Consider the following 107,239-nt stretch of genomic DNA (forward strand, 5'->3'; position numbering starts at 1 on the left):
AACAATTCCTACTTTCTAAGATTTTTAAAAGGTTTAATGAATAAAACTTGTAAAGCCTTAGAGAAGTGTCAGGCAACTGGTAACCATTTAATAGTCATTACCTGTGCTGTTTATAGTTGAAGGATTAAGTGAGATGATCAGAAAAATACCTATCAATTTTATTACTCAGAAAATAGTTATTAGGAAAGTAGATCCAAGGGCAGTTGTAGGATGAGTTAGAAGCAAGTGAATCTATGCTCCCATGTTGGATGCTTTGAGGACTAGGCCGGTGAGAGCACAGATGTAGAGGTTGCTTTTTTAAATACTTTCTTTAACTCTGTAGCATTTGGTGATTGAATATGAGGGGTTGAAAAAGATGACCCAAAGGTGACACCAGTTTTCAGCCTCGGCATTAGGGAAATGGATATTGTACCCCCCATGAATGAAGCGTGTCCCGGGTATTAACATGTCAGCCAGATAATTTTAGCATTCTCATTAAAAAATAATAGATATTTTAATTTCTGGTTTTAATAAATGCAGGAAACTAAAGAGTTTCAGCCTGTTTATGCTAAACTATGAAATCTGATCCATGTTGGTAAAGGAACAATTTGATTACATAGCTATACTACAAGGAAAATTATGCCCGTGATGCAACTTTGAACTTTGAGGACATCTCGGCTTTTTATTTAGAGCACTGAAGTGGCAGAATGGTTCCTCAGAGGAAATTAAGAGAGAGAAAGGCATGCTGGTGCTCAGAATAGCAGAGAAGATTGAAATAAATGGGAAACATGGTAAAATGACTGAAAATAAGCCAAATATATAAGATAAAGTTAGATCATAGTTATTGTTTATTGAACACCTGCTACATACTGGCCATCGCTTTTGGATTGGGGATACAGTTAGTTACAACTGCCGAGGTCTACCTGGAACTGTCCTGGTTTTAGCACTGAAATCCCATGTCCTGGGAAACTGCTTGGCCTCAGGCAAACCAGGACAGTGGGTCACACTCAGCACAGCAGTGAGCAAGGCAGTCTTTGCACTCAAGGAACTCATATTCAAGTTGGGGGATCCAGAGACAGACGCAAAGCAGATAAAAATAAGACAAAAGGCACAGTTTTATATATAGTGCAGCATCAGGTTAGAAGGAATGTAAACTATTTATATATTGGTTCATCTATTCATTTTGAAAAAGGAGCTGGCTCCTTCTATATCTAGTGTGGGAAAGAGAGGGTCACCGCAGGTCATAATTTGACTTTCAGAAGGATTACTGCTTACCCCCTCAGAGTGGATACACATGAAGTGGGTAGGCTCCCATTGCCCTGAGGGAAGGGAATAGAAGGACTGTTTTTCTGTCTTGCCCTTCACAGGACCTGGTGGAAACTTTTCAAAGAGGCCACATGCACCGAGGAGAGGAGGATGGAGACTCTGGCCCTGCCTCCTTGAGAGCCAGCAGTGTTAGAAGCTTTATGATGGATAAGGGTAATCCTGATTGAGGGCTGGGTAGAAAAGACACCATAGCCTCCCAAGGTGACCAGGAGCTGACCAGGAATGAAGATGGGCTGGACCCAGCACCAGGACCCAGGTGGTCTTTGTTACTGCTGTATAAGTGGAGACCAACTATCCTGATTTGTCCAGGACTGAAGGGTTTCCTTGCTCATGGGACTTCAAACCCACAGCTAACTGAGGTGGCTTTTAAGATGACCTATTATCCAAACCAAGACACTTTTGAGAATGAAATGGGAGGCTGTTAATAAACACACCAGTTCAACCAGGTGTATGTTGGAGCCATTCTGGGGAGCTCCAGAGAGAGATGGGACCCTATCTACATTAGACTACATTTATTCTGGATTCAAATTACAGGAAGATGTGGGGCCTTGTGTAGCTGAGGCAGCAAACCTTCCCTTATCTAGTTAACCTGCCATGGTGACAGGCTATGGGGACAATGACCTTGGTGTAATTGTTAACCAAACAGCTCAAATATAAGCTCCATTACTCGACTGCAGACAAAACTGTCCTCAGGGCACCAGCAAAGCAGAGGAACAACTATGACAACAAAAATAAAAGTTCAGAAATTTGCGATAACAATATCTATCAAGGACCTAATTTAAGTATGTATATGGTTTTTTTAAATTAAGGTGTAGGTGATGTACAATATTACATGAGTTTCAGGTGTACAAGGTAGTAATCCACAATTTTTAAAGACTATATTCCATTTACAGTTATTATAAAATATTGGCTGTATTACCCATGTTGTACAATATATCGTTGTAGCTTATTTATTTTATACATACTAGTTTGTAACTCTTAATCCCCTACCCCTATCTTGCCCCTTCCTCCTTTCCTCTCCCCACTGGTAGTCATTAGTTTGTTTTCTGTTTCTTTTTTGTTACATTCACTAGTTTGTTTTATTTTTTACATTCCACATATAAGTGATAATCATACAGTATTTGTCTTTCTCTGACTTATTTCACTTAACGTAATATCCTCCAAGTCCATCCATGTTGTTGCAAATGGAAATATTTCATTCCTTTTTATGGCTGAGTAGTATTATAGTGTATTTATTTATACTACATCTTCTTTATCCATTCATCTTTTGATGGACACTTAGGTTGCTTCCATATGTTGGCAATTGTAAATAATGCTGCCACGAACACTGGGGTGCATGTATCTTTTTGAATGAAGGTTTTGGGGGTTTGTTTTTGAATACCAAGGAGTGGAATTGCTGGGTCATATAGCAATTCTATTTTTAGTTTTTTGAGAAACCTCCATACTGTTTTCCACAGTGGCTGCACCAATCTACATTCCCACCAACAGTGTGCAAGGGTTCCCTTTTTTCCACATCCTTGCCAACCTTTGTTATTTATGTTCTTTTGATGATGGCCATTCTGACAGGTGTGAGGTAACATCTCATTGTGGTTTTGATTTGCATTTCCCTGATGATTAGCAATGTTGAGCATTGTATTCTTTGGAGAACCATCTATTCAAGTCTTCTGCCCATTTTTTAAAATTCAGGTTGTTTGTTTTCTTGAGTTATATAAACTGTTTATATATGCTGGATATTAATCCCTTATTGGTCATATCATTAACAAATATTTTCTCCTAGTCTGTAGATTGTCTTTTCTTCTTGTGGATGGTTTCCTTTGCTGTACAAAAGCTTTTAACTCTAATTAGGTCCCATTTGTTTATTTTTGCTTTTATTTCCTTTGCTTTAGGAGACAGATCCCCAAAAATATTGCTACAATTTATATCAAAGAGTGTTCTGCATATGTTTTCCTCATATATTTAGGTCTTTAATCCATTTTTAGTTTATTTTTGTGTACGGTGTTCTAATTTCATTCTTTTACATGTAGCTATCCAGATTTCCCAGCACCACTTATTGAAGAGACTGTCTCTTCTCCATTGAATATTCTTGTCTCCTTGTCGTAGATTAAATGACCATAAGTGCATGGGTTTATTTCTGGGCTCTCTATTCTGTTCCATTGAGCTATGTGTCTGTTTCTGTGCCAGTATCATACTGTTTTGATTACTGTAGCTTTAGTAGTATACTGTAGTATAGTCTGAAGTCAGGGAGTGTAATACCTCCAGCTCTATTCTTCTTTCTCAAGATTGTTTTGGCTATTTGGGGTCTTTTGTGTTTCTATACAAATTGTAGGATTATTTCTTCTTGTTCTGAGAAAAATACGCTTGGTATTTTTTTTAATTTATGTTTTTTGGCGGTACATGCGCCTCTCACTGTTGTGGCCTCTCCCGTTGCGGAGCACAGGCTCCGGACGCGCAGGCTCAGCGGCCATGGCTCACGGGCCCAGCTGCTCCGCGGCATGTGGGATCTTCCTGGACCAGGACACGAACCCATGTCCCCTGCATCGGCAGGCGGACTCTCAACCGCTGTGCCACCAGGGAAGCCCTATGCTTGGTATTTTGATATGGATTAGATTGAATCTGTAGATTTCCTTGAATAGTATGGTCATTTTAACAATACTATTATTCCAATCCACAAACACAGTATATCTTTCTATCTGTTTGTGACATCTTCAATTTCTTTCATCAGGGTCTTATCATTTTCTGAGTACAGATATTTTACCTCCTTAGGTAGGTTTATTCCTAGGTACTTTATTGTTTTCTATGTGATTGTAAATGGGTTTGTTTTCTTAATTTCTCTTTCTGATAGTTCATTATTAGTGTATAGAAATGCAACATATTTCTGTATATTAATTTTGTATCCTAGCACATGTATGTTTTGTGCTGTTTTGGAAAGTAAAAAATTTCTTTAAAGTACCTGGGATGCAGCAGTATTGAGAGTATAAGAGGCCGAATAAAATATTCAGAGCTTTGTCTGAAATTCCCCATCTGGGTGGAGGGCACTTGGCTGGGATAACATGAGGGTGGGGTTTGCCAGCCTGGGTGCTCCACTGGGGCTGGCAGAGTCTTTGCTGTCATCAAAGTCCTGGGAGCTGGAGGCCCCATGGCTAGTCCAAGATGGATCAGGATTTGAACATAAGTCTCTTTGCAAAGCCCATACTCTTGTTTATAGGGGAGTAACTCTCACTCTCTCTCACTGACTAACCATAATGCAGGGGGAGTGTTATCACATAGCAGCAGCACAGAGTAATGTGGGATGCAGAGGAGAAAGGAATGAGCTCTGTCAGGGGATGGCTGCAGAGAAGAGATAGTGAATATCTGCAAGTCCTCATCCGTCCATGGACAGTGGCTGTCTGCTGCTTCCTGGGGTCTTTAGAACCAATTCCCAAAGAAGAACTTAGTACTTACCCGGGCCTGATACTCAGGTCAGGAGTCCTGAAAATGTGTGTGCAAGTATTTATTTCCTTGAAACCTTGAGACCATCAGGAGAGGGAAGGTTGATAAACAGAGGAGGAAGAAGAAGACAGTGGCCAGTGGAGTCCTGGGTGCTGCCTGCTGGGCCCAGCAATGCCACACCAGGTGAGAAGAGGGTGAGGGCTCCCAGTCTGGGTAGAACTTTTCAGAATGGCTCATTTGCTGTCTTATGAGTGGATGTGTGTTGAAAAAAGTTCTTCACTTGGTATATTACAGACATTTTGCACGTCTAAATATAGATCTGCATAACCATTAAAGAGCCGCAGAGCATCCCAGCCTATGGACTTAGCACAATTAATTGAGCCAGTCCACTAGAGAAAGGCATGCAGATTGTTTCCTGTTTTCATTAATAGAAATAATGCTGTAATAAACATTTCCATTTTTAAACACAGATCTTTGCTAAATTTATTATTCTTTAAGATAACTATCTTGTGGTGACCTTGCTGGGTCAGAGGATACAATAAGTCATATCTCAACTCTTCTGCGTAGAAAATGTGTACCTGTGTGCATTTGCACTCACAGCATATGGCATTTGTGTTTCCATCTGCTCTTGTTAACAGTGGTCACTATCATTCTTTTCATTTGTATATTTACATATTTGACATGCAAAAATTAATTTGTCATTGTTTTCATTTTTATTTATTCATTCATTTCATGTATTACAACTGGTGAGATCAAATAGCTTTTTACATTTTTCTATCTCTAGTGCTTCTTATGTGAATTGATGTTTAGCATCCATTGCCTGTTTTCTATTGGGACGTTTGTGGGATTTCTTTCTGTCATTGATATTTAAGTACTTTGCACTTAGAAAATACTGTACTTCTATGTCATCCCTCTCCCGACTGTCCTGCCTTTTGCTTTGTTAGTGTGTGATATTTGTCACGCCAGAGTTTTAAGTTTTTATGTAGGAAAAGCTGTCACATTTTCCCTGGCTTTGGCATTTTATATGTATATATATATATATATATATACACACACACACACACATATATAGATGCACATCTTAAAATGTGTACCTTAATATATTTATATATATACATATTCTGTATGTATTTAATCTCAAAACCAAAAATCCATCTCTACCCTCAAGCTTATAAAATATATTCTCCCCTTGTTTAGAATATTTTTCTTTTTCAAATTATTAATACCTTTGAAATGTGTGCTGCTGTGACAGTTGAGTGTAGTGATCAGGGTCCTTAGTTGTACCTTTCCAAAGTACTTCTGTCTAAGGTGAGAAGGAAGCAACTTGAAGGGACAGGGGACGCGGAGCAGGTCACAGAACGAATGGGTGTGAGTTGGGGGGCACCGGCTCCGTGCCACTAGGCCGGCCACAGTTCCCCCAGGGCCACCCCCGCAGGCCTGCGAAGACACCCCTGCAGCCGGCACAGGCCCTGCCGCCACTCCACGGGGACACCCAGCTCCCCTGCTGCTGGCAGAGCCTGTGTGCTGCTGTCTTGGGCATTGGTAGGGCCGCAGCCCTGCTGCCGTCTGGCCAGAATGGGCCCTGGGGCCCTGCTGATCCCCTGCTTTGAATCCTCAAGCTTTGGATTTGGATTCCGATGGAATAAATGTGTTGGCAAGAGTCTAGGTCCCCCACCCAGGCACTAGCTGTGCGGGCCCTCTGGTGGGCGTGGGGAGGTCCTGCTGCCCCGGGGGTGGATGCCGACTGCAGCTTTTCCCAATAGGCAGTCACTTGCACTAACACCCTACAGTAGACAACGAGTTCTTTCCCTGCTGTGTTGAAGTGTCACTGTTGTCATATGCTGAACATCAGTAATTCTGTTTTTTAAACCCAAATTAATTCTGGGTTTATTAAAAAGAGGCTGACAACCTGACTTGCAGAGCCACCATTCACTGTTTACTCATTTCTGAAAAACCGTTTTCCATGAGACCTAATTACACTTTATTTGATGCAACTTAATTACGGGAAAACATTTTACACGTATGTGAAACATCTACCCAATCCTGACCGACTGGAGCATTGGGTGACACAGGAGCTTAGATGTTAGTGTTGAAAAGATGGTAAACCATTCCCATAAGACAAAGAAAGCCCTTTTAGTGAAGTAAGAGAGTATTTCATGTCTCACAGTTGCTCAGAGCATCTTCTTCTCCTCCAGGAGGCCTCTTCCCTTTGCTCAGCCATATTCTTGATATTATTCCTCAGTGAGGTTGACTGACTTCTTGCATGAGCCGAGCTTCCGCCACAGATCTGGTTACTTCTTTCACTAACTCGCTCTTTAGCCAGAGGGAACTCTGATGAAAAAGTTCTGTATTGGTTTCCTGCATGGTTTGTTGCTTATTATTATTTCAAGCCTGATTGTATCAGAATGGCAATGCCTGTGCAGATATTCTTGCTGTTACGAAGGAACGGAGCAGATCCCCCTCTGGTCCCAGCAGAGGTGCATTTGTTTTGAAATCTTTGAAGGGATCCTGGTTTCCATTCAGAGCTGCTCTCTGGGCTGCATGAGATCAGTAAACCACCTTCAATTTTTAGGTAAGCAGCACCTTTAAGCCCAAACTATTAGGTGGGTCTGAAGTGAAGGAAGGGAGTGAGCAAAGATGTAAGATGTAAGACAGGAAAAAACAGCAGAGTTCAAGTGTATCTGGCCTCGTAAGTCGGTAAGAAGTTGGATATTCTTTTGAGGATGGTGAGGCCTTGAAGAGAGTGACACAAGTCAAGCAGGTGTTTTAGGAAGCTTCCTCTGTCCCACAATTAAGTGCTCAGAAGATATTTGTGTGGTGCAAGGCAGCACTTCAAGGTCTTTTGATGCTTTCAGGCATACACAGTGTGCAGAAGAGGCCAGCCTGAGTGTGTGACCTGTCGTTCAGTGTTTGGGGCAGGTTAGCCCCCAGCAAGTGGCTTCTCTTCTGTCAGATGCCATCTTTTCTCCCCAGTATTTCCACGAATTGCATGAACTCAACTTCAGCCACAGCCCTTCATGGTGGTTTAACCTCCATTCCCTAGTACATCAAAAGGATGAGTAAAACTAACTCTGCTGTCCTCTGGAACAACCTAGAAACTATTTCATGTCTGGGACAAAGAAGCTGATAGACTTGCGGGGACAGTTCTTACGAAACCACCAACTTTGTGTGCTTTTTGTGTCAGAGAATCAGAGAGTCAGAAAACAACACCGAAAAGAGTATCTAGGAGGTAGGATTCAAATGCCCTGAGATATGTGCAGAGATAAGCTTCCTGCACTTCAGAGACTTCTGACTCTGAAGTGCTTTGATTGGCAGGAAAGCAGATGGGGAAGAAAAGGCAAAGTAACCAATTTCAAGTTTTTTGTGTGTAGTTTCAGTTCAGAGTTAGAATATTCACAGTGAAAGTATATCCTTTCAGACTGTAGAAGCTTAGGTGGGGCAAAGAGAAGGACAGAAGTATATCTGACTTGGGAATGAGTCTGAGAAGCTAAAACGGTAAAGATGCTTCCAGAAGCAGGGACACTTCTTGACTGGTTTTAATCCTCCTTAGTGAAATATTAGTGATTTACTTCAGCTCCAACCTGAGGGAGCTCTGGTGGAGAGGGCATAGGACGAACGCCCCCAGCTGCTCCCAAGATGCAAACTAGGGGATGAGCACAGCCGGGGAGATGGCCTTGACCAAAAGGGGGTGAGGCCAAGAGGCCATGGTAAACAGGAAGCCCTTAACCAAGACACATACCGGGAAAGAAGAGTCAGAGCGAGCAGGGCGCTCACATCTCAAGGTCAGTAACCTTCTAGAAAAAAGACTGGGTGTGACCACGTTCACACTTTTAAAATTATTAGTGGGCAGGGAGTCGGGCTGTGGATACAGGAGGATGACCAGTAGGGAAAGCAGGAGGAGAGCTGCGGGGAAAAGCTTTAATTAATTCGCAGAATGGTTGATCTCTGTGAACCTGTACGTTTACTGATGGGCATAGTGTAGTAAAAGGGTGTTGCATAAAGTCCTTTTTCTCAGTCTGTTCCTGGGAAAATCTGGTAGTTTGGGTCTTGAGAATAAGAAAATTTAGCTCTTTTACCAGTGTCGGGCTATCAGGCTTAAACTACCTTCCTTCAAGTAAGCCTGAGCAGGGATGAACTTCAATAATAAAGGTTCGCTCTCCAGGTATAAATAACCCTAAGCAAGGGCTGGTGAACTTTTCTGCAAAGGGCCAGAAAGTTAATACTTGTGGCTCTGCAGGCCACGCGGTCCCTGCTGCAGCTACTCATAGTGGCACGGAAACAGCCGTAGACATGTAGACAGACGGGCATGTCTGAGTTCCAGCCAAACTATTTCCAGCAATGGGACAGTGGGCTGGCTTCTTCTGGAGGATCCCCCTGAGGCTGAACTAAAATCTCTGCTTTGAATGGAAGTAAGTTTTTATGGCCCCTCAGCGGCAGTGGAACCTGTCCTGGGGGCAGGTCTGTGACTCGCCACAGGCCCTGGTTGGAAAGATTCTCTTAAGAAGATGCTGTGAGGCAGGGAGTGGAAACCTGGACCACCTGCACCCCCTGGAAGCAGGAGCCTCTGAGCAGCCCAGACCTCCCAGCCACGGGCACCATCAGGTCTGCCTCTAAAAACAAGGGAGGGGACTAAGGACCACACAGCTGTGACCCTGCCAGCCCAGCGGCTTGTTCTCAGGGCTTAGCCCAGGTTTTCTCTTTCACAGGCCTCGGCTCCCCAGCATGTGGACAGTTGTCCAAGCTGGGGAGGAAAGATGTGGGAGCAGGAACGGGCTCCCAGAAACAGCAGGAGTCTCAGCGCGGGCTGGGGAATGCTGGCTTGGGGAACCGAGTGGAGACTAGGATCCTCCGAGTTTCAGAAAGGGCCCCGGCATCTGGGAAAGCAGAACATCTCACAGAGGGCAGAGCAGTGCGTCTGAGGAGGTGGGGAAGTTCTGCAAGGACAGCCAGCAGAGGAAGCAACAGGTCTGAAGAGGGGCACCCAGCCCAGATGAACGTGTGAGCAAAGTCACTTCTGAGGTTTGCTGAGACGTATTAACAGTAGAGAAATCCAGGAATATCTTGATTAATGTCATCCTTGAGGATGAAGCTCTTTTATACAGACAGCTCTAATAGAAAAAAAACCCTTGAGCCAAAATCCCTTCATAAATCATGCAAAAAATGTCTGCCTACCCAACAAAAATAGCTCCGGGCCAGTCTCTGTTCGCCTTTGGTTAGACGTTGATACATAGGGCTCGTCCTTAGCAAAGTTGTAACAGCTGAACTTTATCTTCAGTCCAGTGTCTTTCTGCACCTTTCGTTCACATCCGAGACCTCTAGGTCCTTTGAGTTTAGACGTATCAGGATGCAAGTGCCCTTCTGCTTTCTTCATCCTTTAGCTACGCTGACTTCGGTGCCTTGCGAATGAAGGGGTTACTACTAGTTATTATCAATGAGCACCTGTTTTCCAGTAATCCTCCCACATTCCTGAGTCCTTACTCCCAGTGCGGGGGGGCAGGCATTCACTGAGGGTCTTTCTGTCTTTCTGACGTGAAATATAATTTCCTTGACTCTGATTGGATCTACTCAGTCCACGCTTGGCTTCTCCACCTCCAGCCCCCGAATTAGTCATAGTTGTCAGCGGAATAGGTCAGATTTGTCATAATATCCCGGTGGTGTGGGAGAAATGGATGCCCGAACCAAAACAGGTTTTTGTTAGGAGTGAGGAGAGGGAAATGGGTGATGCTCAGCTCTCTTTCTAAGAATTTAAATCAGGTCATGTAATTCTGGTGCCTAAAAGCCTCCAACAGCTTCCACTTGCTCTTAGAATTGTATCAGAAAATCTTCATCCTATCTATCTACACAGTCTAATCTCTTGTCATTGTGTGTCCCCATCTCCTCTCAATGGCTCCAGCTACAGTGATTTTTAAATACAAGTTCCTCCTAGAGCTGTTATTGTTTATGCCATAGACACATGTCCCAGGAATCGTGCTTGGTGCTGGAGTGACAGATGTAAGCAAGATGTCAAGTTTCAGGGCTTCCCTGGTGGTGCAGTGGTTGGGAGTCCGCCTGCCGATGCAGGGGACACGGGTTCATGCCCCGGTCCGGGAAGATCCCACATGCCGCGGAGCAGCTGGGCCCGTGAGCCATGGCCGCTGAGCCTGCGCGTCTGGAGCCTGTGCTCCACAATGGGAGAGGCCACAGCAGTGAGAGGCCCGCGTACCACAAAAAAAAAAAAAAAAAAAAAGATGTCAAGTTTGAACTCCCTTATGGATGTCATTCAAGACAATTTCAAACAAGACCCAATTTCATTTTTGTCCCCTCCCACCCACTAGATGGTAATCACATCATTTCCTGAAAATGCCCCGTGTTTTGCACCTTTATCTCCTCTTCTTATTTGTCTACTTGGAATGTCTCATTCAGGTTGGAAGGCCCAGGATGTGGTACACTTGCCTTTTTTTTTTTTTTTTTTTTTTACAAAATCTTCCCCAAATCTGTTAGAATGAATTGTTCCTCTCTGGGATGTTGTAAAACTTGATCAAAGAAATGATCTAGTTTTATTATAATGAATTGCTCCTTTAATCTATGTGACCCAATACGTTATGCATGACTAGAGGGCAGAGACTGTGTCTTTCTCATGCTTGTGTCTCCAGGACCTGAACAGGGTACCTGGTAGAGCTCAGCAAAATTTTCATCAAATTGCTTCATTAAATTACTTACAAGACAGAGATGAGAGTTACTTCATCTGACTATATCACAGAGTTGTTATAGGCACAGATAATATAGATGTGAAAGGTTTTGGAAAATAGAATGTTCTGTAACCATAAGGCAGCACTATATGTTATTATATGGACACATTATAATTTTGTTCTGATTATCATTACATTTTTTATTTCATATTTGATTTCATGTTTCCTGAGAAAGTTCCCACATTAGATACTGATGTTAAGGAGAAGACACCTGCTGGTGAACTTTGGGATGGAATCACATAGGCTCAGAGTCAGCATTAGGCAAAGTTGTCTTTAGTGGTGCCTGCCCCCCCTTTTCTCAACTTTTACCCCCTTTTATTTTGAACCTCTCATCAGGGGTCAGACGCATTCTTACATTGTTGCCTCTTGTTACAGAGGCAATAATATATTTTTATGCTGACGTGGTTATACGTTCCCAGCAAGTTCTTAGGAAACTGAACTGTTATTTTATAAGAGAGGGAAGGGAGCAATGACATACCTACTAAGATTATATAAGACAGAACCATGGGGGAAATTAGGTGAAGGGTACACAGATCCTCTCTGCACTACTTCTGCAAATTCCTGTGACTGTACAATTATTTCAAAATAAAAAGTTTAAAAAAATCAACAATAATGGTGGATTTGTATATTCCCTGAGCCACGATACTTTGGAATCTGGAGGGCCTTCAGCGGTCCCTTCATCACCCCCTAAGCAAATGCCTGAGGTCAGCGAAGAGGCAGAGGGGACAGGAAGGCCATGCCCCATGGGCCGTCCATGCTGGTGGAGCTGCAGGCCCCTTCCTGTGCCCTGTAGACTCTGCCCCAATCTCACATTCTCAGTGCAGACTTCCCAGCCCTCCTATCCATGGGGGAACACTACCACGCCATCCCGGTCCTGCTTTGTTTTTCTTCATGCACTTACCACCTAACTCTATTTTGTCCTTCTCTATTTTATTTTCTGCCTCCTCCCACTAGAATGTAAGTTCCATTATGGCAAGGATATATTTTTTTTAATTAATTGCTGTATCCTCATCACCTAGAGCAGAGTTGAGCCCAGAGCAGGCACTCAGAGAATGTTTGTTCGAATGAATGAATCTTTGTAGAAAATGAAAGCTTGAAAATAAGCTATTTCCCCGAGAGAGAAGTAACTCAAATCTGCCCATCTTTGTACGAGAGCAAACCTGACTTTGAAGCTAAGACCTTTTTCCTGTGTTCATACTTCAGATAAAGAAGACACTGCTGATAGGATCTGAGAGGAAGGAAACAGTGCATCGAGCTGGGGCTCTCAATGTGACATTATAAACTGTCTTTCTGTAGACTGGCCTCCCAAACAGGTTCCAGAGATGGATTACCTTACCTTCTTCTTGGCTATTCTTTATGTATGCAAAGGTAAAGATAATGTCTTCATTTAAAGAATTTACTCCTTTTTTAGTCTTATAGTGTGACATGTTCAGAATTCAGAATGCCCTTAGTTGGCTTAGATGATTTCTCACTTGTTCAGAAAAGCTACAAGTTGTAAATACCAATTATCAGCAGTGGAAACCTTTTTAGACTAAGGTAGAAACTGTTAGCCTCAATTTTACTATCTTGCTAGGTCTAGAGTAAGCTTCAGATGTCTGTCTGGTGTTTCAATCATCAGGTCTAATTGAATTCACATGATCACATGATGGTGTGTCTTTCAGCTGGATGTGAACAGATATTTTGGGACACAACTGTTAAACTTGCTAAGAATATGGCCCTAGAATGTGTGTATCCATCAAAGGACACTTTAACCCAGATGGAGTGGTTCAAGATCAAGACACTGGAGAGAGAGTCCATAGCCATTTTCAACCCTACTTACCGTGTGATCATACGAGAGCCGTACGTTGATAGGGTTTACTTTTCAAATTCAACCACGGCCTCTAACGATATGACCTTGTCCTTCCATAATGCCTCTGAGGTGGACGTTGGCTTCTATTCCTGCTTTCTTCATACTTTCCCACATGGAACCTGGGAAAAGGTGATACAGGTGGTTCCATCAGGTAAGTGAAATTTTTATTTACCTTTTTACCCATCTACAATATTTGTTTCTGTAAAGACCAAGTAGAAACTGTGAAATGCTTTATCATATTTTTGTGCCATTTTCCAATTCCATTTCTAGATCCTATATTATTGTTTCAAAGAAATAATACTGTGAATCAGTTCCATTTTTCTTAATGTGCTATCATTTCTGAGTAGAAGAAGCATCTCATGGATTCGAATGTCATGGGAGAAAGCACAGGTTTTATCTTGTCTTAATGAGAACTTGAACCTAGATTAAGCTGATGTTGGCAATGTTTGGGTTCAGAGGTCAGACACCTCCTGTGACGTAGTCCCATTTCCTTTTGCTTCCAACCCTGCTTGTTCAGAGTCCTTTCTGTAACACCAAATCTGGGCTTATTAGTGAATCCTAGGCAGAGTTCAAGCACTGACTCTGTTTTTAGCTTCATCCAAGTTTCACTAGAGAAGATGCTTCAGAAATTGCAAGCTGTCATCTCAGAAAGAATCAAATGATCTCTTGAAGTATTTCCTGCTGTGTCTACCAGTGATTGTAGTTTGAAGCTTAGTTAGTCCTACAAGTAATAGCCACATGGATTGGGTGTTGTATGTTGGAAAAACTTGGGTTTTATAGCCTTTACTTCCTTTATAACCTTATATTAGCTGCTCAGTCTCTCTTAATCTCAGCTTCCTGAATAGTAAATTGAGTTAATAATACCATTCTCTTTGTTGAATGGTTTAGGGATCATATATGTGAGGAACTTGGCCCATGGTAGTCGGGGAATGGTAGGTATTATTATTACTGTCACTGTTATTATTTCCTAGGCTTTTGATACGAAATGACTAGTGATGAAATTTTTAGTTGTCAGAGATAATCTAGGGAAGGAAATAATTTGGGACTGTGTGTTTCTTGTCTGATGTCCCTCAAATTATATCCCAAATAGACATCCAGCAGAGCACATCATATACCACCTGATATAGTGCTTTCTTTTTAAGAAATCCGTATTATAAAAGAACAATTTAAAGTACTATATAAGGAATATCCAATGTTCAGGAAGTAAGAAAAATTCCCATGTGTTGGTTTTCCCTTTCTGTTTAGGTGTAGCTAAGCTCAATAATAATTCTGTGTATATGGGTGAGGCTTACAGAGTGTCAATTAGCAAAATCTCTTTAGTTAAATACTTACTTATTACAGACTCCATTTTGCCACGCAAGATCTCATTTGCTGTTGTGTGCAGCCACGTGTTAAATGCTGTTTGCAAGTCTTCAGTGTATAGTCCACTCTGATTAGCCATGCAAGTGACGGAGAGGATAGGAAGGGTCTTAGGGGTGAGCTGTTTGACACATGGCCTGAGCCACCATGGCCAGAAATACATGCCCTTCCCCACCCTGCCTCGTGTGGTGAGCTTTTGTAGTTTGGGTCCCAAATCAGGTTATTCCGATTTCCGTAAAGAACAACCAACTGAAAACAGGTACACCTGAAACTAACACAACATTGTAAATCAACTATACTCCAATAAAATTAAAATATTAAAAAAACAAAAATGTCCATCAACAGAGGAATGGCTAAAGAAGATATTGTACATATATACATATATACACTAATATGTATAAGATAGATAACTAATAAGAACCTGCTGTATAGCACAAGGAACTGCACTGTACAGTAGAAACTAACAAAACATTGTAAAACAACTATACCCCAATTAAACAAAAAAGAAGGAAAAAAAGAAAACAGGTAGAATGGTGGTTACCAGGGTGGGGAGGTGGGGAACGGGGGAGATAGATGTTGGTCAGAGTACACAGTTGAAGTTATGCGGGATGAACAAGTCTAGAGACCCAACGTACAGCATGAAGACATTAATGATAGTTAATATCATTGTCTTGAACACTGGAAATTTGCTAAGAGAGTAGATTTCAGGTGCTCTTATCACCAAAAAATGGTAACTATATGGGGAGAAGATGTGTAAATTAGCTTGACTATAGTAATCATTCCACATATCATTTTGTTGTATATGCCCTAAACATATGCAATTTTTATTAAAAGCAAAACAAAACAAAAACAGGTAGCTTGACCTCTTGTGAAGGTTTAGGATAGAGGGTAGCACTAAATTATTGAGAACTAAATTATGGTTGCCACACCAAAGTAGGATTTTTAGCATCATGTATGAATGATTTTGGCAATATTTTCTTAATTTTATCATCCAGATTTATTTCTCCTGTTATTATTTTGAGGACAGGAAAAGGGAGAGCTCTGCCTCATGGGGCTTTTTCAAAAACAGTGGTGAGATTTTCAGTCAGTCACCAAGAAAGGGGCGGCCAACCCTCCATCTAGTTCAGATTAGAATCTGATGGTATTCAACATATTTTGCTGTTGTTTTTGATCATTTATATTTTTAAAGAATAGATTGCATTAACCAGCCAGTGAGAGTATTTCATTCACTTTTGAGATTTGGAGAGCTTCATATTTTTTTAAAACTAAGAATGATAGTGAATTTATAAAATATAGTAGCTGTATTTACATTAAATATACTTAACCTTAAATATACTAAATTAACCTTAAATATACTTAAATTCTTCCATGTGTGCTTTATTAACAACGTATTAGGATCTACAAATATCACATGCTTGTATAACATAAAGGGGGAGTTGATGATCTATCTAACAGTGAAAGATTGGACTTGGAATCTGGAAATCTTAATCTGTATAATAGATCGTTAAGATCTTCAAAAAGGTGAAGGAATTGAGCCACATGCTCTCTAAATATACTGATTTCTCCTGTTCACTGAAAGCTGATGATGTGTGAGGAACTTGATCAGTACCTTACCCAGGTCTTCTCGTTTAACACCCCCTGCACACTTGACTGTGGACGTAACCTTGATTTTCGAGTGAGAACACTGAAGGGAAGTAAGGTCCAGTAATCTGCTCAAGTTCTCAGACTTCGTTTGTGTCCACTGGATAGAGCTGCAATTAGGATGGAAAGTGCCAGCTTGGGGGGCATAGGAGCCGGCGGGGGCCTTGAATGAGGAGACATCCATCATTGCTTGTACTTTTGGCCTCCCTCCCCCTTGAGCTTTCAGCCCAGAGTTGAAGAGCAAATTGGATGTCTTATTCTGGATAAATGATATTGTTAATGCAAAATTATGTTAAAACATGAGTTACCTTCAGAACAGGCATTTCTTAATCAGTAACTGATTTAGAGCATTTAATGGCAGGAATGGCTGCATTTATTTCACTGCCTCATGGAAAAATAGCTGAGGCGACTCGAGAGGTGACATTTCAAAGGCAGTCCTTTCATGGCAGAGTTTGCGGTGGAAGTGGGGTTGTGGAGAAAATTACCGTAACCCATGTGTCTCTGGCTTTACTAGTCACTTATGGCAAATGTAGTTATATTTATGGAAATGTCCCCCCAAATGTATGATGCACCCCCAAGACTCTGCTAGCTAACTCTGATTAGGTGCCTACTGTGTGTGAAGTAAATGCCTGTCCTCTCGTTTAATGCTTGTGAAACACCAGGTGGGAGATGAGCGTGCTCACATTATATAGCTGAGGAAACTGAAGTTCAGGGTCATTAATCAACTGAAGGTTGCTGAGCTGCTGAGCCACGGCACCAGGATGACACCAGCTGGTGTTTCCAAAGAGCCAGAAATGAGAGGGAGGGGAGCTTGACACCAGCAGGGTGAACGTGAACAATTAAAAAAAAAAAAATGAAGTAGAGTTGCTGTGCAGTATTATATAAGTTACGGGTGTACAATGTGGCGATTCACAATTTTTAAAGCTTATACTCCATTTATGGTCATTATTGAATATTGGCTATATTCCCCGTGTTGTGCAATATATCCTTGTAGCTTATTTAATACATAATAGTTTGTACCAGGAATTTTTTAGCATCGAGAGACGGGTGTGAGGGAAGAAGAGAAAAGGGCATCTCCAGGGGTACTGGTGGTGTGGAGAAGGCATGAGGAAGTTGGTTCACGCAGGGGACAGAGACTGGATGGTGTGCCTGGAGCACGGAGCTCCAGGAGGGGTAGGTCTCACCTGGGCTCCTGGGCCCCTTACCGCCTGAGAGGCAGCCTTGAGGGTGAGGAAGAAACTGTGACAGTGGGACCCTCTCTCCGCTCTTATAGCAGAGGTGCTCTGGGGCCCCAAGTAAGGTTTTATACAGTAGATCCTATGTTTAAAAAAGAAGCCGAAGCCCATGGGGCAAGAGAATGTCGGAGAAGAACTTGGAAAGATGGGACGGCCCAATGTTGCTGAGCCCAATGGGGTTGGAACTTGACCCTGCAGTGTAGACTGTGGGAAGTCTCTGAATGTTTTCAGATGGAGACACATAATGACCACTTTTTTTCACCACCTAGAAGATTAAACTAGTTGCATCCTTACAGAAGGGGAAGAGTTTAAGGGGCAGGGTGAACAACGATTATTTTATGGATTGGAACACTTATCCACTGCTAGTAAGAGTGTACGTTGGTGGGTCTACTGTATTATTGGTATTGGTAATATTCAGAGTTCTCCAGAGAAACAGAACCAATAGGATGTGTCTGTGTATAGAAAGACATCTGTCATGAGGAATTGGCTTATGTGATCATGGAGACTGCAGTGTGGGCCAGCAGGCTGCAGACCCAGGAAAACCAGTGATGCTGTAGATGCAGGCGGAAAGGAGGCCGGAGAGGCCAGTCTTTTTGTTGTATTCAGACCTTCAGATGATTGGATGAGGCCCACCCACATTATGTAGGCCAGTCTGCTTACTCAAAATGCACCATTTTAAATGTTAATCTTATCCCAAACCACCCTCCAAATTAATACCTAAAATTAACCATCACATCTATTTTGGAAAATGATACTGCATTAGCTAGCTAAAGAACCCCATCCCTAAGACCTAATCATTCTCTCTATTGTATATTCTGGGGATTGCCCACATGTAGGAGAAATGCCTGAGAATGTTTAAGGCAGCAGATCGCTGTGACAGCCAACAAATGAATGACTGATCGTGAGGCTCATCAACAGGGATGAATTTGGGGAACATTGTGTGAAAGAAAAAAGCAAGTTTCAAAACAACACATAGGGGACGATTCCTTTCCTTTAAAGTTTAGAGACATGTAACTAAACAATATGCTATTTATAGATACAAACGTGTGGTAAAACTAAGGAAAGCAGATCTCCGAAGCACAGGCAGGAAGGAGATAGAACCAGGAAGGAATACAAGGGTCTTCCAAGTTCACAATCAGGTCTTTTTCTTATACAGGTGTTTTATTTCCCACCTGTCTTAAAAATGTTTTATGAAACTTCTCTCAAATCTGTTAAATTTCTAATAAAAACAGTGAAGAAGGATACAGTTGCAATTTTGAGCAGTTCACAGGTAATTATCTAAGTTAAGGGTAAGATCTTCATTCTGATTTGGCTTGGAGGTCTGGAGGAGGGAAAAACAAGGATTCCAAATTTTTATGATTCAGGGACTGAAAAATGATGGTTTCACTTAAAAAGATGGGAAATTAAGAGACCGGTTTGGCTTGGAAGAGAGTAAATAAGTTCAGTTTCAGATGCATTGAGTTGTAAGGTAGCCTTTGACCAGCTCACGGCTGAAATTATGGAATGACAAACGATAGTGAAGTTCAGGACTGAAAATACCAATGATGATCACCCAGCACACGTGAAGAAGATGGTTAACTAAGAAAGTACTTGTACATGGGACAGAAGCTGAGGCCGTGGCATTGAAGGATGGTCACATCGAAGTGGGGGGAGCATTTGTGTTAAAGACTGGAGAGGGCATAGCGAGGGGAGGGAGGGAAGAAGCAGGGGAGACTCGAGATGCAGGACGGATGCGTAACTGGTGTAGGAGCCAGATGGGTTTCCTCCTAGCTCATGTGTCCAGGAGAGGGTTAGATGGTCCACTCCACACATTCTGGTGCGCTGTGTTGCTGTATCACATAGATTTCTCACTCTGTGATCTTCCACACTCCAACCCCCTCATCTCAACTTTGACACGGGGTGTTCCTCACTGTCTCCTTTTTAAGGTTTCATTCTTTCCTGGATGGGATGGGGCTCCCTGTGTGTCATCCATGCTTGGTCTTAGATGGGTCTTATCTCTATTCCTGTCAACGTCAGTATTTGCTTTTCTCTTGCCAGTTACTTTTTTTTTTCTTCTAATGTTGGGGTGATCTCAGGATTTAAATTTTATTTAAATCTGGAAATGGGGGAGTGGCCCAGATCTGGCTGTAGAAATGGGTGTGGGACCGAATTCACTTATCCATTAATTCACTCATCCAGTCTTATTGAGAACCTACTATATTCAAGATAATGTCTGTGGTGGGGAAGCTAGAAAGACACGATCTTAGCTCTAAACAGAATGCAGAGCTTTAGGGGAGATAAAAGTTGTATATCACAAATTATAATGTAAAGCAAAGAGTAAGTGCTATTGTAGTTCAGAGGATAGAATTTACTTTCAACCGGGAAACTCAGGATAGATTCCCTGAAAGGGGGGAATTTGAAGTTTACCTTGAAGGAGGTAAGTCAGAACATTTGGACCTGGAGTTGGGCGGAGTAGCATTCAGGAGACTTGCTTTAAATATTATCTAAGAAATAGATAACTTTGGCTCTGCTTTAACGTACTGTGCAAGCCAACATATAGGATTGATCAGCAATGAATGCAGTTTATTCGGGTTTAAAATTCGTGGCTTGGTTTATTTCAACATGTTGACTTAATGCTTCAAAAGTCATAGGAATCCAGATGGGTTATGCAATTATATTCTGCAACGTATCTTGAGAATATTTTCATACTCTCATTTCAGCTTGTGTGTTATCTATCCCAAATTCAGAAGGAAAGAAGAAAACCGCACTACCTTATATATTAGTGAAAGGTGAAAAAGATGGAGGGGAAGCCTTTGTCTAAAAGCCTTCTTTGCCTGTCAGTGGAAATTCCAATCAGGGCTAAGAGGCCGTGGATAAAGAGTCTTTCTTACTCTCCTGTTACATGGGTCACCAATACATACCAGCATGTTTCGTCCCTGCTGGATTCTTTCAGCTTTGCCCGTCAGATGCTTCTCTTTTGCTTTGAGGTTGGGTTTGTTTTTTGGTTTTTTTGTGGTTTTTTTTTGCGGTACGTGGGCCTCTCACTGTTGTGGCCTCTCCCGTTGTGGAGCACAGGCTCCGGACGCGCAGGCTCAGCGGCCATGGCTCACGGGCCCAGCCGCTCTGCGGCATGTGGGATCTTCCCGGACCGGGGCAGGAACCCGTGTCCCCTGCGTCGGCAGGCGGACTCTCAACCACTGCGCCACCAGGGAAGCCCTGTTTGTTTGTTTTTAAGTGAGGTAGAAGAATAAGAAAAAAATTCTTTCATATCTACTGTTTGAAGAATTAATAAATAATTATTAATAGATAACAATAGGTAATGTTAATAAATAATAAACTCTCTTAAGGTCCATTCTTACAAGCTTAGAAATAAGTCATGAAAGTTTCCCCATCTGTATAACTGTGTTATACACATACATATATGAGAATAAAAAAGGGTTCTGTGAAATGTTACATTTCAGCAGTTTTTCATTTAAGGAAGAGAAAAGATATTAAGTAGTATCAATAAGAAATAGCCAACTGATGAAAACAAAAACAATTTTTTTTTTTTTTTTTTGCGGTACGCGGGCCTCTCACTGTTGTGGCCTCTCCCGTTGCGGAGCACAGGCTCCGGACGCGCAGGCTCAGCGGCCATGGCTCATGGGCCCAGCCACTCTGCGGCATGTGGGATCTTCCCGGACCGGGGCACGAACCCGTGTCCCCTGCATCGGCAGGCAGACTCTCAACCACTGTGCCACCAGGGAAGCCCCAAAAACATTTTAAAGGCTGAGAAGTCTCACTCCTTAATTAAATAAAATAGTACATAGAGAAGGCAAATGATAAAGAGCATTTTAAGACTCGTGGAAAGCAAGGTTATGGTCACTGCACTTCTCAAGGGTGAAATTTATGGGAATCTGAAAGTGGACTAGTTACCAGAACCCGGGCCAAGGTTGTTTTTATTGACTTGCTTTCCGTTTGCTAAGCCAGGGAGGAGATGCATGAGAGCACATATCACCACGAGATTCAGTGCTCAGGCTTTGGAGTAAAGCTCTGTAATCAAAAATCAGAAAGGGAGACATAAAAAACAGCTCTGAAACAAGGCAATACTGGATTGATATACAAAATTAGATTCAACAGTGGAATGGCAGGTAAAGTTTAACGTACAGGAACAAATACCCATTTGGGTTTGGTGAGAATAGTTTTTTCTGCTTGTCCACCTGAGGGCACAGGCCTGTGTCCGCTGTGCGACCTCCATGCCCTGCGAGGCCGCCCAGGCTTTCCCACTTCTCAGCCGGGTCAACATCCAGAAAAGGACATTTTCCCTAGACCTGTTGGGAAATCCACTCAGGCGGTCCAGAGCAGGGGAGGCACCTGGCTGTGATCTTTGCCTGTGGTGGTTTTGTTTACTTCCACAAGCCCTACCCTTCCTTGAGCAGCTATTGTTATTTCCAAGATGACCATAGCGTAAGGGTGGCTTTGGCTCGAGGATGAACTACAGCTGAAGCAGGAGCCCCGGCTCCCCTGTGGCCCTCGGAGATGGTCTACGTGCAGCGGAGACACACAGTTCTTGGGTTTTCCTCCTCCAGCCCTCAGCAATCAAGACAACACTTGTGACCACAAGTGTTCTATCACTGGTGACCACAACCCCCCTCTCCCCAGCACTCGGGCGGCTGCCAACCGCGGGCTCTGGAACATGCTTCCTCTGCAGAGTGGGTGCTGCTGGCCTGTGGTGTGAGTGCAGGGTGGGGATCGTGGCTTTGTGAGTAAGAGCCCCTCCGGGTAATCGGAACCTGCTGGGCCCACGCACACTGAGACCCTCCCCTGGACCGTCTCGGCTTCTAGATTCTTTTAAAAAAAATTCCTCTCATCAAAGGTTGAGAACAGCCCCGATGGAGCTGTGTTCACCACATCTTCTCTCAGAAACTTCTCGTAGGATTAGGGGGAGGCGTCAGGGACCTTCAAAGAGACCTTACGGGGATGTGCATCCTGACAGATCACAGTCCTGATGGAGGGTAAAATGATAAAAAATTTTGTGAGTTAAAAATGCTGGATTTGGGAAATTTAAAAACGAAGAAGCGAAAGGAAAATAAATAACTGAAGAAAGAAGGAAAAAGGTCAAGCTCTCAGGACCAGAAGCTTAGGGCTGTGAAGCCCGCTTTCTCTTTGAGCCAATGCTGTCCAGGGGCAGCTGGTTTAGCGTTTATAGAAAGAAGACTTGTCTCTAAGCTCTGCTCTTGGTTGCTGGTTTTTGTTTTTGTTTGGTTTTTATAGGGAGTAGAGGTTGCAAACAGGATAGCTTTTCTGTTCCTTCGAGAACATTTCTGAAGACATTTAAGATTTTGAAACCGTTAAGAATTTTAAGACTATCAAGCCCATCCTTCAGGGATCAATGAGAAATCATTCCCCTGCGCACCATCTCTCCTTACTCCACAATAGTTTTAATTAAATAACTCAGCTGATGGGGCTTCTGGCACTTCCCTTGAGAGATTACTCACAATCCAATAAATCTCAATGTGAGAAAATTTTCCCTGACTTAAGCTATTTAACCAACCTACATTAAAAAAAAAAAAAAGTCTTCCACATAATCTGCCCAGAGAGAAAGACCTATGTTCTGTAGAAGATTGATATAGAAAGCTTTCTAAGGATGGAGATGTGAGATGCAATATTCACATTTAATAGCACTGTAAATAGCTATACACGTCATACCTGCTGGGTTTAGTAGGGCCAATAAGGATGATGTCTGGGCATGAATTCTGTGAGCATTTATGTGCATTTATTAATGCACATTTATGTGCATTTAACTAGCAGAATACTTAAGAAACTTAATATTCTTATTTCAGCAAATTACCCCTTAAGAACATATTTGTTCCATTTCTTGGCAGGCTACATGAAATCCTATATGCTACCAACACTGACGTTTCCAGAACAGCTTACTGAAGGTGTATGCATATGTTTAGGATAATTTCCTTCTTGACATATAAAGAACCCAAAACTTCAGAAAATTTTAGGTCATCCACCTAATTCATTCCACTAATGGAGAGAGGACATTTATTTCTCTTTACAAACTGGGTGCTACAATTGAAAGTGTGTATACCATTTTTCATTAGAGAAACAGCCAGGGAATTCAATACTTGTCTCTGAGGCAGAGCTCAGTAACATTAGTGTATGTCCCCAAATGAGACCGTTTTGTGTCCCATTAGCTTGTGGCACCACAATTCTCAAATTGTGTCCCTGTTATCTTTTAAAAAGCATAGTTGCTCATTTAAATAAGTCAGTAAATATAAATAAAGAATATTTATTGAGCATAGGACTTGTTACTTCTTCCTCTTATTTTTCTTAAATCCTACAAATGGTTCCTAAAAGAATGAACATTTAATAAGATGGAAACATTTCCAGTTACTGGTATTGTGTTTCTTTGAGCTGACAGTGTTTGAACTTTTATTCTTAATACGGTCTGACTATTGTGTTTTCAGTGAAAATAGCAGAACTGAACCAAAGAGCAAATTATTATACCTTATTGTTCAAATGACACTTTGAGATGTTCTAGTCTTTTATTGTATAAATGTTGATAACAGTAATCTAAAGAATTGTAAGCCCTTTCTAAATACATTGAATAGACATTTACGGTTTGCTATGATGAGAAGAAATGAGTAAGAAGGTCACTGTTTTTGAGACGTTTAGAATCTAAGAGGGGAGGTACATACTATACATTATGTAAACATGAGGACTGAGTAACCATGATGTACAGTGGAACTTGATAAGTAGCATAGAACAATGTCTGGGGAGTTGAGAATGGCAGAGGTTACTTCCGGTTTGGGGGACGTTGAAAGGTGCCTGCACCAGGCTGGAAATCTAGGTATGATTCCAGAAAAAAAATGCTTCATGGAAAAAATCCCATGAAAGGGAAATGCTCTTTGCATTTGGGGCAAATGAAAAATACATTTGGTCACAAGCTTAAAGGAAGGGCAGTGGTGGAAGGTCTAGTTTTGAACTTCCTTGGTGGTTAGTAAAGTTTTCAAACAGCGGAAGTCACATGGGTCATGTTTGCAGCCATTATTTGGAGCCATTACTCTAGCAGCTGCGTGTGGGATGATTTAGAGGTGGGGAAAAAGAAAGATGGGAGACTAGGAAACAAGGGAGAAGGAGCCTGCAGCCCTGAAATGCAGCCGGGGCACTGCCTCCAGTGCATGGCCCACCAATGCAATCTTCACAAAGTCTCTGCTTATCTTGCTAAATCACAGCCAAATGAAGCTTCCCCCTCCTCAAGGGCTTCCTTCCCATCCACTCCTAGCTTTCATTCAATAAACAGTTAATGAATGCTGGCTGTGTGCCAGGGGGCTGTGTGAGGTTGCGGGTACATAGACACGTCCCAGTCTCTGATCTCAAGCTGAGGACTCATGTATAATGCCATTTGATGCATGGGACAGGTGCTGGTTGCGATAGGATGGTGGTGGCAGCAGTGCGTGTGCGTGCGCGCCTATACATGTGTGTTGGAAGAATGATTGTTTGGAGCGGGGGGGAGGTCATTATGGAAGCTTCAGAGAATAAAAGATGCTTGAGCTTACTCATAGAGGGAGATGCCAAACCTCCTGGGTTGAAGGATGATCATGCTGTTGGCGGGATGGCATGCCTGCTAGAGGGAACTCATGCTAATGCTACAGAAGCAAAGTGAGTCTGGTGTGCTTAGGAGCTAGCCTGCTGGGTAAAGCCCGAATGTAAATTAGTTTAAGTGGCTAATGGTGCCAGGTGGCGAATCTGGAGGGTGGAGAGCAGAAAAGAACTTCGTTATGCTTTCTACAGGGGCTCCAGATTTTTGCTGGGGAGGGGTGGGGTCAGTTTTCGGAATACTCGACTTGGAATTGTGTTTGCGTAGCAAGGCCTTATTCTGACTTAGATTGCATTTTCTTTGCAGTGGGGTGGGAGCTAATGTCCCCTCTAGTTCCATTTTGTGTCACAACCGTACACCATTCTGAGGTGATTTTACTTTATTTTAGGCAATGGGGAGCCATTAAGAAGTTGGATTAGGTGAATGGTTTGCAATTTAGAAAGAGCAGTCAGACAAGACTCTACAAGGGGATTAGAGGTGAGGGACAAGTGAGGGAAGTCCAGAGGCTGTTATGGGCTGAGTTGTGTCCTCCCAAAATTCATATGTTGAGGTCCTAGACCCCAGTACCTCAGAATGTGACTGTATTTGGAAATAGAGTCTTTAAAATATAACTGAATTAAGATGAGGTCATTAGAGTGGACCTTAATCCAATATGAGTGGTGTCCTTATGAGAAGAGGACATAAGGACACAGACGTATACAAAGATAAGACCATGTGAAGACACAAGGAAGAGGTGGTCATCCAGAAGCCCAGGAGAGCAGCCTCAGAAGGAATCAACCCTGCTGGCACCCTGACTTTCTGCCTCCAGAATTGTGAGAAAATAAATTTCTGTTGTTTCAGCCACCCAGTCTATGGTACTTTGCTATGCCAGCCCTAGCAAAGCAATACAAAGGCTATAGTAGTGGGTCAGACAAGACAGGCAAAAGCATTAAACTGAGGCAGCACAGTGGGGATAAAGTAGAGAGGGGGTATATTCAAGATAGAGTCTCTTTCTAGTGTACTTTTCATTATTTTGATTTCTTCCCCCCGCACAGATTCAGAACTTATATAAAAAACCAGTACAGCTGCCAGCACTTTGGCTCAGAAATTGCTGGAGCGCGGCTTCCCCTGCCTTCCTGCTTTGTTGGGACTTTGTTCACAGCCACTCCTGGCTCTCATTGTCTCTCTATCCTAATTTATTTTTTTCAGTGCACACCCTCTCCTCTCCCCAGACTAGGTACACATCGTTGTTTTATAATCTATGTCTGACATTCTAATATCAAAAGGCTCATTTCTAATATCTGTTTTCCTGCTGCTGATTCTTCCTCTTACTGCTTTATTTCCTTATGTTCTTGGCTTTTTTTTTTTTTTTTTTTTTTTTTTTTTTTTTTTTGTGGTACGCGGGCCTCTCACCACTGTGGCCTCCCCTGCCGCGGAGCACAGGCTCCGGACGCGCAGGCCCAGCCGCTCCACGGCACGCGGGATCCCCCCAGACAGGGGCACGAACCCGCGTCCCCCGCATTGGCAGGCGGATGCCCAACCACTGCGCCACCAGGGAAGCCCCATGTTCTTGGCTATTTTTGACTGTGTGCTGCACATCACTCTTCATAAAGCATTTCTGATTGTTCTTTGAGGCCCGGAATAAATGGACCTTCATTCACAGAGGCGTTGTCTTGGATTACTTTAAACTTAGGCCTTATGGAGCACCCCTGCTCTGGGAATTTAGACTGTAAATTCACGTGAGAACTGACTTGTTCTTACAGCTACTCAAGGATTTTCTTTCTTTCCATGGTCTCCTAGGGATGTGAATGAGGGCAGGTTTACTTCCATTTCATCCTTACCATGAAGGTGTACCCCCAGATGTCTCAACAGGAAGAGGGTCTTCTCCTCCATTACCTATCGCAGGCAGGCCCTGGGCCTTGGCACCCATGTCACTTGTGCTGTGTGAGGCTCAGAATCAGAGTTCAAGTTTGCTGAGATTGGCCAGGTGTGCTCAGGGCAAAAGTGGCTTCCTTCCATGTTCTCACCTCCCTAGTTTGTCACTTTCTCTTAGACTTCTCCTGGTGACTCCTATGTTGTCTGAAATTTGATGCTTTTAAATTGCTTTTAAGATATTTTAAATTGTTTAACATACATATTTAGTTGTTTTTTTTAAACATCTTTATTGGAGTATAATTGCTTTACAATAGTGTGTTAGTTTCTGCTGTACAACAAAGTGAATCAGTTATACATATACATATAACCCCATATCCCCGCCCTCTTGCGTCTCCCTCACACCCTCCCCATCCCACCCCTCTAGATGGTTGCAAAGCACCAAGCTGATCTCTCTGTGCTATGCGGCTGCTTCCCACTAGCTATCTATTTTACATTTGGTAGTATATATGGTCATGCCACTCTCTCACTTCATCCCAGCATATTTAGTTTTTAATAGGAGGTTTAGTGCTAATAACGGAGCCTGGTATTTTACTAGAAATGCAAATATCTACATTTCTAAACAATAAATCCACCCCCGCACACAATCTCTTCTGCGCCCAGTCTCTCTCATTTGAGTCAATATCCCTGCTTCTCAAAACCATAGAAGTCATTCTTTATACCTTATTTTCTCTCATTCTTCCCATTTAAGTGGCTAGACTTCCAAAATAAATATCTCATCCATGTTATCTCAGCCTATATTGCAAAGCACTATTGTTTCTTACCTCTATGTATTTTTTTAAAAAGTTTATTCATAATCTAGATGCTTTTATGTGGAAGTTTGATCTCAGTAACATAGCCCATCGACCACCCAGAAAGACAACATCTGTTGCCCCAGTTTTTGGACTCTGGACCTGGTAGGACTATGTTTCTAGTTGTCTGTGTTCTACGTGCCAATAAGGGGTGCCTGATTTCCTTCATTGTTGATCATCCCCTGATAAGGCAGGCAGTTGCTCAGCTTCCACATTTCTGGGAATGGGCTCCAACAGTGATTATACAGCAGGAGAATTGAGAGAGAAGATTTCATTTTGTATTGGGTGTTGGGTGTGAAGTAGAAGGAGGATTCAAGAGTGGTATCAGGTTTTTACCTGGGATCCCGGGCAGATGGTGCTATCATTTCCTGAACTGGGGTGTATGAGGTGAGAGGAAGGTCTAGGATGGAGCTGAGTGGTTTAGTTCTGGACATCCACATGGAGCTCTCTCATAGGCAGGAGGATTTTTGAGTCTGAGCCCAAGAGAGAAATTGGGGTGGAGTGTAAACATGCAGTCGTGAGTGTGCACTCAGAGCTTTGGCTGGTGGTCTTTTTTTTTTTTGCGGTACGCGGGCCTCTCACTGTTGTGGCCTCTCCCGCTGCGGAGCACAGGCTCCGGACGCGCAGGCTCAGTGGCCATGGCTCACGGGCCCAGCCGCTCCGCGGCATGTGGGATCTTCCCGGACCAGGGCACGAACCCGCGTCCCCTGCATCGGCAGGCGGACTCTCAACCACTGCGCCACCAGGGAAGCCCTGGCTGGTGATCTTTTGCATCAATAACTATGGTTTATTGAACGTTTATTATGTGGCAGCCTCTGGGCAGGATCTTAAAGGCTTTACATGGATTCTTTTATTTATTCCTCGCAATACCCATATGAAGTAGTCTTATTAATACAGAATTTCGAAAATGCATTCAAACAGAAAGTGAAGGACAAACCATGAGAGTGGAGGGAGAAAAAGAACTTAGCACATAAGGGTGACTTGATAAAACAGTGTTTAGTGGGCATGAAAAAACCAAGATGAAAGAGATGCTATTGGACCAGGAGAAGCCTCACTACCTAAACCAGCATTGGCAGGCCAGTTCTGGCCCCTAAGGACCACTCCATTTGAGCAGCGCATTTTCAGAACATTGGAGACACTCACAGACATCTGGAAGGACTGTCGACATGGACCTGACCTTTCTGTTTGGCAGCCTTTCCTAGGCTGAGTAGCTGCTGCTTTTCCGTGAATGATACATTCGTAAGTTCTCCACAGTTCCCACTATTCCCTCTCATTCCACCTTCTGGCTTCTGTAATTTCTGTTATCTTCCTGGAACCTCTGGGAATCTGACATTTCAATCCTTATCTACTCAATTCAGCCTAAATCTTGAAAAGTGCTTTTCCAGGCCTTCTAAGATTTGGTCCTTGTGTACATTCCAAGCTCGTCCCTTTGTGCATCCTTCTTTCAGCCAAAGCAGGTTAAGTTTTAATTCCCTAAACACCCTCTGTATTTCTGAATTTCATGTCTTTGTGCCTTTTCTTTCCCTTAAATATTCTTTCACTCCATACACTACTCATCCTTCAGGGCACGTCTAAGGAAACGTCGGCCCGTCTCTAAAATGGAAAACAGTGTCTCCTTCTCCACTCCCCAGATGTTGTTTGTGACTACTTTTAAATTGACTATAGGCTGGGACTTCCCTGGTGGTGCAGTGGTTAAGAATCTGCCTGCCATTGCAGGGGACACGGGTTCGAGCCCCGATCCGGGAAGATCCCACATGCCATGGAGCAGCTAAGCCCATGCGCCACAACTACTGAGCCTGTGCTCTAGAGCGCGCGAGCCACAACTACTGGTTCCACGTGCCCCAATTACTGAAGCCCGCGCACCCTAGAGCTCATGCTCTGCAACAGGAGAAGCCACTGCAATGAGAAGCCCGCACACCGCAACTGAAGAGTAGCCCCCGCTCGCCGCAACTAGAGAAAGCCCGTGTGCAGCAACAAAGACCCAACGCAGCCAAAAATAAAAATAAATTTTTTAAAAAAAGAAAAGAAACTTAAAAAAAGTTGACTCTATGTCATTTTCTTTGTATTCCACCTAGTGGGTACCATGCCAGTTTCTTCACTGCCTCCCCCATCAAAACCCTCAGATCCCTCCATTGAGGACCATCCCCCATCCCCCTCCCCACGATCCCAGCACACTTGGACACTGTGCTTTGCACTTAGGAGTCATGACTCAATAAAACAGCAAAAAGGTGGGAGTGAAGGGAGGGGGGTGAATCTTCCATAGAAAATCGTCAGCATCAACCCCTGATCGGTACATAGGAAAGGTGTTTATTCCAAACACAATTAAGTGGAACAGAACAACCTCTTCTGATACCTTCCAGGAAGTGTAAAGTACTTTCCTGGGTGGTAAACAGAGATTTATAGCACATTATATACAAAATATAGTTTGAAGTATTTTTTGCTGTAGTTTTTTCCCCTAAATAATTTAATTATTTATACCTAACTTCATTCTAAAAGATAAGTAGAGGAGATTTTTTTTATCCCCTAAATATATTCCTTCCATTGGGCATTTATTAAAATGTACCTAACCACTTTTCTGCATATTTCACAGGTTGCTGAGATACCTTGGTAATTCACCCCACTGGTTTGTTATTTCACCACACAGAATGGTTTAGTGGCATTTGCAAGGTTTTGCTATGGATGTCTATTAGCACATTATTCGGGAATATATTGTGAGCTTAGTACACCAAGTTCACAGAATCATTATTCATAACAGCCAAAAAGATGGAAGCAATGCAGGTTTCCACTGAGGGATGAATGGATAAACAAAATGTGGTAAAGACACAGTAAATACTATTCAGCCTTAAAAAAGGAAGGAAATTCTTACACATGATATTATATGGATGAACCTTGAGGACATGATTCTAAGTGAAATGAGCCAGTCACAAAAAGACAAATACTGCACGATTCCTCTTATATGAGGTCCCTAGAGCAGTCAGATTCGTAGAAGCAGAAAGTAGAATGTTGGTTGTCTTGGGGTGAGGCCAGGGGATGGGGGGTGTTTAATGGGTATAGTATAGAGTTTCAATTTTGCAAGATGAAAAGTTTTGAGGATTGGTTGCACAATGATGTGGCCGTACTAACACTACAGAACTGTACCATTTAAAAATGGTGAAGGTGGTCAATTGTATGTTAAATGACTTTTTCCACAATTAAATATAAATATAGAATAAATATATATTAAATATATAATAGTGAGCTTAGTTACAGGATTAATTCATGGGAGATTTACACTGTTAACAATTTTCTTTTCAGAGAAGTTCTTGCTATCTATTGTGTTGCTTTTTGTCTTCATGACACTGAGAACAAAAATGGATTTGTTGGCAGAGAACTTTGAGTTCTGGTTCTGCCCTTCTTCCTAATAGTCTTGTGACATTTGGAAAGTTCCTTCATTTTTATCGAGCTTCAGTTTACTCATCTATAGAATGGGAATAATAATACACACCTTATGGGCAGGCTTGAGGATTAATGAGATAATGTATTCAAGACCCTATGAGGTCATAGCAGGTGCTGGGTACATGGTAGCTGCATTGGATTCCCTTTCCACGCTCCCTAAAAAATTGGATCTTCTTGTTCTGTGTCGAGAGTATTTCCACAAACACCAAGTAAGCAGTTACTAGTTGCCAGGCAGTCTATCAGGAACCTGAGATATTATGATGAGTGAGAAGATAGAGCTCCTGCCCTCATCCCTGTTATATACTAGTAGGGGAGAGAAATAGGTGGTACTATATCACAGTATGATAGGTGCTCTGATGGGGATAAACGCCAAAGGGGGCCATCAGAGCCCGTAGGGTGACCCTTGTCTTTCCTTATTGTGCAAGTTGTGGGCAGAGTGTCTGACAACTAAAGGAGGGCTAAGAGTTGGCCAAAGAAGGAGCCGAGTAGATGTATCTTCCACAGTAGGACCAGCACATACAGAGGTCCAGAGAACAAAGAGAGTGTGAGGTGCTTGAGGTGGGAGCCCATGAACCTGTAAGGTAAAACATGAGGTAGGGATGGGGACAGGTAAAAGGGAGAGGCAAGCAGGGGCCGTGCACTAAGTGGTTCTGTGTGCCATGCCAGGGACGGGGAGGTGATTGAAGGGTTTGGCCAGAGGAGAGAGAGTAGACTGACTGTGTCGTGGAGAGTAGTTTGCGTGGGACCAAGACTGGAGGGAACTTGGGCCGGAGGCTATTTCAGGAACACAGGCTGGAGGGGGTGTGACTGGACTAGAACAGAGCAATGGGGATGGAGAGCAGGAGACATGTTTGACAGATATTTAGAAGGTACAACTGACAGGATCTAGCCACTGATTGCGTGAGCGTGTAAGGGAAGAGAAATTCAGCATGACACCGGGGCTCTGAACAGTGGGGAGAGTGGGATGGAGCCTTCTTGGAAAGGGGAACGTGGCTTTGCAATATCTGTGAATAGAAAGTGGAGAAAGAAGTTCTGGAAATCTAAATAAGTGTATCCATTGGCTCTCCTTTTCCACATCACTGTCTACTTAAGAAATTCTAGGAGGTGAGTTAGGTGTTGTTTCTCTTTGCAGATATCATGATGTAGTGTCCTTTCTCGTTTATAGCTGGTTAGGAACTAAGTGCTGTTCCAGCATATCCTCCCAGTTTTCTGGACAAGAGTGAGCCTCAGTGTAGTTAATTTTGTGACCTATCTAGAGCCCCCCTGTTGGATGGTGCCCACTGGAAAGATACTTGTTCTGAAGCATGGCCGCCATTCGTCAATATAAGATGCACGTTTTGTCAAACAAGCCTTCATCGAGCATCTGCAGAGAAACTTGAGTGGAGTTTCCCTATTCTTGGGGAGGTCATTTTTGTCCAGTTCCTGCGTTTGGTCAAGTGCTCATCATTTCTTTAGAGTAAAATGTTACCTCTCTGTTCTAATGGGAAAATTTGGAAATTCCCTAATAGCTTCCATAAAGATGGAATCAGATCATTCCTTAAGTGTCCTTATTCTCATTCTCTTTTTGTTCTCTGAAAAACTTGTTGGGGGTGCTATTTTCAAATGCTATCAAGTTTCTCTCACTCACTTTCTCTCTGATGTATTTAAAAACTTTTTGGCATTTATTTTGTGGTCTTTTGCAAGATGGTTTTCAAATACTCTTTTGGCCTCATTTGTGCCTCTGGACTTCAGCACTCTCTCAGTTGAATGATCTTTTGTTTTTTGGTGAGACCTTCATCCTACAATGGTACTTTCACTTTGCCAGTCTAACCATGAGTGGTTTTGTTTTAAACACCCAGACCTTTAGATCTGCAGCACTTACTTTCCCTGGACTTTCAAAAAGGTGTTTTTCAGTAGTTTTGGGGTTTCTTCTGGGATTTTTACTCTTTCAACTATATCTTTTATTTTTTTAACCAGAAAACATGCATTTTATTATCCTTTCTACATGTCATTATACAAAATTTCCAATTTTATTTTTTTACTTTGCTTTCTAGTTAGAATTGCCTTTAGTCATTTTGATCATGACAGGTGCTTCAAAGCACATAACATGTATCTATTCCATTTCACAATGTGATATAAATTTCAATGTATCTTTATTTCCTGTGGACTCACGGAACAGTTACATGTACAACCAAAGTGCAGGGGGTCAATAGTGTTTTCAGAGGGGGAATTCAAGACACAGTGGAGATAAATTTGAGCTCACCAGTTTAATTGTTCAGTCTGCTCCATTTTGCGTAATATTTTCCTCAGAGTTTTATAATATTGGCTAGAAGGTCTAAAGAACAACCCAAGCTAGTGCCCACTTTGTAAAAATTTTAAGTTTCTGTAGCCCTTGTCTATTTAGACAGTTTCTGTGTATGCTGTCCTTTTATACATGATGCTGCATCTATCTTCTAGAAACATTTTCTTTTTCGTCCAAAGGCACAAGACTCCATTGATTTTTACTGATTCACCTATTCCCACCCTGAATCAGATGTGTCACTTATATCAAGCTTGTCACTTTCTTGAAAGTTTCCCATTAACCCACTTAATTGTTTTAGGCCTCCAGGTTACATGGAGATAAAGTGATGGGTTCCTATTGGTCAGTTCCCAGATAAGGGGGATAGAGCTTTCACTAGGGAACAGCACATTTTAAGAAAGGCCAGAGCTGATGGGGCAAGGCAGGGATAAAGGAGAACATGTTGGCAGTTGCTGCTAAGAGACTTGAAAAATCAAGTGTTTGGTGGGGTTTGAATCAGTCAAAGCTGAGGTCCTCCTGTATCTACCAGCCCCTCATCCTCCAATCTTGTCTTCCTGCAACTTGACCCAGCTTCTCCAACATATGCTGTAGTTTGCCATTTTGTTACCATATTTCGGTTTCAAAACTACTCTCAATGCCTCTAACTTAAAACTGCGTGGAGGTGGAGGTGGAGCTGGGGGACGGGGCCGAGAGGGGCTCCCTTCCCAGGCTTTGGTTTTCAGCACTGGGTGTCCTCAGTTTGGCCTAGGTCTGAGTTTTCTGACTTCATGAGATTAGTGCAGAGAAGAGTGTGAGGTTCTGTTGAAGTCTAACGTTTCTACGTTGGGTCTTGGGCTCTTCGACACCAATTGTTCCTTTGACCCTAGTCTATGTTTAGTGTAAAAACATGATAGACACTCAGCAAACACGCAAGGCCTTTCATCTTGACAATGAAATGATTTCTCAATGAAATGATCCTTATTAGGCCTCTATTAATAGTTGAAAAAGACTATCCTTTTTAGTTAGAACAAATGTTAAATTTCGCAATATATTTGCCGCATCTCCAATGTTGTTATTAAAAACCTTCTGAATGTTTACTTTTCCAGCTTTGTATACACCTTAGTGCTTCATTTAGTAAATGATAACTTGTTATTTTTCATGGGGAATTTCTTTTGTTTGACGGACGTGGTAATGATGGGTAATAAAAACAGTAAGGATTCTTAGTACTCTCTTAAGTGTAGTCAAAACCAAAAACCTGAAGAAAAGAAGTCTCTATGGTAATAAGAATAAAGAACATCATGGAGACAAATTATTCCAAACGGCACTGGGTACAATTTAGAGTGTGCAGGACATCTAATGTTTGTGTCCTTCACTTTGATGTACAGTTACATTGACTAATGAGCAGACAGGTCATGTGAGGTCATACTCAAAGATAAGGTAAAGCGAGGAAGACCTCATGAGTCTCCCCACCAGGCACACGTTGAACTTGACGTTTTCACAGGGGCTCAGCCTGGAGGGTGGGGTCACTGGCATATTAAGGAGATTGGGTGGGTCGGTGAAAAGGCTGGTGCCCTCTGGTCTCACTGGACCGGAGTGGCTGAGGCCACTCCTGCCCTGGAGGTGCTCACAGTGTAGTGCACAAGAAGGTGTGTTAATTTCTGACAGCATTGTCTAGACGGGTGAGATACCAAGGTGAAAACTACCTGTGCAGTGAAGGCGGAGAAGGCTTTACAGAAGGTCACCGTGGAAGAGGTATTCAGGAGGGTTCCAGCGGACAGAGCAGCCTGCACGAGGTCGCGGGGGAGTGGCTGAGAGCGTGGGCACGGAGGCCTCGAGTGGCGTGGTGAGGACGGAGATTACAGCCGCGGGTGGACTTGGTGACGATGCGCTGAGGGCAGAAGAGGGACGACAGACTCTGCTGGCCCTGGGGGGGCTGAAACTGTGGGTTCGTGTGGCAGAGATGGTCGCGATCAGACTGACAATTGGGAAAGACTGCGCTCTCGGGAGAAAGATGCACGTACGTCTCCATAGCCTCCGCGTGAAAAGCAAACGCATCTGAAGATGACGGTGACTGAAGACAGGAGGAGGGCACGTACAGCTGATTTACACTGTGCACGGGGGCTGACGTTTTTATTTAAAAGAGCTCCAGAATCAGTAGTTTGTATAGGTCAGAGGAGGAGCTACGGGACTCCCCTGGCGGTCCAGTGATTAGAACTCAGTGCTTCCACTGCAGGGGGCACGGTTTCGATTCCTGGTGGAGGAATGAAAATCCCACAGGCCGCACAGCCTGGCCAAAAAAAAAAAAAAAAGTAGGAGCTATGATGTGCTGTAAGATACACACCTACTATTCTGGTCCATAATGAGCCTTTGGTTCTTTCTGTTAAGAAATTGAATCACATCTCAGATTCAAATACTGACTGTAGATTCAGTAGCCACGACTTTCTTACCACACCTTTAAAATGAGAAGGATAATAATAGTACCTCTAAAATGTAGGGTGGCTTTGAGATTCAATGAAACACTCCGCAGAAAGTGTCACGTCTCAGGTCAAATTGTAAGTACTGAGTACATGTTAAATATTATTATCATTAATTGGCCAAATTTACCACATCAAAAAGAAGGCACCAAAGTTGTTTTCTTTTGAAGAAGAGTTATGGGTAGTGCTGTGTAGAGTGAGAGATACAGAGAACATATGTTCATGAAAGTAAAAGAGAGAAGGGTCAAGATTTTTCAAATAATATAATAAAAAAAGAAAGGGATGCATTCGTAGGACAATAAGGGCTGATATTCTTTTATCTCCTATCTGAATTGACATGTGAAAGTAACAGGGGTGTGTTTCCTGTGGGAAATTCCTGTGTTTCAAAACACAGGAAGTGAAGGTTCATAAATATGAAGGACAAAGAGACTAGGCCACCTTTAATCAGAACCAGTGGAGGGAGAGAAATAAGTTCATTTGCTGTATCTTTCCTAAGGTAAGGGAGACAGTTAAGATCATATTCCATGTTTGCCAGTTTGGGGTTAGAGTCTATGAGGAAAGAGTGAGAACAGAGCAGCTGAAGGTAAGGGGATAGTTCATGGTTCTCAAGATAACGAGTTGGATCTTTTTTGAAAGAACTTCATTTTTAAAATCCTCATGCAGTGTCTGCTACTACTCTGCAAATTACACATCTTGTTACTAGTACTTACCTATCAGTCATGATAAAACAGTTCTTTGTTGTTAGACTTGATGGTCCTGCCTTGCATTGTTCAGCAAAATAAGATAAAAATATGCTTTGCAGAATGCCATTTACTTCACACAGAGATAATATGCTTTGTTTCTTCACCATCTGTTTATTCCTAAAGTTTAACCTTCTTGCCTTCAGTTCTTTCAAAAAGTAGAGTCATGACTTTTCTTTTGCTACCAGACATTGGTTGAAGGGTTTTATCTACCTTCCAAATGGCCCTTTCAATTATTGTGGTGAAAATGAAATGTTTTTTCCTATGTGATAAAATTTCCTGGTTCATGTCTTCTTTTGAAATATTTTAGATATTCTACTTTAGTCATATAAAAGGTCAAGTTTTTTTCTTCTGTGTTTGAAAAACTTTCCCCAGCACCTTTTCTGGAATGTTTGAATTACTCAAGTTTCTCCAGTATTCTTTCTCACCTTGAGCATGACGGAAGCAGAGAGGCCACAGCCAGTGTTGGGTCAGCCCTTGAGAAATGAAGCGGCAGATTGGCTGAGATAGTATCCAGTACTCATTTGGTGCAGTGGTCGCAGCCTCTCCCGTCAAAATATTTACTATGTAAAGTTTCAGCCTTTTTGTGTGTTTGACATTTCTCTCCCTGTTGCTCTTTTCTCTCGTTTTGGTTGCCAGATCTTCCTGAAGCTACATGATTCCCAAGTCCTCCTTCATCTTTCAATTTCTAGGCCCTGGACAGGCTCTCCACCACCTCCTGCCTCCTCTGATGGCTTCCTGTGTCCAGAGAACGGCATCCAACTCACTCTCCTGCAGTATCACTACTTTGCCCCAAACATTCCATCTACAAAATTCAGCGTAAGCACACATCCAACATCCCAGGCCATTTTCAAGGTTTGAATCCAGGGCCTCCCGGCAATTATCAAGCTCTTTTGCTCCTTTTCAGAGTGAATCCAAACTACTCATTTTTTTTTTCTTTCACTAAACCTTTCACCTGTGATCTCAAAGCATAGTGAGCAGTGGATGAATTATTACACTGGAGCCTCAGTCTTGGATAATTTTCAGTGACTTTTTTTTTTTTTTTTTTTTGCCAACAAGTTGTATAAGGAATCAAAGATATGTTTATACGCAAAACTCAGGGCTTACCTGATGTTCTGAATGATGATAGAGAGGTAAAAGCCATAATTTGGGAAAGTGTACTCAAACTATCAAGACAAAATTGGGTAAGAAAACATGTAAGTCCTTCTGTTTTACTTTTAAAAGCCAACAGCTATAGCAGAAGCGTATCTTAGAAGCAGCACTGTGAATAGAGAGATAAATGTGGGTTAAAATATGGGCATAAACTGAGGGAGGGTGGTCTAATCTAGCGGGAGGAGTGATACAGAAAAGCTTCACGGAAGGCTCCACACCTGACTCCCAAGGCGGAGGCACAGGCAGGGCAGGAGGGGAAGGAAGGATGGAGCTGAGGGAGGGGCTGACCTCGTGTGTGTGGGGGATGGGAGGACCCAGAGTGCGCTCAGGGACAGGTGGGCAGCGGACCAAAGTTGAAGGTTGGCAAAACCAGGCCCATAAAGACTTTGGGGATGCACTCAAGACTTTTAAACTGAGATCTACAGGGCCAACTTTGTGTTTTACCAAGATTGCTCTGACTCTATGATAAGGGATGGATGGATAGAAGTGGGCATGAATAGGGAGAGTCAGTATCAGGCTATTGCTGCAACCCAGGGCAGTGGGGACGATAAGAACATGTAAGAGTGGGATGCAGGGAAGGGGCAGACTGAAGGCTTTTAGGGAGCATGGGTGACTGAACTTGGAGGTGAGTTAGATGAGAGGAGTAGGCAGGGGGATATTAAGGCTGGCTTCTACTCAGGTAACATGGCATGTGGTGTTGCATGTACCAAGACAGAGACCATCAGGAGGATACCATGTCACAAAGGTTCAGAAGTTACATGCAGGAAGTAGGACTGCTCTTTTAACATCTCTTAAAGCAAAACTGAGACTATAATGAATGGTCATTAGGGACACATATTGAGTATAAAAATCTTCCCTGGTGTTCTCTTATACACAGATGGCATACACATGGTTCATGCCCTTAGGAGGTTTATACTTCAGTTGAGGAACCATTTATTCATTCCAGAAGATGAAGCTAGATCTCTAGTTCCCCAGAAATGACTCATTACAAAATATTATTTTGTGGTTTGACTTTTGTCTAAAAATCAAGAAAATATACTTTTTGTATTATGCAATGAATCAAACATATGATGACTTGTTTCTGGTTGAGATGATAAATGCTTCGAGTCATAGCTTTCTGGAAAACATTTTATTTCATACAGATTAGTCTGACAACCTAATTTTTTACCTTCTATTTTTAATTTTTTCAGAAGATATATTTCATTTTCAGAGTTGAAATAATATTTGGGGAGAGGGCAAGTGGAGATGGTCAATGCCATGCTAAATTATTCCCTAGGGCTAGCATATTCTTAAATTCTATCATTTAAAATTGGTTTTGGTTTACTTATCATATATGATTTTATAAGTAACTATGCACTAAATCAATCTTTTCCTGAAATCCGCAGTGAAGTTTTTGGTTTTATTTGTGGTGTATCGCAAATAGCTCACAAATCATCGTCTTGGTGGTTATTTCTAGTTGCTTAAGCCACCAGCCATTTATTTATGTGCATCACTTAGATGCCTAATTTAAGCCCATGAGTAAATTATTTTTGCAGCTGAATACTACTGAATCTATTGACAGGCGAAAAAAGATGCTTTATTCTCCTATCTGTTACTCTACCTGGTATACCTGTGAAATGAAATAACATGACTGTGATAAACCTCACCTTGATCGCAACAGATTAGGGTATATTAGTAATCACCACCACTGGCTCTGACACATCCTGTGATTAGACTCAGATCCCCCAAGTTTACAGCTTTTTGTTTTGTTTTTAAAAGGCAAACCCGTAAATGTGATCAATGTAATTCCAAGATAATGGAGTTAGGAAGGCATCACTGAAGGCAATTTTAGAGGAAAATGGGAAGTGTAAAATGATGACTTTAAAAGATTTACAGTTACAGAAGTAGAAATTAAATTGCAGACTTTGGAGGGAAATGTGTACTGTGCGGGGAAAATGGAAGTCACCCCTAACTTAGAGGAAGAGTTTACAGCAAGACAGAAAAGCCAGGGAGATGGCAAACGCGGGGTTCAGATATAACCATTTCAATTAGTTTCTGCTTTTAAAAAGTGACACGTAGCAATAGGACATACACATTCATAAGAGGCGTATTTATATGAGCTCTTTATGACCTTGTTTCAAACAGTGTGTTTGAGAACTAATGGTAATCTGAAAAAGAATTCTGGTTTTTTTTTTCTAGTTCATCTCTGCTTCCAGTGTTTACAAGTTTAATGTAGCTTTTAGATGAATTCTAGTAAGTGGAGAGTCACGGCACAACAGAAGGCACCCAGAGTCTTTGGTTAGTGACATTAACAGTGGATTCACTTATCAGACTGAAAAATACATCACACAGGCTCTTTGGTCACTTACTAACATGCCTATATGTGTCTATATATTTCCACATATTCTACTAATAAATTAAAGCAAGTAGCAGTGATTCTAAACCCTATTAGAGCCAATCTTCTCTTTCATAATCAATACTTTATAAATCCCTTTAACTATTTTGAAATCATATTCACAGATAATAAAACCTACCTATACATACAATTTCAAAAGAATAAACATAATGCTTTAAGTATAATTTCAAGGAGAAGTAACAAGAAATTAATTTATTATAAGTCTACATTTAAACATGTAAGTGTTCAGGCTTTATTATGTGAAAAGACAAAAAGTGGTCAAATGTGTCCACTCCATCTAGAATCACTGTGAACCCTGACAACACGTGCCATTGAAGATGCAATTACCCTGAGTGGTAATGTCACCAATGATGCTGTTTTCAAAATGAACAACTCCTGGTGAAGTTTTGATACTTCAAGGTGAAATCCTCCCCCATTTAAACTGACCAGGAATAGAATTCCTAAAACAAGTCAGGATATGCTAAAAGAGTTCAGAAATATTTTGTGGGCTTTTTCTTGTACCAAATTACTTTCAGATGAGTCAGGACCTCTTGCATTATTAATTGTAATTCCTTTGAAGGTTGTTAGGTTTTGCCTCAGAACTCAAAAAACATCGTATTAAATATAGTAAGTCCTCAATTGATGGTTATTTGTGTGTTAGTTACTTTAGAGTGTGAACATTCCTATTTTATTGGGAGTAACAATGACAGCTGAATGCAACTGAAATGGTTTTGGTTGTCATTCTCAATTAGAAGAAGGGCCAAAAGTCTGTTCTGTCTTGCCCTTCCTTCTTTTTTCCAATTTCTTTGGGTAGAAATATTTTTCTAAAGGAGTGATGTATAGGACCTGGCACAAATATTGAACTGTACAGCTCTTCAGTGAGAAAATTGGAGACTGAAAGAGCCATTGCAAGGGATTGCCAATTACAGGTTCAAATCAAAATTGGAAAAGAAAATCTTTTGCCCTGGGTCCATGGACACGATGAATATATTGATGTAGGATGTACACTGTGAGTTTCATTTCTTGTAGTGGTAATGAATTGGAACTAAGCTCCACTGGTTCTTCCTCTCATTGCCAATGGCACTAATATGAGGTGGTCAGAAACAGTTCAGGAAGATCTCATCAAACTGCTCGGAAGGCTCAGCAATGCAGTTGCTCTCAAGACTTCTTAGCACGTGCTCACCTAACACACTAAGGGCCACGGAGCTGTTTGAAATGTGTTGTATGGAATATTTTTGTGGAAAGGTAGGATTTCAGAGCCAGAAAAATTCTACTTCCTGATATATTTACAAACCCAACTCTTGGACAGTATTATAAATAATAGACACTTTCGATCATTGCTCTGAAATAATGCTAAGAAAATATCACCATAAGACAGCTTTCCAGATTTTGGAACTGTCTCTAATAACAGTGATGTATTTTCTCCAACTTACTCTGTTTTCGGAAGCTTCATTAGGAACACTAGGGATTATAGAGAAGGCATGGGATGCCAGTTTTTTCCTCGCACACTTTGATAAGGAGCATCTTCTTTCCTTCCCTCTCCTTCCTACGGGTGGTCTATAACCCTCAGTTCTCTTAGCCTGTCTGAGGTTTCTCCTGTGTCCCTGGGGCCAGTTCTTTGTTTAATGACAAGCATTTGACTAGGACACCTGAGCCGTGGGAGAAGCATTCTCTATCCACAGTGCCTCCTTCTGCCTCTGAGACCTGAGCTGGCAAAGGGACCATAACCACAGAGCAAGACAGGTAGAGGTTTACCAGTTTAGCTCTAAGGTGATCTTTTTTGCTGAATATTTACACTTTAATGCACAAGCATAGATTAATGAAATTCTGAATTTGCTTCTGGAAGTTTTCCATTTTAGAAAATAAAAAAAATTTTTGTTTGTTTTCCGGTTGTGGCCAAGCTAGTCCTTCTGCCACTTTGAGAAATGAGAAACTTAAATGGCAAAATAATCTGATCTGTGATCTATGACAATATCAAATCCTTTACGCATCTTCATCTCAATTAAGGCCTTGTTTTGTGGTCAAAACTCTGCCACTCTACTTTCTAAAACGTCCTTATATTCCTTTTTCTTTCTGTGATATCCTTGATATTCTCCAGATCTCTCTCTCTCTCTCATTTCTCCACTGCTTTTGAAAAGGTCATGAGGTGGAGGCTGGGAAGATGACTCTATGGGTCCAGATAAGATGTTAGTGGTGAAGCTGGGCCAACCTTAAAGTCACGTCTGCAGAGGCAGCATGTACCACCTGCTGTGTGGGGGGCCTTTGCCCATCAGACGTGATCTTTTCTACTGCTTCTCCTCTTAAGAAGCAGAGTGTCACTGAAGCCTCGGAGTACCTTATTCTAGTTATAAGAAGCCAGTGAATGTGACTCTTTGTTGAGATTGGTTTCTGAGATGCTCTCCATCTCCTAGCCTCTTCTTGTGCTGTATGTGGTGACTTGGGAATATATTGCATTTATTACGAGTGGTAAGTTCAAATCCTGCCTCTTTCCCTTACTTTTCTGGCCTTAGTTTCATCATCTATAAGATGATGCTAATAATAAGGTATGTATATACCTTATTGGATTATTGTAAACACTAAAATGAAATACTATATGAAAAGCATTTAGCATAGTGACAAGCCAATAAGAAGTACTCTAGAAAGTATGGCTATTATTATCATTATTAGCTCAGATCCAGAGATTACATTATTATCAACCTTCTTGACAGGGATCAGGAAACATAGCCGAAATGCTCAGCAAATCAGGGTGACAATTGTAGCTCCAGTGGGGAGGATTTTTTATCCCAAATTTTAAACAATTTTATACACTAGGTATCGCAGTTTCAAAATTTATAGAGTTTTATTTACCCTTTCTCCAGACTAAGAAAGAAAGAGACATGTGGGTAGAAACAAAGAAAAAGTATAGAATGGGCACCGTTTTAAAAGTGCCCATTTATGTCTGTCACGTCATGGTAACACCTCTGATTTTTGGGGGTCTGCTGGGTTTGCACAATATCCTTCCCGTAACAGGGCTTGGTCATTTTATGTTGAAATGAAGAAGCTCCAAAAACACTTTGAATAAGCATAAGGAAATGAAGAATTTACTGCATTCAACTGAACAAAAACTTAAGAAGTTCACAGCTAAGAAATATGATTAAGAGATATCTAATTAATATACCAGGCAAAAATTATTTGTTCGGTATATTACTGAATAATTTCTATCTTATTTTGAGAAAAGAATAAAAGACACAGAATTTTTTAAATGTATGCCAAAGTAGTTACCTCTTTATCTTGATATAGTGATTTGGAAATAAATGAAAAACCAGACTGAGCAGTATGAGGAGTAGGTGAGGAAGGCGTGAAGAGCAGATGCCCAGGAGGAGATGGATCTGAGGCTCGTGGCTGCACTTCGAGTGGCAGCAGGTGATTTCCCAAACCTGGGTGGATGTCCTCATCTATGATATTGGAGACACAGTGACTTGAAGGAATAGGTGCGATCATGACTGGTGGGCTGACAGCTCCGCCTCTCTATACAAGCGCTGATTTTAAGGCTGTCCTGGCACTGGGTTGGGAGAGACACTTATTTAGGGGTTATTTCCAATTTGTTTTGGTCCCCGCTTCCAAAAAGGGCAGGCTCTAGCACGTGGTGAGCTAATTGGCTTCTAATAACTCATTATTTTAGTTGGATAAATGTCAGTATTTGGGCGAAAGATACTGGAGCTCAGCTGATTTCACTAATCTGCTCTGTCCTGCAGAGCCCAAACCTATCTCACTGAAGCTCTCTCTGAATTTTGACATTTATTACTTACTTTAAAAATTAGGACTAGCCCATCCTCAATGTGGTCATGTCTCAGAAGAAACAGAGAAACTTGTATTCTTAGTTAACAAAATGTTGGGCAGTTTTCTTTTTTTTAATTTTTATTTTTTATCGGGGTATAGTTGATTTACAATGTTGTGTTAGTTTCAGGTGTACAGCAAAGTGATTCATATATATCCATATATATATCCATTCTTTTTCAGATTCTTTCCCCGTTTAGGTTATTACAGAATATTGAGTAGAGTTCCCTGTGCTATACAATAGGTCCCTTTAATATAACGTTGCTTTGTGTATACCAGCTTGTTGTGCTGACTCACTTCACCAACACCCAGTTTATTTCTGTCTGTGGGTCCACCCGTATCTCGTCATCATCCCTCTTTCTGAACCCCCTGAAGTGCAGCCCCAGTGCTCCCACTCTATTTACTCAGTTTTCCTTGTCTCACTCTAGATGATATTGGAAAAATATTCCTCTGCTCCACCATCAGTCTTGTCTCCCTTTCCTCTTCTAGGTTCCCAAATCCCACCCCTCTCTTTCTAATAAACTTTGATTTTGGAGTATTTTGGGGTTTACAGGAAAGTTGCAGAGATAGTCCAGAGCGTTCCCATGTGCTCCTTACCCAGTTTCTCCTTGCTAGCATCTCACATTACCGTGATATATTTGTTAAAATAAAGAAAATGAAATTAGTGTATTACTCTTAGCAACGCTCCACATTTTACTGGGGTTTCCTCACTTTTACATCAAAGTCCTCCTTCTGTTCCAGGGTCCAAACCAGGGCACCATACTGCATTTAGCCGTCACGTCTCCCCAGCCTACTCTGCTCTGTGGCAATTTCTGTCTCTCCTTGGTTTTCATGACCTTGACAGTCTTGAGGAGTACTAGCCACGTATCCTGCAGAGTGTCCCCCATTTGGGCTTTGATGTTTTTCTCATAATTATCCTGGGATTTTCGGATTTTGGAAAGAATACAAAGAGGTGAGGTGCCCTTCGCATCAGATCATATCAGGGGTATCTGATATCCACACACCACTGGGAATGTTACCCCCATCCCTTGGTTAAGGTGTGTTTGCCACATTTCTCCACCAAAAAGTTAATCTTCTCCCTTTCTATGTTCTAGTCTTTGGACATGAGTCACCAAGTTTAGACCACCTTCAAAAGGGCTCCCCTTCCTTTGAAAATAATTCCTTACACAACTCACCAAAATGATCAAAACAATATTTACAGAGGTTTTAGAGCATGAAAAATAAATAAATAAGAGAGCTCAAGATCCCATTCTCCTGTTTCATCTTTCCATTTCCAGTTCAATTCTTACTCATTGGCACACATATTTTATAATTTTCAGCAAAGTGCAGATGGCATTAATACATTTTTTCTCTTTACATTATATCATAAACATTCCAACATGGATGCACTGACATCTTTATTTTTTATAACCCACTTAACCTTATTATGTTGCTGGATATTTAGACTATTTCCAATACCCACTATTTTTTTAAACATCTTTATTGGAGTGTAATTGCTTTACAATGTTGTGTTAATTTCTGCTGAATAACAAATTGAATCAGCTGTACGTATACATATATCCCCATATCTCCTCCCTCTTGCATCTCTCTCCCACCCTCCCTATCCCCCGCCTCTAGGTGGTCATAAAGCACCGAGCTGATCTCGCCTTGTGATGCAGCTGTTTCCCACTAGCTACCTATTTTACATTTGGTAGTGTATATATGTCCATGCCACTCCCTCACTTCGTCCCAGATTCTCCTTCCCCCTCCCCATGTCCTCAAGTCCATTCTCTATGTCTGCGTCTTTACTTCTGTCGTGCCTCTAGGTTCATCAGAACAATTTTTTTTTTTTTAGATTACATATATATACGTTAGCATATGGTATTTGTTTTTCTCTTTCTGACTTACTTCACTATGTATGACAGACTCTAGGTCCATCCAACTCACTACAAATAACTCAATTTTGTTTCTTTTTATGGCTGAGTAATATTCCATTGTATATATGTGCCACATCTTCTTTATCCATTCATCTGTCAGTGGACACTTAGGTTGCTTCCGGGTCCTGGCTATTGTAAATAGAACTGCAATGAGCATTGTGGTACATGAGTCTTTTTGAATTATGGTTTTCTCAGGGTATATGCCCAGTAGTGGGATTGCTGGGTCATATTTAGTTTTTTAAGGAACTTCCATACTGTTCTCCATAGTGGCTGTATCAATTTACATTCACACCAACAGTGCAAGAGGGTTTCCCTTTTCTCCATACCCTCTCCAGCATTTATTGTTTGTAGATTTTTTGATGATGGCCATTCTGACTGGTGTGAGGTGATACCTCATTGTAGTTTTGATTTGCATTTCTCTAATGATTAGTGGTATTGAGCATCCTTTCATGTGTTTGTTGGCAATCTGTGTATCTTTGGATAAATGTCTGTTTAGATCTTCTGCCCATTTTTGGATTGGGTTGTTTGTTTTTGTGATATTGAGCTGCATGAGCTGCTTATATATTTTGGAGATTAATCCTTTGTCAGGTGCTTCGTTAGCAAATATTTTCTCCCATTCTGAGGGTTGCCTTTTCATCTTGTTTATGGTTTTCCTGGCTGTGCAAAAGCTTTTAAATTTCATTAGGTCCCACTTGTTTATTTTTGTTTTATTTCCCTTTCTCTAGGGGCTGGGTCAAAAAGAATCTTGCTGTGATTTATGTCAAAGTGTGTTCTTCCTATGTTTTCCTCTAAGAGTTTTCTAGTGTCTGGGCTTACATTTAGGTCTTTAATCCATTTTGAGTTTATTTTTGTGTATGGTGTTAGGAAGTGTTCTAATTTCATTCTTTTACATATAGCTTTCCAGTTTTCCCAGCACCACTTATTGAAGAGGCTGTCTTTTCTCCATGTATATTCTTGCCTCCTTTATCAAAAATAAGGTGACCATATATGCGTGGGTTTATCTCTGGGGTTTCTATCCTGTACCATTTATCTATATTTCTGTTTTTGTGCCAGTACCATACTGTCTTGATTGCTGTAGCTTTAGCACAGTCTGATGTCAGGGAGCCTGATTCCTCCAGCTCCATTTTTCTTACTCAAGATTGCTTTGGCTATTCGGGGTCTCTTGTGTTTCCATACAAATTGTGAAATTTTTTGTTCTAGTTCTGTGAAAAATGCCATTGGTAGTTTGTTATGGATTGCATTGAATCTCTAGATTGCTTATGGTAGTATAGTCATATTCACCATGCTGATTCTTCCAGTCCAAAAGATTCCAAAAGATTCCTTTTATTTCTTTTTCTTCTCTGATTGCCGTGGCTAAAACTTCCAAAACTATATTGAAAAATAGTGGTGAGAGTGATCAGCCTTGTCTTGTTCCTGATCTTAGAGGAAATGGTTTCATTTTTTCACCATTGAGAACGATGTTGGCTGTGGGTTTGTCATATATGGCCTTTATTATGTTGAGGTAAGTTCCCTCTGTGCCTAGTTTCTGGAGGGTTTTTATCATAAATGGGTGTTGAATTTTGTCAAAATCTTTTTCTACATCTATTGAGATGATCATATGGTTTTTCTCCTTCAGTTTGTTACTATGGTGTATCACATTGATTGATTTGCGTATGTTGAAGAATTCTTGCATTCCTGGGATCAACCCCACTTGATCATGTGTATGATCCTTTTACTGTTCTGTTGGATTCTGTTTGCTAGTATTTTGTTCAGGATTTTTGCATCTATGTTCATCAGTGGTATTGGCCTCTAGTATTCTTTCTTTATGATATCTTTGGTTTTGGTATCAGGGTGATGGTGGCCTTGTAGAATGAGTTTAGGAGTGTTCCTCCCTGTGCTATATATTTTGAAAGAATTTGAGAAGGATAGGTTTTAGCTCTTCTCTAATTGTTTGATAGAATTTGCCTGTGAAGCCATCTGGTCCTGGGCTTTTGTTTTTTGGAAGTTTTTTAATCACATTCTCAATTTCTGTGCTTGTGATTGGTCTGTTTATATTTTCTATTTCTTCCTGGTTCAATCTCAGAAGGTTGTGCTTTGTCCATTTCTTCCAGGTTGTCCATTTTATTGGCATAGAGTTGCTTGTAGTAATCTCTCATGGTCCTTTGTATTTCTGCAGTGTCAGTTGTTACTTCTCCTTTTTCATTTCTAATCCTATTGATTTGAGTCTTCTCTCTTTTCTTCTTGATGACTCTGGCTAATGATTTATCAATTTTGTTTATCGTCTCAAAGAACCAGCTTTTAGTTTTATTGACCTCTGCTATTGTTTCCTTCATTTCTTTTTCATTTAGTTCTGATCTGGTCTTTATGATTTCTTTCCTTCTGCTTTAGGTGTAAGGTTATGTTCTTTATTTGAGATGTTTCTTGTTTCTTGAGGTAGGATTGTATTGCTATAAACTTCCCTCGTAGAACTGCTTTTGCTGCATCCCATAGGTTGCACTGAAACCATAGGTTTTGGGTAGTCGTGTTTTCATTGTCATTTGTTTCTAGGTATTTTTTGATTTCCTCTTTGATTTCTTCCGTGATCTCTTGGTTATTAAGTAGTGTATTGTTTAGCCTCCATGTGTTTGTATTTTTTACAGATTTTTTTCCTGTAATTGATACCTAGTCTCATAGTGATGTGGTCATAAAAGATACTTGATATGATTTCAATTTTCTTAAATTTACCAAGGCTTGATTTGTGACCCAAGATATGATCTATCCTGGAGAATGTTCCATGAGCACTTGAGAAGAAAGTGTATTCTCTTGCTTTTGGATGGAATGTCCTATAAATATCAATTAAGTCCATCTTGTTTAATGTGTCATTTAAAGCTTGTGTCTCCTTATTTATTTTCATTTTGGATGATCTGTCCATTGGTGAAAGTGGGGTGTTAAGGTCCCCTAGTATGATTGTGTTACTGTCGATTTCCCTATTTATGGCTGTTAGCATTTACCTTATGTATTGAGGTGCTCCTGTGTTTGGTGCATAAATATTTACAATTGTTATATCTTCTTCTTGTATTGATCCCTTGATCATTATGTAGTGTCCTTCTTTGTCTCTTGTGATAGTCTTTATTTTAAAGTCTTTTTTGTCTGATATGAGAATTGCTACTCCAACTTTCTTTTGATTTCCATATGCATGGAATATCTTTCTCCATTCCCTCACTTTCAGTCTGTATGTGTCCCTAGGTCTGAAGTGGGTCTCTTATAGGCAGCATATATATGGGTCTTGTTTTTGTATCCATTCAGCCAGTCTGTGACTTTTGGTTGGAGCATTCAATCCATTTACATTTAAGGTAGTTATTGATATGTATGTTCCTATTATCATTTTCTTAATTGTTTTGGGTTTTTTATTGTAGGTCTTTTCCTTCTCTTGTGTTTCCCGTCTAGAAAAGTTCCTTTAGCATTTGTTGTAAAGCTGGTTTGGTGGTGCTGAATTCTCTTAGCTTTTGCTTTTCTGTAAAGGTTTTAATTTCTCTATCAAATCTGAATGAGGTCCTTGCTGGGTAGAGTAATATTGGTTGTAGGTTTTTCCCTTTCATCACTTTAAATATGTCGTGCCACTCCCTTCTGGCTTGCAGAGTTTCTGCTGAAAGATCAGCTGTTAACCTTATGGGGATTCCCTTGTGTGTTATTTGTTGTTTTTCCCTTGCTGCTTTTAATACTTTTTCTTTGTATTTAATTTTTGATTGTTTGAACAATATGTGTCATGGCATGTTTCTCCTTGGACTGATCCTGTATGGGACTCTCTGTGCTTCCTCGACTTGATTGACTATTTCCTTTCCCATATTAAGGAAGTTTTCAGCTATAATGTCTTCAAATATTTTCTCAGTCCCTTTCTTTTTCTCTTCTTCTTCTGGGACCCCTATAATTTGAATGTTGGTGTGTTTAATGTTGTCCCAGAGGTCTCTGAGACTGTCCTCAATTCTTTTCCTTCTTTTCTCTTTATTCTGCTCTGTGGTAGCTATTTCCACTCTTTTATCTTCCAGGTCACTTATCTGTTTTTCTCCGTCAGTTATTCTACTATTGATTCCTTCTAGAGAATTTTTAATTTCATTTATTGTGTTGTTCATCATCGTTTGTTTGCTCTTTAGTTCTTCTAGGTCCTTGTTAAACTTTTCTTGTATTTTCTCCATTCTATTTCCACGATTTTGGATCATCTTGACTATCATTACTCTGAATTCTTTTTCAGGTAGACTGCCTATTTCCTCTTCATTTGTTTGGTCTGGTGGGTTTTTACCTTGCTCCTTCATCTGCTGTGTGTTTCTCTGTCTTCTCATTTTGCTTAACTTACTGTGTTTGGGGTCTCCTTTTCGCAGGCTGCAGGTTCGTAGTTCCTGTTGTTTTTGGTGTCTGCCCCCAGTGTGTCAGGTTGGTTCAGTTGGTTGTGTAGGCTTCCTGGTGGAGGGGACAGGTGTCTGTGTTCTGGTAGGTGGGGCTGCATCTTGTTTTTCTGCTGGGCAGGGCTGTGTCTGGCGGGGCAATGCTTTTTTGAATAGGATACCAAAAGCACCAGCTGGCTAGCAATTTGGTGCTGGTTGTTGGTTGGAATCCTCAGTTCATGTACATATAAGCCTATCCTAAGGCTGCTTGAATGTCCTCATGACATGGCATCCGATTCCTCTGTAAGCCTTCAAAGACCAAGGTAACGAAACAGGGAGAGCACAGAAGCACAGCAGCAGCCCTTCAGAGCTTTAGGAGGACCCCAGTATTTTAACTAATGCTTGATAGCCATCTTCATACATACACTTCTTTTAAAAGATTACTGTTTCCTAGGATTGATTTGTATACATTTTCTCTGACTTAGAAAGAACAGAAATTGAATGCTGAATACATATATTATTATCTCCTTTTACTACTAAACTTATTTTTTATATACATCCCAGATTCCCTTTTAAATCCCAAATAAATGGCATGGGAACTCCTTGTTTCCCTCGTGCTCCAGTTCTCTCTGTCTCTTTCCTGGCTTCTTGCTTTTCTGGACAGATCTGGTGACTATAGCCACACTCACACTGTCTTTTCAATATTGTTAAGTCTTTAATTGTGGCTTGAATGACATAATTTCAGCCTCTCCTACCTTAACGGGTTGTGAGGAATACTGTTGCTCTTGCTGTGGTTGGAAAAACACCTGCAGCCCTTTGGTGAGAAGGTATTAAAGCTGTAAATACTGTGGTGCTGCTTGGTCTCAGTGATGTGCCAGGAGGCACGGCTCCTGTGTGTTCTTCCACTTGGCAAATCTGGGAATGAAGAGCCAAACTCATGGAGGACCTGGACTGGAAGATATTACCTTAGGTTCCTGGGATCTTCTGCTAAATTTATAATGTGTTGCCATCCTCAGAGATGGTTTCACACCCATTTATTCCACAGCATTTATTGAGCAAGTTCACGTGCCTGGCATTGTGCTGAGTGGGTGTGTTGAAGACACACTGTCTAAGGCCTTGATGGTTTCATAGGACAGGGCAAAAGAACAACAAATAAAAACGGCACAATAGCAGGTAGAGAAGTAAAACAGAGGAGGGTGTGCTTTGTCTATCTTATGATGATCCTCCAAGAAGCTCGTGTCACTGTTGAGTTTTTCAGGGTAAATAGCGATTTTCCTCGAATGGGTGGAAGGAGTGTATTAAGCCATTTCAGGAGACGAGGTAGCTGGTGCAAGGTCATTAAAGTGAATGCTGTTCTTGGGGGAAACTAGAGAGTTTGACAGATTCTAGCAGGAGATGAGACTGGAGATAAGGGCAGAGGGAAAATCATAAAGGATTTTGCTAGAGAATATGTTTTTGTCCTATAGTAGCAACAGGAAACATCTGAACCTTTCAAAGCAGAGATGTGGCATAATTTACATTTTTAGCTATTGCACAGATTTCTCCAAGAACGTGCTTAACTGGTACTGATGAAGTAAATGAATTAGCAAGTGTTTATTGATCATCATATATGTGTAAGATATTATGTGAGGTGTTTCCAGAGATTAAAATAAGTACAATTCATGGTGCAATTATGTTGAAAACTCTTGGAACCTGGTGGAGAAACAAGCAACAAACGAATATTCGAAAGATGATTTTTGCTTCCAAGGAACTCAGCCTAACTGAGAAAAGCAAGGTATAGCCACAAAAACAGGAAGCACAGCAGTTTCTATTTTGCACGTGTAGTAATTTGTTACTAGTTAAATAGACGTGTGGAGTGAGAGTGGAAGCCGTTGGACTCCGTGGTGGAGAGGTTGCTGTGGGGAGCGGTGAGCAGGCCCTTCGAAAGGAATAAGACGAGCAGGGCCGTGAAGGGGTGATGGAATCAAACAGTGAAACAGTTTTCATCAGCTCCAGCCACATTCCCGAAGAAGTCTTTTCGGTGGCCTCCTCCCCTCACACTGGTATAAGCTCAAATTCTAGGCTCCAATTAAAATTTTGTAAAGTTCTGAAACCGTGCGGGCCTCGGTGCAACCCCTGAGGAGGACGGTGAGTGTGAAAGAGACCTGTTAGGAAGTGTTCCCAGGGAGAACACCCAGGGGTTGGTGTGCCCCCAAAGGGCAGAGGGGTCCCAGGGGATCTGCATGGAGTGCTGAAATCATGTGCCAGTGTCCATGTCAACCACCGCCCCTTCTCAAGTTTATAGAGCTCCCTGCATTGCAGGGGCTGTTCGGAACTCATTGCTTGGAGAGACCCAAGCAAGATACCAGATCTTTCAATTCTCCCCCTTCATCAGTTGCCTTTATCCCTTATGGAGGACACAAATGTCTGAAAGTCTAAGCTCCCCCAGAAACCCTAGCCTTTCTCAGTGATGGCCAGATACAGCATACGATAGTTTTCCTAAGTAAAATAGACTTATATTCAGATTTTCAAAAGAGAGCTGTAAGAGTGAACTTTCAGCTTGCTTTTCTTCAAATGCTGTTGCTATTATTAACTGGAGATTTTTGCAATGCTGAGGGAGACGAAAGGGCAGCAAGTTCCCCTTTCCTTATTTAAAATGTCTTCTGTTTCATAGATCAAGTCTTCTGGCTGTGGAATTTTGCAGAAATTGCTTCCACTTTCTCAGAGAAATTCTAATTGGATAGGAATCACGTTGGCAAAAACTGTGAACTCCCAATTTTCTGAGCAGTGTGTTTTAAAACTTAGTTGTGCAATTCAGTTAATTTTATTACATCTTTTCTTTCTATGGCAGTTGAAGTAGGTGAGCCCTCAAACACGTGCTTATGTGATGTGTGTGTGATGGGTTGTGGGGATGTGCGTTTGTCATTTCTTCTTTCCCCCCTTCTAACATTATATCAATCGCTCCTTAGCCATTTTTCCTATGTCATTCATCAGAAATCCTTTTTATTTGTTCTCCACAAAAACAACTGGAAATATTAAAGAAATGTAATGAAGTAGATACTAAAATAAATACTGTAAATAGTGATGTGCCAGAAAATGTGCAATGAGGAAGGAAACTGAACCTGGGGTAGATGCTCTAAATGCATGAAGCTTAGTTAATCAGGCATATTCCCTTTCACGTCCTCAGCAGATTTTCTTAGGGCAAATAACTTTGCATTTGGTCAAAGAAACTTTGACACATCTTGGTGAGTCCAGAGTCAGCCTACAGAATGGCTTTTAGTTGGCTGGGAACCAAAATCACACCTTTCCATCCCAGGGTTTCTGCAGACATAGAGCTTCAACGGGCAATTTCCAGAGGCTCTGCTTGTGCAGTGACCTGGTTATGTGTTTCTCCACCCACTCAGAACTGTACCTTATTTGTCTTTTTTTTTAATCGAAGTATAGTTCACTTATAATGTTGTGTTAGTTTCAGGTGTACAGCAAAGTGATTCAGTTATACATATATATCGATATATATTATTTTTCAGATTTTTTCCATTATAGGTTATTACAGGATATTGAATATAATTTCCTGTGCTGTACAGTAGGTCCTTGTTGTTTATTTATTTTATGCATAGTGTGTATCTGTTAATCCCAAACTTCTAATTTATCCCTCCCCCTTTCCTTTTCCCTTTTGGTAACCATAAGTTTGTTTTCTATGTCTGTGATCTGTTTCTGTTTTGTAAAATAAGTTCATTTGTATCATTTTTTTAGATTCTACATATAAGTGATTTCATGTGATATTTGTCTTTCTCTGTCTGACTTACTTATGTATGTCACTTAGTATGATAATCTCTAGATCCATCCATGTTGCTGCAAATGATAATATTTCATTTTTTTATGGCTGAGCTATATATATGTGTGTATATATACACATACATACATATACCACATCTTCTTTATCTATTCATCTGTCGATGGACACTTAGGTTGCTTCCACGTCTTGGCTATTGTAAATAGTGCTGCTATAAACATTGGGGGTGCATGTATCTTTTTCAATTAGAGTTTTCATCTTTTCCAGATATTTTCCCAGGAGTGGGATTGCTGGATCATATGGTAACTCTATTTTTAGATTTTTAAGGAACCTCCATACTGTTCTCCACAGTGACTGAACCAATTTACATTCCCATCAACAGTGTAGGAGGGTTCCCTTTTCTCCACACCCTCTCCAGCATTTATTATTTGTAGACTTTCTGATGATGGCCATTCTGACTGGTGTGAGGTGATACCTCATTGTAGTTTTGATTTGCATTTCTCTAATGATTAGTGATGCTGAGTATCTTTTCATGTGCCTGTTGGCCATCTGTATGTCTTCCTTGGAGAAATGTCTATTTAGATCTTCTGCCCATTTTTCGACTGGGTTGTTTTTTTGATATTGAGTTGTATGAGCTCTTTGTATATTTTGGAAATTAAGCCCTTGTTGGTCGCATCATTTGCAAATATTTTCTCCCATTCCACAGGTTGTCTTTTCATTTTGTTTATGGTTTCCTTTGCTGCACAAAAGCTTATAAGTTTGATTAGGTCCCATTTGTTTATTTTTGCTTTTATTTCTTTTGCCTTGTGAGACTGACCTAAGAAAACACTGGTATGATTTATATCGGAGAATGTTTTGCCTATATTCTCTTCTAGGAGTTTTACAGTGTCGTGTCTTATGTTTAAGTCTTTAAGCCATTTTCAGTTTATTTTTGTGCATGGTGTGAGGGAACATTCTAACATCATCGATTTATGTGTGGCTTATTTATCTTTATGTGAATAGTCAGTAATCTTTGTTGAATGAATGAATAACAAAATAGGTAAAATACCATTGCCTCCCATTTTTTTTTTTTTGTTTGTTTTTTGCGGTATGCGGGCCTCTCACTGTCGTGGCCTCTCCCGTTGCGGAGCACAGGCTCCGGACACGCAGGCTCAGCGGCCATGGCTCATGGGCCCAGCTGCTCCGCGGCATGTGGGATCTTCCCGGACCGGGGCACGAACCCTTGCATCGGCAGGCAGACTCTCAACCACTGTGCCACCAGGGAGGCCCATTGCCTCCCATTTGTAATCTGTCTCCCTGCTTATGTGTCCACCTGCCCCTTCCCTGCACTCACAGGTGCACCCTCTCCGCTGCCCTTTGCCCCCCCGGGAGCATCATGGCCTGTGCCAGGCTGGCTCCTACCTCTTCTCAGTGTCCTTTGCTACAGCCTGTCTGTTCCAGGCCACTCACCTGCTTTCCTTCCACTCAGAAAGCAATCTAATGGACGATTTCACACCGTGTGTTGGCACCTGCCAAGAGCTGAGGTTGTTATGTGCATTTTAACAAGGACAAGTAAAGAAACTGATTTCTGATTATAGGGTTTAAGGCATCACAAAATAAGATATTTAGAAAGAAGGGCTTCCTGGGAGCCTATTTTGCGTCTGTGCAATCTAGCCCAGTTGCAGGGTGGAGAGGAAAACTCTGAGTATCACATGTAGACCCTTCCCAGAGATGAGGGCCAGGGCGGCTCCATAAACCCCTGCCTGGGGGTCGGGGGGGGACTCCCTTCTGCGCTGTCAGCCAGCTGGGAGACTCACCTCTGATGGCTGGTCTGAGGATTAAATGTGTTAGCACATGTCATGCATTTAGTGTGGGCACATAATAAGGACTCATTCAAGGTTTATTATTTTGCTTTTAAAATATGTTAAAAATGTTTATAGTATTTGAGACCAAATGCTTTAATGTAGTCTAGACAATTCACTAACGTGACATATTCTCTAGTAGGGGATGATTAGGGTTAGTGTTAATCTCTGATTCTTTTTTGGTGAAACTCTGCCATGCAGAAACTCGACATTAAATTTCCAAATCTGGGAGGTCAATTGCTAACATTTTAGCAGAAAACAAGCCAATACTCCTGGGAAGTATTGCCATCTATTGGTTTTATAAGACCTTAGAACTAGACTGTTTAAAATTCTTATATCCCATGAGTCATTTCTTTTTCTAGTCGGTAGAAATTGCAGAGTTGCCCAAATTTTAAACTTTTTCAACAAACCTTGTGCTACTGACTTAAATAAAAAGCATCATTCTCATTGTACCATGACAGAGAGATTGCAGTGTTGTTCTTTCAACAATTAAAACCCATGAGGGTTAATTGGGAGATTGGGATTGACATATACACACTATTATATATAAACTAGATAACTAAGAACCTGCTGTATAGCACAGGGTATTCTACTAAGTACTCTGTAATGGCCTCTGTGGGAAAAGACTCTAAAAAAAAAATAAAGAGTGGACATATGTATATGTATAACTGATTCACTTTGCTATATACCTGAAACAACACAACATTGCAAGTCAACTATACTCCAAATAATAATAAAAAAAAAAACCATGAGGAAAATTTACAGTGTGAGAAGGCATGGTCACCCTTCCCACAGACCTCCTGGAGCATCTAGGAGCTCCATGAGACTTCTGGGGGCAGCTGGGCTCTGGACTGGGTGCTACAGCCACAGCAGCTGCTTTGAATCACAGGGAATTTTAATCACAAGTCCTTCCAGGCTGAGTTGCAAGCCTTTTACTCTTCGATGCCCAGAGTGGGTCATTGCATTTTGGACATGATGCAAACCTTGTCTTACTGTGTATTTTTTGGGCCGAATCTCTGACTTGCCATCCAGGACACACCTGCCTGATTCTAGTTACTTCTTTTGTTTAAACAAATGGCCTCGCTGGGCCTGCCTCCGTGATGACTTTGTTGGCCTGTGTTTTTATCTCTTGACGCAGCTCTCATTCTTCCCACTTTATCTGTGCTTTTCCATCAAACAATCTATTAGCTTATTTTTATCTTGTTTGGCTCCTTTACCTCTTATCTGCACTTTAAATGAAGGACACAAAACACATGGGGAGAGGAGTTGTGAAGACTGCCCATGTCCCTAACCTGACGGCCTTGCTGCTTCTGATCAGTTCTGGCAAGATCCAGATTGTACTGGAAATTCAGCCAATGAAGTCCTCACCCCCAGCATTAGTCTGCTAGGGCTGCTAGAACGAGATAGCTGGCTGGGTGGCTTAGACAACAGCAATGTATTACCTTGCAGCTCTGGAGGTTGGATGCCTGAGATGAAGGTGTTGCAGGATTGGTCCCTCCTGAGGCCGGGAGGGAGAATCTGTTCCATCCTCTCTCCTAGCTTCTGGTGGTTTCTGGCAATCCTTGGCATTCCTTGGCTTGTGGACACATCACCCTGGTCTCTGCCTTCATCTTCACACAACATGCTCCCTGTGTGCAAGTTTGTGTCTCAATTTCCATCTTTTATAAGGATACCAGTCCTGTTGGATCAGGGCCCATCCTACTTCAGCATGACCTCATCTTAACTAATTACATCTTCAACAACCCGTTTCCAATAAGGTCACATTCTGAGGTGCTGGCGCTTAGGGCTTCAACTTAGGAATCTTGGGGGATACAGTTCAGCCCACACTACCTGCAAACATCACCTGGGAGGATTCCAGCTTTTTGGAGAAATGCCGTCACTACTTTCATTGCTTTCTACATTTGAAATGATGACTTCACAGGAGTCTGTGAGGTGGTCGGAGTGTGTAGTCCATACAGCTCACTGTGGGTGCTCTATTTCTGTTCTGCTTGAAGCTGCTCGACACCTCAGTTCTGTGTCACTCTGTGCCTGTCGCAGGCGGAGCTGGGGGGAGGCAAAGTCATATGCGGCAATTCGGTCTTCGAGTCTGTGTTCCTCCTTCCACCCGCAGCTTCCTCCCCACGCTGCCTGTGCCCTTTGAGGCTCACAAGGGCCACTGCTCTTCTTTCTGAACCTTGCTGCCTGCTTGTGATCAGGAATTTGTGTTTCTGTTTCTTTTGCTTGCCTTTTTTCCCTTTAATGAATTGATTTAGTATTGAGGTATAATTGACATATAACACTGTTAACTTCAGGTGTACAGCATAATGATTTGATATTTGTATACATTGCAAAATGGTCACCACAGTAAATCTAGTTCACCTCCGTCACCCTATGCATATAGATAGAGAATTTTAAATTTTCTTGTGCTGAGAAATTTTAAGATGTACTCTCTTAGTAATTGCTTGCTATTTTTGAGAGCTTCATCTCAGGTCACTTTAGAATACTTCCACAGTCCCATGCAGCCAACATTTTATTTTGCATTTGTAGGGAACACCTTATATTAACGAGTTTCTAGAAAAGTTGTCACCTGAGCACATACATAGTCTAGGCACAGCTGGGAGTGTGCAAAGCTACTGCTCCGATCACTTCTCATTAGCTGGTGTAAAAGCAGTGCTTCTGCAGAAAGCTTCAGGCAACTCTGGCTGTTTAATTTTTAGCCCGTTTTAAACATCAGAAGAAGAAGGTGTTGTCTCAGGCTTTACCCTGGGGAGAGGTCGCACTGAGCAGGGGCTGTTGACTTGGCCTTCCTCCGGAGAGCAGGTGGGATGACCAGGGATGGGGAGTGGAGTTGGGGGGAGCAGTGGAGTCCTGGCGGAACGACAGCATTTTAAAAGACCAGCAAAGAAAGAGGGACCCCTAGAGGAGACCGGGGCAGGTCAGGAAGGACGGCGGACAAGCAGGAAAGTGCAGTGTCACAGAAGCCAAGGCGTTTCCAGGAGGGCAAGGATCCAGTTCTGAATGTCAAGAACGTTGGTGACGTTTGCAGTGCTGGATTTGGCGGAAATGGTGCTCATTGCACTGAAGCTCACGTAAGAATTGATTAGGCACGTTCAGGGGAGCAATGGGTTCCCTGCAGAATTATGAACGGATGGGGAAGAAGAGAGAGAGTCAGCGCCTGAAGTTGGTTTTCAGGCCTGGGAGAGATCCTATTCAGTGCTGAGGCGTTTTGAGTCTTCCGTATCCCCAGGGACTGCTTGCCAGGGTGTCATCTGACATATTTCTCTGCTCTTGGTACTTCTGCAAATTGGTCACTAGATTTTGAGGCTTGATCAGAGTCAGGTTTGATGATTTGGGCAAGGCTACTACTTCCAAGGTGGTGTTGTGGAGACATGAGTGCCTTTTTTTGTGAATTTGCTGGCATTGATGATTGTTGCCCAGAAACATTAATTCGTTTAGGCATTACAAATGTGATTCTAAACACATTTCTTAATATTATCAATGGATACACATTGCATATTGTCTGCCAAGTGAAACTGCAAATTAATTTTTTATTAGAAAAATAGTGATTGATGTTTTACTATATGTCAAGCACTGTTCTAAGTCCTAAGGATAGAATGATATATAAACATCTATACCAAGGTCTGGGTTTATGAAGTCTATAGTAAAAAAAATCTCAGGGTTTTGTGAATTTGATGACTTTTGTTGCAGAGCTGCTCAAACTGCATGCAGAGCCAATGACCAGTGAGGACTGTGAAGGAGGAAGTGTGAGCAGCTGGGATGTGACGGTGGGCTGGGGCAGTGGCGTGATGCACAGGATACCCAGGAATGTTTGTAGTAACCAAGGACTGAATGGTGCTTGGAAAAGGTGATGAAGCACTGAAATAATTTTCAAAAATGATCTATTATCTTGCCAGAAAAGTCACATTCAAAGTACAGAGGATTTCATCATGTTATTCTACAACAAGATATCATGTGAAAACAACACACAGACAAACCTGTTAGAATGGCCAGAATCCAGAACACTGACAACACCCACTGCTGGTGAGAAAGGGGAGCGACAGGAACCCTCATTCATTGCTGCTGGGAATGCAAAGTGGTGCAGCCACTTTGGAAGACAGTTTGTCAGTTCCTTACACAACTAAACAACCTCTTGCCATTCAATCCAACAATCATGCTCCTTGGCATTTTCCCAAAGGAATTGAACACTTATATCCACACGAAAACCTGCACATGGTTGTTTATAGCAGCTTTATTCGTAAGTTCCCAAACTTGGAAGCAATTAAGATGTCCTTCAGTAGGTGAATGGTACTGTGTTACATCAGATGATGAAATATTATTTAATGCTAAAAAGAAACAAGCTATCAAACATGCAAACACAGGGGAATCTTAAATCTATATTACTAAGTGAAAGAAGACAATATGAAAAGGCTACGTACTGTATGATTCCAACTATATGACACTCTGGAAAAGGTAAAACTATGGAGGCAATAAACAAATCAATGGTTGCCAGGGATTGAGCGGAGGGAGGGATGATTAGGCAGGGCCCAGAGGATTTTAGGGTAGGGAAACTCCTCTGTATGACATTGTAGTGATGGATACATGTCATTGTACATCTGTCCAAACACATAGAATGTACAACACCAAGAGTAATCCCTAAGGTAAATTATGAATTTTGTGTGGTTATGATGTGTTAGTTCACCCTTGGTAAAAAATGTATCATTCTGGCATATGATGTTGATAATGGGGGAGGCTGTGTGTGTGTGTGCGTGCGTGTGTGTGCAAGGGCAGGGAGGTATTAAGTAAATTTCTGTACCTTCCTTTCAGCTTTGTTGTAAACCTGAAACTGTTCTAAAAAATAGTCTTTCAAACAAAACACAGCACAGACTATTCTATGTGTGTGCTGTGAATTAATATATAACTAAATAGAAATATAAAATTAACTGCTTTTTATTATTTTGTTTCTGTTTTTACAATTAAATCCTAATCAAACTTTTCCTTCCCTATTAACGATGACATTTTGATCCCTATTTTAAGTAGATTCCCTTTCCAATTCCAAGCACCTCCAGATGCCGGGTCTTCTTGTGACATGCGGTCTCTCTGGTTGTTGTTTTTGGGGTCATTTCATGTCACTTTACACGTGCCCAGCAGGGGGATCAGGTGGCCTGAGCATCAACGAGCATGCAAGGCGAGGCAGGTACTGCAGACCTCAGCTGGGTCTGGATTTTCCTCTGACACCAGTCGGCTATTCTGTTCATCAGGAGAGGTTAAGTGGGGTTACTCTGTGCTTCTCAGCCACCTGCCCCTGGGGCAGGGCCTGCGGCCTTCAGGTCCAGTCTTCGTCTGTTGACAGGTGGCTCGGGTCCTTACACAGAGCCTGTGCTGTGAAAGCCTCCCTGTACCTGCTCCCCAAGGGACAGCTCCACCTGAGACCCCCGAGCAAGACCCACAGAGGAAAACCAAACCAAACAAAACGAAACAGGTGCGTTGGCCCTGAAGACAGACAGCAAAACTGGGGCAAGGGCAAGCCTGCCTCTTATTTTCCAGGGTCCAGCACGGCTCACAGAAAATTTTGTTTCTCCTTCTTGTTAAAATTTTGTTTATGTTCTTTCATTTTCCCAACACAGTGTCCCGTATCTGATTTCCCCTTTTATTTATATTGTCCCACAGTTTCCTTCTCTTTTCTCATACCTTCCTTTCCCTGTATGAATTTTAATTTCTCATTCGTTTCCTTTAAGCTTTTATTTTCTTACTTTTTCCATTTCTTACGAGTTCTCCCTTTTCTTCTTCTTTTGCCCTGGTCTTGTCTCACCTTACTTAGAGATGAAATGTTTTCTGTGTGCTTGTTATGTGGGTGAAATGTTAACTTTGGTAAATAGCTGTAAGGTTTCGGGTTGTAAACTGGAGGGCTGTGGTTTCTCTTTCCAGCATTTTGTCACATGGAACCACTTGCTGAAGAAAGGAAGCTAGTTTTTGGTAGATATGAGACTCATAGACACAATATTGTAGTTTAACACAGATAGCACGTCTTATCGTATTTTAAAATAAATTTTTTTCAAGGATGGTTTCCCTTCTCTTCTCCTCTCCTGTCCTCTCTTCTCTACTCTTTTTTTTTCTTTTTTTGAAGTATAGTTTACAAGCAACATTATATTAGTTTCAGGTGTACGACACAGTGGTTCCACATTTATATTCATTACGGATTGATCACCACGATGAGTCTAGTTCATCTGTCACTGTACAAAATTAATATAATGTTATTATTTTTTTGACTGCACCACGTGGCTTGCAGGGATCTTAGTTCCCAAACAGGGATTAAACCTGGACCCATGGCAGTGAAAGCACTGTGTCCTAACCCCTGGACCACCAGGGCATTCCCAGTGCAGTATTATTAACTATAGTCCCCATGCTGTACATTACATCCCTGATATTTATTTTATAACTGGAAATTTGTATTTCTTAGTCCCTTTCACCTAACCTCCCATTCCCTTCCCCACTGGCAACTGCCAGCTTGTTCTCTGTATCTATAAGTCTACTTCTGTTTTGTTTTGTGTGTTCATTTGTTTTATTTTTTTAGATTACTCATACAAATGAAATCATATGGTATTTCTTTCTCTATATGACTTATTTCACTTAGTATAATACCCTCTATGTCCATCCATGATGTTTCAAAGAGCAAGATTTCATTATCTTTTAATGGCTGAGTAATAGTCCATTGTGTATATATGTACCACATCTTCTTTATCCATTCATCTGTTGATGGACACTTAGGTTGCTTCCATATCTTGGCCATTGTAAATAATGCTGCAGTGAATATAGGGGTGCATGTATCTTTTCAAATTAGTGTTTTCATTTTTTTTGGATAAATACCCAAAAGTGAAATTGCTGGATCATACTGTAGTTACATTTTTAATTTTCTGAGGAACATCCATACTGTTTTCCACAGTGGCTGTACCAATTTATTTTGTTCCCACCAATAGTGCACAAGGGTTCCCTTCTTTCCTCATCCTCGCTAGTACTTGTTATGTCTTGTCTTTTTGATAATAGCCGTTTTGACAAGTGTGAGGTGGTATCTTATTGTGGTTTTGATTTGCATTTCCCTGATGATTAGTGATGTCGAGCATCTTTTCATGTGTCTGTTGGCCATCTGTATATGTCTTCTTTAGAAAAATGTCTATTCAGGTCCTCTGCCCATTTTTTTTTTTTTTTTTTTTTTTTTGCGGTACACAGGCCTTTCACTGTTGTGGCCTCACCCGTTGCGGAGCACAGGCTCCGGACGCGCAAGCTCAGCGGCCATGGCTCACGGGCCCAGCCACTCCGCGGCACGTGGGATCTTCCCGGACCGGGGCACGAACCCATGTCCCCTGCATCGGCAGGCGGACTCTCAACCACTGCACCACCAGGGAAGCCCTCTGCCCATTTTTAAATTGAGTTATTTGCTTTTGTGACATTGAGTTGTGTGAGTTCTTTAAATATTTTGGATACCAACCCCTTATCAGATACGTCACTTGCAAATATCTTCTCCCATTCAGTGGTTGCCTTTCTGTTTTGTTGATATTTCCCTTTGCTGTGCAAAAGCTTTTTAGTTTAATATGGTCCCATTGTTTATATTTGCTTTTGTTGCCCTTCTTTGCTTTTTTAATTGGAAGACAAGAAAGTGGCTCCCAGACAAGCCCTGAACAAATTTGTGACACAGGTAGAGGCTGTGACAGAAGCTCTCACCTTCCTGCATTTCTTATCTGGAGTCTCTGTGATTTATGACACCGTTACTGTTCTTTTTACTTAGACAGTAGGTCAGAATTCCTTGTTGGCAGCTGTGAAGCTATCAAATTTAAAAGGTGTTAATAACTACTGAATAGATAGACATGTTACCATTCTGGGCTATTGTAATTTTGAAAAATAATTCCTGAAGTTTATTCTCTAGATCAAGTTCTTAAACTGCTTGCTCTCAGGATCCCTTTATATTCTTAACATTTTTTTATTGTGGTAAGACCATTTAATATGTGATCTAAATTCTTAACAGGTTTTTTTAGTATACAAGCAGTATTGTTACCTACATGCACTATGTTGTACAGCACATCTTGAGAGCTTATTTATCTTGCATAACTGAAATTTAATACCCACTGATTAGCAACTCCTCATTTCTTCCTTCTCCCAGACCCTGGAAACCACTGTTCTATTCTTTGCTTCTATGACTTGACTATTTTAGATACTTCATATAAGTGAAATCATGCAGTATTTGTCCTTCTGTGATGGGCTTATTTCACTTAGCATAGAGTCCTCCGGGTTCATCCCTGTTGTCTCATATTGCACAGTTTTCTTCTCTTTAAGGCTGAATAATATCTCATTGTATGTATATTCCACATTTTCTTTATCCACTTATCCATCGATGGACATTTAGGTTGCTTCCATGTCTTGGCTGTTTGAATAGTGCTGCAATAAATATAGGAGTGCTGCTTCTGGATGAATACCCATAAGTGGTATTGCTGAATCACGTGGTAGTCCTATTTTTAATTTTTTAAAGTAACTTCCATAATGTTTTCCATAGAGGCTGTACCATTTTACCTTCCTACAAACAATATACAAAATTTCCAATTTCTCCACATCTTCACCAACAACTAATTTCTTTCTTCCTTCCTCTCCCTCCCCTCTCTCCCTCCATTCCTTCCTTCCTTCCTTTTATATTAGTCATCCTAACAGATGTAAGGTGATATCTCATTGTGGTTTTGGTTTGCCTTTCCCCAGTGATTAGTGACATTGAGCATCTTTTCATGTATCTGTTGACCATTTATATGTCTTATTATGTAAATCAAGTCTTTAGTCCATTTTTTAAATTGGGCAATTAGTTTATTTTGCTGTTGAGCTATAGGAATTCCTTATATATTTTGGAAATTAACCCTTATCAGATATAAGGTTTACAAATATTTCTCTTGTTCTTTAGGTGTTTTTTTTCTCTCTGTTGATTTTTTCCTTTGCAGTTCAGAAGACTTTTAGTTTGATGTAGTCCCACTGGCCTATTTTTGCTCTATTGCCTGTGCTTTTGGTGTCATATCCAGGAGATCATTGCCAAGGCCAAAGTCATAATATGTTTTCTTCAGGAGTTTTGGAGTATCAGATACTACATTTAAGTCTTTAATCCATTTTGAGTTGATTTTTATGTATGGTGTAAGATAATGGTCCAATTTCATTCTTTCACAAAGTGTATATCCAGTTTTTCCAACTACATTTGTTGAAGAGACAATCCTTTTCCCATTGTGTATTCTTGATACTCTTGTTGAAGATCAGTTGACCATGCATGTGTGGATTTACTTATGGGGTTTCTAGTCTCTTTCATTGGTCTGTATTTATGTCTTTATGCCAGTACCACACTGTTTTAATTATTGGAGCTTTGTAATATAGTTTGAGATCATGAAGTGTGATGCCTCCAGCTTTTTCTTTTCTGAGATTGTTTTGGCTCTTTGTGGTCTTTTGTGGTTCCATATGAATTTTATAATTATTTTTTCCCTTTACTCTCTTAAAGTTATTGAGGACCCCAAAGAGTTTTTTGTTTATGTGTGTTATAACCATCAATATTTACTATATTAGAAATTAAAATTAAGTAAAACTGAAAAGACCAGAATTTATAAGCACATACCCGTTAGCCATCAGAGCCTCTGAAAACATCAGTATCTTCTTATATGAGTGAATTTCTAAGAATATATATATATATATATATATATATATATTCTTGTATGATAAGAGTTAAAAAGGTAAATTAAATCTTAATATAACTATTAAAATAAGTTTGATTTTGCAGGTCTCAGAGGGAGATACAGAAACTCCCTGGGGTCTTCAGACCACACTATATGAACTACTGACTTACTTAGCTAGTGAATATTTACTGAGTGCTCTGTGCTGGGTATTCTAGCTGTGGTGGTAGGAAGGTAGGAAAATACTGGATGACCTTCTTGGTATCCAGGAATTCATATCACATGTGGGTCCCTACCCTATCTCTGCATAAGACAACTCATATATCTAAAAAATAAGTTTATGTATATATTCAATGAAAATGATTTTCTCTCTCTTTTACACTATTGAAATGTTAGTCGGTATGATAAAAAGCTGGATATTTGTTACTTAAACACTCAGTGTTTGAGTCACCAGCCCAGCATTACCACAGAACAGTACTGTGAAATTCAGCCTCTTGATATGATCACTACTAAGAAAAGCTCCAGGGGGTTCAATTATGTTTCTTATTATACAGTTAACAGAGTAAAAATTGAAGGAATATGTGTGAACAGTCATATCCTCTTCTCTATTTATGTTCTAGCCTCTTTCAAAAGCCTTTTTCTTACATAAAATGTGATATAAAGATATTTACAATTAGTGAAACTATATGAACTAACATCACCAATCATTTTTTAAAATTAATTAATTTTTTTAACATCTTTATTGGAATATAATTGCTTTACAATGGTGTGTTAGTTTCTGCTTTATAACAAAGTGAATCAGCTATACATATACATATATCCCCATATCTCCACCCTCTTGCGTCTCCCTCCCACTCTCCCTATCCCACCCCTCTAGGTGGTCACAAAGCACTGAGTTGATCTCCCTGTGCTATACGGCTACCTCCCACTAGCTATCTATTTTGCATTTGGTAGTATATATAAGTCCCTGCCACTATCTCACTTCGTCCCAGCTAACCCTTCCCCCTCCCTGTGTCCTCAAGTCCATTCTCTGTGTCTGCATCTTTATTCCTGTCCTGCCCTAGGTTCTTCAGAACATTTTTTTTGGTTTGTTTTTTGTATTTAGATTCCATATATATGTGTTAGCATATGGTATTTGTTTTTGTCTTTCTGACTTACTTCACTCTGTATGACAGACTCTAGGTCCATCCACTTCACTACAAATAACTCAATTTCGTTTCTTTTTATGGCTAAGTAATATTCCATTATATATATGTGCCACATCTTCTTTATCCATTCATCTGTCGATGGACACTTAGGTTGCTTCCATGTCCTGGCTATTGTAAATAGAGCTGCATTGTACATTATGATACATGACTCTTTTTAAATTATGGTTTTCTCAGGGTATATGTCCAGGAGTGGTATTCCTGGGTTGTAGGGTAGTTCTATTTTTAGTTTGTTAAGGAACCTCCATACTGTTCTCCATAGTGGCTGTATCAATTTACACTCCCAGCAACAGTGCAAGAGGGTTCCCTTTTCTCCACACCCTCTCCAGCATTTATTGTTTGTAGATTTTTTGATGATGGCCATTCTGACTGGTGTGAGGTGATACCTCATTGTAGTTTTGATTTGCATTTCTCTAATGATTAGTGGTGTTCAGAATCCTTTCATGTGGTTGTTGGCAATCTGTATATCTTCTTTGGAGAAATGGCTATTTAGGTCTTCTGCTCATTTTTGGATAGGGTTGTTTGTTTTATTGATATTGAGCTGTATGAGCTGCTTGTAAATTTTGGAGATTAATCCTTTGTCAGTTGCTTCATTTGCAGATATTTTCTCCCATTCTGAAAATTGTCTTTTCATCTTGTTTATGGTTTCCTTTGCTGTGCGAAAGCTTTTAAGTTTCATTAGGTCCCATTTGTTTATTTTTGTTTTTAATTCCATTTCTGTAGGAGATGGGTCAAAAAGGATCTTGCTGTGATTTATGTCATAGAGTGTTCTGCCTATGTTTACCGCTAAGACTTTTCTAGTGTCTGGCCTTACATTTAGGTCTTTAATCCATTCTGAGTTTATTTTTGTGTATGGTGTTAGGGAGTGTTCTAATTTCATTCTTCTACATGTAGCTGTCCAGGTTTTCCAGCACCACTTATTGAAGAGGCTGTTTTTCTCCATTGTATATTCTTGCCTCCTTTATCAAAAATAAGGTGACCGTATGTGTTTGGTTTATCTCTGGGATTTCTATCCTGTTCCACTGATCTATATTTCTGTTTTTGTGCCAGTACCATACTGTCTTGATTACTGTAACTTTGTTGTATAGTGTGAAGTCCAGGAGCCTGATTCCTCCAGCTCCGTTTTTCTTTCTCCAGATTGCTTTGACTATTTGGAGTCTTTTGTGTTTCCATACAAATTGTGAAATTTTTTGTTCCAGTTCTGTGAAAAAAGCCATTGGTAGTTTGATAGGGATTGAATTGAATCTGTAGATTGCTTATGGTAGTATAGTCATTTTCACAATGTTGATTCTTCCAATCCAAGAACATGGTATATCTCTCCATCTGTATCATCTTTACTTTCTTTCATCAGTGTCTTATAGTTTTCTGCATACAGGTCTTTTGTCTCCTTAGGTAGGTTTATTCCTAGGTGTTTTATTCTTCTTGTTGCAATGGTAAATGTGTTTCCTTAACTTATCTTTCATATTTTTCATCATTAGTGTATAGGAATGCAAGAGACTTCTGTGCCTTAATTTTGCATCCTGCTAGTTTGCCAAATTCATTGATTACCTCTAATAGTTTTCTGGTAGCATCTTTAGGATTCTCTATATATAGCATCATGTCATCTGTAAACAGCAACAGCTTAACTTCTTCTTTTCCTATTTGGATTCCTTTTATTTCTTTTTCTTCTCTGATTTCCATGCTTAGGACTTCCAAAACTATGTTGAATAAGAGTGGTGAGAGTGGACATCCTTGTCTTGTTCCTGAACTTAGAACAATGCTTTAAGTTTTTTACCATTGAGAATGATGTTTGCTGTGGGTTTTTCATATATGGCCTTTATTATGTTGAAATAGGTTCCCTCTATGCTCACTTTCTGGAGAGTTTTTATCATAAATAGGTGTTGAATTTTGTCAAAAGCTTTTTCTGCATCTACTGAGATGATCGTATGGTTTTTATTTTTCAATTTGTTAATATGGTATATCACACTGATTGATTTGCATATATTGAAGAAACCTTACATCTCTGGGATAAATCCCACTTGATCATGGTGTATGATCCGTTCAATGTGTTGTTGGATTCTGTTTGCTAGTATTTTGTTGAGGAATTTTGCACCTATATTCATCGGTGATATTGGTCTGTAACTTTCTTTTTTTGTAGTATCTTTGTCTGGTTTTGGTATCAGGGTGATGGGGGCCTCATAGAATGAAATTGGGAGTTTTCCTTCCTCTGCAATTTTTTGGAAGAGTTTGGGAGTGATGGGTGTTAACTCTTCTCTAAATGTTTGATAGAATTCACCTGTGAAACCATCTGGTCCTGGATTTTGTTCCTTGGACGATTTTTAATCACATTTTCAATTTCATTATTTGTGATTAGTCTGTTCGTATTTTCTCTTTCTTCCTGGTTTAGTCTTGGAGGGTTATACCTTTCTAAGAATTTGTCCATTTCTTCCAGGTTGTCCATTTTATTGCCATAGACTTGCTTGTAGTAGTCTCTTAAGGTGCTTTGTATTTCTGCAGTGTCTGTTGTAACTTCTCCTTTTTAATTTCTAATTTTATTGATTTGAGTCCTGTCCCTCTTTTTCTTGATGAGTCTGGCTAATGGTTTATCAACATTTTTTATGTTCTCAAACAACCAGCTTTTAGTTTTATTGATTTTTGCTGTTGTTTTCTTTGTTTCTATTTCATTTATTTCGGCTCTGATCTTTATGATTTCTTTCCTTCTGCTATCTTTGGGTTTTGTTTGTTCTTCTTTCTCTAGTTCCTTTAGATGTAACCTTAGATTGTTTATTTGAGATTTTTCTTTTTTCTTGAGGTAGGCTTGTATAGCCATAAACTTCTCTCTTAGAACTGCTTTTGCTGCATCTCAAAAGTTTTGGATCATTGTGTTTTCATTGTCATTTGTCTCTAGGTGTTTTTTGACTTCCTCTTTGATTTCTTCAGTGATCTCTTGGTTATTTAGTAATGTATTGTTTTTCCTCACTGTGTTTCTGTGTTTTACGTTTTTTTCCCTGTAATTGATTTCTAATCTCATAGCGTTGTGGTTAGAAAAGATGCTTGATATGATTTCATTTTTCTTAAATTTACTGAGGCTTGATTTGTGACCCAAGATGTGATCTATCCTGTAGAATGTTCCATGCGCACTTGAGAAGAAAGTGTAATCTGCTGTTTTTGGATCGAATGTCATAAAAGTACCAACTAAATATATCTGGTCTATTGTGTCATTTAAAGCTTGTGTTTCCTTATTAATTTTCTGTTTGGATGATCTCTCCATTGGTGTAAGTGAATTGTTAAAGTCCCCCACTATTATTGTGTTACTGTCGATTTCCTCTTATATGGCTGTTAGCAGTTGCCTTATGTATTGAGGTGCTCCGATGTTGGGTGCATGTATATTTATAATTGTTATATCTTCTTCTTGGATTGATCCCTTGATCATTACATAGTGTCCTTCCTTGTCTCTTGTAACATTCTTTATTTTAAAGTCTATTTTATCTGATATGAGTATTGCTACTCCAGCTTTCTTTTGATTTCCATTTGTGTGGAATATCCTCTTCCATCCCCTCACTTTCAGTCTGTGTGTGTCCCTAGGTCTGAAGTGGGTCTCTTGTAGACAGCACATATATGGGTCTTTTTTTATATCCATTCAGCCAGTCTATGTCTTTTGGTTGGAGCATTTAATCCATTTACATTTAAGGTAATTATCGATATGTATGTTCCTATTACCATTTTCTTAGTGGTTTTGGGTTTGTTGTTGTAGATCTTTTCCTTCTCTTGTGTTTCCTGCCTTCAGAAGTTCCTTTAATATTTGTTGTAAAGCTGGTTTGGTGGTGCTGAATTCTCTTAATTTTTGCCTGTCTGTAAATGTTTTAATTTCTCCGTCATATCTGAATGAGATCCTTGCTGGGTAGAGTAATCTTGGTTGTAGGTTTTTCCGCTTCATCACTTTAAATATGTCCTGCCACTCCCTTCTGGCCTGTAGAGTTTCTGCTGAAAGATCAGTTGTTAACCTTATGGGGATTCCCTTGTATGTTATTTGTTGTTTTTCTCTTGTTGATTTTAATATTTTTTCTTTGTATTTAATTTTTGATAGTTTGATTAATATGTGTCTTGCATGTTTCTCCTTGGATTTATCCTGTTGGGACTCCCTGTGCTTCCTGGACTTGATTAACTCTTTCCTTTCCCAAATTAGGGAAGTTTTCAACTATAATCTCTTCAAATATTTTCTTTTTCTCTTCTTCTTCTGCGACCCCTTTAAATTGAATGTTCATGGGTTTAATGTTGTCCCTGAGGTCTCTGAGACTGTCCTCAATTCTTTCATTTTTTTTTTCTTTATTCTGCTCTGAAGTAGTTATTTTCACTATTTTATCTTCCGGGTCACTTATCTGTTCTTCTCTGTCAGTTATTCTGCTATTGATCCCTTCTAGAGAATTTTTAATTTCATTTATTGTGTTGTTCATCACTGTTTGCTCTTTAGTTCTTCTAGGTCCTTGTTAAACATTTCTTGTATTTTCTCCATTCTACTTCCAAGATTTTGGATCGTCTTTACTATCATTACTCTGAATTCTTTTTCAGGTAGACTGCCTATTTTCTCTTCATTTGTTTGCTCTGGTGGGTTTTTACCTTGCTCCTTCATCTGCTGTGTGTTTTTCTGTCTTCTCATTTTGCTTAACTTACTGTGTTTAGGGTCTCCTTTTCACAGGCTGGAGGTTCATAGTTCCCATTGTTTTTGGTGTCTTCCCCCAGTGGCTAAGGTTGGTTCTTTGGGTTGTGTAGGCTTCCTGGTGGAGGGGACTAGTGCCTATGTTCTGGTGGATGAGGCTGCATCTTGTCTTTCTGGTGGGCAGGACCACGTCTGGGGTGTGTTTTGGAGTGTCTGTGACCTTGTTATTATTTTAGGCAGCCTCTCTGCTAATGGGTGGGGTTGTGTTCCTATCTTACTGGTTGTTTGGTTAGGGTGTCCAGCACTGTAGCTTGCTGGTTGTTGAGTGGAGCTGGGTCTTAGCACTGAGAAGGAGATCTCTGGGAGAGCTTTCGCTGTTTGATGTTACGTGGAGCCAGGAGGTCTCTGGTGGGCCAATGTCCTGAACTCGGCTCTCCCACCTCAGAGGCACAGGCCTGACACCTGGGCAGAGCACCAAGACCCTGTCAGCCACCGGACTCAGAGAAAAGGGAGCAAAAAAGAAAGAAAGAAAGAAAATAAATAAATAAAATAAAATGAAGTTATTAAAATAAAAAATCATTATTAAAAAGTAATTAATAAAAGAAAGTAAAAAGAGAGCAATGAAACCAAAAATGAAATCCACCAATGATACAAGTGCTCAAAACTATACTAAACAAACAAACAAACAAAAAATAGACAGAATCCTAGGACAAATGGTAAAATCAAAGCTATACGGACAAAAGCACAAAGAAGCATGCATATACACACTCACAAAAAGAGAAGGAAAAAGAATATTATATCTATATATAAAGAAAAAAGGAGGAAGAGAGCAACCAAATGAATAAACAAATCTACCAATGATAATAAGCTCTAAGCACTAAACTAACATAAACATAAAACCAGAAACAAATTAGATGCAGAAAGAAAACCCCAAGTCTGCAGTTGCTCCCAAAGTCCACCACCTCAATTTTGGGATGATTCGTTGTCTATTCAGGTATTCCACAGATGCAGGTACATCAAGTTGATTGTGGAGATTTAATCTGCTGCTCCTGAGGCTGCTGGGAGAGATTTCCCTTTCTCTTCTTTGTTCTCACAGCTCCCGGGGCTCAGCTTTGGATTTGGCCCTGCCTCTGCGTGTAGGTCACCTGAGGGCGTCTGTTCTTTGCTCAGACAGGACGGGGTTAAAGTAGCAGCTGATTAGGGGGCTGTGGCTCACTCAGGTCAGAGGGAGGGAGGGGTATGGAATGCAGACCACGTAACATTGCACCAGCCTGAGGCTCTCTGCGTGTTCTCCTGGTGAAGTTGTCCCTGGATCACGGGACCCTGGTGGTGGCGGGCTGCACAGGCTCCCCGGAAGGGGGGTGTGGATAGTAATCCTGTGCTCGCACACAGGCTTCTTGGTGGCAGCAGCAGCAGCCTTAGCGTCTCATGCCCGTTTCTGGGGTCCACGCTGATAGCCGTGGCTTGCGCCTGTCTCTGGAGCTCATTTAGGCGGTGCTCTGAATCCTGTCATCTCATGCACCCCGAAACAATGGTCTCCTACCTCTTAGGCAGGTCCAAACCTTTTCCCGGACTCCCTCCCGGCTAGCCATGGTGCACTAGCCCCCTTCAGGCTGTGTTCATGCCGCCAACCCCAGTCCTCTCCCTGGGATCCAACCGAAGCCCGAGCCTCAGCTCCCAGGCCCCGCCCGCCCCGGCGGGTGAGCAGACAAGCCTCTCGGGCTGGTGAGTGCTGGTTGGCACTGATCCTCTGTGCGGGAATCTCTCCGCTGTGCCCTCTGCACCCCTGTGGCTGTGCTCTCCTCTGTGGCTCCGAAGCTTACCCCCTCCGCCCCCCGCAGTCTCCACCCGAGAAGGGGCTTCTGGTGTGTGGAAACCTTTCCTCCTTTCCTCCTTCACTGCTCCCTCCCACTGGTGCAGGTCCTGTCCCTATTCTCTTGTCTCTGTTGTTTCTTTCTTATTTTGCCCTACCCAGGTACGTAGGGAGTTTCTTGCCTTTTGGGAGGTCTGAGGTCTTCTGTCGGCGTTCAGTAGGTGTTCTGTAGGAGCTGTTCCACATGTAGATGTATTTCTGATGTATTTGTTGGGAGGAAGGTGATCTCCACGTCTTACTCTTTCTCCATCTTGAAGGTCTCCTCTCCATCACCAACCATTTTGATAGAACTTTCTGGGTGGCTTCCACCTTAGCATCCAAGAATTCGAGAACCGAAGTATAATCATTTGCTTCTTCTTTTCAGACGGTTTTGAGACAGCTGTGCCATCAAATAGCCAGACAGTCTCAGAACCTGGAAAAAATGTCACACTCACCTGCCAGCCTCGAGCGAAATGGCTGTTACAAGAAGTTACATGGGAGAAGATCCAGCCCCATCAGATTGACCTCTTAACTAGCTGCAACTTGTCCCAAGGAAGAAGTTACACTTCAAAGTACCCAAGACAGATCCTGAGCAACTGCACCCAGGGAATGAGGAGGGCCTTCATCACCATGCCCCACATTAGGACCTCTGACTCAGGACTCTACCGCTGTGGCTTCAAAGCCAGCACAGGAGAAACTGAAACCTTCGCGATGAAACTGATCGTAACCGATGGTGAGTAGGTGACAGATGCCTTAATGTGTCAAAAATGGAAAAAGCCAGACGCTGTGGATTGGTTTATTTTGTCCTTTTCATGACTTTATTATTCAAAATATCTTTAATGATTGAATTTGGTAAGTTGTCAGTTATCGAATGTTAGTGTTTATCTTGCTAATCCATCAATCACAGATTTAACAATAACAGATGTTTCCCATTTTTTTGATCTGCCACTTTCCTAAAATTGAAAAGAAAGATTCAGTCAGTCTGAAAACTACATGGTATCAACAGCCTGTAAGTTTCAGCTGTATAATTTCTTTTTGTTTCAGCTGTATAATTTTTAATTTTCCAATTACTTTAAAAACTTTTTGATGGTGGTAACTAGGTTTTATAATCCTCGTGTATCCTCAGTAATAATAAGGTGTTAGATTGGTATTTGCTGAATCAGTGTTGAGTAAAGGGTAATAAATGTTTAATAATGTGGTTGCTACTTTGCCAGGTCAGAGCTTTGGTTCCCTCAGTTTTCTCCAGAGCTGGGAGCAGGAACAGACGGGCCTTGAAGCTTTGAAACTGACCCTCAGGGCCTCTCACCTGAGCTGGCTCCTTCCAAGGCCCGGTACTTACTTTGTATTAGTTATTTGTCTCCTTTGTCATGATGAAGCCCTAAATTGTGTAAGTTTCAGGCTCCACAAAAGCTGTGTGAGTGTAAGGAAAAGTGGTATTTCAGCGACTGATGGGCAGATACAGAGAGGACTGTGTAGACCTGCATTCCAGTTGAGTGGGAGGAAGTCTGTCTCAGACTGCCGCTCTGCTTCCAGGCAAGTTTTCTCACTGCAGAGGGACCTGTCAGAGAAAAGAATCTATATTTACTGATGACAGAAATTTTATTTCACTTTACTCTCACCCTCTTCTTCCCTCCCTCTTTTCCTTCCTCCCTTCCTTCCTTCCTTCCATCCTTCCATCTATCCATCTACCCATCCATCCATCTTTCCTTCTGCCTTTCTTCTATATGCTTCTAGCCAACTCATGTGCCTTGGCCTGTGTGTAGACTTTTAGAGCCAAGGCTTCCTAGGATGTGGCTGCCCGTTCATAGACTCTGCTTATACCGCAGGCTGAGATTCCCTCCTGCATCAGGAAGGAAGAAGAGGAGGTTTTGTATGCAGCGCAGCCTCCACTGCTGCCACTGTAGCAGCTGTGTGTGCTAAGGAGGCCCTTTGCCAGAGGTTAGCAGCTTTTGTACATAGTCACCTCTCACAGCATCAAAGCTTTCTCTACTCCTCTTGATGACAGAGGGAGCTTAGAACTTGATGAAAGAGAGGGTTGATGGAATATTGGGGGAGAGATATTAAGAGGTTCTTCATGTTGACTCCATTCCTTCAGACACATCGAGAAAATATTTCTCACCTTAAAAAAAAATACTCTTGCATTATAGAAGTGTTCTTAAAACCTGGCAGGAAAAAAAGAGAGAATAAAGGTAGTCGCTAATCTTCTCTCAGAGACCAAGGCAAGAAAAAGTTCTATTCAGAAAATGTCATAAAGAACCATTTTCAAACACTTCTGAAATAAAATCTTGTCCATTATATGTTGAAAAAGTTATTAAAAACACCTTAAATCATAGAGAAAATGGATTCTTGGAAGTATAATTATTTAGCTCTTACTAATTAATAAAAATGTCTTTCAGTTACCCAAACATGGCTAAGTTCCTTGCACAAAGCTGTTTCTTTTCCTTGTACATAAGCTATAAACAGTGTCCAAAATGAAGGTGACAGTGTAATGGTCAGCATTCTTAGTGTTCAAGTGTTTTGAATTCTTGAAAAATGGCTTTTTGACATTCAACTGACAGGTTGAAAGAATATCAACTCGGCCCATTAGTAAAAAGTTATATTTGATAGAAGATGACAGCTGTTTACTGTATGTTTTGGTTTAATTCCTTTTTAAAATAATTATAAGTAAAGATTGAAGGTAAAAAATCAGATGGAAAGCAAAAATAGATCACTTGTGTTTCCCTGATGTGATTCGATTATTTCAAGTCCTGAAGCTGTTTCGTCAAAAATCAATGTAGGGATTAAAGCAGAGAGACAGGTATAAGATGTAGAGCTGATTTAATTTATTTCAACTGGCAAGGGAAAGGTGATTGTGACACAGATTTTATAAACCGCTGTGCATCCTTTTGTTAGCTCCCATCAACTTCTTTTACGGGATCCAAAAGCAAGATTTTCAGGACTATCGTATTTTACACACACGCATGTGCGCACGCGCACACACACACACACACACACACACACACACGTTCTTCCCCTGATTTTGCCTGCCTGTGTTCATCTTCAGACAAGTACCAGGTACTGAGAGGCCACTGAAAAGATGATACGATGTCAACCAATACATCGTATATCCAGGCCTTGACTTATTTTGAACAGAGGGAGAAAGTGGCAGAAGCATGAGTTGAACACAAATTTGCTATTGACTTTTTTTGCTGAATGAAAAGAAATACTTGACTCCCCCTGTTTGCACTCAAGACCTGGGAAGTAGTGTAAAATGGTTCCAGACTGAGTTTTCTGAATTTGAAGGTTGTCTAGACCGCAGGGGCCAGGAACAGGGGAAAAATGCATGCATACTGACAGTGACTAAAATTATTTTTGGCCCTTAATATCCTCTGGATTTTCATTACTTATGAGAAAAGTATTTTAAGTTCTACCAAAATAATTTGTGAAGTCTTTTAATATTAATTTAATGATGTGCAAACTACAATTGTTCAACTGAGTTTATTAATTATAAAAATAATAAGGATCAGAGAAATGAAATCAGTCCCTCAGAAAGTTTCTGGAGAAGACTAGTTTTTAACTATATTAAGAAGTATAGGGCTTCCCTGGTGGCGCAGTGGTTGGGAGTCCGCCTGCCGATGCAGGGCCCGTGAGCCATGGCTGCTGAGCCTGCACGTCTGGAGCCTGTGCTCCGCAACGGGAGAGGCCACAACAGTGAGAGGCCTGTGTACCGCAAAAAAAAAAAAGAAGTATAGTTACTCATGTCTTTCCCCAATCATCTTCCACCAACGAGGCCACTCATCTGAACCATCAAGTTTCAAATACAGCTTTGATGATCAGAGCAGAGCAAAGGGACAAAACAGAGTCCGGGGATGTAAACAGTAAGCACGGGGTGGGGCAGGGGAGTTGTGCATGGGAGATTGCACTCAAATGACTAGGTTGGTACAGAGATTCTGAGTTCTGGATTAATATAGAAGGAGGTAGGCTCAATTAAGTGATAACTTGGTGAAATACTAGATCTCATGTAAGAGCAATGAAAGCCACTATCAGTTCTTGATCAAAGATGGCACAAAGTAGTATTTAAGGAAGTAAGTCAAATAGTAGAGAAAGAAATTTGAGGCAGAGGAAATTAGCTAAGAGTCAGTTGCAATAATCAGTACATGAATGACTGAGCTCTCAAACTAGGCTACCACTGTCACATACTGGGTCTTTGGGCCACAAAAAAGGAGCCCACTTCAGGTAGACAAATGACAAGTGGCAGATAAATTAGAAAAAAAGGTGCCCCTTCCTCCACACTGATGCAGATGCACACGCTTGTGATGGGCCACAGGTCCCCTACCCACTTGGCTGGGCACACAGGTGGCCTGGAGAAGGGGTAGGTGTCATTGGTCAGATTGGAACGTCAGCTTGTGCTTGTCACCAATGCCACGTTCCTACTTCTCCTATTCCCAACCAACTTACTAATTTTCACCACAGTTACCTCCTTTCCTTTAGGGTTTCAGTCTGATCTTACCATCTTCTCGATCTTTTCACATTAGCTCAAACTGCTTCCCTGACATCGAACCATCAAGCATCTTGAATTTCTCAAATTTTTATAACTAGGAAACTGATACCCTTGAGTCATTTAATAACTGCGCCTATTTGCAATGGTCCTGACTCTTATATTAGAAATTACTTGAGATTAAGGATTATGACATCTCTGCTTAGAGCTGTCAATATATCTTTCCAGAATGTGCTTAATAAGTGTTCTTGACCGATTCTGTGTATGTTCATATTTCTGTATGTTCTAGTAGGGACTGTGTCCATTTTATTTCCCAGTTTTCTAGCTGGATTATTTCTAGATTTTCTTCATCAACACAACATTTGAGGTTTAGTGATTGCTGATCAAAGAAACCTGAACTCTCAGAAAATCCACCGCAATGTTTGGGGAGAAAATTTTCATGAACTTTGTTCACATATGTATCTTTCGAAAAGGTGATTTCCTTTCTTTAGTTCTCTTGTTTTGCATATTCTATATAAATGGTGTATAATTGCTAGTCAATAGACGTGGAGGATGGAAATTATAAATGGAGATTGCAGAAGTTTTCACTAGGAAATCATGGGGCCACAACCAAGAGAATCTTCCCATATCTTTCTTCTGTCAGGTATGGGGTCGACCAAGGGGGAACATTGAGGAATAGATGCTATAGGTTCTAAATCTTGCCTGTGCTGGCTTGGTAGAGATTACTGCCTCTGGACTCTGTGCTCCTGAGTTAGACCATGAGAATATTATGGAGGAGAAATAAACTTCATTTCTTTCTTTGGCCTTAGTTTCTGCTAAAATTCACTCATTTTTCTCCCAGGTGATTTGGATTCCTAAACAGTTTGAAGTTGTCGACAAAATGTATATTTTTCGGGATTTATTAATCCAGAACCTTCTGTCCCACTCCTCTGAATTTATAATAGATGCAACTATTGTAGGCATGGCAGTTTTCTGAGCTGGTATGTGCTGGGCTGCCAGATATGTACATTTCCATGACCCGGTGTGATGAACCTCAGCCTTTTATCATCTCTTCCTACATAGAAAATAATGTCCATGACAGTTAACTTATATGATAGAACCATAGGACCGGAATCCCAGAGCACTGGTGTCACTGCCTGGAGGCTCAAATAGCCTCTACCGATACGGATCAAGTACAATTTTTAGCCCAATTTAGTTATGTTATTAAAATTCTGGATGATAACTGGGTATCCAGATGAAACAGACTGTTTCCAACATCACAAGTGAGTTGATTGCTCAATCAGGGCCTATTATGTCGTTGTAGTTTTACAGTTGCCTCTGCCCACATCAGTTCTTTTATGAGACATCTCATTAAAAAAAAAAAAAAGCAAGCAGTCAGTCATTCCGTTTGTTTTGTGAGCCCACATGTTGATTTATTCATCTTTCCTAAGGCACACAACCCTGGAATGTTTGCCTGCAGTCATTGTTTATACGTTACCATATTTGTGTAGATAAACAAGGTATTGGATTGACAAGTTATTAACAGAGAGAAGGAAATGTTGAAAATCTAATGTTAAGTGGGTTTGATGGTGCTCTTACGTAAGGAACATTGATGAATGTGTGTTGCTATCACTACTATAAACAAAGTAAGTTGGTGGTATTAGAAAGCAGCTAATCCAAGGAACTACTTTTCTTCAAGTGGATCTTTATCCTCAGCCCGAATTTCAAGTAATTTTCATGACACTTTCCTCTCCTTAGGAACTTAGAGTACAGGTAGGAATTCAAATTCAGAAAAATGTGCTGATTTTCTTCCCACTTAAAATCCATGACCACACTTGTGTGAGAGACCTGCCTAATGACTCCAAAGGCAAAATAGCCCTTTGGACTCCTTTGTCGTGTGTGCGCTTTTTTTATTTTAAAGCATCTGGGAATTGTTAACAGCTTGTAATTGTCTCTGAAAGCCTTATTAGAAACTGAACATAGATGACTGTGTGAAGTTTTCCCCAAAGGCAAGTAGAAAATTACTTAAAATTTAAAAAAAAAAATTAGTTCTTCATATAAGATTAATGGCATTTCATGCTTAATAGCAATTCTAGCTTTAAGTATTGAGATTCAATTAGTCAGACAACTACTTCCAACTTCAACTGACGTATTTCAAACAGGTACTGACCTGACCCTTGACAAATATTCAAAGGTGACCTAGTAGGTTTGCAGAGGGCTATGTTATTTAAAAGAACAAGAAATGAAGAATAAACACGGATCTGTCATTTGTAGAGATACATCTTTGAACCCCCATTTGTATCTTAAAGTTATTTACACTGAAACGATTCAGGGGTTTTTAAGAGTTATTTATTTAACAGAGGAGTATGCTTGGATAATTTAATAAAATAAATATTTTGTAATTCTCATTGGTCACTCTAAACTTCATTTCCAGAGTTAATTTGATGTATTTCACTTTGCCTAAAACTCAAAAATAACTATGATGTTCATAATCTTTTAAGTACAAGAGTAGTGTTTTATTTAATTAACCCACAGGAAGAGATTCTTCCTTTCACGGATGTAAGGTTGAACTGTTTAAAGCTCTCCACTGCACTCGTGAGGAGAAATGTCTTTAGCTAAGGTGAATAGTGAGTGAAATGAAAAATCCTTATCAACACAGTGATAGACACGGGCAAGTAAAGAGTAAATATTGAGATGAGAAACTACGTTAACAAAGGATGGGATATTTTCTGTGGCTTCAAATCAAAGAAGCTCAAGGACATGATGATGTGCAAATGACCCCCAAATTGGGGCCACATAAGAGGTGACTTTACAAATATAAAAAAATACAGGCTTGCAAAGTATAACCATTATTCTGATTTTTTCATGTTTTATATAGAGCACTGAGATAAATTCTTCACTCTTTTAATTTGTATGTGTATATACACAAATTTTGTGAATTAAGATTACTGTGAATATTGTTAGGTGGGACAATCTGCCATATGGTAAACATTCAGTAAATACATGTGCTTGTGGGCAATTTTATACTCACAAGAAACACGCAAATCCCACTTTAATCAAAACAGGTTGCTTTGCTTTTATGCTGGCTACCGTCTCCTCTTCCTGGTCTAATAAGTGAAGATATCAGCTTTGAAATCCAATCGTGCAATTCCTTTTTTGTAATCACTGGCTATTTTAAAAGTGGAGAGATCAGATGGATAATTAAACTCTAGAGCATAAAGCTGCAGGTTTTGCAATTATTACCAGAGTGCTTATTTCTTATAGCCAGGCAGTAGCTTTCAAATGTTTTGTAGAGCACTTAGTAAACATTTTTTTAATTAAAATGTCTTAAGTTGGATAGAATATTTGGAGGTAAATATTCAGCCCAAAGCTTGCTGTCTGTTTCATATTCTGAAAATATCTGTATGACATTTATAGCACATTTATATATAGGCCTTTATAAATGCCATATAGTTTGCAGTCTAAAGTTTTCTAAGGACCCAAGGGAAAAGTTATAGATAGCAGTTATAAGAACTAAGTGTCACAGGGCTTTGTCTTGGCCACTATATGACAAACTCACACACTATGCTTATGTTTGTGCCAGTCACTCTAAGAATCTACTGGTAATTACTCAGTTGTCACAACAGCTCTATTATTATCTACATTTTATGGATGAGGAAAGTGAGGCATGGAGAGGTTAAGTGAGGCATGAAGTCTTATCCAAGGCTTCACAGCTAGTAGGGAGAGGGGCTGGGATTCAAAGCCATGCAGACTGGCTTCAGGGTTCTTTTTCTTAACTGTGGCACTATATCGCTTCTCCAAGTGGAAGGAAAAAATCATTACTGCCGTCAACAGCAACATCACAAGGGAAGCTGGCTACTGTGCAGTTCCACAGCCTTGTGTCCATCCTTTTAGGAGGTTCATAGGTGCAATGGGTTACCTACCGAACCAGCACATAGAGCATCTGTAGGCAAAGGAGCGGGAGTTTGATCACCCGCTAGTTTCTTCCAGCTCCACCTGCTGAGGTCGCCCCAGGTGCTGTGTCTGTGGGTTCCCCACTGACTCGTCCCCTTTTCTGGGGTTTGCAGGTATCCTGAAGTCACGTGAGGGAGGGTGTTCACACAGTCACACGAGGCACAAGCAAAATCAGGTAGTAGGTGTTAGGGTCTGGAGGGTCGTAAGTCATGTCCACACCAGGCACAGGCTAGGGCAACCTTAGGAGTAGCCTCCAGGCAAAGGCGAATTAAGGTCCTTGCTGGAGAGAGCCGGTGAGAGCTCAGCTCTCACGTGACTCATTGGCTTCGCCAACACCTGCCCCCAAGGTCTTCACCAGACCCGCCCAGCAGAATCTCCCTGTGGGCAAGCTTGCTCCCTTGAGCAACTGCCCTGAAACTGGCTCAGAGTTCCCGAACACGCCCTCCTTCCGCCTTAAGTCCCTCCTCCTTCCTCTCGAATCCGGCTCTCCCTCCAGTTCTCGTAGTTGACTAATGACCATTGGACACAGAGCTGCAGTTATTAGCCATCAGAGTAAGGACAGCAAGGACTTAGCCTTCACAATCTACCACGAAAAAACAGAAGTCTATTTTCTATATTAAATATCCTGAAGAGTTATATTCTCTCACATTTATGGACCTTTATCTTGAACAGCTAAATAAATAAATAATTTAAATGGTATGTTAGGCCTACTTATGTTTTATTGCATGGGTAAAATGTTCATCTTGATTTTAGTGGAACATTTGAAAAATTTCCCATTATATCCTCATGGATAAGCATGATAGTGACACAGTAATGTAGAGTTACACTTGGTTGAACAACAGTAATAACAACAATGTGTTGGGGAATTAGAATGGGAAACAAAAGCTCCTCCCTACCCAGAAAACTGCTCCACCAAGGAAGAAGGGAAAGAACACAATTTTATTGTTGAATAAGCATGAAACCAGAATTGTGATATGCATCACAGGCAGTCCACTAAGACACTGCAAAGACAGAAGGAAATCTTAACCTTTTGTAAAGCCTGGCAGATACAACCCATTATATGCATGTTCTCAAGGTAGACAGTAACTAGTCCTCAAGTAGGAGGACTTGATAGCATCATTTGTCACACACAGCTCATCCTAAATTCACCTGGTATGACCATCTATGTTAGCTAATTGGCTTCATCCAAAGGAAAAATGAGCTTCTTACATCTTTACGCCAGGAGGTAGTTTTGCACCTCGGAGCAAGGTGCCTTTGGAAGTTAGGCTTCTACCTTCCCACAGAATTGGAAGATACGGGCTCTCTCTTCTTTGATGATTACATTCCAAAGATATGGCTTTGATTTATTACAGCAAAAGGATACAAAGCAAAATCAGCAAAGGGAAAAGAGGCATGCGGCAAAGTCAGAAGGACTAAGTCCCAGAAGGAAAGCAGGTGTTTAGCATAAACCACATTGTTTGTATCAATAGTTTAGACTCAATAAACCACCCTAACAGTTAAGAAGTGGTGAGAACACTCTCCACATCCAAGTTCCCACACACTAGCCAGGAGCCAACCTTGTAAGCAGACCTCTCTAAGGCCAGCAGGCTTCGGGCTGCTACATTAACTCTTTTCTGCACACTAATTCACCACAGAAGTGAGCAGGAAGTGTGCAGGCCTTGACATTCTGACTTGTGATGCATAAATTACAATCTCCTTTAATAAATAATATCTGTTTATGAAAATGGAGAAATATTTTAAGAAATAGAACGTAAGACTAAGGAATACTTGGGTAGAAAGGTGAGACATCTAATATGATGGAGTCAGCCTTGAAAATTTTCTCAACAAATTACCAAATCAGAACGTCCACCATCCTTGTGCCACATATGCTGACATGGGTACCCTTACCGTACTTCAATCACCGTAGAGCACTATGGCCCAGAGTACAGCCAGTGCACATAGTGACACCAGGAAATGTAGCTACTGCGGTCAGCCTATTGAGTAGTAGACTTTACAGCCTATCTTAGACTGTGTGTTTCTCAACTGACGTAAAGTTTTAAAGTGTTTAAGTCACTTGGGAAACTATTTTCCATCAAGAGAGGCAAAACCATTGCAGCAAAACGTGTACCTAAGATTAGAAACTCGCTTCCTCATTGGCTTGCTCTGTAATTACAGGACAATTATTTAGATTCTCTGCACCTTATGTTTCTCAGTTAAAATCTAATAATACATTTATTTTTTTAATTTTATTGAAGTATAGTTGATTTACAATATTGTGTTAGTTTCTGCTGTACAGCAAAGTGATTCAGTTATACATGTATATATATACTTTTTTATATTCCTTTCATTATGGTTTATTACAGAATATTGAATAGAGTTCCCTGTGCTATACAGTAGGACCCTGTTGTTTATCAATTCTGTACATAATAGCTTGCATCTGGTGACCTCAAACTCCCAACCCACACCTCCCCCACCCCCCTCCCCCTTGGCAACCAGAAGTCTGTTCTCTATATCTGTGAATCTGTTTCTGTTTCATAGATAAGTTCATTTGTGTCATATTTTAGACTCCACATATACGATAATACTTTCATTTTGAGTAGGAATAGTTACTATTCACTCAGAAGAAAAATTAGAGGTTGATGTCATGGCCCTTTAATTCTCTGAAAATAATTTATTCCCTAGGACCTTCTTGCTATAAAACAGGGAAAGGTTTCTGAACTACAAAGAATATAAAATCGGTCTGCACAAAGAAAGTCGACCTTTGAAAACTTGGGATCATATTACCATGCCTGTATTTCAGGCATACAGGAACGTTCAACAGACTTCAGACTACCATTTTTTCAGTGGTCCTCCAAAGCTACAACCATTTTATACATGTTTATCAACACCACTTCTACCTTTCCCCAGAAAGGTGAATCTAGTTACAGGAACAAGCATCCTCTGTTATACATGACTAGTGCAACATGGAATGTCAACGTGAAAAGAATAGAAATTAGTTATTTAACTCTAATTTTGAATGTGTGCGGACAAAACCTAAGTTCACTCTTAACAGCTTACATTATGTGGTGCTTAAATATGTAATAAATATGTAAATAAAGCCCCCCTACATATTTTATCTAGAGCCACTCCCATGGCCACCCTTAGATTGATTGCATCATCATTTTGCAGTTGCCAAAAAAGTGTCCAGAAGATCAAGTGATCTTACGCCGGGGTCTTCCAGGGAAAAGAATTAGAAGATAGGACTTAGAACTGAAGGCTTCCCTCCTCCATCTATTTTTTTCAGCAAATCGGTGTCTAATGTGGGATGAAGATTGGATATTTGCAATATACAGTGAGCCAAAAATTGGAATCAACCTGATAGTGCTGAGTCTGTCACCTAACACACATCTATCCTGTGGGAACATACACAGTGTGTATCCCATCTGTACATAGAGCGAAATCAAATATTTCTCTTCTTTTTAATGAGGTAAGACAGCAAGAATAACTTTTACTGGTATCTACCATGACCTGTCCAGGGCTGGGTAGAGGGTCAGGATCTCTGAGTTTTTCTCAGCATGTTTTTTGGTCCAGATATTTAGGTTCTAAGTTGCTTGGTTTCCCCAGTCCCTAACCCCACCCCAGACTCTAATAAAAGATAAATAGTAAACATCAATGCCTGCTCTTACCCGCCTGGCTCTGAGGCAAGGACCTGGAAGCATTTATATCCCAAGCCTTTCTAAGGGTTTATAACTCAGCTGTAAATACTTGTCATTGGCAGAAACGTAGCCTGGAGGTTTGCAGTCCTCGAGTAAGTTACTCATTTATATATCTCACTGACGTGCTTTAAATTGTTTTAACTGTATTTACCTTTCTTTCCTTTTTTTAAATAAATTTATTTATTTTATGTATTTATTTTTGGCTGCATTTGGTCTTCGTTGCGGCACACAGGCTTTCTCTAGTTGCAGCAAGCGGGGGCTACTCTTCCTTGCGGTGCGCAGGCTTCTTATTGCGGTGGCTTCTCTTGTGGAGCACGGGCTCTATGCGCACAGGCTCCAGGAGTTGTGGCACGTGGGCTCAGTAGTTGTGGCTCGCAGGCTCTAGAGCACAGGCTCAGTAGTTGTGCACGGGCTTTGTTGCTTCATGGCATGTGGGATCTTCCCGGACCAGGGCTCGAACCCATGTCCCCTGCATTGGCAGGTGGATTCTTAACCACTGCGCCACCAGGGGAGTCCTATTTATCTTTCTTGATGGGAGGGAAAATAATGGCTTTATGGTTCACGACACTTTTGTCCTCCTATGAATCAACACCGCATTGGGATGAAGGTTGAAAAAAAAATCAGCAAAAAAGTGGCTGCCGAGAAGAGACAAGAGAGGGGCTTGAGGGCTGACGTCACTCAAGCTAAGATCTGTTAAAAGAATTTAGGAAAAAGTGAAGGTTAGGAACTATTGATTAACTCCCTAAAGCACCCACACCCATTTGCTTTTCCATTTTCTTTGGTTTTAGCCGTACAGGGCCCAGCAAGTTGGGTGCTTACACCAGCCTGGTCCAAGTACTGCTGGTTCACAATAACGCAGCAGAGGGGTGGGAAGCTGAGAAGGAGGTAACAAGTAGGATTGGCTATAGGCTGGGATACTCTGGATTGTAAGTGAATCTCTACCAGACTCCCATGCTTTTTTTCGGTGCCCACCATTTCATCTCTAATGCCAGGTACACAGTCTGCCTCAACACTATGTGTTAAAAGATGAGTGAAGAAGATGGATCTGAGTCCAGCAGGTCACCCATTGCTAGAAGAGATTAAAAAGAGGCAACATATGTCACACTAAGGAATGCATCTGAAATTTAGATTTTATAAGTGAGCAGTGTGAAACAAATGAAGATACTTTTCAGTGGTTTCTACTTAATTCATATAACTGAGAGCTTAGCAAAGAATGCCATCTTAATTCTTAAGGATTCTGAGTACACTTCTGCAGAGACGCTCTCTACATCCTGCACTTTAAATATAACCACGAAAAACTGGCAGAGTATTCTGCTTTAAGCATGCAGACCTTTAAATTTTTGTACTATTTTTTTCTGATTATTAAAAGCAATACATCATTTAGTACATCTGGAAAATAGCAAAAAGCTTAAAGAAACAATTGCTTTTAATTCTATTCCCTGAAGATCATCACTTTAAAATTTTGGCATGTTGCTGCCTGGCAGGCTTTTTCCTCCTAAGTTCTGTACTTGATTGAGATATCATAGCATGCACAACTGTGAATTCCAGCTTTGAAATTTTACTTAACTTTCTATCTGGAGTCAGCAGTTTTCCATTTCATTGGGATTCTTTACACCCATGATCCTAATGTCTATAGCTGTGATTCTCTAGGAGGTGGCCCCAGACCAGCATCACACAGGAGCTGCAAATTCTGGGACCCACACAAACCTCCTGAGTCAGAAATTCTGAGGGGGGAGCTCAGCCATCTGTGGTTTAACAAGCCTCCCCCCATCCCCCTGCCCTGTGATTCTAATTACATTTGAGACCCTCAGCTGTGTCGTCTTACTTTAGAGTGCTGCTGGGAAAGAAGGATTTTCTTTTTGCTCTTATAAATGTTCCACAAAACTCTTTGTTCACATTCCTGAGCATTTCTTTAGGAAAAAAGTAATTAATCAAATGTGCAAGAAGCTCGTGAAAAGGTCTGACGCACAGAGTGATTTCTTCCCAGAGGCAGGTTGCGGCAGATTTCTCTCCCCAAATGGAGCCTGAGGTCGTCCATCTTGCCACCTTCTTCCTTTCATGCAAACTTGTCTTTAAGCACTTTTGGTTAATAAGTTGTTTATCTTACTTATTGTCTTAACATAGGTTTTTCTTGATAGCAAAGGTATGTTAAAGATACTAATTTTTTGCCTTTACATGTGATGATTTTGACCTACAGATATTTTTCATTTTGACCCAGTCAATCCTATGTGTTTGCTTATTTGTACAAATTGGAAAGTCGTTTCTCATTACAGAGATTAAATAATACTCACTTATAGTTTCTTCTCATGTTTACATTTAAACATTTAGATCTCTGTAGTCCACCCAGATTGGCTTTTTTTTACTGTAATTTTTTACTGTAATTAAGATCTAAATTTCAAAAAACAGGTAAATAATTTTCCCAAAATACTGTCAATGAATTTTTTGATCATAACTTTCATTTTTTTCCACCATGCCTATTTAATTTAACCTTAGCATCTACTGTATTCAAATTATGTCAGCATAGCAACTGCGGTCCTTTTATAGGCCTGTGTTATAATGCAAATACTTTCAGGTATTTTGTTTGCTTTTAATAATGTGCCAAGAGCTTAAAAACATTAATTTCATATTTGACGGGGAAAAAATATCCTTGTTCCATTTGCAGTGGTGGTTCAATGTATTTTTTTGTTGTTGTTCAATGTATTTTTTTTTCTGAATAAGTTTCGCTTTCCTTCTCCCCATCGTATTTGGACAAAACCCTATCTTAGACACTACATACAAGGTCTTTAAAAGTGTTCATATATTTTTTCTATCTTTATTCACCTTACAGGTTAACAAATTTAAAACATAAAAATAATGTTTATTTTTTGACTTAGTTTCTTTTTGCAGTAAAGCTTGCAAAAGAATGAGTGGAATAGACTTTGAGCTCTTATCATGAAAAAAATCTCAGCTATAGTGGGTCAGGAAGGAAGAAATCATCTGAGTGAAGGATTGGGAAGAATGCTGTGAAAAGTATGGTTTACAGGTTGCTGTGGGATTCCAGATAGCCTGGGAGTCAGGGTACAAGCGTTCGAGCTTTTATTTCAAGAGAGAGGGAAGCTGTGCTGTTCTCTGCCATAGCTGCCCCTTTCCTACAAATTTCCTGGGAAATTTGCTGCCTAAAGATATAGAGATGGCCATAAAGATGGCGCCTCGGGGCTTCCCTCGTGGCGCAGTGGTTGAGAGTCCGCCTGCCGATGCAGGGGACACGGGTTCGTGCCCCGGTCCGGGAGGATCCCACATGCCGCGGAGCGGCTGGGCCCGTGAGCCATGGCCGCTGAGCCTGCGCGTCCGGAGCCTATGCTCCGCAACGGGAGAGGCCGCAACACTGAGAGGCCCGCGTACCGCAAAAGAAGAAGAAGAAAAAAAAAGAGGGCGCCTCGGTTTCAATTCAATCCTGTTTCCATCAACAACACATACTGATGAGTTTCTTCTTCTTGTAAGGAGCTCTGTGGGTGGCGGTGGGTGAGGTGTGCAGTGGGCAGGAGGACATTTGAAAGAGGAAATGGTCTCTGGCCTCATGGGATCTGGCTCCAGAGGTGAGCAAATATTTGAATATTGCCTTATTAGCCTCTTATCACAGCTCTGTGATGTAATTAGAAGTGTTGTCATCACTTGACAGTTGAAGGAAGGCTGGCAGAGAAGGTTAGGAATTTGCTGGAGGTCAAACAGCTAAACAGTGAAAGAACCAGGATGAGAATTTCAGATTCCCTGGCCATAGCCCTTTCCAGTTAATCGCTGAGTTGGAAAAGTAACATGCTTTTCCTGATTATTTTTATCATTAACCGTAATTGAGTAGACAATATTTCTTGAACAAAATTCCACTTATAAACATCAGAGTTACATACTGTTGTGTCTTGGATGTACTTAATGCAATAGGACTAAGAAGTAATCTTCATTTATATACTATTTTGATGTGTTTTTTTCCTACAAAAGATTTCGTGTATGTGATCAGGAGCTCATTAGAATGAAGTGATATCTGTCTTGAATGCTTTCTATTCTTGGTCTCAATAAGGTGTCAAACCCACCATTAGATCCAGGAACTAGTGAAAATCTGTGAGGAGTCAGAAGTATTTAGGAGACTGAAAGAAAAATCTTTTTCCCCATCTCAGCCTATTTTTTATTGGAATCTTTGTTTTACATTGTTACCCTATGATGATTAATATACCCTTTCCTAATTTTCCCACTTCCCTTTCTTTTCTGGCTTTAGCTGAATTCCTAATTCCTCCTATAACTTTGTTTCCTCCTAGGTAAAACCAATAACCAGTCCATCCTCTTCGTGGCCGCAGGGACAGCTTTGTTGTTGCTGTTGATTATCCTAATTACCACCGTCATTGCCATTCCTTATAAGAGGTGAGTATTGCAGCTCCTCCTGGATCTAGTTTTCCCTGAGTAATTCTGATGCTGGAGTTTCTCCATTAATAACCCAGTAGTTGGTCAAGCTGTCTTACGACTCAGGTACTGAGTCCATGTACTTTGAGCGCTGCTCTTGTACGTAGCAGAGAAGGAGTTAAAGTTGGAGGAGGAGGCTAGAATGACTCATTTCGGAATTAGTAGGAGTGGGCACTGCACCCCTGCACTAACAAAGCCAGCCGCCTGGTGCCTCTGCTCTGTCTGCTACCCCGTCTCTCCTCTCCTCCTGTAAAGGAAAACGGCTGTCAGGTGAGGGGGAGGTATGTGTGTGTAACAGAGAGAGAGAGAGAGAGAGAGAGAGATGGATTTTGAGAGAAGATCAGGGTTGAACAGTAATAATGCCTTCATTCATTCATTCATTAAATATTTATTGTGGCAGTGGTGACTGAGATATAGTGGCATGCATATTCTAATAAGCAAGCAACGTGATTTTAAATGGTTCTATATTCTCTGAAACAATCAGTGTAGGTGCCTTTATTACAAACCATTGAGAAGAAAGGAGTTGGGAGGGGCTGCCCTAGAGAGAGCAGGTGGCCAGTGGCCTCTTCTGAAGTTTCCTACCTTTTACCGCCTGTGGCACACTTGGCAATTTTCTAGGCTGTTCTTGGTTAACTCTTCCCTTCTTAGCTGCCCTATGTTCATCAACTCACCAGTCTAGGTATTTGTTGCAATCTTAGCTGTAGTCATATTGGGTTGGAATCATTCCTTATACTTGTGATCCAACTAAAGTATTAAATTCTTAAGGAAAGAAGGAACCAAACTTTTGATGTCTACGTTTTGAATGTCCGACACATGGTAGGCACTTACTGTATGTTTGTTGAGTGAAGGAATACATCCATCTCCACTCTTCTCCCCCAGTAATGTTACCACTCACGCATGCGCGTGCGCACACACACACACGCACACACACACACACAGTCCTGCGTGCTTATTGACGGGGTTTCCCATCGGTTTCCCCATCTCGTCGCCATATCCTCTTCGAAGGCTCCCCTCACTGCTCGCCTGACTTCAGCGGTACTCCCCCTTTCTAACCCATCTGTTATTTTCCTGGTTCCTCTTCTAAAAGCTTGACTGGCCACGTCGTCTCCCTGTTTAAGACCTGTTTATTGTCTTTCCACTGGCACCAGGATAACGCTAAGCTCATTAACCTTGTGGCACAGGTGCCCTTTGTTCTGACCCCAGCCCAATTAATCTGACCCCAACCCAATATTCATTCATATTTTCTACTTTACTTACTCCCCTGATATTGACAAAATGTATTAAAACTACAGCTTTTATTCTGTGAACACGCCTGACTCTTCCCATTTGTTATGACACCAAAATGCTGATTTCCCCCATATTTGGCCTTAGAATGATCTGGTCCTGCAGACCATTCAAGGGATGCGTGTCCCCTCTGGGAGGGCTGTCCTGCTGTCTCCCTCCCTACAAGTAGACATGATGTCACCATCCAGAATCGTGTTGCACTTCTTAACCACCACACCTCGCAGCCTGCTTTGTAGTTTAATCACTTCCATGCTTGGCTTCCCTTCTATTCATAATGGCAGGGATTACGTTTTACTCATTTTTTAGTGTTTGATAGCGTTTAGCACTAATCTTTCCAAATAAGGATGGTCCATAAGCATTTGTCTAATTAAATTGAAACATGAAACTGTCGTCCTTCCTTTCTGTCCATCATGGGCTGCCCTCCAGTCTTTCCCTGGTCAGAAATTAGCAAATTGAGGTAAGGATGTTAGTGACACTGAGGATCTCTCTACTGCTTCACCTTGGTTGATTAAAAAATGCACCGAGGGCAGATACGACAGCAGGAGCACATGGGACCACAAGGAATATGGCTAGGAGAGAGTGAGTGACAGGACAGACCTTGAGAGGGTCACAGATATTGGACAGAAAGGATTTAGCTTCATGAAAATGCATCAGTTTTACATGAATAGCTAAATTGAACTGTAGAATATCTTGTCCCACTTGGTTAAATGTGATAAAAAGAAGATTAGTGGACTTGAATGCATAACCATGGCCAAACACCACACAGCAAAAAGCACTTGTTCTTTCTACCTTGTCATTGGTATTGATTTGTGGTCGTTACTTAGAATGGAAACATCTTGAAAAATGTCCCAAGGGACTAAACAATGACCTTCTGAACTCTGTCTTAGCAACTGTTTAAAATAATCCTGCCGCTTCAGCTTCAGATGTGCTGACCTAGAGAGAAGCCACATCACAGGGTACCTGAAGGAGACTGAATTCTTCCTTCACGCCCAGCACCGGGGAGCCTGTGAGCATGAGGCTTCTGGAGCACAGTTGGTGTCATTTCCAGTTAGAGACCAGAATAGTGACCATATTCAGTGAGCATGGCTAGGGGAAGGCATAGCACCAGTAAGCGTGACAGGAGCCGAGATACAGTCTAAGGATTGACACCTGAGTCAGTAGGGAGAAATTTAATATTTAGCGAGCAAATGTTAGGCACTTTTACCTCTGTTGTCAGCTTCGAGGTTCACAGCAAATAGGGTGTCTTGGTTTGCCTGGGACTTCCCCGGTTTCAGCGCTGATCGTTCCTCATCCCAGGGAAACTCCTTAGAATCAAGCAAGCCAGAACGGGAATATGTTTACTGTCTTTATTCTGCAGGTGAGAGGACTGACCTTTAGAGGTGCAAATCACTAGTCAATTGCAGAGCACAAGTTAGACGCAGATCATCCAACTCTAAACTTCGTGTTCTCGTTGTATGATAAGTAAGTGCTAGGGATGCAATCTACGACGTGGTAAATATCATTAACACGGCTCTACATTATGTATGCCTGTTGTTAAGAGAGCAAATTCTAAGGGTTCTCGTCACAAGGAAAATGTTTTTTCTATTTCTTTACTTTTGTGTCTATATGAGATGGTGGATGTTCACCAAACTTACTGTGGAAATTGTTTCATCATGTATGTAAGTCAGATTATTATGCTGTACACCTTAAACTTACACAGTGCTGTATTGTATCAATTGTATCTCAATAAAACTGGAGAAAAAAATCATCTTCTCTTTTCCTCATCACATTGTATATGCTAAGCTTATGTTAAAAGTATATTTGTTGGGGTAGGATAGGGAGGGTGGGAGGGAGACGCAAGAGGGAGGAGATATGGGGATTATATGTATACATATATCTGATTCACTTTGTTATAAAGCAGAAACTAACACACCATTGTAAAGCAATTATACTCGAATAAAGATGTTAAAAAATATATTTGTTTATACATATAACACACATGTATATATATATATTTGGACCTACTTGGGAAAGTTAACTCTATATTATGATATAACAAGCCTTGTGAAGGATAATTTAACAAAGGATCAAAAGTCATAAATCTGTGTCTGTTTCCTCACTTGTGAAAAGAGGATAATAATAGTGTCTGTATCATAGATTTCTTATGAGGAATAAATAATTTATATAAAAGATCTTAGAAATATGACTTGCACATAGCAAATTTACACATAAAGTAAGTAAATAATTTGTTTAAATACTACTTAATAAGTAAATACATAAATGCACATAGTCTGTGATTCTGTTGACATGGTAGGAGGATTTCATAGCAACTAGAAGAGACCATCAGAGTCAACATTGATTATCTGAACAACCTTTCCCTGGAGAGAGACTATCTTGCCAGGTTTTCAAAATTTCCGTGAAGTAATTATAACCTCATCTTTAAAAAAAATCTCTACATTTTTGTATCTGACCCGTCCCCTCTGTGGTTCAATAAGAATCTTTTCTGTAGGGGGATGAAAAGAAATAGTCACCATCTCCCCATGATAACAATTTCCATACACTTGGATATAGTTATTTCATCTTTGCATTCAATTACATTACTCTCTTCTCTTGTATTTTCTTTTCAAAGATTCCTCCTGAAGTTAGGCTTTTATAAGTTTTGTTGAAACTGTGGAGAGTTTATTGAATATTATGGTTTCGGATGGCCCGTTTTCAGCTGCAGCAATGTGACTGTAGAAGCAGTGAGCCTGGTAGTCAGGAAGGAGGGCTGTGAATTCAAATCCCGATTCTACTGATTACCAACCATGTGATTTGGGGCAAATTACTCTTCCTCACAGTGCCTCAGTTCCCCAGTTCGTTAGAGAGTTTTTGATGAAATCTGAATAAAGTAATCCATACAGGTGGTTTAGTAAAACACCGGAAGATTCCATAAAGCTTAGTTATATTGTCATTGTCATCCAAGAAGTTGCACTGTTAGCATTTAAAAGGAAGTTTTAATTGTGGGAAATCTCTAAGTCATTTATGTATCAATAATAACCCACTCTGCACCATTCTTTAGTAAACTCACTGAGATTAATTACTAAGGAACTGGCTGCATATCCGTTTAGTTGCCTTCACCATCTGTGAGCACACTGGAGAAGGTACGAAAAATGAAAAAATTTAGGACAGTGGAATTTTGGGTGAGTATGTATAAAACCGCTGTGGACAGCTGCTTTAACATAATCACTAAGGGCATGTGGGCTGCAGGTACAGGTGAGGTATTATAGAGCGTCTGGAATAATGCTGGTGCTGGAGTGTCATTCTTATTACCTCTCTTGTACATGTTTTCCCAGAAGGAGAAGGAGACAGAAAAGAGGCCTATTTAAAGAGTACTGGGACACACAGAATAGGGTAAGTTTTCTCAGAATTGTCATTCCCCCCGCCCCATTTTGTGCATCATAAATGTAAAGTCAGTCCATTTTGCAGTTAGCAATCTTCTTTTTTATTCTCCTTTCAATAATCTAACCAGTGCAGTTGCCTGTTTTTCCAGTATCAGCTATTTGATGAAATGGTTATTTTCTGAACTAGTCTCCTATTATTAATACCTTTTGAAACTGTTTGTTTTACATTCACATAAATAAAGGAGCAATTACACTAGATAATAATAATCAACATTGCACATTACCAAAATCTGTATTAGTTTCCTAGGGCTGCAGCAACAAAATTACCACAAAGAGGGTGACTAGAAACAACAGAAATCTAGTCTCTCACAGTTCTGGAGGGTTAGAGTCCAAAATCAAGGTCTCAGCAGGATCAGTTCCCTCTTGGGATGAGACTCTGTTCCGTGCTTCTCTCCTGGCTTCCGGTGGTTGCTGGCATTCCTTGGCTTGTAGACGCATCACTCCAGTCTGTTCCTCTGTCTTCACATGGTGTCCTTCTGTGTGTGTGTGTGTGTGTGAGTGTGTGTGTGTGTGTGTGTGTCTGTGTCTGTATCTCTTCTCCTTTGATAAGGGAACCAGTCATATTGGGCTAAGAGCCCACCTTACTTCAGTATGACCTCATTTTAACTAATTACATCTGCAGCAACCCTATTTCCAAATAAGGTCACATTAATGAAGGTCTGGGAAGGACAAAAATTTAGGGGGGATGATATCTGACCCAGTACAGGGCATGATAATATTTTTATGTCGTGAGGTTATTGTGAGGATTAAATTAAATGTAACTAAAAGCATAGCAAGCACGTAGAAAGATACAAGGCAGGATATTCATTATTGTTATGATGTTTGGATTAATTTATTAATTAACGGACGTTCAGATTATAAAGCTAAAGACCTTTTGGTTGGGCTGCAGGAATCGAGTGAACTTGACATTGTCCTCCTTATTCTACGTGCCCCTGCCCCTTAATGTTTAATTGACAGAGGAGAAATTCCCTTCTGGGTGTGAAGATAAGAGGGACGCTTATTTTCGTGCTCATTGTCTCCACTATAGGTCAGATATTCTCTTTAACACATACTATTGTGTTTACAAAATTTTATAATAAAACATTTCCCTGAGTGTTATCTAAAATTACATCCATATCTCTTCAATTTAATTATTTGCCATTGAATGCTACATGGCCCAAACCTCAAGTACTAAAAAGTTTCTGACAATCCAGTGTGTGTGCTTCAAACTTCTTAATAATCTATCAGTTTAACTTTCTTCTTTCTGTTAGGTAGTTACTTTTTTGCAAAACAAAAAAAAATTTTTTTCTGAATATCTCATGGTTTGCTTTTGGGCACCAAGTGCGAAGGCTGGAGAAGTCTGGCCTTGTCTGACCTGCCATGCCTGCACGCAAGGAAACCGTGTTCTGTCACATGCAATTTCCGGATCCCTTCTCTGTCCTTAGCTGTTGTCCATTCAAGCCAATCCAAAGCCACATTTATTGCTGTGAATTTCAGAGGAGGAAAGGCGCTTTGCAACTTCCTCACTAGGTATTCAACTCTTCCAGGCTTTTGCAGAATAATGATAATTTGAATGGTGATTAGAAAGTTAGACAGTAAGCTGGTCTGTGAAGTTAGACCTACTTGATTCTGCGGGGTATTTTTTTAGACAAACTATGTAGAAAACAATAGCACTTGAATTTTCCTTTTACTTTCTCCTCGCAAACACTGAAACCACACTAAATTTTCAGACTACTCACCGAAAGACCCCTCTCTCTCCTTCTCTTCTCCTCCCTTCAATTCTGCCCCGCCCCCACTCTCTCTCCTCCTCTGTCACTTGTGCTTACGTATTTTCTGTCACACACATACATACAGGTGGTCAAAGTGACCCAATTAAGGTAGAGAAGATTGATGATTGTATAACATCATCTTGAAAGTGAATGTGCATTTATTTTTGTAATTTAAAAAAATTTATTTATTTTATTTTATTATTTATTTTTGGCTGTGTTGGGTCTTCATTGTGGGCTTTCTCTAGTTGCGGCGAGCGGGGGCGATTCTTTGTTGTTGTGCACGGGCTTCTCACTGCAGTGGCTTCTCTTGTTGCAGAGCACGGGCTCTAGGTGTGTGGGCTTCAGTAGTTGTGGTATGAGGGCTCATTAGTTGTGGCTCATGGGCTGTAGAGCGCAGGCTCAGTAGTTGTGGCTCATGGGCTTAGTTGCTCTGCAGCATATGGGATCTTCCCGGGCCAGGGCTCAAACCTGTTTCCCCTCCATTGGCAGGTAGATTCTTAACCACTGTGCCACCAGGGGAGTCCCTGTAATTTTTTAATTGTGTTCAGTTGCTTATTTTTAAGCCAGCACACTGTGTACTTTAAAAATATTTATTTTTCCATTCAACAGAAATTAATGATTATCCACTATGGGAAAATACTGTACTAGACTTTCCATATAAATAATACAAATAATGGTTCTCTTCGAAATAGCCTAACATCAGGAGAGGGAGTTTTATATTTAAACAGGTAATTTATATCACAATATATCAAGTGATAATCAAGGCTAGGTCTCTGTTGTATCTCGCTCAGCACCCTACAAACCAAGAATGTGATTTCTCACAGAAGTTCAATACAGTGAAGAGAATGTTTTATGAAATTAACTGTAATAGAAATTCGACCCATATCATGGTTGAACTAAGGAGAGATTAATGTTTTGAGTGTCTTTATTAAGTGCTGAAATGCAGTGAATTATTAACATCCTTTGTGTTTGTCTTTCTAGGCAACCAACAACTACAGAAGTCCTGTCCCTGCCAATCAATCTTCAGATGGTGCAGGAGAGGATATTTATGTCAACTACCCAACCTTCTCTCGTAGACCAAAGACTAGAGTCTAAGCTTTTCCCTTAATCTGAGCATATTAATGATGACTGTTATGCACATGGATCTTTATACAATTTCTTCCCACTATTTAGTGTCTACCTTGGATACTAGTTGACCAAATTTATTTCATTTGACAGGAAAAATACTGCCTTAACTAGAGGGCATTCTTAACAGAAATGTTTTAGAAAACCTGACTCTAATTAGCTTACACATAAGAGGAAACTTATTGAATCCTGTAATGGAACAATGAAGGGGAGATCAAGCTTCAGGCAAGGGTTATTTACCAGGGCTTAAATATTATGTCTAGAATTAAGTACGGATATAAGACAGTTTCTGCATGCCCTTTCACAGTGCTGGATCCACTTCCTTGGTGTTAGCCTAACTCTCATTCAGGCTTTTCCCTTGTGTTTCCAAGATGACTGCCAACTCTTGGCAATTCATAATCCTTGTTTCTGTCTGGTAAAGAGTTTGCTCTGATAGAACAAACACATTTGGTTACTTGTCCATCATAAAACAGTCATTATGACCAGAAAGGATGAAATGGCTTAAGTCAGTTAAGGGCTCACCTCTAGAGCTAGGTAGGAGGGGGACCAAAGCACACTACTGGGAAATTCAGAGTTTTATTAGAAGAAGTAAAGGGGAGCCCGGAAGCTGGGCTGGTTGCCAACAAATGTGGACTCTAATGACCTTCCAAGACATCTTCTGTTAGCCAGCTAAAAAGAGTAGGAGGGCAGGTCTAGGTTAGCTCTCTCCCTCTTCCCACTTCTAGAACCTACTCTGCCAGCTTGGTCCAGAAGAGTACTTGGCAGTAGAATGACTAAATGGTCAAGAGGAAGATAAATGTGGCAGGGAAATCTCTTCCTTTGCTACTCTCAAATAAATTCATTTCTGATTTCATATAGAATTTCACTATCCCTGGTTTAGCCTTATGAGCAAGAGTAGTAGATGATCCAACAATAACTTAATTTTTTTATATTGAAGTTGTTATACTTTTGAGAATTATTATTATTATTTTATTTTTTTAATTTTTTTGCGGTACGCGGGCCTGTCACTGTTGTGGCCTTTCCCGTTGTGGAGCACAGGCTCCGGACGCGCAGGCTCAGCGGCCATGGCTCACGGACCCAGCCGCTCTGCGGCATGTGGGACCTTCCCGGACCGGGGCACGAACCCGTGTCCCCTGCATCGGCAGGCGGACTCTCAACCACTGCGCCACCAGGGAAGCCTGAGAAGTATTTTTAATATATAATTTCTCTCAAAAGAGTCAGGTACCTAGACATTATTAGTTTTTTTAAAAATAATTATGTGAAATTTAAATATGAGAAAAAGAATGATAGTTGGAAGTGGTGGTATAGGGTGGTAGGGTAGAAAAAACAGGGGGCAAAGCACTGGGAGGGAGGGTTAGGGAAGGAGGAAAAGGGATCAAAGAATAGGAAGGTACAAAGAAACTTCTGTTGCTTCAAAGTTTGGCCAAAGACACAGTTTGGCCTAATGTTATGACTAACAGGGCAATTAGAGACCATGCCTGCCATTGTCCAAATTCTAGATGCAGGCAACAATGAAAAGTATTTGTGAAACTCAGTAACGGTCATGGTCACCTTGAAAGCACAATGGTTTGGTAATGACCAAATATAATGATCGTTCGTGTCTCTAATACTCATCTTTAAAAGATTCTTATTTCTAGGCAGTTCCCTGGTGGCCTAGTGGTTAGGATTCTGGGCTTTCACTGCCATAGCACAGGTTCAACCCCTACTTGGGGAACTGAGAACCTGCAAGCTGTGTGGCACAGCCAAAAAAAAAAAGAAAGAAAGAAAAAAAAGATCCTCATTTCTAAAAGGTTCATCACAATAGCTGCATTTAGGTTTCAAAGTTGCAGACTTTTCATGATAATCTAAAGCAATCCCAAACCAAATTCTCATACTGTCTAGACAGATTCTTAAGCTGTAATTGACAGTTTTAGCAGGCCAGTGGATATTTTATGGTTTTATCTTTAAATACATGCATGCCACATAGTGAAGTTATCTGTGGATTACAGAAATTGTGAATGCCCCTACCTATTTCAGAAGGGAAAATGTAAAACCGACCACTCCCAGTTGTACTTACGTACATGCAATGAGAGTTAGCTCTCATTTTTATTTTGTTTGCTTATAGCTCTTTACATCTGGATTCAAGGAGTGTTTCCACAAATATATTTGTAACAAAGTTGGAAGGCAGTTTTATAAGAAAACCATCTACTGTTTTGTTGACTATATCAGATCAATGAAAGTTTCCATGGCTGAATCTATCAATTTGCATGGTGAAGCAAACTTAACATCCTTTAAAAGATAAATGACTTCTTTTCCCTAAAAGTTAATAAAAATATTACTTTCTGGAAGATTCTGATAACCAAATCCTCAATGACTAATGTAGGTGAGAAGCAAAACATTTCTACCATTACAATATGGTTTCAGGGAAGATTTTTGTGGCAAACCCCTTATGTGTTGCAAAGCCTCCAGAACACTTGAAACTCATCTCTTTTTCCATGGGTGTTTTAACCTTTTATAAAAATCTCTCACTCAAAATACTTATGAGAACTATTTACTCTGTCCCTTCTTTTCTATAAATTCTTCCTCTGCAGGGCTCAGAATATTTTCGGGGGTTTGGAACCTTCCTAAGTCCTGCTGAAATTTCTCTGATCTCCTCCACTGATCCTGCTACACTGTCAGCTGTTATGCTGATGAAATTCCATTCATTCATTTTCTTTCTTTGGATAGTCTACTTAACAAATCACTTTCATTGTAGTCTCTTTAATATTATACCTAACGTGCTGGAGTTATGAACTCTACCTAATATATATAAAAGACTATGCTTGCTCTCTCTCTCTCTCTCTCTCTCTGTGTATATATATATATACACACACACACACACTATATATGGTATCTATAGTAGGTATATGGTATATATATAGTATGTGTGTATATATATATGTACCTACAAACACACATGTATATATTTTTTCCCTAATCTGTTGTACCTACTATTCCAGTTGTTACTAAGGAAACAGATCAAAACAGATCCATGGAATGAAAGGTCAGACTTGAATTAAATTATGTTTTAAATCTTTTTTGCAAGGTGTTATTTAGGAAACAAGATGCTTCCTAAGATTCTTTTTTACATATGTAATTTATACTGATACATAATACATTAAATAATAATCTGTGTTTCCCTTGAATGCCCTTATTTTAGTATTTACATTAAAGTAACCAGTTACAAGGAATTGCTGTGTGATGACAAGGTAGGTAAGTTTGCTGAATGTCATTATAGAGTACACAGTTTTGTCAGGGAAAGAATACATCTTATTAACCTACAATGATTAGGGTATTGATTATATTATCATCAGAGAGACCTTGGAACATTATTTAAAAGCCTTTATGCATGCTGAGAAAATCGCATAGGAATTTCATTAGCTTGTAATCTTGCTTATATGGGTGGGAGGCAGGTGGATGAGGTTAGCATTTTCAGTTAGTAAATATTCACATTTATTCACAGTTTATTACTAAAATATTATACATATAAATTTAAAATACTTTGATTATCAATTTACAAGATAAAGTAAAATAAAAATAACTTAAATAGGTTTACTTTTATTGTAAACATACAAGTTATGTTTGTTTGTATAGAACTATGTTAAAAAATAACTACAGCTACATTACAGTAATTTTCCAAATTGGTAGAGTCCACATCGTAATTAGAAATCACTGTAATCAAAATGCTTGTCCTTGATTTTTTTTCTTCTCCTTGATTTTTAATAACATGCTGTATTTTGTACTGCTGGCGTGAAATGTCAACAAGATTGAAGATAATGTAGAATACAGATGCTTATATAGTGAGAATGAAGGTGCTAAACAGTGAGTACAAAGTTTAGCTTCTTTCCACAGTAGAGTTAAGAAAATATCTTTGAAAAATATAAAACAATAGAAACATGTAATACCATTATTTTATTCTCATCATTAGTTAGGCCACTATTAGAATGTAGTGTCTAGAAAGTATTGACCTTCACATGCAGGTTTTTGCATAAATTAATACACTTTTCCACTGGTTTGTTCATTGGATTATTCTAAGTCAAGTCTCTAGGCTCTTATACATTTATGAAGTAAAAATAAGCATTTTTTTAAACTTTTCTATTGCTAGTGATCCGATAGGTAGAACTATGGCTTCTAGAATTAACTGCAATGTTTTCTTAAAAAATTTTACAAGTCTTCACAGTTGGATTACATATTATGTTTTTCGAGATTTAAAGCACTATGTTGTAAGGTGTTGTAAGAAAAGATCTAATTTGGGGGTATGGGTGATAAATGTCTGGAATAATCCCCATTTATTGCCTATTGTTCCTGTTTGAATGATAAGTAACATAGTCACCCTCTTTAGAACATTTTTTTCCGGCTTTATATGTAATTTCAGACTTGGGTTTTGTAAGGCATGCAAATGTTTACCTTGATATACTGTATTCTGTTGTTTGAATGAATAAAATGTAGAGCTCCACGATTGTTAGTTTCACTTGTTATCAAAGAATATTAGGGGAAAATTCCTACAGAATAATATTAACACGAAGAGTTAAATGCAGAAAAAAATCAAACCAGTGATCCTTTGTAGCTTCTATCTCAATGCAACATTCAGTTCATTTTATAAGTGCATGTAGTTCAAAGAGTCAAAGTGTGCTGTTCAAGGGTTTTTTTTTTTTTTTTTTGCAAAAAAATAGTACCCTGTCCTTCGCATTTTCCCTCCATTGAGACAACAAATTTCACTTCTGACTATTTTTTCTACTTTTCTGAATAGTATACATATATCATTACTAGATTTTTAAAAATTTTAGACATTCTTTATTGATTTAGTTGTCTTGCTCTCCACGAACTCACCACACATGTATACCTTTCCCATGTACCCATCCTTCCAAAATATTTATATTAAAATTTTGATTATTTCAGTATTTGGTGTTTATTTTTAATGATCTTGCCAATACTCTTAGTTGAATCCCATGGTAAAAATGATTATGCATTCTCTCCTACATAACTTTTTTTCCTACCTAGAGTTAATAATTGTCTCTTTTTGTAGTTTACTATTTTTGTATTTACCATAAATTTATCTCAGACTCTTCACCAATGGTCTAAGGGATCTTTCCAGATCCTCTGACATGCAATAGATATTTAGTCAATCTCGTCCTCCTAAAAAATTACCTTAGAACATTGACTTGGGCTGATAAACAGTGATTCTTTCTGCATAGCTGTCATCCTGATGTCTCTCTTCATCCAGAAAAAAGCAAGAGAGGACAGTACATCCTGGAGTCAATTCGAGAAAAGTTCCCAGTATAAAAGGATACGAGGTGCCAGATTACAAGTATTTAAGCAGTACCCAGAAAACGGCACAATAAGAAGCCTGTTTTATTTGGGTTTGTGTCTGTAAAAGTTGAGGGTACTGGTTTTAAGCATTAGAAGCAGATGCTGACTATGTTATAGAAAAAACAGTTAATTTATTTGAGTGATATGGGTGGCTCATAGCAGTTCCAGGACACTGATGGAACAAGTTTAGAAAACAGAGAAAAAGTGGCAACTCCAGTGGTCCACAAGCAGGAAACCACTTTGAGCTCTGATAACTTTCTTTCTTCACTCTTCAAAATTTAACCTCAGCTGATTTTATATTTTTCTGCTAGTTCATTCTTTTTTTTTTTAACATCTTTATTGGAGTATAATTGCTTTACAATGGTGTGTTAGTTTCTGCTTTACAACAAAATGAATCAGTTAATTGTTAATTGTTTTGGGTTTGTTATTGTAGGTCCTTTCCTTCTCTTGTGTTTCTTGCCTAGATAAGTTCCTTTAGCATTTGTTATAAAGCTGGTTTGGTGGTGCTGTACTACTTAGGTGTATTTTTAACTAAATATGTACAGGACCTGTATGCTTTGTATCCTATTAACTTGTTGTATTCGCTTGTTAGTTTCAGGGGTTTTTTTTGGTGGATTCTTTGGAGTTCTCTGCATAGACAACTATGTCTTCTGCAAATAAAGATAGTTTCATTTATTGCTTCCCAATCTTTATGCATTTTATTTCTTTTCCTTGTCTTATTGTGGCAGCTTGGACTTCTAGCAAAATGTTGAATAGGGGTGATAAGATAGTCCATTCCTGCCTTCTCTCACCATTAAGTATGATGTTAGCTGTGGGTGTTTTGTAGATGTTCTTTATCAAGTTGAGAATGTGTTTCTCTGAATTTGCTGAGAGTTTTTAAAAAATCATGAATGCACGTGGTATTTTGTCAAATGCCTTTTCTGCTTCAATTGATATGATTATATTACTTTTCTTTGTTAGCCTGTTGATGTGGTAGATTACATTTCTGAATTTTGAATGTTGAACCAGTCTTGCATAACTGTAATAAATCCTAGCTGATAACAATAATTATTTTTAGACATTGTTGGATTTGTTTTGCTAATATTTTGTTGATTTTTTTTTATCTAAGTTTATGGGAGATATTTATCTTTTTTTTTTTTTGGCAATGTTTTATCTGGTTTGATATTAGGATAATTCTGACTTCATAGAATGAGTTAGACATGATTTCTCTGCTTCTGTTTTTGGAAGAGTTGTAGAGAATTAATTGGTATTATTTTTTTCCATAAATGTTTGGTAGGATGGTACCTTCACTTTGGAAGTTTATTAATTTTTGATTCAATTTCTTTAATAGATGTAGCGCTATACAGTTCGTCTATTTTTCCTTGTGTGAGGTTTGGTAGTTTATGCCTTTCAAGGAATTGGCCCATTTTATCTGTTATCAAGTTGTTAGCATAGAGTTGTTCCCAATATTCCCTTATTACCCTTTAACATCCAATTGTTTCTTCAATTGGCTATCCATAATTATGACCCTTCTTTATTTATGATAGTGGTAATTTTTGTCTTCTCTCTTTTTTTCTTGACTACCTTTGCTTGACCTTACTAATTTTTTTTTTTATCTTTTCAAAGAATCAGATTTTGGTTTCATTGATTTTATTCTGTAATTTTCAATTTCATTGATTTCTGCTCTAATTTTTATTATTTTCTTTCTTCTGCTTGCTTTAGATTTATTTTGCTCTTCTTTCTCTAGTTACCTAAGGTGTAAGCTTTGATTATTGATTTTAGATTTCTCTTCCTTTCCATTCTTGGCATTTAATGCTTTAAATATCACTGCATCTCACAAATTCTGGTAAGCTGTATTTTTATTTTTATCTAATTAAAATATTTTTGGATTTTTCTTGAGGCTTCTTTGACTCATGGGTTATTTTAAAATGCTTTTTAAACCTCTCTATATTTTTGGATTTGTCTTACAGAGTTCTAATTTAATTTTGTTGTAGTCTGAAAACATTATTTGTATGATTTCTATTCTTTTAAATGTATTAAGGTGTGTTTTATGGCCCAGAATATGGTCTACCTCGGAGAATATTTCATGTGAGCTTGAGAAGAGTGTGCATTCTGCTGCTGGATGTAATATCCTACAAATGTTCAGTAGATCAAACTGACTGATAGTGCTGTTCAGGTCACCCTTATTCTTTCTGATTTTCTCCCTGCTTGTTCTATCACATGCTGATAGAGACATGTTGCAGTCTCCAGGTACAGTTATGGATTTTACTATGTCACCTTGCAGTTTTATCAGCTTTTGCCTCGTGTATTTTGGTATTCTATTATTAGGAACATACACTTTTAGGACTGTCAGTGTTTCTTGGAGAATTGACCACTTTGTCACATGTAATTGCCCTTTTTATCCCTGATAACATTCCTTGTCCTGAAGTCTGCTTTGTCTAAACTTAAACAGGTGCTCCAGCTTTTTTTTGAATTGTGTTAGCATGTCCTATATATCTCCAGCTATGGGCTTGGACCATGGCAGACATTGGATTGGCCCCCAGGAGTCCTCACTGTGACCCAGAATGCTCTGCAAGTGTACACACTCTCGGCCCACACATGTGCAGTACATACCCCCGCCCTGGCTTTGGTCAGTCCTGCCCCTGTGTGTCCTTTGGCCCAGAGCCTGGTCCCCACAGCTGGCTGTGCCTTTGGGGTGAGACTTCAGCACACTGTGATTCTGACTGAGGGTTGGGAGGCCTTGACAATGATTGGGGTTTGCTTGAAAGATAGCATGGACCAGACTGCATACTGACAAGTCTGGAATAAGGGCCTCTGGCAACTGGGGCGCCCAGGTGTTTCCCATCCAAGGACTCTCCATCCTCTCCCCCACCCCAGGAACTCCTGAGATCAGAAGACATCGGGCTCGTTCTGGAATGAATGCTCCTGGCAGCATCTTGGGCATTTTCTGCTGTCCTCTTAGCTGCTCCTGACACTGAGCACATCCCAGCCGATTCTCTGCCTGAGCCTCTACCTGGACCTGCACTTTACTCCCCACCCTTACACAGCCACATTCACAAAGTGCATCCTGAGAGCTTCGCATGTGCCCCCTTCCCTTCCTGGGAGACTTCACAAAGAGCAAAAAAGAAAAAAATGTACCAAGTACTCCTAGGTACTCCTCGGAGAGATTTTCCCTCTTGAGCTCTTTTGTCTGCAGTCTGCTGTGATTATACTGGATCCCTACTGGTGTGATGGCAAGTGGCGGGGGAGGAGGGTGTTCTACTACTGTATGATTCAGTCTCAGCCTATGACTTTGTTAAGTTCACAGATGTTTCCCTGGCGGAATTGCTTTCCCTCTTGCCCTCTACCCCAATCCCTGGCTGCAGAGTTTCCAGTCTACTTCCATGACAGCCTGGCCACTGTTAACTATGTTATTATGATTATGATTTTTATTTTTCTTTCTTAAGTGAGGCAGGAAGGCTGCAGGAGCTGCGACTAGGTTTCAGAACTGTGCTCTGACAAAGTCCTTTCCTCTGGAGTGTAGGTCTTTGTTACTGAGAAGGCTCTTGGCTTATTTCACAGTAGTGATGCTGCCCCTTCCCTGGCCAGGTCCATGAAGGAATCTTTCTTGAATCCTCATGGTGAGACTCTGGTGGCTTTCGGGGTCCCTCTTAGACTATGGTTCCCATGAGTTTCTCACGCTTAGTCCACAGTTATGTTCAGCAATTCATCCAGCTCACCATTTAGGTGTTCCTATTAGTTGATGGCCTCAGAGCTTCTGCTCCAGGTGAGGAGATATTGGTTGCTGTAGCTGTCTGGATGTGTCTGTCTCTGCAGATTTTGCAGTGGAGGTCTGCCTTGTGACCTCAGTTCTCTGATAGATCCAAGGAAAGTCACTGATTTTTAGTCTGTTCAGTTTTTTCTTGTAATCATGGCCACTGCCAAGCTCTTTCTATGTTGGCATTAAACCTGGAAGTCCTTCCCCACATACTTTTAGTGTATGTATTTTCTACTGTCTTGGTTTCTGGCCTGTTTCTTTGTCCTGATTTTGTGACGCTTCACTAGGGTGGCCTGACATTGGATTCCGACCCATCTGACTCTCTCTGTTCCATACTTATTTTTGTCCCACTTTCACGGGCCACAGATCCACGTGACAAAATATTTATTGTCTATGAAAATTGAGCACAAATAAAATATAGAATACAATCTGAAGATTCGTATGAGGTCATATGATCATACTCAGTTTCCCTGACTGTTCAGATCAACATCAGGCCTTATCAAATTTTTAGTCCAAAAAGAAGCAAAAGGTAGTAAAGAGACATACCATCTCAAGCCGCAAGAAGAAAATAGTGTGTCAAGTCTACACAGTCAGCACAAACTAAGTCAGAGGAACTGTCAGTTACACCCATCCATCCCAGAATACAGTCTGAGGCACCAGACTTCATGACTTTTTTTGGATGATGCTAAAATGGAATAAATGCAAGTCAAAGGAAAGTGTTTCCCTGGCTACATGTATTCAGTATAAATTTATTTTAAAGATTAGTTGCACAGGAGGTAAATGAGAATCAGAAGAATGCATGGGTA

The 107,239-nt window shown here is 40.5% G+C and overlaps 1 protein-coding gene across 1 annotated transcript; it reads left to right on the forward strand.

The window, feature by feature from the left end:
- Positions 1-12,769: 12,769 nt before the first annotated feature.
- CD226 (CD226 molecule) lies at positions 12,770-97,339 on the forward strand (the record flags this gene model as incomplete). The annotated part of the gene is made up of 6 exons (XM_082852682.1): positions 12,770-12,830; positions 13,124-13,462; positions 73,667-74,014; positions 89,652-89,754; positions 94,389-94,446; positions 97,226-97,339. Exons 1-6 carry the CDS (start codon positions 12,785-12,787, stop codon positions 97,337-97,339), a joined length of 1,008 nt encoding a protein of 335 aa, XP_082708808.1. The 5' UTR covers positions 12,770-12,784.
- Positions 97,340-107,239: the final 9,900 nt, after the last annotated feature.

Source organism: Leucopleurus acutus (assembly GCF_964270905.1).
Source record: "Leucopleurus acutus genome assembly, chromosome: 13".
NCBI lineage: Eukaryota > Metazoa > Chordata > Mammalia > Artiodactyla > Delphinidae > Leucopleurus > Leucopleurus acutus.